Genomic DNA, 127,950 nt, shown 5'->3' with positions numbered 1-127,950 from the left:
GACTCTCTTCCCTGGTTCTTTTTTTTATTTTATAAGGGATCTTTCTTATAATTGAGTCTGATTCTCTGACATGGAAAATGTAGAGAGGAAAATTTTCTTCAAGTATCTTCTGACTAGAACCAAAATGGCTTCATATGGTGATCCTGGGTTGAAAAAGAAAGAAATTTCTGACTTAACAAGAGTAGAGTAATCTGTAGGACTCAGTTTTATTTGTAAACTTTAGGTAGAATAAATTCTGTTTTTCCAAACAAGAAAAACAGCTTAAAATAACTCAAGATGCTTGTGATATTTGTGATAATGGAGTTAGCCAGGTGGTAAATTTGCTAATATATATAAGAAAATAACTCAAGAATTGAAATCCACCATCTCATAAGTGGTGCAACAAGGCCAGTGGATTCTGGCGATCTCAAATCACATGCAAAGAGAAATTGGAACCTCTTGAAAACACACAATAATTAAATTAATCAAAACACAAGAATTCTTTGAAACTTTAAACACAAACTCTCTTCTTAAAGTAGGAAAATTAAAATACTAACTAAAATTTTTTATGAAGAACAAATTCTAATTATAGCAATTTTGGAAACTGTATTTACAGATGAAAATACAATAGAATCAGAAAATTACAGCATTTTAAAAGGAATTTAACATTAAAAAATTTAAACGTAGTCAAAAACTTCTCCTCTTCTGAAAGGCTTTTTCTTCTGACAATAGTTGTGAAACAAAAACTACACTCTGATCAACTGCCTTACCCCAAACAGCCCAGCAAAAGAAAATCATAGAGAAGGTCAAAGAATTCTGGAAACTTCCTGAACAAGAAATATACAAATTTCTAGAACAAAATGCTAAAATTCTACTTTTGAGACTTAAAAATGCAGGTCAGAAAAGAAAAGACCTTGTGGAAAACCTTCAAGCTCATTTTAGAATGGACAAGAATGGTGTGAGGTTGATTAGCCTGTACAGTGTCTTCAATTTTGAGTTATTTTCCAGAAATTTCAAAAACATTGTATGCAAACGAAGATCCAGGAGATCTCCCAACCAAAACCTTGAAGAATTTCAAATGGATCACTTAACAGTTTCCTACAAATGGAGGAAAGAATAATGAAGGTAAAAGTAATTAAACTCACAAATATCGAGACATTATATGAGCAAGGTCTATCATAAAAGTCATTCCAAAACAGAAAGAGAGCATAATTCTCAGAACAGATTGAAGAAAACTCAAACAAAACAGAGAAGTTCTTTACTCTAGTCAATAGAATAGAAAACCTTTATTTTTTCCTGTTTAGCCTCCAGGAATTGCCATCAGGTATTACTTCAGAGGATGATATGTATGAGTGTAAATGAAGTGTGAAGTCTTGTAGAGTCTCAGACCGACTATTTCTGAGATGTGTGGTTAATTGAAACTCAACCACCAAAGATACCACACTGGTATCCATGATCTAGTATTCAAATCCGTATAAAAGTAACTGTCTTTACTAGGACTTGAACACTGGAACTTTCGACTTCAAAATCAGCTGATTTGTAAAGACGCGTTTACCACTAGATCAACCCAGTGGGTTAGAATAGAAAAACCTAAATTCAGAGAATTTACAAGACAAAATCACAGAACCAGTAAATTGAAGTCATGGCAAACAGGCGAACAAAAAATCATTGGTGCTGGAATGAAGTTTGTGGAGATCAACTTGACAAATAAATTAAAACTTGAAAAAAATAGTATTTGATCGCAAAATAAGAACATTACCTCAGATGATAGAGAAAGGAAAACAGCCTAGGTTGTAAGATACAAAAAGTACAGGCAAAATCAGTTAACACAGAGTGACTAGAATAAACAACACCAGAAACCTTTTTTAAATCTTATAAATTGACTTTCAAAATACCAACCACCAAGTCTGTGCTTCAAGAAATAAAATGGAGAAATTGTACTAAACAGTGAAGAAAACTGTGGAATTATCGAAAGTTTCAGAATCTACTAAACTCTGAAGAACCAAAATACGAATTTGATAAGATAAAACCTACTTCCACTAACCTGGCTAATCCTTCAGACAAGCAGGAAATTCAATATATCGTAAGAAAATTAAAAAAGTAAGAAATCAAAGTGAAAACATGCTAATAGCTAGAATGTGGATGGGGAGATATTAGAAAAACTGATTGAGAAGTTGAGAAAAATTTGGTTTGAAGATAAGATTCCAGAAGATTGGAAAGATCTGTTGCTTCAGTTTACACAAGAAAGAGGTTAACATCTAAAGAAGGATTGCCTGTAACTTACAAGGTTCTCTATGTAGTTCTTTTGAACACACTGTAACAACAGGTTGAACTAAAAATTGGAAAGTAGAGGATTTCAGAAAGGGAAGTTAACGTGCTTAACAAATTGCAATCTGAAAGTAATATTATTACTTTTAGACTTGAAAGTCTGAAACTAAATAACATCAGTGAATTTTAAAAAAGCATGACTCTTGACGGGGAAATATTATTTAAGATCTAGAGGAATTTGGTGTTGACAGGAGAATAAGGGAAATCATAAAATGAATTTTAATAGAAACTAAATCCAAAATTATTCAGAATTAAAACAGGAATGAAGTAAGGTGGTGAACTTTCACCAATGTTTTTAAACTCGTGTTCTCAAGAAGATTATGAAGGAGTGGAGGAAAAGGTCAGAAATTCTTGGTTAAATTCTAGAATTTAACCAAGGTTACTTGTAACCTAGGTTACAAGTAAGATTGGATTACAAAAGTACAATTAAACTGTAGACTATTTAGCCTTTGTAGATGATTTGGTTTTACTGGCAGAAAATGAAAAAAATATGATAATTCAGAAGATCACATTAAAAAAAGTAGAGGCAAAAAAGAGGATAGTTTATATCTTTTGAGAAAACATGATTAACTTTAAAAACTCAGGAAACAGCAAACAAATAAGGAAAAATCCAGTTAAGAAATATAAGTATTTAAGCAAAATCATTTAGCCCATTAAGTTTAATTAAAGAAGGGAACACAGTAAGATCAAGAAAAATGGAAATGTAACTAATAATCTAAAAAAAAACAGAAGCTCTTTCAGTAAAATCCAAAATTTGGCATTACAACTCTCAGATTATAAAGTCTACGCAGCTGCATGCCTGACTTTGAATAAGGTTCTGGAAGAAATGGAAAAAAGAAAGAAGGATTCTTGAATTAAGAAAAATTGAAGATGAATGAAAAACTCAGGAAAGTCATCAAACTTATAAGGAAACAGAAAAATTATCAGATACGGTAAGGAAAAAGAGAATCTGTTTTTATAGGTACTACATTAGAATGATTCCATAAAGGTTGATAAAAAGAATCTTTGACTGCTAAAAAAAACTAAACCAAAATGGAAAACAGATGTCAAACAAAACCTGGAAGAAAGGAAATAAAATTGAAGAAATACCGAATAGGAAAACTTTTAAAAAAGTAACAAATTTTTAGGGATAAGAAAACCTAAAAGAAATCAGGATACATTTGGACAGAAGAAAGAAACAAAATGAGATAATGATCAAATTGTGAACGAAAATAAAACAGCAGAAGAAGAAGATGAAATCAAAAGTTACATTTCTCAGAGTAATAGTTGGTTAAGTTTGCTAAAAAATAAAAATAAAATAGTAAGTTAATATAATGTCACTGACTTTTTTGTTAAACATGAAAAGTACTTAATTTTTAAACGGACAGTAGTCATGACTCATATTATGTGTTACTTTTTTTGAGGCATTAAAATATGGAATTGCTAAATATTAGAACATTTCTTTCTAAAAATCAGCCTAAATCTTTTGTTTTACATGTAGAAAACTTATTTTTCTTTTCATTAAGCATGAGATTTGTTACTGAAACAAATTGAGAATTTTTTCTACTATTTGTGTAAATATAAAAATCAAATAAAAGGAAACATATTACAGATACTTAGATGTTGTAGCTACATTTTGCCTTTTTTATAAACAAGAAATTTGCTATAAAATTCTTTATACACATTTTATTTTGATTTACTTTTAATTTCAAAAGGTGAATAATCTGCTAAATTTTATCAAGGATCTTTCATAAGAATAAGTTTTTTGATTCCTCCTACGTGTGAGAAGTAAGATTTTGTTGCCTCATTTCTTCTTCATCTTTATATAATTGGACGACCCCAGATACTTAAGAAAAAATTTCATATAGTTGCCACAAAAATCAGTAAATGTGTTGATGAATATTCCTTATTATTCATTTTTCTACTTAAGTGTATTCTTTTATTTGTAGGATAAACTTGAGGCTTTTTGTGGTATTCTCAGATTCCCTACATTGTTTCCTTGGTTACCCAGATTTCTTTTTCCTGTTATCGTGGTAGTGCAGTAGTAGTCTGCAGCTTTATGCTTGTGTTCCCGTTTTTCCATGTTGTTATAACCAAACTTGATTTATTTGGAGTACGCTTTAATTGATGTTAAGAAACTGATTCCCATAAAATTTTTATTTAATGCATGGTTTTTTACTTGGTTAACCATGTTAAAATGGGCACTGTTAACTGTGGTCACATCCACATAGTAATTGTATGACTTGTTGTTATTAATCCATTCTCACTGTTGAATGTTCAACCCTCACAAATTTTAAAATTATAAAAATATCAAATAAATTTACAACATTTTTAAAAATTATATAGGGAATTTCAAAGCAGCATTCTTGTTTTTGTTTCAAAATTTTAATTTAAAAATTTTACCTTGTATTTTTTATGTAATTAAAAAAGTCCATAACATTATATGGAATTTTCAACAAAAACTCATTTGGAAGTTTCAATTGACCGATTCTGAGATTTATAAGCGAAATATATATATTTTTAATAATCATTGTTTATTTCCTAAGGAAATCATATTATTTTGGGATATGTTTTAGCTTTCATTGTTTCATTTATGATGTATTTCTTATCTAAAAACTGAAAAAAGAAATTGTTTTTATGAAAATTTTTTGTAGACATTGCAAAATTTTGATGATTGATCGTAACTTATGTGGCAGCAAGGTTACTGCAAAATATGGTAGAATTGGTAGCACTTATGGTAAAACTTAGGGCTGTATCAGCAGAACTGGTGCATTAAATATTAGTAGAGTATCAGTTATTTGTTCATTACATTCAATTATTTTCAGTAGATGGAAGCAAATGAAAAAAGTTAATAAGCAAGTATTCATATTTATGAAAATTATGATTTAAAATTTTTACAATATGCTCTTGAAGAGCATTATCTCACATGGACAAATGTCTAATTAATAATAGATAAATACCTAATCTAAGCAGTAGTTAGATCTGAATGTATTGCTTATCACTAACTGTTAATGTGCCGTTGTTACTGTTATTTTAAAATAAGTAAGCAACAGTGGAATCTATGTTATTCATCAGGAATCAGAACCAAGCTCGTGACTGATATAATAGATAGTAACAGAATTGGCTTAAAAAAAAAAATATGATACAGCCTACAGGCAATGAAGATCCATATTTATTTTTTTTTAAACTATTCTATCATAATACAGCATAGTGTAACAATATTATACACTATATAATAGCAGTTTTGGGAAATAATAGCAAAATATAAAAAAAAGAACATTCCTGTAACTAGACATAAAATGGATCAAACTAAACAAGTTGTGCATTTATAGATATTTCAGTTTATTTTTAAAAAGGTTTTAGTTTAGTTATTAGAGTTAATAAGCCATATTTAAAAAAAAAAATTTGTGCTTTTTATGTTAACATAAAGTCAAAAGCAGTATAGATGTGGCTTATTATGATGGCAGGTATAAGGGAATTAAGATAATTTTGTTGAAATGAAATTGCTTAAGACCGTTAAAAGTGATTATGGGATAAATTAAGTCCAGTCTCAAGATATCTGTTATTATTAATATTTTATTTTTTTGCTACACAAATACAGTGAGAATTATTTAGCTTGAAACTCACAGAAATAGCAAAGTACTGTGACTATTTCAGGGAGAGTAATATTCCAGTAATTAGAACTCGAACTCTAAGGGGTTCTGGGCGGGCAATTGCTTGTGATAAGTTATTTTATTTCTTGGGTTCTGATGGTTAACCTATGGGCAAATAAGATCTTCCTGTACTTAGGTTGTTTTTTTATCTAATCCATCTTTTTTTTATCTACCCCTTATAAAGGTTGAGAATCACTGCAATAGACCATTATAAAGTTATAAATGTATTTTGCTATAATTCCGCGAATGCAACTATTAACAATACTAGAATTTTATTCAATAATTACAGCCTTTCAAAATTTTAATTTAGCATAACATAATTTTGTGTCCTTATATTAGTCATTAATGACATTGTATTTTAAAAAGATGTAATTTGGCAAACAAATCTTTTTTATGTAATGCATACTTTTTAATTGTAAAATATACATTATCTGCTGTTATCTAAAGAAAAATTCAGGAGATTCAAAAGGCTTATTTGATATGTCTCAAATTAAAAAAGTTAAAACTATAAAAATATAAGTCTATCGACAGTAGTATTGTCAAGAATCTGCATAGGAATTGTATCTTCGACACAGTTGTTTTTTTTATTCTATCCTGTAGCTTTAAGCATTAAATGAAATGAAAAAGATTTCTTGTACACGATAACTTAAAAATTTTGAATGTTGTTGACAAGACCGTTTTTCACCAAAAAATAGATTTATATTGATTTATTCTTTGTACATTAACAGGTATTACTAAAGACAGCAGTTCTTGGCATGCTCAGTGTATGCTTAGCAAAGCTCATCTGAAATTACTTTGTTATTATGATGCTGAAATATGTGCTAAATGCTAAGAAGTATAATCCAGATCCAAAATTTAAGAGTATTATTGACACGCTATTAGCTGAAGCTCAAGTGCATTCAAGAGATGAAAAAAAATGGAATCAGAGTATTGACATCTGTAAACAAGTATGTAGTATTAATTAAGATTTTATTTTGGTTGCTACATATACCATATATAAAAATAGTTAAATTTTATCTTAGATGATTTCAAACTTTTTACTTGAAGCTAGAGCGTTTTACCACATTTTTGCACTCCCTAAGATTTGGCCTTGTTTCTTAAATTTATTAATAATCAAATGCTTTAGAACAAAGGGTAGAAGATGAAATAGATAGATGTAAAAGATCTGTTGTTAATTAATTTATAAATAAACTTGTTTTGTAGGTTTTACTCTTGTTTTGTTTTAAATACTGATGTTTATGGATATCTTTTTATTAACACTTTCTTGAAATAGGTAGTCTTTAAATTACCACTTTTGCTGCTAAGCCTGCAGATCTGCAGGAAAGCATGAATATGAATCCTTCCCACTTTTTCTACTCCATTTCTGTAGTCTTTGATATTTCTCATTGCATTAATTATGGAGAGATGCAGGGCAGGTTATTTTGAATGATTTTATATATTACAATATAGTACTTGGAGAGGTCTATGTTTTATTGCAGTGCAGTCTGATCATGGGGGGGGGGGGGAGGGTTTGGTTATAAGTATTTTTTCTTAGTTTTTTTCTCAGTCAGATGAAAGTTTTTCTTCAGTTTATTTTAAAATAATCTAGGAGTTAAATTTATGATTTTTTTTGGTTAAGTCTTGTAACTTGATAGCTTTTTATAATTAAAAAGCTGGTATAAGCTTTTTATACCATCTGATGTAAGTAAAAATAAAGGTCCTTTGGTACATACATAACATTTGTATCTGCATTTGTTTATTTTGAATGCTTTCTTGAAATAGGTAGTCTTAAAATTAACACTTTTGCTATTAAGCCTGTAGATCTACAGGAAATATAAATTCTTTCCGCTTTTTCTACTGCAAATTTTTCTCATTACATTGATTATGGAGGGATACAGGCCATGTTGTTTTGAATGATTTTATGTTACAATCATTTGGAGAGGTCTGTTTTTTATTACAATGCATATTTTTACTTAGTTGTACTATTATTAGGTTATTGTACATTCTCATCCATTTGACCAGAGAATAGTCGTCTACATTTTTTGTTAGGTAGGACCTGCTTATGTAAGGTTCTACCTTTTTCTATCCACTGCAATGAGGTTTTGCAGTGACCTGGCAAAACTCCAGGACCTTACATCAACGGAGGAGCATGATCAGTATCTAACATAAATTTAATTATTTATTTTTGTAGACAGAATTATGTTTACAGAATACTTAAGAAGCGGTAGTAAAAAAAATAGTGCGTATTTAAATAAAAATATGATTTGATTAAAATTAGAAATTTGTTTAAAATTGATTTGTTTAAATTTTATGTCGTTATATTACATAATAAAAAATACTCACTGAAACAGTAAAAACTTCTCCAACAATAGTTCAAGTTTTCTTTTGAAACAAGACGGTAATTTTAAAAGAGCACCAGGTTCCTGCACCCACACATTTTACCCACTTTAAAACAAGTGCTTTCGCCATCCATCCTTTTTCTTGGCACCTGTCAGTGACATAGCAACAAGTCATTTTACACTCTTTGGAAAGTTTTTTCTTTAATTGCAATAAATGATAGAAATTTTTGCCAACTACAAGTATCATCAACATGATTGTACATTGCTGTTTTACATAACCACTAGTACTGTTTTACAAAGTAAAACTGCAAACAGTGTTATCACTGACAGAGTTAATTGTTGAATCTGCTGCCGTGTGGAAGTAAACTGATGTTTGATTGGCATTTGCTATCTCTCCCATTAGAAAGCTATTTTCTTGTCATAGCTGAATTAAATAACTCTAAAAGGTCAATAATTTTTCCTGAAAGGTATTTGACAAACATTGACATGCAGATGTATGTTTTGTTATTTATAGTTCATACCTATACATAAAACAATTTAACTATCCTAGACTTGCTTTAAAATTCAGTATTTGAAGTTTCCTCACAATTTGTGCGGCTTTTAATCGGGTCATCTATTGAAACAGCAAATCCTTGCTCGCATATATCTTGAATGTAAGAAAACTACTGCTCTTCTACTTGAGGGAAGTTCCAAATTCAGTCAGATAATACTAAAGTAGTACTGTAAAAAGATACTGCTTCTCTTTTTCTTTCTCCGATTTCTTATACATGATTCTGGAATATCATAGTTACAGCCTGCTGCACAATTACAGACATCCTCAGCTAAGCGAATAACTAATTTTTCGCCTACTGTAAATAATTTAAAATTTTTTATAAAATTCATTTTTACTAGTTTGCTTAAAGTTTACTAATTGAAAAAATTTAGTATAACTGAATATATAATCTTCCTTCATTCAACTAAAACAAAATGAATACTGTTACAAGTTTATCTGAAATGACTTGTGTTTTATATAAAATTACAAGATGATTAATAATAACATATGTTATAATAACTGAAAATGCAGAGATAAACAAAATGCTTATGACAAAAGTTTGTTTATAAACAGGCAATTATGATATAGTCTACATAACAGATGTGACTCAGCATTAATGATGTGAAATCAAAAGTAATTAGAATATATGCTACAATTTGTTTTGGTTACTACCATATATTGTGTATTATATTACAATACGTAGTACAGTAGTAAATACAAATATTGGACCCTCATTTGGAAATCCAGCTTGTCACATGCACCCATAAATTTCATGTTCCTTTTTAAGAAAAAAGGTGTGTGTTTTACATGAGTCAATACAATATACAGTTTTATGCATTGTACATGAACTACACCAAACTTTGGTTTTCTTGGTTATAGACGTGAAAATATTCTCACAAAAAATTAAATTTGTGTTCTTACTTTAACTACATAACACAAAAAACTTTATTGGCAAAGGAGGATATATGCACTAAACATTACATAAGAGTTTAAGTTAAATTCATGTATTTTTTTGTCATAATTGATGACAGCATTAAATATAATGAGTTGTATGTATGCAGCTTTGACAATATCTTTTATTTCTATATGTAGTGTAGAAACTTTTTAAGTTACTGTTGATTTGTTCCAAATTATAAGAACAGAGCGTAAAAATAGTTGTTTATTTTTAAATCTCTTTCATAAGTAAATAGTACAATTTTAATTTAGTTAAAATTGCATACATGTAATTGTAGCATTAAAATTGCAATATATTGAAATTTGGATGATGTCTTAAATCATGTAACTACCATGCCTTACTAAAATCAACAGATAACTTTTAAATATGTAAACAACATCCACAGAAACACAGATTTTGCAAAGATGATTTTGCTATGAATGGTTTCTAACAGTGGGTGGGGTATAAACATGTCATTATGAAGACAATAGCTTTGTACGCATGAATGCATGATGATTAATTTACTGCAGGTTCTGATATGTTATTGCTGAGGAGTCTGTTGAGTTATACAGTTAACACACCAGCATTGTACTTTAATATGTAGTGTGATGTTAAAAATTCACTATGAAGGCATGTCCTGTGGTTTCATTTAGTTGTGTGATTTATAGTTACTGTGTCAAGTGTGTTGTGTTAGTGAATAAATATGCCAAGGAAGTAAATGATCCGGATAGCTTCTGTTATCGTATGTGGGGAATTTGACTTTAAAGAACAATGATGAAATTTGACTCCACTTGTTAAAAAAATGTTATGAACTATACTTTGGCTTTAAATTTGGGGTTCAGGATAGGAACTGGGTCCCTTACACCTGCTGTTTGATCTGTGTGAAATGTCTGATAGACTTTGCAAGGCGCAATTGTCACATGAGTTTTGCCATATTGATGAATGTGTGGTGTCAGAACACAAGATCATTTGTCAGATTTCTGTATTACAAAGATAAAAGAAATAAGTAATAATTCCAAACACAGTGCAGTACCAGAATTTGCCATCTGGTAAAAGGCTTATGGTTGGTACTGTCTCCAAGGCCATTATCATATCCTCCTCCAATACATGTAACTTTAGAAGATGAATTGGAATACAAGGTAGCCACTAAAGTTTGTTATGAGGAGTATGATAATCCTACTTTTGAAACAGAGTCGAAAAATCTTATCTGATAACTCAAACTGAATTAAATAACTTTTTTCAGGAGAAACAAGCAGAGCTTTTGTGATCTAGGCTGAAAAGCTGAAATCTTCTCCATACTGACACTGAAGTTTGTTTCTTTCATAATTGTCAGGAAGATTTATATTCTGAAGAAAATAATTTAGTGTATTTTAACAATATTAGGGTTGATATAGATGCACTTCATCATGAACATAGCTGGAGAATGGAAACTGTTCATTGATTGTTTGAAAACTAGTTTAAAGGATGTCCTTTAATACAGTGGCAACAAACTTTCTTCTGATCCAATATCTTATGCGACTAACTTGAAAAAAAAGTATGACAGTATGATAATCCTGTTAGAAATAAATCAGTAAACAATTACCATTAGACTAGATGTTGTAATTTAAAAGTTGCATTTAATGGGTTTCCATCTCTGCTACTAAATTTTTTTGCTTTTTTTGTGATTGGGACACCAGGGACAAAACAAATCATTTTATCAGAAAGAAATGGGCGAAAGGTGAAGCACTTATGCCTGGACAGAACAATGTTGTTTGTACATTCCCCACTAGTTAACTTAAGAAATAATTCTTATACCTCAACTACATGTAAAGTTTGGGCTTTTCAAAACCTTATTTAAGGCAATGGGGAAAAATGTTCTGGGTTTCATTATTTGAAAGAAAAAGTTAAAATCAAGTAATACATTTTTGAAAGGAAAAAGAAAAGGAAGAACTGATAAGGTAAATTGAAAAGTCAGCATGGATGTCATTTAGTTGTAAAAAAAATTTTATAAAATCATAAATCCCCCAACTACTGTGACATTATGGGTGTATTTATTACAGTAAATTAACAAAATTAAAACATGTATGGGTTATAATAAAAATTCATTTTTTGGATTCACACCTGGATTTCTTTCTGGACAATCTCGATGGCATCAGTGATGAGCTTTGATAATATCTTCACCATCAAATCTCAGTCATGGCAAACAGGTACCAGTGACAGTGGAGTGAAATAATGCTTGCAGAGTATTGTTTGACGTTAAAGAGCGATGTTCCATAATATGGCAATTTTCATGAATTTTATCGTTGATTTTCATCGTCAGTTCATCAGTCACAAGGCTAGGCCGACCAGTGTTGTCAAATTTAGACTAGGCACAGGGTCCGCGCTTCTGCGGTCTCAGTTAGTTAGTTTGAGGAAATCATGTTAGGTTGACCGTGATGTCTGTTTGAGGCCTACGTGAAGGCAAAATTTGATTTGTGTTTTACTAATGTAAATGTCTGCGGAGGCATTTACATCGGTGGCATCCCAACTGAGGCCTGGTTGATGACTGTGAGATGTAATCAGTTAGAGGGACCTCTGTTAAAGCCCCTCGGGGCTAGGAACAGAGAGGTGGTGTGGCGACCGGAAACATCACAAGTTGGATGTCTTCCCCTACAGGGCTATGATGAGGCTAGACTGAAAGATGTCATTGCCAAGGTACTGAAGATGAACTCTGGTAAAGCCCATAAGGGCAAAGTACAGAGGGGGTGGTGAGGTGACCGAAACCATCACATACAAGGTGTCTTCTCCTGTGTGGTGAGTTGCAGACTGATATCTCATCTTAAGCTATCATAGTAAATATATTGTTGAACAAAATTACATTTTCCAGAACTGAAAGATATTAATTTGTATTTTATGGCGTACAAAAATTTAATGAAGATTTTTATTAAACGTAAACAAATTACTCTATTTATTTATCAAGTTCTGAAATATTAACAGGGAGCAACACAATTACTTTTTGATTGTAACTTTAATTTTACTATTGGGTAGAAATTGTTGGCAAGTTTATAATTCTAATTTATTGTTATGATTTTAAACGTTACAGTTGTTAATAGAAGACAGAAATAATGCAATGGCTTTGGAATGTATGTGCAGAGCTCATATACATTTAGAAAAGTGGGATATAGCAAAAACTTGTTAGCAAAACTGGAAACTATGTATACCAGTAGTGATAATGAGGTTACTGCTATATTACTTCGAGTTCAATTAGCTGAGCTAGCCGATAAGGCTATGCCACCTCTTGATATACTTTTTGGTATTACTGTTAAACATCCTGACTCACCAGATGCTTGGTATCATCTAGGTATGCGTTGTTTAGAAGAAGATGAGATTCAACAATGCATTAATGCATTATTTAAGGTACTTTATTGTTTATTCATGTTTATATTAAAGATAAATATACTTTTTCCATTTTGTTTATTGAAATTTATTGTTTTATATAGTGTGCAAACCTTGATTTAGTTTAGTGTATTATTATAACGAGTGTTTTGAAGAGGATCCAATTTTTTGAATGTGGATTTATAATTTATCCAAGAGTAAATTGTATATTACACTATTTGTCTCCATTACTGTACTCAGGTTATTGTATGCGAAAGATGAAATAACTTTGTGATACACCATTGTCATTTCAATATCCATTCTTTGTTGTGTATCAGTTATGTTGTTTGCCATGAATTAGATTGCAGAAATTTATCCAATTTATCAGTTGAAATTTCATTAGTTTGTAATTTGCAAGAGATGAACATTATCATGTTTCTATATAAATGTTTGGAGAGCAGAAGTGTATGTAACCAAAAGATACTAGGTGATATCACTTTTAACAACTGAAATATCTGATTATTCAAAAGAGTGATAAACTCATCCGTAAGAAATATTTCTAGAAAATTTTTTAGAAAGTTATCTATATTAACATTTTAATTAGATTATTTGCAACAGTGAAACATAATGTGACAGCATTCATAATAGGTCAATGCAACAGCATAATGCTGTCTTCACTGCTGTCAAATTGGAACTCCTTTAGCCCCATTTTCGGGTTGGAGAACAACCAGAGATCACAAAATTCCATGTCTAATAAGTAAGGGGTCTGGTGATCTTAGGAGTTCCATACTTGACCAAGAAATCCTGGATTACATATGAAGAAAGGGCTGTAATTATCATGATGCAGAACCTCTAGGTAGTATGTTTGTTGGAAATTTGGCCTTATGGTGGGTATTCATATCCACAACTTCATAAAAAATATAATAAAAATAAAAAATATAACTGGTCAGCATTACTTTCACTTAGCTCTTCATTTGTTTTGTTTGCATTGGTGTTGAGGATGATGGTGACTTTCTTTCTTTCTTCTATTCAAATGAAAACAGTTTTGGCTTAAATTTCATAACCGCTGCGCATGCTCAAATCATTCATTAAAATCATGTAATTAGTTCTACAGAACTATCATTAATGCCGATGTCATTTGCAATTTCTTAGTCGGTCGAAAATTTTCCTTATCAAATTAAATATTTTGTAAATGAAATGTGGATTTTGGTCTGATGACAGCCAGCCACTGTGCTGGTATATTTATTTGATTACTTAGGATGTTTTTTTAACTAGTAGATATTTAATATGTTTATGGTTTGTTCTACTTTTATAGGCTGGAAAATTAGCACCTTACTGGTATAAAGTTTACTTAGAACTGGGTAATTATTATGTTACTCATGATTTAGTAAAAGCTAGATGTTGTTACAAAAAAGCTTTGTATCTTAATAAACGGTCTTCTGAAGTGGCAATGGCTCTTAGTGATATATACAGGATTCAGGGAGAGACAGTAAGTATTTTAAATTAATATTTATGTCTTGTGTGCTTGAAAATTATTATTTTAAATTGTTAAAAGAATGCTCATGAAAAGAAAATGTAAGAGTGATCTAACTTTTTGACATCAAATTAAGACACCTTTCTGCTTATGTTTATAACAACATATGAACTCATGTTTTCCTACTGTTACTTGTAAAAACTGAAACTGTTGCTCATTTCCTTTTTTCAATAATTTATAATGCGATTGAGATATCTTTTTATTGTAATATCTATTTTTTCAAATGTAATAATTACAAAAATATTTTAACACAGTTAGTTGCTTATTCCAATCACAAATTTTTTTAGTATTATTGATTATTATGTATATTGTTTTGTGATGTGTAATTTTGTTGTAGAAGTGATGAAAGTATATTTGTAACAACTGACTTCACACATTACTAAGAGATTGTGGTTATTAAAATGTACATCATACTTTGTTAAAGTGTTGTTTTTATCGATTGTTTGACGTATTACATTTGATTCAAAACACTAGTGTTTTGAATCTGAACATTACATGTCCATTGTATATTATATTACTATCCAGACAGTAACATAATATTGGCTAGCCAAACCACACACATACACACTCCTTCTTATTTAACATATTTATAATTTTAACTTTTAATTAATATTTTTATTATTTGACAACATATTTTTATATATGGAATTTTTAACTTTAATTTTAACTTTTGATTTTGATTTTAAATCTTAAATATAAAAGGAATAAAAATTTTAATTCCATTTTGATTTGAATTGATTTTAAAGTTTATATCCAAAATTTTAACAAATTTTGTGTTATTGTATTTATCAAGATTTTATTTTGTTAATATTGTGTATTTATGGTATGTAATTTTACGTGAACAATCATAAGTTTGGATCAACTTAAGATGCGAGAAAATTGTGAAAGTACTCTTGTGTAAGGTAATTGTCATCCTATCTAATTTAATCTTATTCTGTACTTGGTGGATCAAGTTATTTATTTATATATATATGTGTATTACTGAAATTAATCTTTTCAAAATTAATATTATTCCTCTGTGCTGTTAAATTATATTAAACAAACCACCTAGTATAGAATATTAAGATACTTTCATGGGATCCCGCATCCTTAGTCACGATTGAAATAATTCTGTTATTACATAATAAATATATTATTATTGCTGTTATTTATTAAACAACAATAATAAATGTTATTCTACACCAGGTGGTTTATTTAATAGTATTTATATATATATATATATATATATATATATATATATATATTAAATAAGAATCCTTTCAAATTCATTATAAATTATTATAATGTTCAGATTTTGAGCATTAATACACTAACTTTTTGCTCTGTCAAGGAGCTCTTTCTATATTGCATGCGAGTTGAAATAAGTCAATGAATGATTTAAAAAAGATAACTTATTTTTTATTCTGAATATTCTGATAATATATTATTTGTGAATTTTATCATAGATATAATTTTTTTTACCTATGTAAGTGAATTAATTTAATACAAAAAAGTTTTTGTATAAAATAATGATTTTAACTCTGTAAATTCTCTATTGTAAAATAATAATTATTATGATATTGGATAATGCTATTTTTTTAATGTAGAATAAGATTATTTATCCAAATCAATTATATTAATTACTTATATAATGATTTTACTTTTAATTACGTATTATGTTACTTATTTAGGTTTTAATGGTCATAAATATTATTTGCTGTATTCTTAAAATGATATTTCTGAAAAGAATGATTTCTGAAAGTTATGATGGTTCTATTATTTTATTGACTTATAAGTCAATATTTTATATTTTTTTTTTTTTTAATTAAAAGAGACGATCAGAAAGCAAGTTACACCCCTTCTATGAAACAAACACATATTTATAAGACAATTTTTTTTTTATTGAACAAAAAACTACACATTTTCATCTATTTTTCGACATAATCACAAAGTTTTTCTGAACACTTTTCATACCCTGTGACAAGTTTTTCAGTTTCACTCTCATAAAAATTTCGTCCAATTTCCTTCAACCATTTAACTACCGCTTCCTTCAGTTCATCATTAGCGAAGCGCTCCCCTCCCAGGTCTCGCTTGAGAGGACCAAACAGGTGGTAGTCACAGGGTGCTAGGTCAGGGCTGTAAGGCGGATGAGACTACACTTCCAACTTGAATTTTTGCAGTAACTCCTTTGTCACATGAGCTGAATGAGGAGTAGTGTTGTCGCAAAGAAAAACGATACCATTGCTCAGTCTTCCAGGTCTTCGATCTTTAATGGCTTTACGCAATTTTTTTAAAGTCTTCACGTTAAGATTCAGCATTGATTATTGTTCCTCGGGGCATAAATTCACTGTAAATAACTCCCTCGGAATTGAAAAAGATGTCAGCATAACCTTTTGAGCAAATCTTAGTATCTCCGTTCATGTGATGCTCGTTTAGTCTCAGGACTGTAATGAAGCACCCAGCTGTCATCCCCTGTGATGATTTGTTTCAAAAACTGTGGACCAGTCCTGGAATAACGTTGAAGAAAAAGAAAGAGCAGATGCAAAATGTTTATGTTTGTGGTTGTCAGTCAACAGATTTGGCACCCATCGTGCACCCACCGTACTTGGTTTCTTACGGTAACCAAGCTGATCGTGAATAATCACAATCAAACTACCAAACTGATGTTAAGTTCACTTGCAATTTCTCTAATTTTAATATGCCAGTCACTCAAGATCATTTCATTCACATGTTCCGTGTTACCCGTTGTGTTTGCTGTTGAAGGACGCCAGCACGCAGTCTGTCATTCACATTTGTTTTTCCGTTTCTGAACATTTGGCACCATTTTGTGATCATGGGATGTGACATTGCAGTCCCACCATATACCTCAAAAACTTGGCGATGAATTTCACAATTGTAATTTTTTGCCTACAAAAATCGGACTGCTGAATGCCCTTCTAATCTGGACAAAACCCCTAAAGGACATCCTATATTTGACAATGACACTACGCATGTACTGAGTACAGAATTGCTGCTGGGGGAGCTTAAAGACAACAGCACAACCAGTGCTGCCACTGTAAGACATTAATATATCCTTTTCAGTTCAAGAACACAGTAAGGGTGTAACTTATTTTTTGATCCACCTCTCATATTAATGGATTTATTGATGTTTTTTATTTTATTTTCTTTGCAGGCTTTAAATATTGAATTATTAACTGCTGTTACAAAAACAACACAAAGCAAATGGGCGTGGTTACAATTAAGTATTCAACATTTTGAACTTCAAGATGTTGGTGCTGCTGTGAAATCCCTTCTAGCTGCTATTCGTATTGATGTGGAAGACTCGTATGTTTATGTTCTTTTAGTTTTATAGATAAGAGATAACTATGTTTTTTTAAAACTATTATGTTATAACAGAATTTGCTGAATTATTAATTTGTCAGTACTTAGTTTTTCTGTTGAAATGCATACATTCTGTTAGGTCATGAAAATTTGATATTTCTTTATTAAAAAATACAGTTATGTGGTGAATGATGTTTATTAATATCAGAAAATGTTTCATAAGTAAATAAGTGACTATCATGTATGGCTGATAGACGTAATATATTTATTTTTCAATACAAATATTATGCAGCATCAACAATTGTTATATTCATTAGTCAGTAATAAATGCCAGCAGCATGCAGTGCAACTGTATTCACTGTTGTTTAATATTCGTTATCTGTAGAAAATAATTTATTAAACTTTGCTTTGGCTTTGGCATTTATCCTTATTTCTCAAGTTCATTTTTCAGGATTCTCTATTCCTTAAAATATTCCAGGTCATTTTAGACTCTGGCTTTTAAGGAATGCAGCTTTTATCTTAACCTGGACCTTATTAAGTTTGTGTTAGCAAAGGCATTGTGCTATAAAGATTGATTCACTGAATATTCCTGTGTTTGGAACTTTACTGCATCCCTGCTGCAGTGACTATCAGTTCCTGAAAAGTGGTTGTAAATCAACCCCTTTGGATTGTGCAGGCTTGACTGCAGGAAGATATTCCTTCTGTATATATGTAGATGAATATAAAATTCCTTTATTTTAGTTGGACGGAGTTGCATTGAGGTCTGTCGCAAACTTAAAACCTGGTGAAAATTTTTTCCATTAGCTATGTTTTGCCCTTTATAGTTCTATGTGAAAATTTATTTAAAACCATAAATTTGGAAATGACAAACTGGACCAAATTTGATAAATACAGTGTTTTTTAATAGCTTATTTCATAAGATTTTTAGTTACCCTTATAAGAAAACTAGCTGTTTACTTCATAAATAGACACAATTCAGATCCAGTACACTACTTAATCACATTCGACAAACAGTCGCCATATTTCCCTGGCAACATATGTCATTTTAGAACCTTGTGGTAACCCTGAATAGGGCTGTTTGAGATTTTATAGTGGCCCTGAAAAGGGCTGTTTGATGTTGGATGAGGTAGCCCTGAGTAGGGCTGTTGAGTACAACTGCTGGTCTCTGGCAATGTTGCCTTGGCTGCTGATCTTTGACAATGTCACCTTGGTTCATGGATTGTAGTCAAGGAGTTATGGCTCATCTATTGGAATCAGACGTGTGTCCCCACTACAGTATGGTTGGGGATTACCCCCAGATCATCTGATGCCAGCATAGCTGAGATGGTTCTCGTCTATCTCTGTCTTTACAGTAAAGACAGAGTGCTACTGATGTAAAGACATTTACTGATGTAAATGTCTGCCGAGGCATTTGCGTTGGTGGCATCCTGACTGAGACTTGGCTGGTGACTATGAGATATAATCAGTTAGAGGGTCTGAAGATGACCTCCGGTAAAGGCCTTCAGGGCTAGGAACGAAGGGGATGGTGTGGTGACCGGAATCACCACAAGGTGGGTGTCTTCCCCTACGTTGTTGGGGTAATCTTTTCTGGTGGTGGTCTGAGAGTGAAAGCTCTTGTATTGCCATGCTGCTGTTTATAAAGCTGCTGGCGCATGGTGGGTCATTGTGCAGTCGTCTGCTATTTTGGTAGAAGGAGCTTGTGTGCAGGCATGCAGGGGAACTACAAACTCCCCCTACATCTACTTGCTAGTATTGTAATATTGTGCTAGCCGATAGTAAACACAGCATGTGGCAACAATACGCACCTACATAACAAATACGAACATCCTGCAACAGTATAACGTGATGTTTGAACATTGTATTTGTCAAATATGATTTGCTTCTATTTTAAAAAATGTGCAGATGTAATTTTTTTTCCTTTGGCTGTACACATTTGTAATGAAAATGTTTATAGTAGAGCCAGTTTCATTGACATTTAATGTCAAATGAGCATTGTTCTTCTTAGGCTACTTTAGCGAATGCATTAAGATTCTTTAAAGTGACAGAATCATAAGTATTTGTAGTTTCATTTATATTTAATGTAACCGGACTCTACTAAATCAGGTAACCCTTGATTATTTATTTATGTAATGCCAGGTTATCGAGTAACGTCATAGACATGATGTCAACAGTACTCTGCAGAGATAATAAAAAATACCTCCTTATTTTTCCATTACTATTTTAATGTGTGAAATATTAACAATACAGTTGTTGATTAAGAAAAATATAAATTGTTTGATTTTGATTGTTATTCCAGTCAACTATGTGGTAATTTTCTACTGTCATATCTGATTCTGTTAGTATTAAAAATATTTCATTTTTTCTACTATTCACTAAAACTTAACATGTTTAATTTATTAATTATGCTGGTAATTATTTGACAAATGTCATAACTATGATTGACATTAAGTAATATAAAAACATAAAATAACCTCATACTTTATAAAAAATACCGAAACACAATAATGGAGTTGTTTGACTAAAACGTTTGGATAAATATTGTAAAAAATGTTTCCAAGCAGGCCAGGAAATATTAGAAAATAGAAACTTTTAACATTTTAAATCGCTACTATAAAATTTCATTCATGTTAAAATTGTTGGGATATAAAATACAACAAAAGTTGTGTTGGGTTGAAAGTAAATGGGTAACTGTAAGCACCATTCATTAAAATGGAAAGAACAAGTTTCGGATCAAGAAAGATAATAAAAATTAGTTTTTTATTTTTCTGTAACAATTTTTTATTACTTAGTAATGTTGGAAGGGTGCATTAACCCATTCATCACAAAAGATGAACACAGTGCATCGTGTTTTTTTTATTGCGTAATTATGAAAGATGGACTCTTCCTATCACTATATTTGAGCATGTACATTCTACTGCAAGATATAGTTTCGGGTTTTTTATCTTATAGAGAAGTTTAGAAGTTTAGATGTTTTATATCAACTGCAGTCATTTGCTATCATTTCTATTTCGATAGTTTTATTTTTATCATTACTTTTAGATCAGCTGTGTGTTTACATCTTATACAAGTTGTTTTTTATGCTTTCTACTTTTCATGGACAATACGACTTTATAGAAGTTGTGAGCCAGCGAGAAATTAGAAACCTCAACCCTAAAAAACCCTGAAACCTAATGCAGTGTTTGATTACAACAAATATATATATAGGAGGGGTAGATAAAGGTTGGTGTCACTCCCAGTAATGAGGAGGTTTGCAAAGGGGTATAAAAAATTATTGTTTTATCTTTTTGATGTCACCTTGTATAATGCAAGCATTATTATTATAGAAATATAACAGGAAAACTATAAAACTTAATGATTTTCATTGAAATTTAAGTGAGCAGATCCCAAATTCAATTCACCTCTAAGATAGGGACACACCAGTGGTCGACCGTCAACTTCAGGGATATCTACTCTTTGGCTGAATGGAAAATTTTGGGCCCATTTTATAGAAAAGGTTTCCTCAACTAATAAGTCTAAACCTACCAAGAGGTGTAAACTGTGTAAAAAATGCAAAATACCATTATATAGAAAACTGTTTTGAAATTTACCATACAAGAACAAATGTATTCAGTTTTCAGCATGATATAAAATCAAGTTGTAAAGGTAAGTTTTTACCTTTTATTTGTATGTTCAGGTAATTTGTTTCATGAAATGACAAATTAAGACAAAAGACTCAGTAATAAGAACCGGTGATTTGAGGTAAATATTCAGCAATTAATATCTTGTTTCTTGATGCTGCCTGTCAGTATCTCTTTCTGCAATACAGAGACTTATTAGATTAAATTTTATGAGATGGAAAATTTGACAAACCAATTTCTTGGCATATACCAAAATATATTTATCATTAGGCTCTTATTTATAAGTTCTATCATCATATTGATGATGAGGATGAGGTGCAACCCTCTTAAAATTAATTTTTTCATCTAAAATATTCTTCCATCCTAAAAAAAGTGCTAACTATAAAGACAGAATGCCAGCAACATAAGCCAAGTTCATAAAGTAGTTCTTGTAGATCAGATAGTTGATATATATATATATATATATATTCTTTTTATAATCAGGTGGCAGTGACAGCCTGTGGGTGGATCTTCTTGAAGGATCACTGACTGCCCAGCAAGTATAATGGCTGAAGAATCTGTTGGATGTAAAAATATCCTAAAATATAAATATGTCTTCATTTCATACAGTTGTATTTTCTACTTAATGCATTAAAAACGAATATTTATTAGTTAATGTATTATGTTTATATACATACAGTATTTATTTTGTTTTAGTAACTGTTGGGAGGTCTTAGGAGATGCATACCTGGCTAGAAAAGCTTATACTGCTGCACAGAAATCTTATCAGAAGGTTGTTCAGTTAAGACCAGGATCCTTGTATCCACAACTTCAAATAGCTCGAATTAAACTGGTTTGTAATTTGATTAAAAAATATATATTTCATATTTATTTCACATACAAGGGATTAAAAATGTTAATACTAATAAGTTATTTTCTATTATGCCTTTCATTCTTTGCATTTATCATACAGTATTGTTTGAAGTTTTATATTATATTTTACATTACATTATATATCTTTTTGTTTCTATTTGTAATTTCTTTTTTACTTAGCGTACAAAGTAAATGAAGCATTGCGATCACGAAAAGTTTCGGTTTTCAGATTTCAACAGAAATGTCCATTTTGACTAGTTTTGACATGACATCTGTACTTATGTATCTCGCATAACTCAGAAACGATTACCTGCAGGATTTTAAAATTTCAGATGTAGGACTGTTGTAACATCTAGTTGTGCACCTCCCTTTTGATTGCAATTGATTGAACCAAAAGTGTCCAAAAAAGCCCAAAATCCAAAAAAAAATGTAGATTTTAGACTTCTTCTTAACTGCAGTAATAAACCCTCATTGAGAGTTTTTCAACAATATATCATAAGCGGTACTTATTTTCATTGGTTCCAGAGTTATTGCCAAATAAAATTTTAATTAATGAAATATTTGGATCATACAAGGCACATTGGTTTGAATCAGACTTTATCCCTTTTTTTCCAACTTTTTTTTTAATTGAAATATATTGATTTATTAATAATTATGAACCTCTGATTGTAAAAAAAAATTTACAGTAAATAATAATTCAATAAAAAAAAATGTGTATATGTAATTTAATAAGCGTACAAGGAAGTCATGTCATGTCCGCATCATATTTTTTCTCTTTGCAGTAATTTTTATCAATTATTTACCTTTCATAGTATTTAATTATGCATACCAGAATAACAGCTAGAATAAAATAAAATGACTGACATTATCAGAAATTAATATTTAAAAAAATAAACATTTTTAATGTTTATTTTTTTAATATTACTCAATGTGATGGTATAGTATTTTTTCTTAATCTTCCTGCTCAGTCTGTGACAGAAATTACCATCATGCATATGAAATCTTTAAATGAGTTAAATACATTAAAAGTATTAAAACAAGTTCTTTCATTGTATATTTTACATTTGATTATACCTTGTAAACATTTCTATATAATTTAAAGGTTTTTACACAAATATAAAATTAACTTTCAATTTAATAAAGATTTGGTTTAGATGAAATTCTGATGTATGTTAGTAGAATTATGAAACATTGAATTCAATTAGAATTTCAGGATTGATTTTTCGTTTGTTTAGAATTACAATCGAGAGTGGAATGTTTGCTAATTTTTAATTTTTACTAATTATTTTCTATGTAGACATTGTCGCTGTATGGCTTTGACAGAACTTGGCACTTTAAAACCTTATGGTAGCCCCAAGAAGGGTTGTAGTTGTCCCCGAATGGCTTTTATGACCCATGGAAATCTAAAAGCTTATGGTAGTCCAGAAAAGGGCTATTGTTGTCACCGTATGGCTTCAACGGCACGTTGCCATTTGAAACCTTGTGGTAGCCTTGAAAAGGACTGTTTGAGGTTTCTGGACTGGTGGCTCTGAAAAGGGCCGATTTTGCATTAGCTCTGAGAAGAGCTCTTCGGTGCAGAAGCTGGTCTTCAGTGATGTTGACTCGGCTGTATTCAGGGAGTTGCAGCTTGTCCGTTTAAATCAGATTGAGTTATCCTTAGCGGCAGTTCAGTTGGGTCCCCACTATAACGTGGCAGTGATGGCCCCCAGATCCCTGTACTGTCGGGTTGGCATTGGTCATCTACTGCCGGCGCAGCTGAGGTGGTTCTCCTGGAGCGATCCCATGCTGGGCTGGCTTCTGCTGGTGAGTCCACGGCCAGAGCGATTGAAGCCCAGTGGTTGGGCTGGGAAGGTAGCGTCTGCACCAAGCAGCTCCCTCGGCTGGCCGGCCAGGCCTGCTGCTTCGGCAGGGATGTTGATGATGTAAGAAATTGGATTAATGAAACATTTTCTTAATTTAATCATGGTTTTACTTCTGGGGATATTTTTCCAGAAAAAAAATACAGAATGCATCTGTAAATGAACCTGCTAAAACATTCTACTGCTAGACTGCTAGAAGTACTATATATCTAAGTTTGAAGAAATAAATTTAAATATCCTGAAACATAATTGAATACAAAATTACAATTAATAGAATACAAATATATTTTTTTAGTGGTATCATAAATATGTGTTTTGAAAAAAAACCATCATTAATGAAACAGAAAAATTATAACAGTGCAACAACAAAAATGTCATTTATAACAAAACTGCAAATATCATTGAAAATGTGTTATTAAACTGTCTGTTAACTTTGAATCAAATTTGATTTATTATAAAAACATTGGTTTTAGTGTTATACATATGGTAATATTTTAAAATTTAGCTGAAAAAAGATTGGTAATTTAAGGGGTTAATGTTTAGATTACTGAAGAACCAGAGGATGTCATACCTGAGTTCAGAAAACTTTCTGAAGAATATCCTCAGGATGTTCCTGTCCTTAAAGGTCTTGCTGAAGCTTGTCTACAATCAGCAAAAATTTTTCACTCAAAGAGATTATTAGGTCGTACGAGAGATAGCCTTCAGGAAGCTGTAGATGCTGTTACCAGGTAATTTTGTTTATTTTTCTGAATTTAAAAGGAGGGGTTACTCTTCTCATAAACATGGCAGATTCTAAAGCAACATTTTTTCACAAAATACTGCCCTTTTTTAGATGGAAAAGAAGGTATAATATATACCTTGTATATATAATTCCTTCTATATATAATATATATAGAAGGTATAATATATAAGAAGGTATTTATATATTCATTTAGAAAAAATAAACTTACTTATTTTCCTTTGCTTAAGTTTTTTTTTTAAAGTAAATAAGAATTAAACTGACCTCACCATTGATAAGTTAATAAGAACAAGAATTTGGATTAATTAAAAAATAAATATCTGCTAGAAAAATTTCATGGTCTTTTTTGTATTAAACAACAAAAATATCACCGACATACCGAGTCCATAATAGAATATCATAAGTATGAATAATGCCATAAATAATTTTATTTTCAAAATCATGTAAATAAATTTCAGACATGATGGCTGACAAAAGAAAACCCATTGGTAAGCTAGTTTCCTGAATATAATATTTGTCGGCAAATTTAAAGTAGATTTGTTGGCACGTATTTGTAATTATAGTAATAATGTTATCAACAAACAAAGGGTCTTTGTGATTATATATTAATTTATTTTTTATTATGTGAACTGTTTTGTCTATGGGTATGCTAGAATACATATTACTAATATCGTAGCTAACCATCCTAGTATTTCTTCAATTGTTAAGTCTTTCAACTTATTTACAAATTCAAATTCATTATTTATATTATAATTATAATTTAAATTCATTTTTATCCTAAGTAATTTATATGTTATTTTGGAAATATATAATATGGAGCAGTTGTATAATTAATCAAAGGTCGCATAGGGATACCAGGTTTATATATTTTTGGAAATTTGTTCCAGTTAATTTTTGGTGCAATTTGTTCAGAAGGGTATAATCTGGAGTGATATTTTAAGTTATTGTTATAATTAAAAATTTATTAGGGGATCATTTATTTCTTTGAAATTATTTTCTAATATTTATTGTTTCATCAGATTATTTATATTTTTCGATATTCATGATAAGTGTATTAGTTTTATCTGATTTTAAAATAGTACAATTATTTTTATTTAGTTTGTTTTTCAAATAGTAAATTACTTTTTTATTATTAAAAATTGGTTTGCGAGCTAAATTTTCACATTTAATTTCATGAATTTTACTACTAATGATATTAATTACATAATTGTTCTTTGTCATTAGGATTTACTTTATTAATATTTATTTCAGAATCAACTGCTATATTTTTATTAATATTATTCTTATCACTATCATTCAAATTTAATTTAAATGCATTAGCCCCAATAAACTGTTCCTTATCATCAAGCTTGACATTTGTCAAATTTATCAAATCAAAACAAGGATCAGTAAATGAACCTGAATCCACCTGTACATCTTTGAAATGTAAATCTTCAAAACCACCATTTGCTACAAATTCCCCTTGTAATCTGTAATAACCAAAACCTTATTACTATTATAATTCATGCAAATACAATTGTAATTATTATTATTACTATTATTTCCTCTTTTATTATTATTATTATTATTATTATTATTATTATTATTACTATTATTTCCTCTTTTTATCTAATTACTAATTTTATTATAGTTAGATTCATTAAGTTTATTTTTTTGAATTTCAATATTAGTTTTAATCAAATTAAATACATAATCAAATATTAAATGCCCAAAACTTGCACCAATTGAAAGTGTGTGTTATATAACTAATTTATAATATGATTCCCTGCTTCATCCTAAATCTTTCTGCAAAGTATTTTGTTTTTATTATACATTTCTTAAATTGAGAATTCTTAATGTTAATCCTAGCATATTTAAAGAATTATGTTTAATTTAAGGCAAACTTTATTAAAATTTATTGAATGTATTATATTGTGAAGTTGAATATGTAATTTGTAAAACTTAAATGATAATTTTTGTCTGGTTAGCATTCATGATAATTTTTATAAAGTCAATCTTTTCAATACTACATCCCTGTGTACTAATATATATTGTATATATAATCCAACTTGATTCACCTAAATACAGAAATTATAAATTAAATAAGATGACACTTATGTTATTTTTTCATATCTTACAATAGCGTTTTTGTGGCAATTCACATCTTCTATATATATATTCTATATATTTCTATATATATATATATATATATATATATATATAGAATATAATATATATTATAACATAATTAATTATATAATAACATAAATTAAATAATATATAATAACATATTATAATATAATATATATATTCTATATATTGAATATATAATCCAACTTGATCCACCCTAAGTACAGAAATTTACCTTATTTTTTTTATATCTTGCAATGGTGCTTTCGTGGCAACCCACATCTTCAGTTATAATTTACTTTTTAAGTGTTTAGTTTATATCAAATTACGTATTCTACTCAATACGATTTGTATAAAAAACTGTTTTGTAATGTATAATTTTTTTTTTATAAATTAAAATATAAAAATTCTTTTAAAAATCACAAGTTAAAAGCTTTTTTAAAAAATATATAAATTAAAAATTTTAAAATCTCCTTAAATTTATAAAAATATATTATTAAAGAATTTTTTTATATTTAATTGTATTGAGTATAATATGTAGTTTGATATAAACACTTAAAAAGCAAATTATAACCGAAGATGTGGGTTGCTACGAAAGCACTATTGTAAGATATAAAAAAAAAAAGGTATAATTTCTGTACTTAGGTGGATCAAGTTGGATTATATATCCGTACGCATTATGTATTTTATACACTTTATTAAATGATTTTTATTATGTTTCAGTGCATTAAAAGAATGGAGTGATGTTTCTTGTTTATGGAAACTGTTAGGGGATATTTTTACACTAGCTGGTAATTTACCTCCAACTTGGGCATTTTTATTGATTCCTTGTTGGTTTAGTCCACAACAGAATCAGACTGGTGACAGGATAACGATCAAGTCACAATTTTCTTGTTACAAATTTGCTTCTACGTAAGATATGATTTGATTAATTTTTTAATAAGTGTAAACTATTTATTATCTTAAGTTAATTAATAAATAGAAAGTAATATCTCTGTCATATCATATTCTGTGCTGTAGGTGTTCATACATCTCTTCAGTGGTTACTTATTATAACATGCTTCAATGGATACACAACATATTTTTGGTAGGTAGAAAAACTTTTAACTTTATATGTATAAAATTTTATATTAAACATCCTTGCTCTGTTAAAATATTCAATAACAAGATTAATGATACCACCAAGACAGAAAGTGTAAATGGTTTTCTTATATATATTTTCTTAATGCTGAAACAGTGAGGTGGAAGAAAAATTGATGCCGTTATTCTAACAGTGTCACCATCTTAAGAAATCCATCACTCTCATAATTAATTTGATGGCTCGTAATTTATGTTTACTTTTTAATTTTTAAATGTATAGTATTTCGAGATGTGTTGCTTGAAGTTTAAAAAGAAATATAATAATAAAAGAAAGTTTTATTTGTATGTATTTAGTGAATATGTGTTCATTTAAAAATGGTTAATTATTAAAAGTAAGTATCTAATTTATTGGCTCAGCTAAAAAAATTGAAGATAAGAAAATGTGATCTATTATGAAAACATATAAATATGTATGATAAAAACACATAAAAACATTTTGACGGAGAATTAATATACATAAATAAAACGGATACATGCGTCATAAATATGAATGTTGGGTTTGCAACAAGTAGCCAAAACTATCATTAAAAATGCTCATGTGTAAATCACAATAAAGAAATATTTAAAAAATTTGTTTTATACCACCTTTGCTATCTAAGTATAACAATATAATGTATTTTTTCTTGTAAAAATAGTATAAATATGTGTTATTAGATTCAAGTTACTAGTCTATGGTTTTAGTTAAGTTTAATTATTTTTTTGGGTTGATTTTCATATTAATTTTTGCCTCAGATTTTATGTTGAAGTTTTACCACTTAAATCTTTTTAACTCTTAATTTTACCTTTCATCTATAGTATTTGAATAATTAATTATTTAAGTTGTTGGAATAGTTGGTAACCACAATCAATTTTTTTATAAATTGTTTTGATAATTGAAATAAAATAATAAAAAAAAGATATTCTTTTTTTTTATTATTTTATAGTAATACTGCAATCTATATATTTTTATATGCAATCTAAAATATTCCTAAAGTCAGGCATTTCTTTTTATTTATTATATATTCATTGTGAATGAATATTTCATCATTCAGTGTTTGAGAATTTACGCATTTGACAATTATAAAACTAGAAATTCTTAAAATTTATTAACAGATTATATAAATAAATCAAATAAAATATAACTCACCTGCTTCTGTTTGATGACATTTTTCTATAATTTTAAAATTCTTAGAAGCAATGTGGTATTTGATAAGCCATAATTTGTGTAGTATATTATACTCTAATATAATTATAAACTTAAAACAAGTAAGTTAAATAAAATTAAATTGAAAAAGAATTGTGGTGAATTGTCTTTGCTGGATAAAACAAATTCAAAAAGCTTAATTATGCGTGCCACTAAAATTGAATGTTGTACCTAAGAAAAGGTCACACCCATGCATGCATGCGTGTGTGCTCATTCTTACAAAAATTAATCCATTTTCCACATATTTTTATCATTCATTATACTGAAGCTAAAAACAGTTGTGCCACTGAGAGGAATGTATCCTCCTTCTGGTATCACTATACCACGCCCTGTTTTCCATAAAACCTGCATCTGGTAGCACTACTACCTCATTTATTCAGTGAAGTCTTAATAATTCATTTTTTATCAGTTGTAATTAGACAGTCTCCCTCAAACATTGTGTGAAGGTTTATCAAATTTCAGTTTTGTTTGTATTTATATGTGTAATATTTTTCTGATAATTTAATTTTATATCATCTTTATTAACTTCCAATATTTTTAAATTTGTGTTAATATCAGAAATAGAATGTTTATTGGACGGTCTGCCATTATATAAAACTAATTTATTATTTTTTTAATAGAATTAATTATTGCAATTTTTATAAAATTAATTGTAATGATTGTGATGGTACTTATACAGAAGAAACAAATTGGTTCTTAAAAACTAGATTTCTTGATCGTGATAGAAGTTACAGAAATAATAAATTTGCTTTATCTACAAGGGATATCTCTAAAGTAAAGACCGCAAGGAAATTTCTCTCCTTAAGGTTGGTGAACCTGTGTCGTTCATGGCCGTGCTAGTAATGTACACACTGCATTGTTGTCTGTAAGTTGTCGCATTGTAGTATCTTAGATTACATGTAACTTATTATGTTATAAAGTGAGTAGGAAAATCGATGTTGTTGCCGACTGGAATACTTGAAGTCATACATTTTTTAAATCATCAAACTGTTAAGCCGGCTGAAATTTATAGGCAGTTGGTTGCTGTGTACAATGACCGGTGGCAGTCATGATCATGACTGTAATGCCACGCAAGATACCATGGTGGGACTGGGTGGGGGTGCGAGGTTTGTTCGTGGCTCCTGTATGGATCAGAATGAGGTGACGTTCCCCTTGTTAGGTGACCTAAATTGGTCGATTTATTTGGGTGTAGGGCTGAATTTATGTTGCGTAAGACATAATTTTGATTGGTATGAGTGTAGCAATGATTTAACTTTAAACTCGTTTGTTTTCTGAGGCATTCACAGTCGCTAATGGTGCTGTCAAATCTGGACTAGGTTTGGGATTCGTACCTAGTTAGTTTTGGTTAGTTAGTTTGAGGGAATCATGTTAGGTTGGATGTGAAGATGTTCGTTTGAGGCCTAAGCGAAGGTGAAATTTGATATGTATTTTTACTGATGCAAATGTCTGCCGAGGCACAACATTGGTGGCATCCTGACCGACACCTGGTTGATATGTGAGATGTAATCAGTTAGAAGGCAGGTCTAAAGACGACCTCCAGTAAAGCCCCTCAGGGCTCGGAACAGAGGGAGTGGTGTGGTGACTGGTAATGTCACAAGGTGGTTGTCTTCCCCCTACGGGGTTGGGATTTGTACAGTGATAATTTAATGAATGAAAGAAACATCCGAAAATGATGTGAAAGGTTTAGAAGTAACAGAATTAATGTGTATGATGAAGAACATTTGAGGAGGCTCTCAATAATCAATGAGGGCTTGTTGAAATGCATTGATGATGAAATTAGAAAAGATTGTCGCTTAACGATTTCCAACCTGGCCCTTCTTTTTCCTGATATTTCAAGAGCTGTTATTGGTCACATTGTTCATGAATATTTAGGCTTCAGAAAGGTTTGTGTGCATGTTGGGTGCTGCTGCCTTAATGGAACGTCACAAAAAAATCGGAATGGGATTTGCTTTGTAATTTTTGACGATACATAGCGATGACTTCCTTAATTCAATCGTTACCAGCAATGAAATATGGATTTTGTATTACACACCAGAGAGAAAATAGTAGTCAAGTGAATAGCGCCATCCTCAATCACCAACCAGACCAACAAAGGTCAAGCCACAGCCATATGGACGTAAACTGATATAGACGTAAAGCCAGAGTCTTTTGGGTTAAGTTTGGCATACTGCTGATTGATTTCATGCCACATGGAACAACTATAAATGTAGAAGCCTACTGCAAAACTCTACATAAGTTACGACGTGCCATTCAAAATTGGCGATGTGGTTGGCTGACCGACGGCATCATCCTACTGCACAATAATGTATGTCTACATGTTGTTGATCTGACGTATGATTTACTGAGAATATTTGGATGGGAAATTTATGATCACCCACCATGTAGTTTGGACTTAGCTCATTCTGATTATCAATTTTTTGGGAAATTGAAATAATTTTTGAGTAGTAAGCAATTCACGGGTGACTATGAACTTAAAAATCACTAGCTAAATGGACTGGTGGCAGAAGAATGTGACGAGGGTATATTGAAGCTGGTGTATTGCTATGATAAATGTCTTAATTCACGTGGCAATTATATAGATAAGTAGTATAAGATATGTAGTTTAAGAGAAATAAAAATATTTATAAAGTTTTCAGATTAAATTTTTTTTACAATGAAACGATCTTTACTTTAGAGATAACCTCTTGTAATATGGCAGAGCATCCAATAAGCAATAAACATTCTATTTCTGTTATTAAACCAAATTTAGAAATATTAGAAATTAATAAAGATATCAAAATTAAATTAGTAAAATATTACATATATATAAATATAAACAAAATTTAAATTTGATAAACTATCAGACAGTGTTTGGGGAGACAGTCTTATAGAAAACCTACAATAGATAGCAGCGCTGGTATAATAAATTAATATGCAATTTTAATTATTTCAGTATTTTTATTATGCAGTTTAACTAAATTATTTCATGATATTAGATTCAGGAGGTCCCATGAAAGAATTTTCTTGGTAAAATTAAGATAGCTATGTCTTATTTCAATATTCTATATTAGATGGTTTATATTAAAAAAAATATATATATATATATATATATATAATATAATATATAAATTTTCAGTGTTTTATCATTTTTACAATTGTTTGGTTGTTATTTTTGATTAATTTACATATTTGATATGTTTTGTTCCCAGTTATATATATATATATTTTTTAATACAAAAAAAATACTGCCTTAATATTAAGCTATTAGAAATACCTTCCACATACAGAATATTTCTCAGTCGTCTCAGGTCGTTCATAGCAAAATGGTGCTCAAATCTCTGAAGCATATATATCACTAATGAACAGAGAGAAGAGAAGAGGGCTTAAAGAGATGCTCCGTACAACTCCCTCTGTAATCAATCTTTGCTGATTTCAAGGAATTCTCATTCAGCATGATAAAATTTCTTATCATATAAATTGGTAATTAGTGCAACTATTTTCACACTCAGCTCTATACTCTTTTAGTTTTGATCATAGCTTCAAGCAGTGAATGGTGTTGAAGGCTTTCTTAAAGTTATAAACATCATGTAGGTTGTTCCCTTCAGAAGGTATAATATTCAGTGTTGAGAATAACACAAAGATGTTTTCTACCTCAAAGCCATTTTTTTCTTCTAAAAGTACATTTTCAGTCTCTGCCCATGTCATTATTCTGTCAGCCAAAGTAGAGCAGAGGTTAATAGCTTAGTTAATGCATTACCTATGTTAGTTGCTGAGCTTTTTGGGGTCTACATTTTTAAATGATGACCATAAATCACTGTCTACCCAACTGGTACATTTCCAAGATTAAATAAGTGTGGAATTTAATGATCCCAGCATTCTGGTAGATTTTTTAAACTTCATATAAAGGCAATTTGCTGCTGATGCCTTCCTGTCTTACTCTTAAGATGGCAGCATATTGTAATTCAGTTAACTTTGTTGTAAATAGATGAATAGAAGTATTATTCACATCTCACAAATTAATCTATTATGTCAATTATAAAAAAAAAAACATGGTTATTAACTGTATTGAGATAAGTTTAAATAAAGTAGATATGTATTGAATGAACATTTTTATCTAAATTTGTATTTAAAATCATTTAACAGGTATTTACACAAGCTTTAAAGTTGCTGGAAAAAATTGGCAATTGCAGCCTTTTATGGCATGATTTAGCAGCCAGTTATTGTTTACAGTCCAGAGTAAGTCTTGATAGTACAGATAAAAAACAATTGATGCAAACAGCATTTCTTGCGGCTAAAAAAAGTATTAGTCTTGAACCAAAAGGTTGGGAAAATTGGAATTTGCTTGGAGTTATTGCAAAATTGAATGGTAATAATATTACATTTATTGGTATTTATTATTGTTTTTAATAGTTTTTTTGTTAGTGTGTAATCTGTCTGGTAATATATTAGCTGTTCTTTTTACATTTTTATCTCTTTTTTCTTATTTTTTTATATGGTACTGATTTTATTCAGGATACTAATAATGTTAGCATAATACGAGGGACATTAAATAATTAATGAAACAAGTTGATGTAGAGAAAAAACAATTTATTCAGTGACAATGAAACACTACTTTTCTACATAGTCTCCAGGAACATTTAGACATTTGTCCTCCCACCATTCTGTGACCTTTGTGATTCCTGCAGTGTAGAAGTCTTAACCTTGCTGTTTGAACCGTTCATGTACCACTTTTTTGACCAGTTCGTTGTCGTCGAACTTCCTGTTGTGTAAAACGTCTGAGCAGGTCGAACAAATGAAAATCAGACAGGGCAAGGTCTGGGCTGTAAGGAGGATGTGGCAACACCTCCCAACTAAATCTGGGTCTTTATGGGTTTAAGTCAACTGTCTTCAAACCCATCTTGAACATGTTTTGTGATAATTCAGCACATCATGAATGATTGAATGCGTGGTTCCAACACTAATATTACATAAACTAGCAATTTGGGAAATTTTGACTCCCCTATCTTCATGAATAAGATCATTTATACGATTTTAAGCATGGTAGTCAAAACTTCAACTGGTATTCCAGACGATCAAACAATGAGTGATCAGAACAAGATCAATCACACTTGTTCTGCCCAAATTAAACTGTTCCACCCACTTATACATGTTACTGCGTTTTAAATACTTTTCACCGTCTGTTTCAACATTCATGAGTAAATTTTCACTGGTCCACACCTCTGATATGGCATGCATATTTCAAGTGGAGCTGACATTCTGAAATCAACAAAAGGGGTTATGCTTAGATTAATGTGTTTAACCTTTAAATGTGTTTTAAAGGTTACCAACTTGACCCTCAAAAAGTCTCATTATCATTGAATGAACAGTTTTATCTCTACATCAGTTTGTTTCATTAATTATTGAATGTATCTTATATATATATGACTTCTCTATAATGAGAGGTATTAACAACTAGTTTATTGATTACTTATGAACAGACTGATATAGGAATATACAGGTATCTTATATATATATATGACTTCTCTATAATGAGAGGTATTAGCAACTAGTTTATTGATTACTCATGAACAGACTGATATAAGAATATACAGGACAGCTTCACAGCATACCTTTATTGGTTGCTCTCTAAGGCTGCAGCAGTTTTTCAAATTGAGGATTATTTAATAGTATTAATACATATTTTAGAGAAAGTATTTTAGCATCTATTGTAGACATGAATCAAAATGTGCATTACCAATACTTTAGTTACTCTAAAAGTACTGACATCTCTTCAGATTGGTTGTTCTTTGTCACATCAATCTAGTGTGACAGTAATACTTTATAGAACTATGTATTTAGAGCAGATGAATTTTGAGAAGAGCGCTCCTGCTTACAAAAGGTTAAAAGAAAAAGAAAAACTATAATTTTTCTAAATTATGTTTAGTTTGAAATAAAACGTGATTATGTGTGTTGAAACATAATCTGTACCTGTACATAATTTGGACAGGTACACTCAAATTATAAATTACTTTAAAGTACCAAGTTCCCTCTGTGAATCATGAGACCTTGCTGATGGTGAGGGGGCTTGAATGCTCAATGATACAAAGTAGCTGGTTCGAAGGTGCAACCATATCAGAGAGGTATCTGTTGAGAGCCAGACTAAGGAATGATTCCTGAAAGAGGGCAGCAGCTCTTTCAGTATTTGTTATGGGTGTAGGTCAGGACATCAAACATCACTCAAAATGGACATATCAATATCACTCAATTTTCTGAGTACTGCACAGCTGAAAGCAATGGAAAAACTACAGCTGCTATTTTTGGAATTTAGAGAAGCTTGAGTAAGGGGAGGTAAAGAAATTTTTTGATCGCAAGAGGTTTGAGTAAAAAAAGATAAGGTTGAAAATGTAGAAGAAGAATGGGAAAATCTTAAAAAGTAAATTCTTAAATCAGCCGAAGTGAACTTAGGCAAAACAAAGAGAACTGGTAGAAAACCTTGGATATCAGAGGATATATTGCAGCTGATGGGTGAACGTAGAAAATATAAGAATGCTAATGATGAAGAAAGTAAAAGGAGCTATCGACAATTAAGAAATACTATAAAAAGGAAGAGCAAACTAGTGAAAGAAGAGTGAATTTGTGAGAAGTGGGAAGAGAAATGATAATTGGCGAAATAGATGAAGGATACAGGAAAATTAAGGAGAATTTTGTGGTACGTAAATTAAAATCCAGTTATATCTTAAACAAAGATGGTAACACCGATTTATAATACGAAAGGAAAGATTGATAGTTGGGTGGAATATATTGAAGAGTTATACGGAGGAAATGAATTAGTAAATGGTGTTATAGAGGAAGAAGAGGATGAAAGGGAAGAAACAATACTTAGATATGAATTTAAGAGAGCATTAAAAAATTTGAACGGCAGAAAGACTCCTGTAGTAGACGAATATCTGCAGAATTACTGCGCAGTGCAGGAGAGGAAGCGATAGATAGATTATACAAACTGGTGTGTATTATAGTCATGATACCAAGGCAGGAGCGGATAAATGTGTAGAATACAGAATAATTAGCTTAACTAATCATGCATCAAAAATCTTAACTAGAATTCTGTACAGAAAAATTGAGAGAAGAGTGGAAAAAGTGTTAGGAGAAGACCAGTTTGATTTCAGGGAAATTATAGGGACAAGAGAAGCAATTTTAGGGCTCAGATTAATAGTAGATGGAAGATTAAAGAAAAACAAACCAACATACTTGGCATTTATAGACCTAGAAAAGGCCTTCAATGATGTAGACTGGAATAAAATGTTCAGAATTTTTAAAAAATTAGGGTTCATGTACAGAGATAGAAGAACACTTGCTAACATTTACAGGAACCAAACAGCAACAGTAATAATTTAAGAATATAAGAAAGAAGCTGTAATAAAATAGGGAGTCTGACAAGGATGTTCTCAATCCTAGTTATCTTTTTAATCTTTACATAGAACTAGCAATTAATGAAGTTAAAGAACAATTTAAATCCAGAGTAACAGTACAAGGTGAAAAGATAAAGATGCTACGATTTGTTGATATAGTAATTCCAGCTGAGTGTAAAAAAGATTTAGAAGGAGGAATGAACGGCATGGATGAAGTCCTACACAAGAACTACCACATGAAAATAAACAAGAACAATATAAAAATAAGAAAAGATTATGGATGTAGAAGAATTTTGTTATTTCAGAAGTAGAATTACTAAGATGGATGAAGCAGGAGTGATATAAAATGCTGAATGGCACAGACGAAACTAGTCTTCATTCAGATATATAATTTGTTTACATCAAAAATTAATTTAAACGTCAGTAAAGAATTCTTGAAAGTATATGTATGGAGTGTAGCTTTATATGGTAGTGAAACTTGGATGATTAAAGTACCTGAGAAGACAAGATTAGAAACTTTTGAAATGCGGTGCTGTAGGAGAATGTTAAAAATCAGATGAGTGGATAAAGTGAAAAATGAAGAGGTGTTGAAGCAAATCGATGAAGAAACTACCACATATTAAGGCATTCTGTAATAGTCGTTTTAATATTGGAGAGACAGGTAGAAGGGGAAAATTGTGCAAGCAGGCAACATTTGGAATATGTAAAACAAATTATTAGGGATGTAGGATGTAGGGGGTATACCGAAATGAAACGACTAGCACTAGATAGGGAATCTTGGAGAGCTGCATCAAATAACTGTCAAATAACTGAAGACAAAAAAATTACCAAGAAGTATACACCCCTTCATTTTGACGAAATGTATGACCCAAAGTCGGATACCACTATTTAGAACACTTAAGTAAGAAAGAAATAGGAAGGATTTTAATACATTTTAATCTCTGGAAGCAAATATAAGATAATCAGATCTTAAGTGGTCAAATTTAGATTAGCTGTAAAAAAGTAACAACACAATTTATGAAATATGATCCTCAATATTTCCTTATAATGGAAACTTTGGGAGTAACATCACAAACCTATTTTTAGAAATTAAGTTTATAGAGATCTAAGAAAAATAATTCTAATGGGTAATGTGGATGAAAATAATGGAGGAGTATTACAGAAGGCTAGTCCTAAGTTTTGCCATTTACTAATTTGATAAAATTTGTCTAGTGATTTGTTATCACTAGACTCTGATTTAAATCTTGTGAACTTTATTAGATAAGATTTGACTAGGAATTTGAAAGGGCATTTATTATGTTTATTAACATATTATGATAATGTGTTTTATTGATAAAAGTGTTGTAATTGTGATTGTTTTATTTGATGTTACAGAAATTAATGAAAAACCATTGGCTCAGCATTGTTTTATTCAGTCAATTTTGAATGAAGAAAAAAATGCTGTTGCTTGGACTAATCTTGGTATTTTATATTTATATCAATCACTAACTATTACTGATTGCAGACATTGATATTTCAACATAATAGCAAATATAGGTGATCCCATTGGTAAGCCTTCTGTTTGTTAACACTTATTCTCATATTTAATACTCATAGTAATTTTGAAGACTCTCATACTCAAAAGTAATTTTGAAGACAAATATTTCTTATAATAGTAATTAATGTGTTCAGCTAGAAAAAAAGAAAAAAAATTGTACTAGTTTATATCTAAATACAATTATACAAATAAAATGATAAAGAAATTATCAACATATATGATAAAATAGATATAAAAAAGCATATAAACCAAAAAATCACATTACTAAATATTTAAAAAATAACAGTAATAAAAAAATAGAGATAAATTAAGAGGAATGTACAAAATTAAGTGCGACAAATATAATAATATTTACATTGGTAAAACCAATAAAAAAGAAAAAGTACATTTTTTTTTATAAATTTAACATTGGTAAAGGGTGTTGGCAGTTGTTATTCAGCAATGAATTTTTCACAACATTGTGGATAAAGTAAGTTTCCCATCCAGTTTATTGCAGGCATTTTTCAGTATTTAATTTTATAATAATAAATAATTATGTGACCAGTTTCTAGGAAATTCTGGACTAAGCTAATCTCTCTGGTCTTATATCAGTAATAAGCCAATCTATTATTATATTCTCAGTCTTTCTTTTAGTTTGCTCTGTATATACCAAATTAAAATTATTTTCCTTACAAATTAATTTGTATATGCTCTGCTCTTTTGACATGGTTGTATTTATCTTAGTGCTTTTGAAGGACAGAGGCTAATTTCATAGACCTAGCCGAACATTAAAGTTGAGATTTTTAAAGATCTTTTTACCTTGCTGTCATATAAACGGGGCTAATATGCAATTTTTGTCCACATTTTCTGCAATCCTGCTGCTCAATTATTTTTAAGTAAAGTTGTTTTAGGACAGGGACAGTCATGACCGTTTTTAAATTTTAACTATGATTTTTTAAACTTTTGACTTATGTACTAATTTTAAATCCTGATGATGGCTTCCATGTAAGCCGAAAGATCTAGAGTACATATCAACATGCTGTTAAGGTGGATTATATTAATTGTTAATTTATTCATTTAATTTATCAGCAGTACCATGTTTGAGAAACTAAAGTTGTTTTGCTGTATTTGCTCAATGTTTTGTCAATTCTTTTCTTTATAATGTTAATTATTTTTTTGATAAAACCATTGAATTCAGCTTTATGTTTATTAAAATTCATTTTATTTTGAGCTTCTGGGCTAATTGGCACCTGGTTTGCTGTATGAACCGTTTTCATTAAAAGCTATCATCTTATGTTGTGCAAGATAAAAATATAATAATAAAAAAAAATAAAGGATTAAAGATTTATTTATTCATAAAATAAAAATGTGGAAAATTAAATTCATTTCTTTAATAACAGAAAAATTATGTACAGCGATAGATAATATCTTTAATTCAAATACCAAAGCATTTTGTTTTGAATTATTTAATTATTCGTAATTTATATTAGGATTATAAATAAATAAATTTTGTAGTTTACTTCTCATTAAAAAATTAAATAATGTTATAATTACTTCAATTTTGGAAAAATTAGCAGAATTTGTAACAATAAATCCTAATTTGTGTTATTGATCTTGTTGATATACTTATGAGTCAATCCTAAATGTATAATAATACCAAAGTTTATAATTTCTCCCGAATAACTTTGAATTTTTCAACTTATCCTTGTTTATGTACCTGAGATATTCAGGTTGTTTTATAACTGTCAAGACAAGAATTTGCTGACCTGGTTTTTTATCCAGCATAGTTCTGATGATAACAGAAATCTGAAGAACAAATCTTACAGCCTTTAACAAAGTCCTTGACTCTGTTTTGTGCAAGGGTTGGCTATCCAACCTTTTGCTGGGCTACTTGGCTTAGGAGGAGTAAGGTGTGGCTTTTTTGTAAATCAAGTTTTAGAGTTGAAGTGTGAGTATTTTGATGTGTTTTCTTGAATGATTTCAACTAGCTACAATGCAAATATTAGACAACTTTGCACATTATCACTCTATTTGCCGGATCCAAAACCTTTTCTGGATATGCTCCCAGGGTTCATTTAAAAATTGTAGAATCATAATCAATAGTAAAGAAAACAGAAAATTTTGATTGGAAAAAGGAATGATATAAGATGACATTTTGAGCTCACTTTTTTTAGTTTCATGAATTTAATGGCAAAAGAGGAATTAAGTGTTATACAATTGGAAATTGCAATTTAAAACTAGTGTAATACAATTTCTTTTTATGCAGATGACATCATATTGTTTAAGAAGAAACTAAACAATGTTCAGGAAGCAGTATTAGAGTAGGGTTACAACGTAGAAGAATAAAAGTTATCGTTGGGAGTATTAAAGTAATCAGGATTGGATGTGAGAATGAGGAATTGATTATAAAGTAGAAAGATGTAACACTAGAATAGATTTTAAGTTACTAGTATTTAGGAATAATAATTCATGAAAATGGTATAATAAAAGAAGAGACTGAAAGAAGAGGAGATGATCGAATTAAAAAAGTTAGAATTTAATCTACTAAAGTTTGTATATTATATTTGTAAAATGAGTAACATTTATACAGTTATATAATATATATATTTAATAATGAAAAGTATATTTATTAGAAAAAAATCAGTCTGTTTCTTCTTAAGTACTGTGTGACTTTGAGAAATAAATAGGAAAGCAAAATAAGTAAAGCATCTAAAAGAGGATGGACAAAATGAGAAAGGATCAAGTTAGAAATTATAACAAAGAGAAAGTTCATCAGCCACGATTTGTAACTGAAACACGAGAATGGATGAATCTGCTCCACACAGCACAACTTCAAGATTGGAGAGCTTCAATCACAATCATGAGAGCAAGGATACCATTCATAGCAAACAAATTATTTCTTAGGAACCAAATGCTGTGTTACTTTCAAAACAGTAGCAACATGTTAATTGCTGGGTGGGATGTGGGACTTCTTGGATGTAGCGTAGAATCAAAATAAATAACAGCAATATAAAGGTCTATTATCAGCATAATATCTAATCCGCATGAGATATCATGAATAACAACAAAAGATTATATATGATAGAATGATCGTGATCCTTTGTTGATCGGACAAGATTTATCATAAACAACTGTATTTATCACAGCTAATGCGCATTTATAAAAAAATAATTTAATATAGCAAGTGGTGGACTGCAAATATTCGTAATAATGTTGACGTCCAGTTTAAGTTCTGTCAGTGTTTCAGTCCTTGTGAAAACTTGTAAAAGATTTGTTAATTTTAGACAATTGGCATAATCAATAAAATGGGACTTATTTTTTCAGTTTCTATCAATGGTTTATTTATATTGGCATAATATTTATCTACTCGAATAAAACTTTTTAATCATATAAATTTTTTGTGCTGTTAATAATAATAGTAATGTATTGTTTTTGTTACAGAAAAATGATCCTCCACATGATGTAGGGAAAAACGATCTTGATACACCAGCATCCCCACCTCCTGAAAATCTAGCTGATGATAGCCTTTCTGATGAATTGTCATCTAGTTACGTCTCAAAAGAGGTAATTTACAATTACAGTATTATCTGTATCTCCTTTCCTAAATGCATGTAGAAAAGCTTAGTATGATATGTTACTATAAAATTGAACAGTTACTAATTAAATTAAAAGATTTGTTTTTATTTTTTTTTGTGAATTATAGACTGTTTAAAACATTTCTTTCTGAACATTTAAATAGTTGAGTTGAAGCAAAACATAGTTCCATGTGTTTCTGGTTTAAGTTTTTTATAAGCACCAGTACTCTAGATATCTGTAACGAAATTTATTCATTTTAAATGATCTATTAGAACTACAAGGGAGGGAAGAAAACAGCATGTTTTTGGTTTTATTTTTCAATGTAATCTCCACAAAGCTAATACATCTTTCCTACCGCTGCTTTAATTTAGTTTTACCATTTTTATTATGCTATTTGTCAAGCTCCTCAAAATACCAACTTAACAGCATCTGTATCTTTTTCATTTCTTTTAAATTGTTGTCCATGAAAGCATTTTTTGAGATTATGAAATAAGTCTCTGGGTGCTAAATCTGGTGAATACAACAGATGAGCAAGCAATTTGAACTTTAGTTCATTGATATTAGCTATTGTGATGACTGATGAAATGTGCTAGTGCATTGTCATGGTGAAACAACATTTTTTTTTTTGCTAATGTGGTCTTTTTTTTTTAACGTACATGCTCTTTTGATATTTTAACAGATAAAAATTTAGTAATATCAGCTAATTCATCTTAGAAAATTGTTAAGTAAAATCCAATAAGAAGTACGACTTATACCAAAATAGATAACAAAAGCAACTTGTGCTGGAAATATTCATGAAAATTAAACAAAATAATATTTTACAATCTATATTTAAATTCTGTTTTAATAATTTTAACGTTCGGTTCTATTTTCAAGATTTATTTGATTCTCCGCTTGATGTATGTTGAATAATTTTGGTTTTCAGTTTGAGAAATACAGGTTATAGGTTGACGTTCTATTTTTCCAGAGTGTTTTGTTTCCTTGGTCACTTGTATATATTTGTTATAAAAATGATTGATTACTAATAGAAATCAGAGCAGCCATTCTGTTATTATGATGGTACAAAAACAAATCACCATTCTAACAATAGTCCAGTAATATTAGCTCTTTTAAGTATATATTTTACATTAAGGTTTTCCATTAGTTTTAGTTCCTGTTGTAGTGTATTGAATTTAGTGAAAAGTTGAAAGATAACTGTTATGAAGATCTTAGTAGTGCAAGAAATGTCTTTGCACGAGAAATTAGTGAAAGTAACATTTTTTGTACTGCATTTGTAAACTAAATTCCTTACCTTGCATGAATAAATACATTTACAGTGTTATTGTGTAAATTGAATTTTATTTAATTCAAGAGAATATTGTGAAATGAAAAAGTCACCAAGTTCAATATTAAAAAACTTTTCATAGTTTTATGGTAATGATTATTATAATTATTTAAATGGAATTAAATAAATAAAATTAATGTAATTTTATTAAATTAATTATTTGTTAATTATTTATTTAACTAAATAAATTGACTGTTAATAAATATAAAACTGACCATAAGTCTCAAAATATTTTTTGTGTTCAAAGTTGTGTTATTCTGTTTCTTACTTATACGATATTATATGAATAAATAGTAAGCAAATTGCATTCTAGCAGCTGAATATACGATGTTTGTTCAAAAACTGGCTGAACTTTTTAAATTGCATACTCCGACCACCGTGCATACCTAGCTGCATATCTTGCTAACATATTGTCTTTTACTGGGTTCTGATCTATGCGTTAGTTATTGAGAACTATCAGTTGAGTGAGGTCATGCATAAGCTGCTCATCAGATTAGTGGAAAGCAAAAATGAAGGAGTTGGAGGAACAATGCGCCTCCGTGAAATTTTGCATAAAACTGGGGAAACTTTCACGGAAACATTCTAAATGCTTAACCAATCATACAAGGATGACTGCATGAGTCGAACACAGTGCTGTGTTTGGCTTAAGCATTTTAAGGAGGGCAGAAGTTCAGTTATGTTAGGGTTTGTGTATGTGTGTGCATGTGCATGTGTGTGTGTATGTGCACGCTCATGATGGAGGGTTAGTTTCATGTGGAAGTGAGTGTTGCTGGTCTTCAGCAGTATGTGTCTGGAGAATCATTGTGTTGGTGTTTTATACTCCCTGTGTCATATATTGAAATGTGCATTCTTTTTAGTCTATATTCCTACGCATTCAATGTATACTTTATTAGACTTTGTGTGTGTATACTTATAAACTTCAAATTGTGATTAAAATACAAATCTTATATATTTACAATTGGTATTCATAACCATTATTTATGCAGTCCACTATCCAAAAAAAAACTTTTAAGCAATAATTCAGAACAAGCATCAACATAAATTCTTAACAAGCGTTTTATGTTCTACACATTAATTTGTAAAACTCAATACTCTTCAAAAGAGTAACAATTTTTTTAGTCATCAATTTTGTTGCAGCTCTCCAAGATTCAAAAGATTTCAAAAAGTATTTCCTTTTTAACATTCTTCCATTCTTCTTCTGTATTTTCTACCTTATCTTTTTTACTAAGACCTGTTGCAATGTCCTCTTCACAGATCTTCTTTACTTCCTCTTCCTCAAGCTTCTCTAAATTCCAGCAATTCATCTGGCACCTTTTCTTGAGGTTTTTAAACCCATTCCATTTTATTACCACTAAATTATGGTAGCTATCAATGTCTGCTCCTGGAGATATGCATTGCAGTCGACGAGTTGATTTCTAAAACTTTGCTTAACCATCATATAATTTATGTGATATCTTGCAATATCGCCCAGCTTTTTCCACTATTCTTCTATTATGACTTTTAGACTGAGTGTTAGCAATTACTAAACTATACTTTGTGCAAAACTCAATAAATCAGTCCCCTCTCATTTTTTTTTTTGCCCACCCAAACTCGCCCACAATATTTCCTTTCTTGCATTTTCCGATGCTTGCATTCCAATCTCCAGTTATTATTAAATTTTCATCTCCTTCTATATGTTTAATTGTTTAATCAATTTCTCTACGCACTCTAACTCATTGTCATCTTGGGCACTTGTAGGGATATAGACATTAACAATTGTTGTCGGCGTAGATTTTGATTTTATCCTGATTATAATGATTCTATTGCTAAATTTTTTGAGATACTCTACCGTCTGCCGTATATTCTTTTTCATTATGAAATATACTCTTCTTGCCTGCCCTTTGTTTGACGCTGAGTTAATTGTTCTAAAATCACCTGAGTAAAAGTCGTTTTTCCCTTCCCACCAAACCTCGCTAATTCCTACTACATCTACATTTAACCTACTTTAAATTTTCTAACCTTCCATACTTTTTTAGGCGTCTTAACATTCCATGCTCTGACTCGTAGAATGTTATTTTTTAATTTTCTGATGACCCCTACTTTAGTAGTACCCACCCAAAGATCTGAATGGGGGACTAATTTACCTCCCGAATATTTTACCAAGGAAGGCGCTTCCATCTCTTTTAAATGAAAAAGCAGAGAGCTGCATTTCCTTGAAAAAAAAAACAGCTGTAGTTTTCCATTGAGCTGAGTACTGCACAGCTTCAGCTATGCAGTAATCAGAAGATTGAGTGACGATATGGCTGTTTAAGTGCTGCTGATGTACACCATTAACAACTACTGAAAGAGATGCTGCCCTCTTTCAGGAATCTTTCCTTAGTCTGGCTCTCAAACACCTCTCTGATATGGTTACACCTTCGGTCCAGCTAATCTGTATTACTGAGCACTCATGCTCCCTCACTGTCGGCAAGGTCTTATGATTCATAGTGGGAGAACAATTTTATTAATTGTCATTAATTAATTTCATTAGAAATTAGGTTAACCATTTTCTGGTTAACAAGAAAATGGTGTTTTATAAAATATAAATGGTTTTTAAGGAAATAATTGATGGTTGTTTTTTAATTACCTCAAAATATTCAGTATATAGCCAAATGTAATTGTGATTACATTTTCAGAGGATTTAATGTTAAATATTTTCCAAAATTCCCAGATTTTTTCTTTTCATTTGACTATTGTAATTGTAAACAATTTATTATATATAATAAAAAAAAAAATTAAAGCATATAACAATGGTGTTAATAGAAAATTTGAATTCGTATAGATCAAGGGATTACTGTAATTCTGTAGTAAAAAAAATTAAATAACATTGTTATTACTCTTATTCTATATATTAAAACAGGATTATAATAAGTAGTAAGATTTTTTTTTGTCATTTAATTCACTTTCATACGTTTAATTCTATATTTTGAGATTTTTGGAAAATTAATCATATTGTTTTGTATTTTTATTTTTTTAAATTTTAATTTTTGTTGTATGTTATTTTGTGAAGGGTAAACCAATAGAGGTGATATCATCTACAAAGAATGATACTGGATTCAGTTTAGCTGATTTTTTAAAGTCCTTAATGCCATCGCAAGACAACACTCAAGCGAATAGAGTTACATCCAATGAAATTGAACCGCCTGGTATAGACACTCCTGTAATTGATACTTCAGTACCTCCACCAAATATCGATGAAAATTTCCAAGAAAAACTTTTGAATTCAAACCTTCCTCCTAAATTTCCTTCGTGGAGTGATTCACAGGTATTTATTGTTTGAACTCATTTAACAAAATGATTATTTTATTTAGTCACGAGTCATTTTAATCAGTTTTTATTACTTTTACTTAACACTGTCAGTGTGGATTCTTTTCTTGAATTTTGATACCATCTCCTATTATTACATGACTACCACTGAATACAGCTTTTATATGTGTTTATTATTACACGAGTGTTCACAAGTAGCTATATTTTATGTCCCGATTGATTAACCCATTCACTGTCATGAACATATAAAAATACTACTTGTAATTCAAACTTTTAGCACTATCTAATTTAATGGTTTTAATCAGTCCTTCTCTTATTAATATATCAAATTGATTTTAGTAAAATGAATTTTTTTTTCTTTTTTAAGCAAATGCTATGAATAATATTGCTTCTATTCTGTTCTAAATACAGTAAACAAAGAGAGCGACAAGGCTTGATTCATTGTACCGTTTTAGCAGTATGTATTGCCATTAATAATGACTCCTACTTTTCTAACATGTGAAAAATGTAAATACTGCAAACCTGTATGAAAAATTTAATTTAAAATTAAAAAAAATAATTATTTTTAAAATTTGAAAATATCTTCATTCATCAACCAAAACTGTGATATAGGTCTAAAACAAATTTGACTGTGGTCAGATAGTAACTTGACTTTAAATAACATTTTTTTTTGACAGAATACAATATATTACATCGAAAGAAAATACTTACGATTTAATAATTTGATTAAAAGTGTTCTTTGTAGTCAATAAGTTAGGTATACTGTTAAAAATGATATATTTTGTCATTTATGGCTGATGTGGGATTTTTTTTTTTTTTGACAGTGAATGAGTTATAAGTTTTCCCTTCCAAATGATAAACATGTGTTCAGATTACACTATCTTAAAAAAATTAATTACTAAATATTATGTCCTTTTTTTTTGTGTATTTTTATATAATTTAACCCGCTCAACATTCCAGGGATATGATGGAATATCTACATTGTTGAGTGAAAACAAGAAAAATGTGAAATGCTCCATACATTATGAGAAATATTTTATAACTATGTAATATCCCATTACAAAAGTATAACCTCTTAATAGTCTTGTGGAAGAAGGTAAACTATTGTGATCAGAGACAGTTGCTGTGAGTTGATTATTTCCTTTATTCTTCTCTTGCCGGTTCCATTTGTGATATTATATTAGCGGTTTCTAGATTTCTGGAAGAGGAGCCTCTTTTTTATGGGGTCGTGATACTCCATGTTTATGAACTGTTTCCTAATTAGGGATTGTGTAAAAACCAAACAAGGCTGAGATAGCTGCTGGGTAAACCCAGGCACCCTATCCCTCATAAATTTAATTTAATGAACTAATGTAGTCATTCAGTACAGTTCAACTAAATATTGAAAACTAATCACAGAATAAAAGTTTTGGTAATTTTAAAATTTAACGCTTTGTCTCTAAATCTTCTTAAAAGTAATTTTTGTAATAAGAACTGTTCTTAATAACAGTTTCACTTCCCCGGTCTTTAACAAGCTTATGGGCTGGTAAACCGGTAAGTTTCTGTGGTATTCAATTAGTATATAATTTCTTACTTATATACAGCTGATTTGTTGACACCTTACAAAAAGAAATTTCTATTAAGTTTTTTGTACATAACCGTCCGTTTTTTCTAGTATGTCAAAGCAGTCGCTGTTTTATACAAACATACAATGGCCACATTTTTTATAATCGTGTATAAAATGGTTAATTTTATAATTTTTTCAAAGACCTCACCAACCGGTATAAATAATCTAAAAATATTCTGTTTATTGGAATCCCCACTTGACTGCTATTATTATTTTTCTCCCGCTATAAGCTGAGAAGGTATAATTGCAGAAGAATCTTTGGAAAAAGTATACAGCCTCTGGATATGAAAAAAAGATGACTTCTTTTATCATGCAAATGGATGGTAGTAAATGATTGTGGAAGTGTTGTGTAAAACGCGTGGAGAAAGATACTTATGAAGCATCTTCTACATCGAAAGTTATATAAGAAGAAGCGAGTGAAGACAATAGACGTGTTTGCTAAGAAATTCTACCGGTAAGATCAAATAGGAAGAATGAGAAGCCCTAAGAAATGAAACTCCAACTTAACGTTGGAGATTTTCATTAACATTATGACTATTTGAGATTTATTAATGACCTAATAAAAGACGGCAGGCAATCGACTACAGATGATGTTTTTAAAAATTGTTTAGCTGCAGTACATTTTCTTGTTTACTTATTCATTGTTTATTGAAAATATAGATTAGTTCATTAGTGTAATTTTTTAGCATATATGTTTATTAATGTTTGAAAAAAATAGATACAGTAATATTGTTCAAGATATACTGTGAAATCAGTACCCAGCATCTTTTTTTATGCGTAAAATTTCCTGTTGTTTGGAGAGGACAGGACATTTTTGTGCCTGGTGTTACAAGTATGAAAGTCGGAGTTATGTTTCAGTTCTGATGATAGCTTATCTTCAGTAAATAGTACAGTCCTGGAAAATATAAATGATAGAAGAGTGAGGGTTCTAAAATATCTTAAAGAACTCTCATGAATCGCCAAGTATAGTTGACAAATCACATGAATGATCTTTTTATGAATAATAAAATCTTTTTTGCTATTAACAGAATTACCCCAAGAAATAACAACATAATTTAAAAGGGAATATACATATGTTTTAATACATCATCAATAGAATTCTCTTGTTCATTATACATGACAGTGTAAGTACAACTGAAAAAGTCCAGTTTAATTTAGATGACAGAGATTGGACCTAGACCTTCCAAGTAAGGGCATCATCAGTTGTGAGACCCAAAAAATAAGCAGAGCTTGAAAATTTCAATGGGGTATCAGTAACTGTTCCATGATTCAATTGAAACCTTGTTGCTTGTGTTTCATTGGAATTAAGTAGCGAGCCATTAGCCAAAAACCATTCATTCATTTTGATAAGATCAATAGTAACTAAATTGGAGAAAATGGAATAATTTAGATTTGTAAAAGCCATTGTAGTATTTTCAGCAAAGGTAATTGGCCTCAACAGACATATTGAGTTCGGCGAGTCATTTACATAAATCAGAAATAATATTTGCCCAAGGATAGATCCCGTAGGAATGCTATCAGGTACCAACTCATAATGTGCTATTACTGTTAACCAGACATGAATATTCTGCATCAATCTTTTTATTCACAATAAAATTGTGATTATTTATAAAATACAAAAATCTAATCGTGCGAATGTAAATAGTCCTTGCATTGTTTAGTAACAAAATATTGAAAAGCAACTAAACAATGAATTATTATGACTTATCGAAAATAATGAATAGCGCTTAAATACATTAAAAAAATAATGTAATTAAAAGCAAATGATAAAATTACATTGATGTTACACCTAAGCTGTGGGCAAACAAATAAGAACATTCTTTATTCCAGTACTGCTAATAAAATGCCATAGAAATACTAAAGAAGATACCAAGCATCGAATCCAAACAGATTGGAATGTGTGAAATACCCTGTGTGAATGTAGCCTTGCAGTCATTTAAAGGCCAAATATAAAAACTTGGGCTATCCGTGCGTGTGCAAGGGATTGGGTGTGTTAAATTTAAATAATTTTTGTTAATTTAAAAGGAAACAATTTTTTTAAATTATATTTAATATCTTTTTTTTTGTCAAAGAAGTTATTTTTTTTAAATTTAATTTTTCTGACTAATAATTTTTAATGAAATAAAACTTGATAGCTGCTTATACCATACTAATTAGCATAACTAAAAGAGTTTTTATCACAATACAGAACTTCAGCCACTATTATATTGATTGTTCTGGCTACTACAATTTCAGTTGAAGATTTGAGTTTGAAAAGTTGATTTTTATTTCCTCTATTTTAGTATTAAGGTTACCCTTCTTTATTATTGTTGAAATAACACTGCTCGGAATGTAAAAATTAGACAATCTTTATATTCCGCATCATCACATCGTTTGTTATCTTGCATCACCGTGTAACCTATGTTTCATATACATCAAATACACATCATAGAAGTCATTAATGTATCTATCCTGTGAAAATATTTGTCTGTGGTAATCCACAGAAATTCACTGCTAACATTTTCATTTGGTGTGTTATTGTTGATGTGTATGTTGTAAATTGTATTCTTGTTATATTTATTTTAAAATTCAGGAAAATTTTTCTTGCTCAGTCAATTTCTACTTATATGTACATTGCTTGTAGACTCATTATAAAAGTGACAGTTCGTGATCTGCAGATATAAAGCTTTACCTGAACAGATGATTGGTGTATCGTTGTTCAGTTATGTCTGTACATTATCTATTTTCATATAAAGTAAGTAGAATTACCTTGAATTAAACTAGTTACTAATTAATTGATCTATATGTGAGATATAAAATGGGGCCTATGATAAAATTCTATGGGATGCCTGCTCCCACAAATCTGTCTTAATTTTCTAATAATAAATAGAATTTAATCCTCTGAATTTATTTATTTCATTTATTATCCAATTTTTAAAAAATACAGAATTTTTTTATGTGTATATATATATATGTGTGTGTGTGTATTTTGAACATTGTATAACACTATATCAAACAATTAGTAATACGAGGGTCATTCAAATATAGTTTAGAGCTTCATTAATATTAGATAAAATTACAAATAAATACCTTATTTTTCTAAATAGTTTCCTTCAATAGGAACACATTTTCTCCACTGGATAGGTAACTTCCTGATTCCTTCATCAAAAAAACATGATGGCTGCCTCAGCAACCAATTGCACACATGCATGCTCGACTGCGGCATAGTCTTTAAATCTTTCCTCTCCTAAAGCTTCTTTCAGCATACCAAACATGTAGAAATCACTTGGTGACAAGTTTGGACTTTTCTGTGGGTGTTGAAGAAGTGTCCAATGAATTTAGTGAGTTTATCGTGAGTCTTGAGTTGCCATGGAGTAGGAGGATGTTGTGAATCTGTTGCCGGCACTGTTTGTTGCTATGAGCAGCCCTGACATCATCTAACAATTGGCAGTAATATGCCGAATTTACGGTTCTTCGTTCATGCAGTTAGTAAATCAGCAGCATACCTTTTTAGTTACCAAAAGACAGTTACCAGAAATTTTCCAGCTGAGAAGTGTTTTATGGCCTTGATAGTGCTCCTCTCACTTTTCCAACACTCCATACTGTTCTTTTGTTTTATGGGGTGCAGTTGTGAACTCACATTTCGTCGCAGGTCACAGTACGGCCATTAAATGCCTCCCTTCACCTCAAAGCAATTCATAAGCTGTTGACAGATATCTTTTCGGACATTTCTCTATGTCTCATGGAACCCACACATACCCATACGTGAAACCTACCTTGCCAACACTTTTTTGTATCCAAGAGTGTCTCTCTTTTTTCTGTTTAGCCTCTGGAACCACTGTAATGTATTACTTCGTAGGATGATATATATGAATGTGAATGAAGGGTAGTCTTGTACAGTCTCAGGTCGACAGTTCCTGAGATGTGTGGTTAATTGAAACCCAACCTCCAAATAACACTGGTATCTACAATCTAGTATTCAAATCTGTATAAAAGTAACTGCCTTTACTAGGATTTGAACCTTAGAACTCTCAACTTCGACATCAACTAATTTGCAATGAGTTAACCACTAAACCAGCCCAGTGGGCATCCAAGAGTGTCTGACAACATTATATGCACACTCCCAACACTTTCACCCGCCTCTGATGTAATTTCAGTGACAGTCATCTTCCACAAGGTCATGAACTTCCTGAATCATTGACAATGGTCTGCAGATTATATTCGTGACTTTTGTTCTCCACTGCATCACAGCCACCTCAAAATTTTTTGGCTCGGTTAAACATTTGACAGGGTAGCATCTCCAAACTGTGCCTAGAGTTGAGTCAAAATTTCAGAGAATTTGACACCTTTGTTGGCAAAAAATGCTAAGTTTTGCTCAAAAGATGCTAATTCGTTACACAACTGATGATGATACCTCCTGCTCAGATATTCTGCTACTGACAGGAATGTTACCTACGAATGTGGCTGGCCAGTTGTTCCCCTCCACACATATCCACCTTACTACCCACAGTGCCCTACCACATTTACTGCTGTTCCTCAATCCACACAGAACAATTCTGGTTTACATATCAATGACCCTCATAAATATCTAAATGCACAGTTCAATAAAAGGTAAGAACACTCACTTATATGTCTGCAGTGCCATCAGCATCAGAGACATTTTTAAGAATACACATAATTATAAATAAAATATAGTTATTTTTGTAAAAAAAAAGTTAAAATTTTAAAATTATTATTAGTATGATGTATATACTATTATCATATTTAAAACTTATGTTCACACCATGGTTAAATAAACTATCTCACATTTTAACTATGGTTTTTTTTTTAAAAAAAAAAACTATTTTTAACTATATATTTTATTTATAATTTTGAATTTTACAAAAATTGGTCTGCTAATGATGGAGTTAAGCTCTGTAAGTGCTACAGACAAATAGGCAAGTATTCTTACCTTTTATTGAACTGTAACTGGTGGATTTAGATGTTTATTTGTTTATATTTTATATGTATATATATTTATTTATAAATTTTATATATATATATATATATATATATATATAATATTAATAATAACTATTTTTAATAATATTAAAAATGTTATAATTTATTATTATTTAATTGTTTATATAAAAATTGAATTTTATATAAATTTTCTGAAAATTCAAATATTTTATTAGTGTAGGGGATTTTTATATATATATATATAGTTTTTATATACGGGTGTGTGAACTTGCAGTCCCCAATAGAGCATGCAGCAGGTATCAAAAGTACCTGTGTGTATGTCTTGATTAGTAAATTAAAGAGTAATTCATTGTATAAATTAATAGTTCACTTGCTTATTAAATTTGTACTTACATTTTGAAAATGAAATAATCTACATAATTTAAAAAAGTAAATAAGGTAATGCTATTATTTATTTTCTTATTCGACCATTAACGTAGCTTAATTTAGCAGCTGTACTTTTTTTATTTACAGTTATTGGGTGTTTTTGATTTCCTACTGAAAAGCCTCTAATTATAACTATTTCCCTACTTCAAAGCAATTTCAAGTTGAGATTAAATTTTCATTGCTGTTGGTATTTTTTCTGTTTTTATATATATATATTTTTTTATTTAAAATAAATAAATTTTTGCCTGCTTTCAAATAAAAGATTGTCTTATCATTAAAGATAACATTGTATTACCATTTTTATTTACAGTAAATAACCAATATGCTATTGTCTAATCATTGTAGCTAATCCTAATTTATAAGAATTTACTTTTTATTACTTTTTTGTGCTTAATCATTTTAGAGAGTTCAGCTTATAACGTATCACCACTGGTGATCTGGTTTAATAGAATAATAAAATAGCAAATGTGATATATTAAAATATTAGCCTGTGAGATTATGGAAAAGCAAATTGGTAACATGAGGTTTGTTTAGATGGCTAAGATATTTTATTTTTCCTTTCTTAGGTTTCTTTTTTCATATTAACTTACCATTACTTTTGTTTAGGCAAGTTGGGGAGAAGGTGTTAATTCACCACCAGGTTGTAAAGAGGGTTTTGGAAACTCATTGGACTATGAAATTCCAGTACCAGAAGATAGTAGTGAAGACGATGTGCTGAGGCCTCCACCAGCAGTTGAAATTGACCACAGAAATCTTATAAGTCTGACTGGTTCTCCGTTGAATAATGACAATAACCAATGGCAACCACAACCTGTTGATGTTGATTATAGGTAATAATTAATTTTAAAATTTAATACAATTTTATCTTTAGTAATAATTTCTCTGAACGAAGTATATTTGCACGAGGTTAAATACAACTTGTTTAGTAGCAGTAGTCTTATTTTTAGATTTTTGGGTTATTTTTTTTATTTGGATACTCTGCTGTGAGTTCCAAAATTTACATTCATTGTAAGAGAATTTTGTAGTTTATCAAAAAATTAATGAATTTTTGAAGAAAATATTGCTGTTACACAGCAGTTATGGTGAGATTAGCAATGGGAATCATAGTGAAAAGTTTACGATGAATTTAGAATAATGTGATTTTAATACTATTTATTATTTATAATATAGTAAGTTAATATTTTTAAGTTAATAAATATTTTTAATAATTATTTTAAGTAATTACCAATATACATCTTTTCCTTACATTTATTCGTTAGACTAAATTGTTTTACTATAATTGGCATACAAAATTGTATGCCAATTTTACAAACCAAAATGTTTTGTAAGCACTAAAGCTCACACTTTATTATAATGATCATTTTTCCTTGACTTCTTCTTTTACCCTGTGACCTCTTTCTAGCCCTGAGCTGTTATTGTTACTTTTTTTTAATGTTTTCATCTTCTTTTGTGACCAATTCTTACTTTGTTAACCCAACAGGGTTTTTGGTGAGGGAACTGTTCATCTTGTTAGTTTCTGTTCACTTTGTTGTATATTTTTCAGTGCTTTTATGGTGTATGTTACATGATCCAACTTTTTTCATTGCGTGTATCATTCTTTGTTTGAATGACATGGGTTTTCTTACTATGTATATTTATGAAACAAGTTTAAAATTGTTATGGTATGTAATTTTTTTTTCATGTTTTATCAAGTTTTTTAAAACCAAATGAAAAAAAATAAGAACACTAGCTTCCATTAGACCTGTAAAGATACAGAAGGAAATGAAATAGAATGAAGAATGTCCAATTTTAGTTTATAACTGTGCTGCAATATTTTATTCTACAACAAAAAAATGATAATATTATACATAGATTATAATCATGAAGAAAAGAAAATTCTCGAAAATAATCAAATCTTGAAAGTGGAGTTTTACTAGGAAATCAAATAGATGTAATTCAGTATCTGGGAGTAGTAGATAAGGTCACAACCCAAGTTTTTACCTTACTTTCTAAAAAAACAAACAATTTTAATGTACTTTTTTAACAAAAACAAAATAGAACAGAGAAAGTTTTGCTAGATTGTATAGAAGGTGTAGGATGCAAAATCACATTTTAAGACTTGGAAATTTTTCTGAGGACACATTCCAAGAAATCATTTAACATACAAACATAAAATTAAAAATCACTAACTGGAATATTGTAAGAGCTATTCATCTGATTAGTGAAAGTCCTTGGGTTATTATGTATATAACCTAATCAATTCTTTAAAATTTTGTTAACTTATTGTTGGTGATTCAGAGGCTGTAAATAGAATGACATCAGAAATTGTTTATCTCGTCTTGTATTTGAATTATTACCATTTACTTCTTTTGCTTTCCTATAATTAATTAAACAGCTTAGTGTAGTAAAGTAAATTATATTTTATTTCTAAAACAAAACATATAATATTTGTTTTAAAGCTTTTCTAGCTCACTTACAGTAAAAGAAAGAAATAACAATAAAATCAAAGCATAAACCAGCTTGTAACATTATAAAAAGATATAAACATTTTTTTTTTGCATTAATGATAAATTTGTTAATTTTATTCTACAAAAATACTTACGTTACTACGTTTAATACATTATTATTTTACCCTTAATTCAATTAAAAAAATTAAAAAAATTGAAAAGTATGAGTCATCAAAGGAATACCTCTGTGATGACTTGGTCACTTTCTCTATAACTAATTAAAAATATATTCCTGCTTGAACAACTTATTAATTTTCAAATAAATCTGAAATTTCTATGATTTTCATATTATTATATTGCTCATGAGGAAATAAAAATAATTCCAAGATATGTTAGGCTGGTGAGAGTAAAGAAAAGAATTAATAATAATAATAATCTTTATTCCACAAAATAAACAGATTACAAATGAAAATAAAATTATTTAGTTATAAATTCTTAATACATAAGCTTAGTAGACATACAACCAAACAATATAAAATAATAAAAGTAAACAATTTTTACATAATCTTGTGGAACTAGGTACTCCTTATAGTAATAATTGTATTGTTTGTTAACATCCATTATTTTTCAATGAGCAAAATAATAAACTAACCATTTATTGAATAATGGTCAAGTATGGATTTCCAAGTGAATATAAAAAATAATTACACAATACAGATCTTGCAGTACTAAAATTGCAGCTAGTGATAAGATTAAATAAATGTACATGCATACAGATTAAATAAATCAGAACCATAAATACAATACAAGAATACAGTGATAAAATTGAAAATGAAATTAATCCTAGATAAAAAATTGAAACAAAAATAATAACAAAAATAAAAATTAATAAAAATATGAAAATTTTAGAGTCATTGATTCCACCCACAATCACAGGCCAATCAATTAAAAAAACTCTCTAGATCTTCATTTGACAACAACCAATCATAAAATGATAGTGAAAACCTTTTAGAGTCTTCTATGGATTTAAATTCCCTGGGTAAGTGATTAAATGTTTTTGGAACTATGAATAAAAATGTTTAAATAATTCAATTCTTGGCCTAGGAGGAACTAGTCTAACTGCTTGCCGCAAAGGCCTCATAGCCAGAGTACCAAGGATCCTATCCTGTTTACAGCCTTAATAATATGTCATTAGTATTCTATAGAAATATATATGACGCAGTGGCAAGTTCTTAAGGCCTCTGAATAATGGGAAGGATTCATGTCGTTTACTTATTCTATAAATATAGTTTCAGAAATGCTTTGTTTTTGCGTTATTGTTAGCAAATATTTCTTTCTGATTTCTTCTCCAATGGTAAAATATTACCGTTATTACTTTTATAAGTATGAGGATGATTTGGAAAGTAACCTACATATAAAAAACCTGTATAAATAAAAATATTTTATTATATACAACTTAAAATTACAACTTTAACCATTTTTCAACATGCTCACCATTTAGACTCAAGAATTTGTCATAGCGCTTCACTAATTTACAAATATCTTCCCTTCATAAAATTCAGTCGCCTGAGTACCTAGCCAACCTTTCACGGCATTTTGAAATTCGTCATCATTATCAAAGTGCTGCGATGCAAGCCATTTCTTCATGTGAGTGAAGAGAAGAAAATCACTTTATATCAAGTTTGGGCTGTTAGGGGAATGAACAAAAATGTCCCATTTGAATTGATCAGAAGTTCTTGAGCGCTTTTAGGACGAGTGTTGTCATGGAAAAACAACACATCGGATGACAGCATACTGCAACATTTGTTCTGAATGGCTTGCTTAAGTTTTTTCCAAGTTTCACAGTAGACTGCTGCAGTAATTGTCATACCATGTTCTATAAAATGGACTGGATGAACTTTCTTGGCATTTCAAAAAACCGTAGCTGTAACCTTCCTCGTTGGCAAAGTTTGGCTGGTTTTTTTGGTATACATGGAGAACTGGTAATGGCTGCAGGCCATCGATTGTTTTGTTTTGGTGTTCATGTAGGCCACTGAAGTTTCGCCCCCGGTCACAGTTCTCTTTAAAAAACTTTCTCCTTCCATGTCATAGTTTGAAAGGAAGTCTAATTCAGAGCCCATTTGTTTGGTTCGATGAATCTCTGTGAGCATTTTTTGGAACCAAGCACAGAACTTCCAGTAGCCTAATTTATTGGTGACAATCTTGTACAAATCCATACAAGAAATGTGCGGGAATTGTTCAGAAAGTTCAGAGATGTTAAATCTTCGATTTTGATGCATTTTTTCATCAGTTTCACTGAAAAGATCATTCACATTATAGAAAGCCTAACACACTTCTCTTCTTCCTGGATGTTTGTCTTTCAAACAAACATCCATGTATCCAAAAAGAGGGTACAGTTTTTAAAAAATCATACCCATTGCCACACTACATCGCGTCATTCATAACGTTTGGGCCATTCACAGTACATAACTGATGATGGATGTCTGATGCAAAACATTTTGTGCTAAAGAAATCTTATGATAGCATGTACCTTGTATTTTGTAGGATTTTTTATTGCAGTGCTCATGTTTTTAGGTTATAACAAGCAAACGCGCTGAAGTACACGGCTCACACTAACACAGCTGGAAGCGCACTTATTCAGAGAGTACGCTGATGTTTCAGTAGTGGCACCACTAACATTACTAGTAGCGCTAAGCTACAATGGAGGTTACTTTCTGAAACACCCAGATAATTTTTACAAGTTAATTGGCAAATTTATAAAATGAAATTTTGTTTAAATATCTCATTTTTATAATCGGTTATTAATATGAAAGTTTTATATTTTTTATTATTATGTAACTTGATTAACTTAATTCACTGCTTTTAAGTAAGCTTTTAATTATTTTTCTTTTACTTATTGTGGATTGTTAATTTTGTTTTATAATTTTTTTACAAAATAAAAGATTTATAGTGTAGTTTGGTTTAAAGTTTCGACTTTTTGTATATATTTCAATCTAAATTATTTAAAAAAAAGGTCTGAATCATATACATTTTCCATTTTTGTAATTGATGCTATTATTGATGTATCGTGTACATCAGTAATATATGTAATAGATTATTATTGTATTGTATACAACAATAATGTATGCAAATAAAAGTGTGTAGCATTCAGACTTTATTTAACATTTCATAGCTCTGTTTCTATTTAATAATTTAATCCATATTAATTTACAATTAAATAATGGATCAAAATAAGGTAAGAACATTTTGTTGCATTTTATTGCTTAATTGGATTCATATTTTGGATTATTAAGATTTGAATACTTTGGTATATTTTACCGCTTAGGTGGATTCACTATTCAATTAATATTGATTTATAAATAAATATACACGTGGATATGTTCATTTTTCACATGCATAATGTAAATATTATTATTAAATTTTGAAGTAACTTTCAGTTTAGATTTTAAGCCCCAAGTATGGAAATATAATTAGTACAAGAAGTAATCCACAATATATCTATTTTCACAGAAAAAAAAATACAATAATAATAATAATAAAATTTAATCCAGAAAAAAAAATACATAATTGTAATTTTGCTAAATTATCAGAACATTCCTCTTTATGTTGGTTAAAAAAAAATTAAGTTATTTTTTAATAAGAACAAAAAAATGTTGTCCAATAATCCAATGTATTTATTTATTCAGTTTTTGTAAATGTACTGTCTAAATTTTTACCCATATTTTAAATAATGCCAAAACTTTTTTCTGTTCTGTAGGTTTGTAATATTTCTTGATAGTGCATTGCACATCTTAGGTCCTAAAAGACTGTAAAATCGCTAATGTAGAAGGTTTTCCTTCTACTATACCTTCCGTATTGTTGAAGGTTGATGGTATTTGCCATTAAATCTAGGAAGTTTATGCTGAAGACACCATTATAAATGATTTGTTGTACTATGTTGATGAATTCTTCTAACAGGATCAGCATTTTATTTGATGAAATCAATGAAAATTTTTCATTTGCTTCTTCCAACATTATCCATGGAATTGTCACTATTCATCTCAATTGTAAAAAAATTTATGCAAGGTGCGGTTTCTTGCAGACTTGGTGTTAAACATTTAAAAATCCCCATTAAGATGCTGCATTGTAATTTTTTAATCATTATGCAAAAGATGGAGATGAATTCTTTACACATATCATGACATTTTGACCCCTGTAAGAGAAGATTCCTGCCATGACAATCCCAGTTGCCACACACCACTCTCTCTATTTCTAGCACTGATGGGCTTTACCGGAGGTCATCGTTTAGAGCTTCTAAATCTGATTACATAACACTGTCATCAGTTTGGCCTCTCTCAGAATGTCACCGATGCAAATGCAAATGCCTCAGCAAACATTTCCATCTGTGTGTTTACTCAACTCTGCTCTCATCTTTGTATTAGGCTTCTTCCAATTTCTCTCACTTGCTTTAATTTGTAGTACTTTCAACTAACTGATTAACTGTTTATGGAAATGCGATCTCCGCGCCTATATCTAACATGAACACAAAACAACCATTTCCCATAACTAAATTTCAAACTAGATGTACTATCAAAAAAATTTATTCATTTCAATCTACTAGAAACATCTAATTTCTAATTCCATATCCCTTAAACAAGTGTTGATTGCAACAACAATTTTGTCCTACAGATAGATACCCAAATCCAACTCTTAATTTGTCAGACAAGAAATTCATGAAATTCTAACAAAACGTATTTACCATCTCTCTCTGTGCTGGTCTACTTTTGAGAGTGAGTCAAATGTCTTCACAGAGTTCCTAACACAATCTACCTTCATCCTAAAAATGATAAGTTCAGTTGACCAGGGTTTGATGCCAAAATGCTTATCTTGGCGAAGAAAGCACCCAAGCAGGTTCCTAGCCACCCAGGTTGCTCTAGCTATTAGAGCATCAAATTTCAGCCATCCTCTGCAGGGTCAGAAACCTAAGTAAGTATATTCGATTCCCATCAGGTTTTCCAAATAACTTGCAAATCAGCATTAATTCCTGCAAGTTCCCTTACTACTCTAGTACATACAGACTTGTAATTTGGACAGATATACAGGATGACTACTCTACAGGAAAATACCATGAACGTGACAGCCATTAGACGATTCATCCCATCTGACCTACCTTGAGGATGGAATGGGTTTCTGTTCAAACAGAAACCTTGGTTCTCAATTTCTCATTTGTGCTTGGAGGTCAGGTGGGGCCTATCTTTTTTGGCATCATAGTGTAGTTAGCACTCAGTGGCAAGGATATCAGTAGTCTTAACATCCGGAATAACAAGTACTGCCTTGCAAGAGGCAGTTGTATAGCCACCAATTACTGACAATTATAAGAGACACTGGGCTCCCCAGACATCATTTGGTGAGCCCAGACAGGTGCAGCATACAGCATTATAGCCTCATAAACACTGTTTAAAGATCATGCTTAGTTCTAAAATTTTATCTCCAATTGTGCTACTCTACAAATACCAAAGAAAGCAGCATCACACTTTCTTGGCAACATATTGAAAGAGCTTCTTGAATTGAAAATTCTCATCTAGGATAACATGTAGATACTTCTGAAGCAGGACATACCTAACTGGATGACATGACATTGATACATCACCCTTTGAGCAATATCATAATAGTTTTCTCTGGGCTGAACACCATCTTATGCTGTTATCTTCACAACTGGAATATGTTACAAGCCTGAGAAGCCCTGAACTCAATCTCACTCCATGAATTTCTTTAACTAACAAAAGCTCATCATCTGTATAAGTGATGATGCAAACCCATTGATTAATCTGAACCACATCAAAGAATCGAATTCAACAAACTAGAGTAAGGGTCCTATCATTGTATCTTGCGAACAACCTTTGGTTTTTGTCTTTTCTACCTCTGAGCTGCTGCCTTGAAAAACTTCTCAATTGCTGAAATAACTAAATACTACATTTAGCTCATTTTGGGTGCAATCACCCTTTTGGGAATGAAAGCTGAATTTTTATACCAGAGAGTAAACTTCAGTATATGATTACCTTGTTCACCATGCAAACCAAACAAATTTAAGTAGGAGTCTGTACTTGAATAGTTACGACTACTGTCTTCTGGAACCAAAAACGTCCTTCCTTGCTGAGTTTATGGTCCATTTAGCATAAGTAAATACTGATGCACATTGTAAAACAGTAACAAAATTGTGGTAGACTGTTTGAAATTGTAGAGAAGCCTGTTGTCTAGCAGCATTTGTTTCCTCTGTTACATTTCATGGTCTCATACCAATAAGAAAATACATCAGTTGCTTTTAAAACTGAAGTAGGAAATTTTCAACCAGCCAACCTGTACCCCCTCACCTGACCCCTAGTGGCTATCATTTGTTTATCAAACTGAAAGACCTTTTTTGGAGGAAAATGTTTGGGAGAGAATGATAAGACTTAAAACAGTGACTACTATCTTGGTGAACTGGGAACAGAGGAATATGATACAGGATTGCCCCGGTCAGAAAATTTGATAGATTTTCTTTTTATCATAAAATTGGTACCATTTTCTGGTTGGCCTTCATAGTTTTTATATGTGTAATTTATGTAAAAGTACCTTTACTTAAATGCTGTTTAATCTGATTATATTGTAGCAAACACAAACTGATAACCAAAGTCAATTCCTAGTTATTATTATTATTGATAATAATAACAAAAAACCGTTTCAGTGTGCAAATTATAAAATGGAATTTGTTTTTGTTTAACAGTATTTTGACTTGTAAAATTAAAAAAAAAAAAAAACCATCATTTTAGAAGCATTAAAACAATAAGTTTACTCCGTCTTTATGAAATCTATATAGAGTTGAAACCTTTCCATAATCAAGGGCTATATTATTGATAAGAGAGGAACTTGAATATCTTGATCCAAATTCTGTTTTAGTGTAGGCTTTAATTTTGTGAACAGACTTTTGGCAAATTCTGTTTTTTCATTTTATTCCAAATAACATAGATTTGGTTATATGTAACAATTATTTTGGGACCATATAAAAAAAGCTTGTTTTAAATGGGCATCTGTTTTAGGAAGATTTATAATTTATTAATTAAATTAATAAAATTAGTTTAGTAAGACTTGTTGAAGATCTGTTTACTATATAAAAGTTTTACTGGAAATGAAGGTTAATGAAAATTATTTAAAAAAATTATTATTATATACTATTTATCTTTATAATTGCTGAGATGGCAGGTTGTATGATGTATGATAATTGACCTCAAATGTTTTTCAAGTCAAAGAAGTCACTGCATGTATGCATGATATTATTGGCCAGTTTTATTAGGTGTTCATTTCTAAACTGATTTCATGATTATTGAAATTAATCTGTGATTTATAAATTTTTTTATCTGTTTTAGGAAAATTCCATTGCCAGATAATAGAAACATAGTTGAAAGTGTTGATATGGAGATGAGTGATGAAGAGGATCCTCAGTTACCAGGGTCTTTTACATCAGTAAAATTAAAACCACCACCTCTCACATTGTTGACATCATTGCAGAAAAATCAGCTGAACAGAAAAATTCATAAATCAGATTTACGTAGTCTACTGGAACCTCTTACTGGTGGGCAGAGCCAGTCCATATCGTTTAATATATCTGTAGCAAATAAAATATTAACAGAGTCTCCTTTGAAAGAAAAAGAAGAGCCTAAGAAGAAATTACCTTTACATAAGTTGAATCCTTCTCCTCCAAAAAATATTATTGAACTCAGTGAAATAATGCCACCTCCATTGCCTCCTAAATGTCAACTAAACCAGAAATTCATCCAGGGAACATCGGGGTTGAAATCACTAGTCAGAAATCTGTGAATCGTCTCCCCAATGAAGATGATAAAAGAGGAGTTCCTGAATTAAAAACGGAACAGCATCTTACAAAAAAGGATGAAAATGTTGTACCTCAAAATAATAGTTCAGGACCAAAGTTTCCAAACACAAACTCTAGGTTTTGTGGTCCTAATAATGCAGGACCAAGATTTCCGAACCCAGTGCCCGGGCCAGGTTTTTCTAATGTTGAACAAGGTTGCCAAATAACATTGCTTGCCAAATTTTGGACTTAAATAATCCAGTGAGTAACATAAAAAATGATGAACAGGATGATGGCGGTGTGATAGAGGATTTAACATGGATGCCACTTCTTAATACACCTCCTCCTCTTAATGCACCACCACCATTAATTTCACAACCCCCTGTGTTTAGGCCAAGAGGTTCTGGTCCTAAATCATGGAGAGGTCCTAGAAGAGGGATGCCACCTCGGTTCAGACCTTCTGGCGGCGGTCCTCCTTCAGAAAATTTTCAACAGACACATAATGTGGGACCTAGACCTTTTTTTAGAGGAAACAATAATTGGAGACCACGCTTTAATAACTGGTAAGTCATTATTGTTAAAAAAAATTAAACAAAAATATATAGTTGTGTAAAATATCTTAACATTTTATTTTTAAATATTGTCATTCAAGTAGTAATGAAAATAGTTTTTAAAAAATAAACTAATTACTCGTATTCTGGATCAGTGAGTCATTCTATGTCATTTTTCTTTTATTTGAGAATAACAGCTTTTCTTTAATACTGTTAATACATAAATATGTATTTGAGAAATTATATAATTTTGTCATAAGTATGTTTGTGTACATTTAGTCAAATGAAAATTTTGTCCAATGAAACAATTGTAAAAAGAGTGTATTATCTAATTTTTTTTTTGTATTTGATTCTATGTTTGTATGTTTATTTGTTTTTTTGACAGCAGTTATATATTTTATAAACTTATAAAAAAGGATTTTACAATTTTTTTAAATGCAGATCTTATAAGTTGAAGCACTAGGAAAGTGAATAAAATAAAAAAGCTTAAAATTAATTTGCAATCTTGCAAAATTTGCTATTTATTATGAGTGTTATAATGTAAATTTTATAAGAAAATAATTCTTAAATTAAATTATGAGTATTAGTATTTAATTTATTATCTGTTAAATTTATTTATGTTCTTTTAAAACCATTTGTTTTTTTTTGTATTGATTTAGCCATTAGACAAATGGTGATTATTTTATTATTTACAACTTACTTTCATTCAGCATTTAAAAAAAATGTTAATTATGGTTATTTGTTTTAAATATGATACAACATTACTTTAATACCAAAGTGTAATTTTTTTTTGTACATCAAAGATCAGATGTATTTTTTAAATGGAGATATTTGATATCATTTTTATAACGAAAGAAAGTAGTTATACCTTTTTAAATAAACACATAGAATATATTATTTTTCCTTTACTAAATTAACAGACTCAATGATTAAAAAATAACTGAATTTGAATGGATTTTTCCTGTAGATTTACTATAATCAAGCAGCAAAAATGTTTTCAGTAAGGACATTTTGAATTAAAAATAAAATGAAAAAAAAGTTAAAAATTGATTTAAGTATATATCTTACTAGCCTCTTCACACGCCATATTCAGAAAATTGTCCTGTCAGTGATTTCAACTATCCATTTATTTTGTTTCAGTTCATAATTTCTAAAATTCTACAGCCATTTTTTAAAATACAGAAAAATGTGATTTCTTGATTCAAGGGGCCATAGGAAAAGCAATTAAAGATTTGTGCAAAATTATCATGCAAAAACATAATACTTTTGAAGCTCTCTGTATCTTTAATTGTGAATATTTTCTAGTAGTTTTTTTACCGCTTATGAATCAGTTGTGATCCCGTAATCAAGAAATTGGAAATGTAAAATTTGTTTTGAGTTTCAAGAAAATAATGAACCTAAAGTTTCCTTATTGAACAAATTAACTCCTCCTCATAACAGACATTATTTTGTCAAGTAGTCTTGACATTATTTTCATTTATAATATTTGGCTCATAGCTGTATTAAATTTACCCGTGAATTAATGCAGCATAATAATTTTTTCCAACAAAAACAAATTACAGCTTTTGATTTGCTGTATTTTTAATTTTGCATGCAATGCAAATAGATCATGAGAGGATACAACTGCATTGCTACATTCCAAAGGTTCACTATTGTTATAGTCAAATGTTATGTGTGTTTCTGATCCAAAAATTATTTAGAATGCTACTTTAAAATGGAAATTGTTTAAAAGAAAAAATGCTTCATGCATGATTGATGATTTTGTTTATAGTTTCAGTAAATTAATTAATGCAGTGAGTGTGTACATGCTAAAGAATGTTAATATTGTGAAATTTTACTTCACTCGTATCTTTTTAAGTTTGTAGTAAATTAAAAATCCATCATGAAAATAATTGCTTCTGACTAATGAAAATAATTTTTATTATAGAATTGTTTTGCTATTTTATTTAACCATATTGTTAATTTATTTTAAGTAGCATTGACTGCTGTGGTCATTAACTTTTAAATACTAACAGTTGCTCTCCTACCTAATGAGAATATTGACCTATTTTTTTTTTAATTTTGCCAATCTTTAGGAACAATTTTATAAAATTTTGTTTTACATTTTTAATTAATATCTTGTTAGTATAATTATGTGATGTTATTTCATTATGTATTCCATATGCAATGGAATCATTACATAGTAGGACATAAGTTGTTATTGCTTAATACATTCAACGCTAAAGGATGTTATGCAGAATCCGTTTATGGTGTATTGAATGACTGCAGGATATCATGGAATATAATAAATAACCTGAACAATATTTTTTGTTGTTTTTAACTCGACATCATCTTGGAACAAATTAAATAAAGCTATTCAGAAGTGTTTCTGTAGTTTCTGGCTGAACAAGTGTAAGTTTTATAGCATACTTTTAATTTTTTTTTGGTGTAGAAATCTTGTAGCTTTTTACTTTAAATGTTTCTGGCATTTTAAAGACAAAAATATCTTAAGCCTGAATTATCTATAACCTTTTTTTTTTCATTCAGTTAAATATTTATAAAGTTTGGTGTTAAGCTAGTACATCTGGTAATGTTTGTTGCCTGTACCTTAAATATCAGTATAACAAATTAGAGGATTCAGTCGCCTGTTTTATTCTAATCAGTATCAGGGATGAAAGGATTTTATCTTGTGTAATAGTTACTTAGACATTAGTTGAAATTGTAGAAAATTTAAAAGAAAAATACTGCAAATTTAACTGAATAAAAATTGTAACTTTATAGTTTTTTTTTTTTAAATAGAACTACTTTTATCATTAGATTAAAATACTCTTTTTTTAGATTTCAGCTAGTAATATTGTTTGATTGGGAGAAACAGAATGATTAAGAAAAGTGAAAAATTTAACAAATATAGTAAAGTTGTGTAATTGCTATTAATAACATTAGTTATAATGGTATGAAATGTTAAACTATGTGTTTAGATAAGTTGGATTTTGCAGTAGCTATTAATAATATTGTTCCATATTTTTAATATCTGAAAAACTGTGAAAGGTACGCTAGACATTACATCTAATCAAATTGTGCCCAATGTTTTAATTGCTTGTTTGGAATTGCATTAACATTTATAATTGCTACATCTTATTGATTCATGAATAAGATCATAAAAACGTCTGGATTTATCAGTTCTTTGTTAGTATTTTGGTAACTATGATGTGGGAATTATACTAACGTTTTAAGTGTAGTTTACTTTATCCCCATATACTATTTTCACTTTAATGTAAGTTTAATGTAACGTCATGTAAAAGTAAGAGATTGTCTCAGAATGTTTCCTTGAGTTTACTCTCCAAAGTTTATAAAATCACAATTCTGCCTTCCTCTTAACTATTTTACAGAGTTAAGTGAAGGTAGAACAATAGACAATCTTTTGTCTCTTGGAGTTGAAGGAGGAAATCGATTTGAGCAGAACAACATTCGGTAGTTATAGATTAAAACCTCTGTAGAACACATTAATTTGTATATAATGTTAGTTTTGTTGTGCAGCTTATGGCACTCATTCCTACAAGATCTTAATTAAATTGGAAGATTGGTATCAGATAATTATCAAATTTTATTAATGAAGAGTGACATAATCTTTTTTAATGTGCTAATCTTTGTTGTTTTTTTTTAAAGTTTTTATAATTGCATGTTTTGGTATAATATTTTTTAGTTATTTGAATTACAACTTTATTCTAATAGAAACTCTGAAGAAGGAAATCTCAACAGTTTTTTATTTATTTTTTAATCTGCTGCTGTCAAAAGATTTATGTACACACTCATTTTTAAATATTATGTATGTTCTAAGTATTACTGTATCATGCATCTAAGACTTTTGAAACAATGTTGTTTATTTAAATGTTGAATTATTTTATGTTAAATTTTTTAAACGATATAAAATTTTAGGTTTATTTTCAGCATTTTTTATATGAAAAAATCCATTTTCATTAGATGTTTTTGTATTGAAAAGAACAATTTTGGTGTACCCTGTTACTTTGATACCTATTATTTCAAAAATCTTTTTAATTAGCCAAAGAATTATTTTCGATTTAAAAAGTAATAATTTTTAAAATATACTATCATGGCAAAACTTTTTTTGATCCAAGGTGACAGGAATTTAAGGTGCATCTAAATTTTTCATCTACAAAACAAATGCAGTCTCTCGTGCATCGGTCACCGTAAACTTTCTAAAGAGTAGTTCATCAACTAGTTAATCTTCTTAAATATTTTTTTAAGTTCAAGCAAAATTTAATATTTCTCGCTCCTCGTGAATAATTTGCTTTCTTGAGTATCACAAACCATATTCTATTTATACATGAAAAATTTGCTATTTCTCAATGAAAAACAGTAGTGGGAGAATGTAACTAATGACATTTATCATGAAGGAAACCACTATACGGTACCACTTAGCAATCATTTCTACATCTTCATGTTGGAGCACTATTTAAATAAATTTCAGAGTTTTTTGAACAGACCTCCTATTGTACATCTTGGTGAATAGATTTGGAATTCAGAATTTAAAATTAAAAGGTTAAAACAATAACAGTGGATAACTTATGTATCTCAGCTGTAATTAAAATTTTATGACCTTTTACTTTATTATATTAGAAAAAACTATTTAAAAATAAATATTCTGTAAAAAAAAAGTTAAAGAACATAACTAATTTTAGCAATTGTTTTTTGATATTTGCTTGGACCTTACTTAACAGTTCAACCAATCTCTGATTAAAGTTAATATTACTTATGCCAGATTTATAGAAGTCTGTCTATTTCCTGCTGCCACAACCCTTTAAATAAGAAATTGCATTTAACTAGCATAGTATAATGTAATCTTAGTCTGTATATTGGATTTCTCTTTAACCCTTCTGAACATCCTTCCTAATTATGAGAAAAATTCTCATTAATTTTAGAAAAAAATTAAAGTAACATATGTAACTTTATTTCAAAAATATGGCATTGCCATCAAAACAAACATATGAAAATCATTTTGATGGTATTTGTTGTAAAGGAGTAATAATAGTATAAACTTATATATTCTGCTTAATCAATTTCTTTATTGGTGCTTTTTATTTTGGACAGAACATAGCTTGGTTTACACTTGGCAGAATGTGTATTTAGTTCCCTTATATTATGTGATGCAATACATCTATATTATGTAATATGTCACAGCAATATATTATATTATGTGACATTATCGAGTTTTATGTGAATTAAGTATGAGATTTTTTGTATTTTATGTGTTTATTATTAAATTATTTATTTATTGTAAATTTACTCAAAGTAATGTATGTCAAGAATAGTTTTCTTTTTTTATTAAGTTATGTTATAAATAAATGTAAAAGTACTGGCATATGGGTAATTTTAATAAACATTGAGCTAAGTTATTGTTATTAATTATTTAAAAGATTTTTTTTTGTTGTCATTGTCTCAAAATTTGTCATTTATTAACTGCAAACTCATAATTTTACAAGCCTAAGATTATTTTGAATATTAGTTTATAGATTCCGCAAATTTCAACACTATTAACTAAGTTTTTTAGGAATGTCTCTATTTTATTTTATTTTTCAATGTAATTCACTTATTTTTAATAAAGTTTCTCTTTTAAGTGAACTGTTCTTTATTAGTTTTTAATTGTTTCATTAAAGAATTCGCTTAAGTGATTTATTTTGTTTAATTTCTACATATGTTGTAACACTTAAATGTTGAAATGATTAACTGGAGTAATGCTGTGTTCTGTACATATGATTTACTTGTGAGTTTAAATTTTGTTTGAATTAAAGTAGCTGTTTAGTTGATCTCATATTTAGTAACTCTCAGAAATCTTGTGTGTTATCTTTGGTCAAAATAGAAAGCATTTCAGTGATTGTAATTTCTATTTACTCTTGTGCATTGTAGACTGAGAAAGGTAAGGGGTTTTTTCAGAATGTGAATTCACCTTAAAGAATTGAACTATGGATAAACATATTTATCAATTATAACAACAATCCTTAATAACAAAATTAAACATTAGTTACAATTTTATGAATTAAATAAAACAACACAAAAGTTTGGCATTACTGTGCCATGGAAAAATTCATGGATTTTTTTTCCACATCATAACAGTATAGATAAACAATGTTGATGTAAATAGCTAGTCATTACTCTGATATACTTTAATTACAGTATCATCTAATGAGCATGAAGTTGTGTTATTGAGGGTCGTATATTAGAAAGCACTATTACCATTTCTATAATAAAGTAACCGATTAAAGATTTCTTAATGAAAGTTTTCACTTTATCTCAGTACATCTTATGCCATTTTTTCATCTAGTCATCTTGAAAATTTTGGAACCTTCTATAATGGTAACAAATTTTTTTATACTCACCGAATTTCTTCAACACTGTCCATTCTGAAGCTAGTGAGTGGTTCCTGCAGCTATTCATTTATTTTGAAGCACTCCTAATCAATTGTTCAGTTTGATGAAAATGTGAAAATCACTTATGAAGGGTCATGTCCAAGTCTTAGATGAGCAATCAAAAATATCCCATTTTAAATAATCAAGTTGTCTTTTTGTTTCTGAGGGGTGGTGGTTCATCTTAGAGGATCTTGCTAATGTATGACAAGTAGTCCTTTTTTGCATTTCTTAATATCTCTCTGCTATTGCTTTAGTACCTCACATACACATCTAAGCATCCTAAAAAAATGTAGACTGAGTCAAGAGCTTCTGCTGAAACTTCTTAAGTTAGAATGGTAAATAAGGTGATACCATTTCTTTGACTAACGTGTACTGCTTTCTTTCTAACGTAAGAAAAGTGATGTTGTTCACCTGTCATGATGTCCTTAAAATATTCATCTCCTTCCTTTCTGAATTAGTCAAAAAATAACAGTGCAGCGTCTGTATTTTTTACTACATTGATCAATAGCATTGCATTTTAGTACCTCGCATAGATTTTAATTTATTTGAAATAAACAGGACAGTTTCATGGGTTACGGTGGGAAAACATGTGGAAATTTTTTATGTCATCAAGAGTTTGATGTAAGTCCTTTATTACATATATTGATTACATAAGCTTCTAAAATAATGAAACTTGTACAGAATATGAGAAATACAGTGTTGAGATTGGTTGTCCTTGAATTAACCAGGATCACGATTACAGTTCACGAACGGGTATTACTTTCCACATATTCTTTGTGCACATTGACTGTTCACCATGTATATTAACACGTGTAATATCTTGAATGTCAATATCTTGAAGCTTAACTCCTTAACTAAGCTAGTCAATGTTTTTTTCTCACCGGTTTGATAAATCTTTAGTAGATAAATTGTGTTTTAACAAAACTTAATAAGTTTAAACTTTATAGGAAAAAGTATCGGCATTACAGATTGATCTTTCCACGTTCATAATTAATCTTTTAACTAGTTGTTTTTTCAAGTTACAAAAATAATTTGAGTTTTTTATAGAAGAAAGAAAGTAGCAATATTTGTTTTACATTTTTAAAAAAGATCTCTGGTTTTTTTTAATCATATATTTTTAAAAAAATTTGTACATTCTATGTAAAAAAATTGTTCATTTTCAACCAAAATGTTCAACCTTAAAATGCCAAATTAAAGAAAAAACTTATATTTATTTCATATAGAGTAAGAGAATAATAAAATCTATATTTTCAAGTACAAATGATAGTTATAAAATAATTTTCAAATAAAATAATATGAACATTTTTATCATTATTAATTTTACTTATAATTAATATTTAGTTCCCATTTTTATCGGTTATTATTCGAAATAATGTTTGGAGACTACTTACAATATCTAAAATTAAGGTTCTCTTTTTATACTTTAAATATTTTTTTAGGAATTTACTAAAAGATATATTTTGATTGCTACTTAAAAACAAACAAAATTGACCTTGAAAAATTTAACAATAAAATATTTATTTTCTTTATTTTGTTTTACTTTTTCTCCTCAAAACAACTTAAATCAGCATATAATCATTATAAAGTCCATAAAGTAATATTTAACTATTTATTTAAGCAATAAAGCGAATTCTTAGTTATAGAATTTAAAAACTATAAAAAGAATGTCAGATTTTATTGAGGGAAAACATTAAAAATTAGTATAAAATTAAATTTTTAAAATCTTTTTAATTATGATGGAATGGCGTTTTTCAACAGTTATTTATAGATAAGGCATATTAGATCTGGAGGGTCGAAATAGGAGAAAACTTTTCCCACGCATGAGACCATGTGGAAAAGGCTTGTAAAAGTAAGTATTTGGATTAACGTATGAAACTTTATAAAAATAACTTGGTGCTATTTTTTTTTTATTAACAAATTTTAAAAAAATTATTTTTTTCAGTTTTCTTTTGTTTTTTTTAATATGTAAATTATTTATTAGAACAACAAAATGCCACTAACACCATAAAAAAGCTGAGGAAATTCTACACAGTTTTAATAGTGAGCACTTTTTTCTATGATCACTAGATTTGGCAGTATTTAATAAACAGATGGCCACTCACTAAGTAGGTGCACGACTGCTGCAGCAGTATATACTTACGAGTTGCATGTGCCATAAACAGATGCCCATAACTTGTGATTTATTAAAGATATTTGAGAAATTTAAAATGGTATATAAGTACCAAGACAATTTGGTATACAAGTACTAAAGAATCATATACTTGAAGAATCATATTGAATGTTTGAATTCTCGGTTTTATTGTTTAAGTGTTAAATTTTGCAATTTGTTAATATTAATATAAGCCGTGTAATCATAAACAGATTTCAAAAACTAAGAATTCATGTTTGTAATGTCTTTTCAAGGCCATTATCTATGAATTCTGTAAGGAATATATCTAAAGGTTATTTATTATTTTTTTCAAATTATTTTAGTTGTATCTTATACAAAAAATGCTTTTTCGCATCCTCTCCAATTAGAAAAAGCAATCCCTATTTATTGTAATCTTTTAGATTTAAAATTGATTTAGGAGTTATGAGTTAGGTAAAACACATACTTTCAGATGGTGGAATCGGTTTTAATAAAACTTTAATTTTTCTGTGAGTTTTATTAGCAAAAAGTTAAAATAATCTCCAAAAAGATGAAAATATTGCTGTAAAGAAATTGTAAAAAGATAATGAAAATAGATTTTTATTTTAATCTTTGTAAAGTTGTAGATAAACATATGTTCTATTAATGTGTAACTTACAATAGTGACTTATTAGTTTTTTTAAAATTTGTTTTGAAGTACAGGGCTTTAATCAATAAATTGAAAAATTTAACTCTTAAAGAAGAAAATCAGGAATTCAAATGTTTTAAATACTTTCAAAATATGATTAATTAATTTTGTTTAGTCTTAGAGAGTTATACATGCCATTTTGAATTTCTCAAATAAATCACAAGTTACAGGCACTTGTTTATAGCATGTGCGACTTATGGCATGTATACTGCTGCAGCAGTTGCACCTACTTAGTAAGCGGCTTTTTGAGTGATAAATACTGCTTAAAAAAGGGCTCACTAGTAATATTGTGTAGAAATTTCTCAGCTTTCCAATGGTGCCAGCGGCGTTTCGCTATTTTAATAAATACCATATATTAAAGAAAAACTGAAAAACACTATTTTTTTACAATAATTTGTTAATAAAAAAAAAATAGCAACAAGATATTTTTATAAAAGAGTCTTATGTATCCACACATGAGACCCTTTAGGGACTCTTTCCACTTGGTCTAATACATGGGAAAATATTTTCTCTAATTTTGTCCCTCCAGATCTAATGTGCCTCACCTTGTCTATTAGTAAAATTAATTTCAAAATTATTTTTTTTTGTTAATGTTTATTTAATATAATATATATTGCTGAAATTTATTGGTTTATATTTAATATTGATTTATTTATAGTCATAATTTTTTTTTCTGTATAGATTATTGATATAGTATTATTCTTAAAAATAATATTGTACAATTAAAGTTTATTTGTTTTCTTAATATTTGGAGCACAACCACATTACTATACAAAATTAGATTGTATATATATATATATATATTAATTTTTTAAAACTACTGCTTGTTAACTTAATTTGTTAATTAAATATGTTAATACTCTCTTTAGCATAACGGGAAGAACATGTTTTCAGAATATTAATCCAGCCTTGTTCCCTTTATCTAGTTTTTTTTTTTAATAATAGAACCATCAAATAATTAAAAGTCTTTATCAATGTACATTTTGTATTATTAATCAACAAGATATAATACTACTAAACAGAGTTTTTAAAATCTGGATGCAGGAAAAGTTATCGAAGATGGAGTACTTATGCAAAACACATTCTTCCTGGAAAAAAAAGGTAAAACTACATTTACTGTTTCCTACTTTAGGTGACATTCATTATATATTAACAAATAAAATAAATATTTGTATATCAAAAAAATACAATAATTACTTGATAAAAAGTCAAAATCTTGTAGAAGTTTTTTTAATAATGAGATAATGAGAATTGTTAAGACTATGTAGATCCTTACTTTCTAAAATATTATTAGAAAAGCTTCAGTTCAAGTTAATTGGGATTGTGCTGTACAATTTTCGTGCAAGTTTTATTTCTTTTTTTTATAGTTTAGTTATCTATATTTTTTAATCTGTTACATTATCACTCTAAAAAGGTTTTTGTAAATACATTTTATTTTGTTATGGTGAAAATTTAATATATTTTAGATTTATCATTCTATAGAAAGGATTTTTGTGTTTAAATATAGTCTCATTAGATATTTGTTAATTTTCCAAATGCATTCATTAACTTTATCATCTAAATGTGTTATTATTGTATTTAAAAATAAAAAAAAGATAATGTCAAATTTATTGTTATAACTGCTTATTTCTTTTTAAAAAAATATATATATATTTATATGCATGAATATATTTATTACTTGAAAATGATGCTGGCTTTGAAACTATAAGGTTAATTTTTATTTCATGTGAAGTTAATATAAATAATTTATTAATTAGCTTCTAATATAAACTGTGAGTAGATTAGAAATTAATAAAATAAAAATATTCGGTTGTGTAGATAGAAAACCAGTATTTTGTTAAAAAAGTATTCCTGAATTGTAAAATGGTAGTATATGAAAATAAACAACTTTTTTTGTTTTGAATTCCTAAAATTCCAGATCATCCAGAATCATTTTTGTTCTTATTAGAGTAAAAAAAAAATTAATAATCAATTTTTTGGTGACAGATGGAAGGTCTCAGATATTTAGGACATTCATTCACTTAAAAATATCCATTATTTAAATTTTATTTTATTATTTAAACTTTATTTTATAATTAATTGTATTTCAGTTAAAAATGATAAGTAATTTATAAACATTTATACTTAATTTGGTTGCTTTTTAGGTTAGATTTAATTGTTTATGTTGCAATTACTTACTGCATAACATAACTTTAAAATTTTTACATGGACATGACACTTGTACAACATTGCTTATTCTGCTATTAAACTCATCCCCCCCCCCCCCCCCGTGTAATCTGCATTGTGACAAATATAAGCTTGTCACAATGTAGATTATTTTTAGTATTAAAAATAGAGGTAGACCAAAAATTGCATCCCAGTATTACAACTTACAACCCTTTGAAAAATATAGACCCATAATTTCTTACTAAATCTTTGGTATTGCGTTATGCATTGTTTTTGAGTTACAAGATGATATGATGTTTATAGTATATGCATTTTCTTACTCATCCGCTGTTGGTAATATATGAATTTATTTTTTTAATAGAAGTTGTAAAGATTATTTTTGTTTTTTCTTCAAATTTTTTTGATAATTATTAAAATTTATTCATATTTCATTACAATAATAGTAATATCAGTAATGTTTAATTACTATTAATAAATTATGTATAAAAATCTTTATTCTTAGGTTTAATACCTTTTTCCCCAAATTCCTAAACTTTTTTCATAATTATTTATATAATTAAATAATCATTTAATCTAATATTATTTTGCTAGCACAAACATTTCAAAGAAATTAATTTCACTCAAGTTACATCATTAAATTAAAATAATAATGAAGTAATTAAAATATATATATATATATATATTATATATATATATATTTAATTAATTACTTATTTTCCTAATGTGTATGTTGAAATCTGTTAAGCTAGTGAACAATAAGCAATCCTCCCCCTGGCCCAATGAGATAAAGACATGTAAGTGAGGTGTAGTCTTATACAGACTCAGGTCATCCATTCTTGAAACGTGTGGTTAATTCAACCCCGACTCCAAAGTACACTGGTTTCTGCTATCTGATATTCTAATCTGTATAAAGCAACTAACTTTTACTGGAATTTGAACCTCAGAACTTTCACCTAAGAAAATCAGCTGTTAAACAACTAATTTGTTATAAGTTTGATTTACTTTATATATATATTTGTACTTGAAACAATTAATTAGAATTAGCATTTACAAAAACATTTAAATCAGCTGATTTTGAAAACTGAAATTTCATTGCCATTTATATGAGACATTAATGAAAACATCTGATACAGCTATTTCAGGAACAGTGAAACCTGATTAATGCTAGAATAAGAGTGGTATTAGAATGACTAGGGATGCCTTTGACTGTATAAGGTAATTTTGATAATAGAGGTTAAAGATATTGTATTGAATAATTACTTGCTCAGTTCAGAACAAAAGATTAGTTGCTTTCTTTGCTGTTCATTACATTATTTTTTTATCTGTATAGAACTACATTAATTAATATGACTAATTATTTTACTGGAGGGTAAGAAACAAACCATGTACTGAAGGAGTTTAGAAATTTTATCTACTGTTTTTATTTTTACTCGTTCCACATTCAAGGTGTCATATTTTCACGGCCTTCTTGGTTTTTATAAACAAAAATTTATCAATATTGCCAGTTTCCACAGAATAACTTAAATCTAAAAAAGTTCACTTTGCATTATATGTGTTTCAGTATCACTTAATCTATTATCTTTTATGTACACTTTATACATTGTTAATTAGAATATTTCTAGCATTACAAATATTAAAGAAAAGTATTATGAATTTGCATTACTTAATTGGCTTCCAATCTTTTTTCTTCTATAACCATGTTTTTGACAATTATTTCTTACATTATAATCATTCTATTCTTTTCAAAAGTATAACTTGTATTCGTATGAAATTATTTATAAAAAAAAATCCTTTTTTTTCATTGGTAAAAAATCTTTTTTAATTAACTGAATTTATGTGATTCAGTGTAGTCTCTAGTACAATTTATTTGTCACCATTCATGTTGCTTCCCTTTTCCTTTAATAAAAATGTTATTGTGTTCATAAATTTATTGAAATGAGCTTAAATAATGTCTTTATAAAATAGATATTGAAGGACTGCATGATTACAGTTTTCTAACTGCTTGCAAAAGTCATCCTTGTTTTTATAGTTAACTATTTTTTTATTAGTAATATCCACATTTAAAATATTTATCTTTAGTATTACTTTTTTATATTACGCTTTCACATGTTATTTACTTTATTTTCTTCTTATGCATCTTCCTTGGTCATTAGCGATTCTAATTTCTCCCATAATATTTTTGTCACTGGTAAAAAAAAGAAAATTTCTTCTAGCATAATTTAACTTTATTTAAGAATGATTTTGTTAAATATTGCGCATCAAATCAGTACATACAGTATTAATTGGTATATCCTTGCTAAAGAGTGAATTTTTCAAGATGCTACTCTTGTAGATTCTACTTGTTTAATGAAAGAGAAAAATTAACTGACAGAAGTATGATAATATAAATTTCACCAGGCTGCAGGTGACCATTTTGCACAAATCAACTCCTCAGAGCATTCAATTTAAGAATTTAAAAGTGTAGATGCACTATACTATTAGAAAATTATTTTATTTTTGTTACAGATTATTCAACTATAATTTACGTTATATATAATATAAACTGCTTACTAATATATTATTTATTTTCCTCAAACGCTGTCAGCTATTCTGCAATCTTCAGGAGGGATGATTTATATTTAAGATATATAAAAGTTTAAAACTCACATATTTAAGTATACATAACAGTTGATCATCATTTTGTAAAAGTTGAAGTCTTAAGTTGAAATAAATACGTCCGTATTGTAATAGTATCACAATTGTTATACTACAAGATAACAATTGTGATACTATTACAATACAGACGTACTTACTTCAACTTAAGACTTTTAGAAAATTACAATCAATTATTATGTACATTTAAAATGTGAGTTTTAAAATTTTATGTATTTCAATTATAAATTATAATCCCTTCTGAAGATACCAGGGTAGCCGAAAGAGCTTGAGGGAAACAAGTAATATATTGGTAAGCAGTTTATATTATATATAATTGTACTTTACCAACGTTGCCATGTTAGAAAAACTTAATTTATGTTTCATATAATGTGAATAATTCTTTTAAATGATTGTGAAACATTTGGTAAATAATATACATCACCAATAGTTATACGCCTTTAGCAGAATGAAAAAAAAAAAAACTTCCCGAGGAATACCTTCCTCTAATCGTGGTGTTATGGCATGCTTTTATTTTGTTGGGATCTTTTCTATAAACTTGATGTTTATACACTGGTTCTAGTGGCATAGATTTTAATTCTGTTTCATCTAAATGTAAAATTATATTACTGGATGGAACTAACCTGATTTATCTATATCAAATAGCAGTGAATCAATCCTTCTCATGTGGTAAACTTCTTGTCTATAAATTGAAATTATCTGAACCAGTCATAAGTAAAAAAAATGTCAAGGTTGGATGTACTTTTATTAAGGTAGTTAGAATAGTCTAAAGCTAATCTGACTAAATTTATAGCCACTGATTTTGTTGGTGTGTTTAACAATGATCTAAATCAGTGGTTCCCAAACCTTTCCGAGTTGCAGCGCCCTTTTTCAATTAAAATTTTTCCATGGTGCCCTACCGTAAGTAAAATCATGACTACTTGTAAGTAAGAGATAAAAATAAATAAAACTTTTATATCTTCATTATTTTTTTTTACTTTATTAACATTAAATTAATGATTATAAATGTCTTGGTTCAATTAGTTATGAATATACAATATTTCATGGCGCCCCTATGAAGAGCCATGTCTCTCCTAGGCACCAGGTCCACAGTTTGGAAATCACTGATCTAAATTATTAATATCAACAATATTGATTAATTTGGATCATGATTGTATCTGCTTTTGCGGTGGTAGTGAGGTTACTCTTACATATTTATTGTTGGATATTCTGAAGTAAACACGCTTGTATCCTCTTCTTCAAAGCAGGTTAGGGGACAGTGTAATAAAACCTAAATTAGTTTGGCTCATCATGCTTTGCTTCCAGCTCTTGATGAAAAAAGGTTATGTAAATATTTCTACCTTCCTCCATCAAAATCCCCTTCACAAGAAATCTGCAGACAACCTTTTCCAATATGGTGGTTGTCATATTTTTGGTGAAATTTAGCATATTAATATGCATGACTTTATTTCCTTGGTACCACTATTTTATGTATCTGTAGTATTTGTGTAAACTGTACCTGTATTTACTTGTATATACCAAACCCCTACAGAAACAGTAGTATCATATTGGGTCAGTCTAACTCTGAAGTGTTACTGTAAGAAAATGTGTTACAATTTTAAAAATGTATTTATAGGAGACCATTCTTTCAGTATTGTAATTTGAATCGATCCTAATCCTTTTTTAAATTGATAAAAAGTTTATTTTTTATTCTCATTTCATAATTGTTTATTTAGTAGTAAAAGAATCTGTAGACAAATAATGTGGCCACCACATATGATGCAAATTTTATTTGTTGATGAAGCTAAACGTCATGTTTTTTTAATTTAATAACATTACCTTTGTATAATCTTTGTTATGAATGGATCATAATATAATCCTGTGGAACAGCCATATAATCTTTTCCAATTTTATCAACAAGAATTAATTTAGCGTGCAACAGCAAAAGAGCTAATTCTTAGCGGTTGTTAATAAGAATTTTCCTGCTGTTTCCTTTTATTATATCAATGAGCCAATAAACTATTAGGTAACATATATCTAATTGAAGCTCCACTTATATTTAATTTTTTTTTAACAGCATTTGTAATGGGTCAGCTATAAAATTCTGTATGTGTAAATTTTGCATTGGGTCAATATTTTTGAGCAGACAACTACAATCCATGCAGACAAGCAACAATGATCAAAAGAATATTTTACAATAGGGGATTAATTTGAAGGTTGTCTCCACTTGAACAAAACTGAATAATATAAGGTGATTATAAAGAATATTTAATCGGGTCGCATTGACCTGACGTAAGTTATTAAGTGTTGGTTTACAATCCTTCTAAGTAAAAAATTTAAGTTTTTATAGTTATCAACCTGATTTACTTTTGTTTTAATATAGATAACATTATTTTAACTGTTTGTTTTCTCCAGTCAGTTTTCCAGCGACTGCCGGATGTGAGTGTATAGGCAAATTCAATTGCTGCTACTGGCTTGCCAGGCCTGACATAGCTGCAGATGTAAATGTATTAGATGCAGATGGTAAATGTTTAGAACCGACTCAGGTCAACCGCTCCTGAGATGTGTGGTTAATTGAAATCCGACCACCAAAGAATCCACAGTTTAGAATTCAAATCCATATAAAAACAACTGCCTTTACAAGGACTTGAACCTCAAACTCTCGACTTCAAAAATCAGTGGATTTTGTGATGACGAATTTAACCACTAGACTAACCCGACATTATTATTTTAAATATATAGATTAATTTTAAAAACTTTTAATTTAATTGATATTATGTATAAGCTTCCTTTGCTTGAAATAATTTCTAAAATAAATAATTATCTTGTTACTTGTATTTAGATTAACAAACATTACTTGCGTTTGTAGTTTGGAATCCTTAAATATAAACAAACAAAAACTTGAGACTACATGGAAGAAGGGGGTGTTTTTGTATAATTACTTTTTTTTATGTAAATGGAACCCTTTGCAAACGTATAATGAAATACATTAATATATATTTAATGTATTTTTAAACATTTGAAAATGTTTAAAGAGTTTTTGTGTTTTGGAATTGTTTTTGAAGAAATGACTGATCTCTCAGAAACCATTTGTTACCCCAGACACCTCCTTTATGTTATTTATAGATAATGACTTGCAATATCTTACAAAAAGTTTGTAATGCACCACTACAAACATTGGTGTTATTTGTTTAACAAAAATGTGTTAATTCATTTTTCAGGTGTTAACTTCAATTTTATTTCAGTAATACTATGAGAAACTACTGCTGTATAAAGCCTTGATAATGTTCCAAGTTACGTATATTATACTGTTTAAGGATAACATTTTTTGTAACTCCTTCGTAATTATATTCCTCAGTAATGAAAAGTTAAAATTTTTGTCTGAAATTGTGTGCCTGACAGTTACAAACTAAAACAAAAAAACATACAAGTTGTTAACAGAACTTATTGCTAGAGAATGTAGTATGTTTTAAGAAGAAAATTTGTAATTTTTTTTTTTTTTAGTAAATCATAGTGTTTATTTATTGTTGTTACAATCCATACATGTATTAATGATAAATATTATGTATAAAATGTTTTACTGTTAATTGTTTAGTAAAGTTAAATAATTAAACTCTTTCAGCTGCAAATGCACATAAGCCTGTGGCATTGAGTACATTGGGTTCAAGATTTTTTTGGACTGATGTTGGAAGCGAGGCAATTTATAATGCTAAGATAAACAATGAAGATTATGATCGTGTAACTGTGTCAAAATTAAAATCCTACTCTAAAAAGTATTTTTCTAAAATTTATGGTATTGTTTCAATTTCCCAAGAATCGTATCTTGATCCTAAAGAATGTAGCAAAGTTAAAGAACGAAAGGATCAGGTAAGACAGTTTATAAATATTTATTATTCAGCTACCAAACATTTTTATATATGTAATTTAAGTAGATTAGTTCCCATTATTTAAATTTGCCAAGTTTGTGATCCATTTTCTCAAAAACCATTCAGCTAAAATTTCAAGGCATTATTTGCGTACTTGTATTGAAACTGCGCAAGTATACTTATGTGATATTGTTTTTTACCAAAGAAAAAATATAAATTCTTAAGAAATGTTAAACTTTTTCAAATTTTGAAGCAGAAAAATGTTTTTATGATGTTATTTTCCAGTAGTTTTTCATAATTTAGCTTCAGTAGTTACAGAAGTTTTTGAAAATTGATTTCATGGCTGATAAAATTGGACTAAGTTGAGAATGTTTGTGGGAGTATTTTGTCTTCAAACTGCAGCTACGTTGTTACACCAAGAATCTTTTGCAGTGAATATAATTCATGGTTCAGAGAGTTATCGGTCTACTTCTTGAGAAATTATATAGCTTGTACATCATTTTTCATTTTTTCAGATCATCTACAGTTTTTCTGAAACATTTTGCTTTCTGAAAGACACTTTTGTTTTATGTTTTGTGCCAGCATTTGTTAATGTGATTGATCCTGATATAGAAGTGTAAATATTTCCTTTTTAACAGAATAATTTCCTACTAAAAGTGTGCGGATTCAATTTGAAGTAAAAGTGAAGTTTTGATATCAAAGTTCCTTTACAAAATTTGGAACTTGAAAAATGGGGATTTTGACCATGTTAAATCATGAACAAATTAAACAAAAAATTAACGACTACATACACATTTAATAAAAAACCCAATTTTATCTCATGAAAAAATTTACTGTTATACACTCTAAACCAAACGTTTTTTTGGGAGGTTTAGTCATTCACTCTCCTCAACTTAATATTTGACCCTAGGCAAGATAACACTATTTACTTTGATCAGGTTGAGAGAAGCTTTTAAACTTTACTTGAACAAATATATAAAAAGGCATCACTCCCCAGGTTTATGAGCTTGCCTTAATTGTAGACTACAAAAATAAAATTTTCTTTTTTTTTAGAAAAGGAAAACTTTAATTTTTATTTGAGAAATATCTTTTCTTACTTCTTTTTGAGGTAAATACCATTCTTATTACAAGTCTTGTTCCTAAAAGTTCAGCTTTGTTTTTTCTCCAAATTAAGTCCGCATTATTTTCATCTTCCATGTTTCCTCTGTTCATCACTATTTTTACTATTTCACTATTTATTAGCCACTAATGTCAGTGGCTTGCTGTGTGACTCCATAGAATGTTGAAGTTTAGTAATATAGAAACCGGTTTATTAAGCATGACAGGTTGTTGGCATTTTATGTTACACCTTGTTTCCTAGATACTATTCCTTGAGACATTCTTTGTGTTGTAGACTGCATCAGGTTCAGAAATTTAAAAAAAAGTTTATTTAAAATATCTTAGGTCAGGCATTACGCAATTGACCTTGAAAGACTTGCCAAATGCCTACTGTTCCTATTTAATGTACTCTTCTTATGTTCGGTTTTTTTTTACAGTACTACTGTTCCAATTCATAATGCCCGGTTGTTTCCTTAGTAAGATGCCAAACCTGGCCTAACAAATCCTATACTCAAGAGAAGAGAGAACGAGAATGCTACATGTTCCTTTGGCTTAGAAGGATTTCATATTCCAGGACTAAATATCTTTCATTTTCATTGCCTTGTTGGTATGATCTATGTGTCTTCTGAAAAAATGCTGATTAAGCCATTCTTGAACATATCATTTTCAGTTAACTCAATGATTTGATGTATACAGACTGACAAGTGATTCAGTTGATCCTCTAGTATGTTTTTATGCGAGCAACTAGTAGAGTTTCATTTCAAATGTTGTTTTCTCCTTTGGTGAATTACTATCCCTATGAAGAGAAATGTACAATTCATTATTTGTGCAGTTTTGGCTTTAGTTTTTTTAACGGCATTTTATATTTCTGTTTTTTTTTTAATAACTTAAAATTGATATTCATCTTTTATTTCATGCTTATCTTTCTTATCGATGAGTTCTTGTGTAATTTTTTGTAGACTGTTAACTATTAATTTTATATCATCTGATCTACTACAAATCAAATTCAGTTCATTTTAATGAGTCTAGTATTGTATTATTAATGCTTACTGTAATCCATTTTTCCTTTTTTAGTATAAATAGTGTTTTAAACAGAACTTTTTAGTATTTCATTGTTCTTATTTTAGAATCAAACCATTCACTTGATATGTTCTTAGTCTTAAAATAAATAAGTCAGTATTGCTATTAAATGTACCTGTAAGACCTTGTTTAATGTCATTATATTATATCATGCCTACATTGATGATCATGTTCTTAATTAAAGTTCTGTGTGTATCATTATTATGTGATTTGTGTCTGTAAGTTTTACCAAAAATATTTTTTCTTAAGGTGATGTGGCTTTATTAAGTGAGCTTCATATATTTAATTTCCAAATATTTCAGTCATATTCTAAGATTCATATATCACATTTTCTAATGAGAAAATCTGGTTTACGTTTAGATAATACTAGGGCTGTTCAATTTTAATGGAATCATGGATTTTGAATTCTCGCCTCAAAGTTGAAATAGTGAACCATGCATACTGTCAAGGTGTTTTACAATGGTTATGTGAAAAAATTTGCAAAAATAGATCAGAGTTGTGGTGAGATGACTGATTGTTCCTTCAGTATGACAATGTTCCCGCACACTCAGCTTTGTCAATTTGTCAGTGTTATGCTAAAAATCAGTCTTCCCTCAGCCTCCCTACTTGCCAGACCTGGCTCCTTGTGATTTTTGCTTATTTCTGAAATTAAAATCTGTTATGAAATGATGCTGTTTTGTGACTGTTAATGACATTAATACAAATTATTCACACACCTTAAAGGCCATTTCAAATGAAGCTTAACAATTCGCGAAGTGGAAACAACGCTGGGAAAAGTGTGTGAATAGGTGACGGTAGTACTTTGAAGGGGACAAGGACTAATTATTTGTAAAATTAATAATAAAGATTAAAAAAATAAAGTTCTGTTATTTTCTGAACAGACCTCATATGCAGTTGAAACCATGATATTAAAGAACTTAGTGTATTTATTCTTTATTACTCTTTGCATTAAATTTATTTTTATTATATATTGTGTTAATTGATCTTATTTCTTCCTTAGGTTGAAGAAGACATATTAGAGGTTGTAGATAAAAAAAATAAGCTTTTGGAGGGTATGAGTGAAAGTGTTGAAAAAGGAGAATTATTATGTTTCAATAACGGAATAGAATCATCCGGTGAATGTATATGTAAACCAGGCTTTAGTGGAGATCATTGTGAATTATCTCTTTGTCATAATTATTGTTTACATGGAGAAGATTGTGTTATTATAAATAATAAACCTGTATGTAAATGCAATTCAACATGGAAGGGAGAAAGATGTGATATCGATGTGTGTCTTGGTTATTGTTATAACGGTGGTGATTGTTCAGTTGATAATAAAAAGATACAGAGGTGTAATTGTAGTGATGAATTCACTGGAGAGCGCTGTGATAAACATGTGAAAATGCAGCATCTTTGTATTGCACATTGTAGTTTAATGGTAGCTGGTTTTGATGAACAACAAATAATTGATATGTCATCTAGTCATGAAATTCCCGAAGTTTTAGCAAAACCTCCTTCACCTTGCAGGTATAGTACTTTTTCTTCTTTTGTTAAAAGTTGATTTTCTTTCTAAGCAGTAAGCAATATGAAGTATGAGAACCAATTTAAATAAATGCATATGAAATTTAAACTATTTTATTTTAATCACTACACAGCTACAAAAAAGAAAATGTTTTTTATGTGCGAATGTACTCGAAAAACAAGTTCAAAAAATTCAAAACAAAAAAAGATAGGCTACCATCTTTTGCTACTGTAAAGAATTTTGTTTATATGAAGATGAAAATAACAGCAGATGTTTATTGTGAAACATTAACATAGCTTGGGAGAGTGATACGTAATAAATAGTAATGGATGCTAATGAAGGGAATTAATTTTTTTATATGACATCTCTACCGCTAAGGGTGTACTAAACAAATTTAATTTGCATGCTTCTTACCATCCCCCTTTCAAGCCCCAGATTTGGCACTGTCTGATTTTCATCTGGTCACAAAATTGAAGAATTGGCTGGCTACTTGATACTTCAAAAGTGATGACAGATAGGTACTTCAGCGACGCCATTCTTTGTAGAGGAAAAAGACAAACTGATGTCAAATACATGAATTTGTGCAGGTCTTTGTCAAAAAGTAACATGAGAATATATGTAATTTTTGTTTATAGTAACATTTTTCTATTTATTTGTTTATTTTTATTGCTCAACTTGAGGTTAAGTTATAATATTTCTCAGATTTAAATCGTTCTTTACGTGTCTTAATGTTAAGGGTGTGACTTAATACTTGTTAGGGGTGATACACACTCTGTGAGATTGAGCTTTGAGTACTTGAAGGTATGAACATAGCTACCTGGCTTTTAGAGAGCTCTACCTTATATTATACAGCATTCTGATAATATAATATTATTTTGAAATATGATATTTCAGTAAACATAAAAATACTTTATACAGGTTAGAAAAGAAAAATTATATCGATCGAATTGTTGATAAGCTTATTTCATTGAAAACAAAAAGGGAAATACTTCAGCATTTGCCTGGATAGATAGATGAAAACTGAAAAAATTTTGGTCAGAGCAAAAAAAGTAATAAATAAAAAGAAAAGTGGAAAAGATTTGAGTACATATTTTTATTAAGAAATTTTTTTTCCAAAAGTGACTTTTTTTTTAATAAAACAACCTTTTTAAAGTAATCTTTAATAAATCATTTAGATTATTAAATAATAATATTATTAAAGGAAAGAAGCACAATAAGGTCTTATGTTAGCTGTGTAACATAGAGTTCTCTTGTCTGGTTTGATAAAGTTAACTTATTTTTATTTTTTTATAATAAAAAAATAAAACATGAAATTTTTGAAAGATTTTATTATGCTTTATACGAGAGGTTATCTCTAAAGTAAAGACAGTTTCATTATTAAAAAAACTTATTCTGAAAACTTTAAATATTTTTATTTCTCTTAAACTACATACTTTATTTTACTTCTCTATATAATCGCCACTTTGAAACACCAGGAAAAAGAAGAGCCAGGTCAGAAATCGTTGAGCAATGATCTTTTCTGATTTCATCATTGACAAATTTCAACAGGTCCTCTGTTATTATCGAGGGCCTCCTCAGACATTCTTCATCGTGCACATTAATTCTGATATTTCTAATCCTTTCACACCATTTTTGAACGTTTCTTTCATCCATTACATTATAACCTTACACAGCACCAACTGCCTATGAATTTCAGCCGGCTTAATGTTTTGATGGTTTAAAAAACATATGACTCGATGTATTTCACAGTTGGCTGTAACATCGATTATACTACAAAGCGACAACTTACAGACAACAATGCAGTGTGCTCATTAGTAGCATGGCTATGAAATACACAGGTTCACCGACCTTAAGGAGAGCAATTTCCCAGTGGTCTTTACTTTACAGATATCCCTCGTTCTATACTTGTGCACATATTTATGTAATTTATCCACCGCATAAATAAAATTTGTTCTTGTAGCTAATTTATCAATATTAAACAAAAACTTTGCTTAACTTATGTGAAAATGTTTACAGTCTGTAAAATAACCCATTATTTATTCATTATTTTGCAGGTGTTCAGATTTTATGAATTTGAAGAGTCCTTCAGATAAATTTGTAAGTAGTGATAGAAATAATAATACTACTAAAATGGAACTGTTGCCGTCAGTGAGTAGCGAATATGTAAAATGTAATACAAAGTTATATGAAATTTCTATAGGTATTCTTGCTTTGGTATGCCTGATTTTAATGGGATTGTCAGCTGTACTTGGATTTAAGGTTTTGTCATTAAGAAAACGTCCTCGTATTAAGAAAAGAATTATTGTGAACAAGAATGTTACACCATTAACGTCACTACCACAAAATACTGACCAGTGTGAAATCACTATTGAGAATTGTTGTAATATGAACATTTGTGAAACGGTAAGGTTTTTTGTTTTATGTATATGTATAATTGTAATAATTTTTTTTAAGTTCTAAGAATAACACGGGTGCTTTAATTATCCCTTTGTTGTGTTTATTCTATAATTACAAAATAACTGTTCATTTACATTTGCTTTAATCAAATACAATAGATGGTATACATGCTATATTTTAATGATTTTCCTTCACTTTAAAAAGTATTTTTTTTATCCTGCAGCAGGATCATGGTAAGATTGTAAACTATCTATCTACCTTGAACAAAGGTAAAATCTCATGGTTGCTTAACCTTTTGCTTTTCTCCTTTTTGTTTTTTATTCTTTCTTTTTTGCGCGAGTATTATTGAAATTGGATCGGTTGCTTTCATTTGTAATGGTAGAACCATCTCTCAGTTTATCCAACCATCTCTTGGCCAGAAAAGTATCCATTTCTTTGTTGGGACTTAGCAGAGCAGTGACCTTCTTTGCCCGAGAAACTGTCAAAGGACTAAGGATTGCAAATAAAACCAAACTAATAGCTGAGGTGCTTACATGGTAAAGTTGGGCCTGTTGCTCATAAATTTACTGTACATGGACTTACTGTCCGTGTACTGATATCTGGTTTTATGAAGCAAAATGTTTATTATACAAAGTTATATATTTTATTTTTATTATAATCTTAAAATTAAGAACTTAAAATACTTATTCTCTAATATCTAGCATCATTGTGCTCCATTTTAGTTTTGGTAATGATGTTATAGATACTATTCTTTTTTTTTTGCTAAGAGTTGCATTTACTGTAACATAACATATGTTAAACATAACATATGTCTTGTTTGATTAAGATTTTATGTAATTGATAATTAATACTCTTTCTATTAAAAACTATAAAAAAAATAGTAATAAAAAACAAAAAAAAATTTAATACCTGTAATGAAATTATTAATTAAAAGTGTATAATGAAAAGGGCCTTTTTTGTTTGTATCATTAAGATCATTAAGGATCTGGTTGCATTCATTCTGATTTTTTTGGTTTTTTTTTTTTACTTTTTAACAGTTAGCTGTAATTATGTGTCACGAAAATAATCAAATTTTTTAATAATTTTATGCTACATCTATGATAATATTTTAGTCGCTTCATGTTCAGTTATTGGATTTAATTTCATACGTTTGTATGATTTGGTGGTGTTTGGATAATTATTTATGTCAAATTTTTGTTTGTTGTTTTTGTTAAATTGATAAAGAGGTGTTTATCTTGTGCAGTAATGGTTGTTTGTTATCGATCATGGTAATGGATTTTTCTTTTTTAAATAAAGAAACTTTTTATTGCACCGTGACTTTGACTTTGCATTTTTATATATTTGATATTTTGTGTATTATTATTGTTCTGTAGTAATGATAGAATTTTTTTCTGGCTTAGCTTAGCTTTTTTGTCTTCCTAGGATTAGGAGTAGTGCAAGCGACCAAAAAAAAAAAGAAGAAAACAAATACTTTGGTGGCGATATTGGGGAGGGAGCCCATCAAAGTTTACATTTTTTTTTTAATTTTTAAAACTTTTTTGTGTTTATTTAAACTTTAATACTATTAAAAGTTAATAAACTTTTAATACAGTTTTAACTTTTCATAATTCATCCCGATCCCCATAAAAGAAATCTTAGGTAACGTTTTATTTTTATTATTGGTTTACAATTTAGTGAAATTTTGTTTTTGTTACTTCCATTTAACACAGTAAACAGAAAATCAAGAAAAATTCTTTGAAGGTGATTTTGGTGGTGGGGAGCAGAAAAAGTTTTGGGTTTTTTAAAGTTTTTTTGGTTTATTTAAATTTATAATGATAATTTTACAGTAAAGATCATTAATTACCTGCACCCCAAAAAAGAAATTTCGGTAACTTTTTCATATTTAATTGTTTTTCTACTATATAAGATTAAGTAAGTAACCAATGCCAGGAAAATATTACAATTTTCTCGTCAGATTTTTTTGTATTTCAGTGACAATACTTTCGGTCACTTATGTAGTTTTAGTGTTACTGTCCTATTTTTTCTGTGTTTTATCTATAATTAAAAGCAATATATAATCATAATAATATATTTTTATAACTAAACAATACTATTTGATTTAAAATGAACTTATCAGTATGAAGTATTTTTTATCATATAATATTCAGTATGATTTTCTAATTTTTTAAATTGATACAATCTGAATGAGTTTAAAAATATACACGTAAATATGTTTAAAATATTGTTAATCATACTTAATAAACAAGAGACCCATCAATTTTTTTTTTTGTTTTATTAATTTAAAATTCATTGATGGATCCATTATTATTAACAGCAATTTGGTTGATACCCCATGTATAATTTTTAAAGAAGAAAAACACCTGGAATTAAAGCATGTTTGTTGTATAAAGGAAACCAGTATTTTCTCTTAACTTTCATTTTTATTGTTTATATATTTTTCTTGTTAGTAAATGAACCTACTAATTTTACAAAGATTTTGTCATCAAATTAAAAAAAGATAATTTTTGCTAGGTAACTGCCATGTTTGCCACATTCTAATTAATTAAATACATTTAAGGAAAGTTCAAACTGGCACATAGCATTTGTAGTGTTGTAGATGATGGTGTGACTGGTGGAGAAATTTTTAAAAGCTGTTCAACTCCAATTCAGATTTTTAATTTTTTTATGAGTCATTATGGATTTTATTGAAATAAGGATTTTTCCACCTTTAATCCCACCTGGATTTACTTCGGTTAATGATATACTGTATTTCATAATTATGCTTTTCTTTTAATTTTGTTGCTTTATATGCAGTATGTATATATTCAAAAGCAAAAACAAAGTTCAGTGCTCTTACTCTTACCTTTTTTTTCATTTTTTAATTCTCCCTTATGTATCGCTACTGCTTTCAAGGATTGCTCATCATCAGTCGATTAAAATTAAAATTTCAAGATTACACATTAAAATACCATGTTATTACAGATAATTAAAATTTTTTAAACATCTTTGTGGTCACCACTAAATACAGCACTATACTCACCAGGGGTGTACATAAGGGGGGTTACTGGGTTTGAACTCCCCCTTTTGAAGATTTAAGTACTTTTTAATATTAGGCCTGTAAAATAAACATACTATAGATTTACACATATGTATTTGAGTATCTTTTTAAAAATCCATTGAATTCTCTCCTTGTATTTCTCACTCAGAGTAACAAAATCTGTTGACATAAGATCCAGTCTGCCGCTCTTGCATCTTCAATAATTTAATCCCTGTACTTGGAGCTATAACAGGTACAGTACATCACTCTATGTACAACATAGTAGCCTTCATTCAGCATTCTTACAAGGTGGCAGTACTCTCACTGGCGCAGTGGGTGTCAGCATATACCCCTCCTCATCTACTGGAAGAGAGGAAAGACCATCAAAGCTGTGCCACTTATTAAGAAGGTACAATAATAATGCTGACCTTGTAATAAAACAAGGCCGACACCATATAAAATTACTGTTGTAAAACATATTGTCGGGACAGCTCTGCATTGGCAGCAATGCATATATGAAATATTGTACATTGTCGAGTGGTATTCGCTCATTAGTCTGAGTTCAGATTGTGTTGTGGAACATTCGTTTAACGTTTTGTGCATTATGCAGTTCATATTTTTAAATATAAACTTCACATTATCGTTCCATGTTCTTTAATATGTCTAAGCGACCGATATTAAGTTCAGTTTTACAATTTTTTAGCAAAATGTCATGTATCAGTAGCGATTGTTGTAATGTTAGTGAAAATTTCACATTGCCAAATATTTCTTTGCTGCTACAACGTGATGATGCTGTCGCAAATGTTCTTCTCGAAACTAGTAACCCTTCTGTGAAAACTCAGCTTGTGTTGAATGTACATCACCATCGCTCAATAATGTTGATATACCTGTTGAATCATTTAGAAGTGATAAGTGTATTGTTCTGGTTTTTGGAAGCTTCAACATTTCAAGTTCCAGTGAACCACACGCTTATGATATTGGTGTTTACATAGGAAGAGACTTGTCTAATGAAAAAAACTGGATGTCTTGAAAAATATCTAGGAACCAAATCCAGGTTTATTTTTCTAACAAAAGGAAAGAGAAATCTGCCATTTCGGTTTAAATGGCTTTACTGTTGGAAGTGGCTTGCATATTCCAAATTTAAGGAATGGAGTTTTGTAAATTTTGTATACTTTTTGCTCCAAGAAGCGGTGTTGAATCTGGCAAGTAACCCTTAGGTCAACTTTGTAGTGAGAAATTTGACAACTGGAAGGATGCCATCAAGTGATTTTCAGAACATGAGAAGTGTCTTTATCGCAAAGAAAGTTTGGAGGTAGCCGGTACTTAACCGAAATTTCATGCGGGAAGAAAAAGTCTATAGATGTGCTAATATATACTTCAACAACTCAAAAGAAACTGGAGAACAGGAAAAAACTTATTCCTATTACTGAGAGTATTTTTTGTTTTGCGGGAAATAATGTATCGCTGTGCGAGGCCAGAGGGATTTAGGATGAATAGAAGTCGAGGTCGACCAAGAACTAGAAGAAAATGATAGCAATTTCAGGGGTCTTCTTCACTTTTCAAGTAAGACTGATACTGTATTAAAAAATGTGTTATGTGTTGGAAATGCACAGTACACCAGACCTAGAATACAGAATGAAATAATTGAAGAGTGCAACGACCTGATTGTTCAAAATTTCGTGAAAGAACTTAATACCTCCAGTTGCTTCTCTGTTCTCACCGATAAGACGTCAGACATATCAGGCTTAGAAGAATTATCTCTGTGTATTAGTTACATTGATAATGAAAATTTCACTGTGAAGGAAAACTTTTTACAATTCATATCATTGTATGATGTGACCAGAAAAGGAATCATAAAGGCAATATTGGACAAGTTGCGTTATTAAATGTAGACATAAATAAGATTTGTGGTCAGGGGTATGATGGAGCTATGTCCATGTCAGGAAAAGTAAACTAAGTCCAGGCACATGTAAAGGAAATAATGTCGTCTATATGTCCACTGCTTAGCACACAGCCTCAACTTAGCTGTATCCAGTGCTTATGAAGTAACTGCAATTAAAAACTGTATGGGTACAATATTGAGTCTGTACAAATATCTTAATACCCCTAAAAGGCAAACATGTTTTAAAATCGGTGATGTGAAATGGAAACTACAGCTTTATGCAGTGAAAAACTCAAGTTTTCGCAACACGTTGGTTGGAAAGGTATAATTCCGTGACCGCAGTGATGGAATTGTATAACCCTATTATTGCAACCCTTCAAAGCATATCAAAATGGAAATATTGAAAGACTTTCAGTACCTTTTACCTACAAACCCAGACTTTCTGTCTCAGGTTTCTGCTTTCACTTCGCTCACAGAATTCTACACCAGTGGCATAAGAAGTGGTTGCCAGGAAGATCCGAGTAATGGATTAAAATTACGGTAAGGAAGAATTGCATGTCTTGAAAAGGGAGACCAACTGAAAACGGCCATAGATGGGTTAACTATGTGCAGTCCCAACATAATACCAAATATATTCACTTTGCTAGAAATATTAGCTGCACTTCCATTGTTCACATATATAAATGAACGATGTTTCTCAATGCGTAATTCTACTGGAAATACATATTTGTATGGATTAGCACTCAACTTATATAGAAACTACACTCCAATTGCAGAAGATGTGTTAAATGAACTAATTTAAAAGAAATGTTGTTTTGACATTATATTGTGAGTGCTGAAATTTCCAAATGTAACATTTGTAATGTACATACTGTAAGCCACATACATTATAAATGCTATATTTAACTACCAGTACTCTTTTTGAACAATGATTTTTCAAAACAATAATACACTATAGTAGAGTACTGATTTGAACTTTTAAGACAACCGCATTCAATAATTTATTCAAATTCCTTCATACAATGTGAATTCATCAGTGCCAGTTTCATTCGTCAACCTCAGTGAGTCCAAATTGTGTTTAATTAAATGTATTTCATTATATTTGATTGCTTCCGTGGATTTTATATGTTATGTAAAGTGTCTTATGTATCGTATACAAATAACCATTGACTAAAATGTATAATTATTGTGTAGTCTAAGTGTAGTAATGACATGTGGCATTGGCACAAGCATTTTTATTATTCAGAATGAAATAGATGTTAAAAGTTGTTAAAAAAAATTGTAGCCTAAGACTGTGAAAAAAATAATTTATAGATTTTATTAGAGTATTTATGATTATGATATGTTTGAACATATCAAAATGAATATATCATAGCATGATATAATAATAATGATCATAGTAATAATAATAATAATAAAATAACACACAAAGTTTAAAATACTGATGTCAATTGTAAACAGTTTTAATAATGACACTCCCGTAACAAAATTCTCTGTACACCACTGGTACTCACTTGCTAAATACAGCACTATACTCTGCCAGCGGCTAGCCACAAATATGTTTAAAAAGACAATTAATTATTCGACCACATGTTTTATACATGTAATAACTTTGTATTTTAATGTGTAATTTTGAAATTTAATTTTAATCAACTGATGATTAGGAATTCATCAAAAATGATACGTAAGGGAGAATAATAAAAATGAAAAATAAAGTAAGAACTCTTATTTGGTTCTGTACTGTGGTAAATTGCTGAATTTTGTTTTTGTTTTGAGTTAATTAGTACAGAGGAAAATATGGACAATTTAAAAATCAATTTTACTAAATTAATATATATATATATATGTGTGTGTGTGAATAATTAATTTAAATGTAATTTTTTAAGTTTATTTTCCTTGTGATTGGACAGAATTAAATATAATCAAAAAACATATTTTACTTAAAAATATGACCTTTATTAATTGCCTATATTAATATATTTATATATATATATATCAAAGACAAAAGTATAAAGATCATTTACCACCAAGAGTACAGAATTCGATAGTGCTTCCTACCTTATGCTTATTATTTTTTTTCTAATAGTGCTTTTGTGGTTTTCCCTGATCATCAGTTAAAATTTTTCTTCCAAATAAGATAGGAAGCATTATCGTATTCTGTACTGTTCTTGGTGGTAACAGTTTTTTTTCATGTCTCTTTGAGATATTAGTACAGAGGGGAATATGGACAAATACAGTAACAAAAGAATTGTTTTTGCTGAGTTTATATATACACACACACATACATTCACTATTTGTTTTATTCATTATTTCTAATAATGGATTTTTACTTTTATTTTTTTGCTCTTTTCGGTTTTTTTTTTTGTTTATGTTTGTATGTTGGTTAGTTCCTTAACAAACCTTTGTTATTGTGATTTATTGTATTCTGTGCTTTGAAAACTTTTTTCTGTAATTTTTCTATAAAAATTTCCCATAGTTCCCATAGTTGTTTGCTTTTTGAAATCTTAATTAGTCCTTTGTTAGTTATGCATGCGAGTTTGTAAAGCTAAGCAAGACAAACCTAGGACATATGCTATCTCTTTATTTTAAATCATTGAATTAGTATGCAGCTTTTTTAATGTTTGTACTGTGAATATATATTGATGTTTATATTTGGTTGTAAAAAAATTCATTTGGAAAATTCTTGAATCTTTGCATCATGTGCACAGATAAATTACTCTATTTTAATTGTTGTGAACACTCTGTGCTCTGTTGTGTATCTTTACTTCAATTTTTTTTTTTTAGTGTTCTGTATATTGAAGGGTGTTCAATAATTAAACAGATAAATGACTAGAAAATTATTATTTATTTAAGTATTATGAAACTGATCCTGTTTTTTTTTTATACATATCCCCAGCTACATAAGCTACTTAAACTATTTTTCTGTGAACTTTCTTATTCCAATAATAAATAATTGTTCGCCTCAGTGCTTTAACCATTCTTGTAACACATTCTTGATTAAAATCATTCTTTGACTTTGTTCATTTATTTTATTAATGAACATATTCATTATTGTATCTTGTTCATTGTTGCTGTATTCGGTAAACTCACAAAACTCTTTGTGAGGACAAAAAAAGATGTAAGATTCGGATTGTAAGGTAAATGTGGCAACATCTCGTTAGCCAACTTTTGAATAGCTTCCCATGTCTTTTTAGTGGTTGGAGATGGGCTTTATTGTGCTGAAGAATTACATCTTTTGAGAGAACCAGGATGCTACTTCCGTATTGTAAATTTGACTTTTTGTAGCATGTTGACAAATAATGTCACATGTTCTTCCAAATAATTACAATAATTTGGGCCTTGTATTCTCGCTTAAAATGATGAAGCCAGATTTCATCACAAATTATTATTAGATTTAAAAAAAAACATTGCTTTCCAGTGAAAACTGTTGTTTAAATTCACTACAAATGTAAATTCAAGTGTTCAAGGCATTTTCAGTCAACTGTCTTGAAACTCAGTTCAAACACATTTTGTTCTAATTTAGCTAATTGTGATTAATGGAGTGGACAGGTCTGATACTTACATTAAATTTAACAGATTTTCCAAATTTTTATCTGAATAAGATCAAATTTTACTTGTGAATAAGATCATTAATACAATTTTGCAAAGCACCATACAAAAATCTCCATGTTTTCTATGAGGAAAAATTGTGACACTTTTCTGCCCAATTTGAAGCCCAAATTATAACAGCTGACAGGTGTAAGAGTATAGCTCATGAATTTTTACAAATGAAATCTTCCAACATTTAGAATGTTTTTATTTTAGTCATTATTTTCACTTACAAAAAGGAACATGTTAAGAATTGTGAGGTTTATTATTTTTTTTTATTGAAAATTACTAACATATTTATTTATTTAAGTGTAAAATAAATGTTTATATAAATGAATGCCACATAGCATAATGAAGCACCTTTCTATTTGACTATTTTGACTTTTCGGCACATTATGTCTTAATGGGATACTTTTTTCTGTTTGCTTAAGTTTCTTTCTTAATTCTGTATCTTTACTTGTGATATAAAATTGTATTTATTTTGTAAATTGTGCAGTAGGTTTATTGTGTAAATTCTGGATTAAGTTATTGTTTATAATGTACTTTATTGATTAGAAACTTTAGAAAGTTGAAGAACTTTCAACAGAGAGCTTTTGGAATCGTTGGCGAATTGAAATAGTAAAATAAAATTAGTGTATTGGTATATGATCTATATAATGATTTTTTTTTTTGGCAAGGGTGGGGATAAAATGAATAATTAATTTTCATTTGGACAAGTGTATGTGAAAAGGGAAAGTTCACTTGAAGTATATAGGGTTAGAATTATTTGAAGGTATAAAGAGAAGTGAAAATATTGGACAATAAAGTTTGTGATTTAACCTAGAAATGTTGTAGAATTTGTTATGTGAAGAAGATAATGATAATAATTATTTTTTGTTCAAGTGTATTCGTATTTTTGCATTTCCATCAGAAATAATTTTAAAGTCTATTACTAATTGTAAAATGAAATAGTGTCATTTTCATTTCCAGAATTTCCTTGTATCTGAAATTTAATTTTCCCACATTACATCACTCATTGGATATTACAATTTAACTATATTGGATGTGCTTTGCAGAAATTTAAAAAAATATACCTTAGAGTCTACCCGGTCAATATTATTTGGTGATTATAAAGATAAACCGATAAGACTTATTAACACTTGCTTGGATTTAAGGGTGGTCACCATGATTGAATCTACTTTTTCTCATGGTTAACCACCTTACATGTTAGCAAATAAGCTCACATAATAGTAAAACCATTAACCAGAAGACAAACTATCAGTATATATTGTCAAAAAGGTCTGTGGACTTAGAAATCAAAATTCTCCTCCGCTATTTTTAATTTTGTTTAAAGTATAAATTTATTATTTATAATTAAAAATGTTCTTGGTGACGTGAGTAATACAGCAGTTTTTTATTTAATATTAATTGAAGATTACTGATTGGTGTAATTTTTGAGATTGCTTAAAAGATCCTTACTTTGCTTAGAATTTTTAAGTGTTTATTATGTGTTTTTCTTATTCTTGTCTATTATGTGTTTTTCTTATTGTGTTACATGTAATTATGTGTATTTTCTGTCAAAAAACATGTGTTTTTGGATATGCACATGTTCATACATATGTGTATGCATGAGTGAGTGCACACACATATAATACACACACTTGTCTTGCATGAATAGTAGATATGGATAACTGTAAAAATGTATTTATTAAACATTTATTTTAAATATATTTATTTATTATTTGCTTTTGTTACTTAAAAACAATTAAATCTCAAGTCATCAGTTAAAATAATATCTAATATAACTCTAACTGTTTCTGTTAAATTATAACATAATTTTTTAAATTTTCTTTAGTTTCTTATGTTTATATTTTTGATTTTAACTTAAATTACTTATATCATTTGCTCCTATTTCCTCCAAAAGTTTTAAGATCCTGATAGCTCCCATTTCCTTTTAAATTATCTTCAATTTTTACTATTTTCTGATTTCCTTCCTTTATTCTGCATCTTCTACTAATCCTTCTAGCACTGCTTTAATCAGTACTCCTCCTCTGATGTAAGGTCCCAAGCTATAGCTTTCCCATTTTGAAATGTTCTTATTAAGAACATTATTGCTAGTTTCATTAACTCTCCTTATTATTCTTCATTCTTCACTTTTCTACTCATTTAATCTTCTTTTAACACCATGCCCACATTTTAAATGCCTGTACCTTTTTTTTTTTTCTAGTGCATATCTTTCACATCTGTACTGAAGAACACTCAAAATAAAAAAAATCCAAAAAAACCTCTTCTTTCATTCTTACTATGTAATAACTATTTCTATTAAACACATACTTAGTCATTGTTATCTTGTTTTCAACTTTGCAATCTTCTGTTAACCATGCTGCCTCGTAACTATTGCTTAATTTATTAAATCTTTACTTCTACTGTGCAGTTATTGGTAGCTTATTGTGTCTCCTATTGTCATTACTTTAGCTTTCCTAACATTCATTTTTGTTCAATAATTTGCCGTAGCATCTTCTAATTTTATAATCATCTGTTCGAATGTTCTGTGCTTCATGTAGAAGTTAAAACACAGATAGTTTTATTTCCTAACAAAAAAAAAAAAATAACCATCTATCATCTTGCCAACCTTATACAATTTTTTCCTCTCTTATGAATGTATTTGTTTATAAGTTTTTGTGTTTATTTTTATGGCCATTTTCTGATTCGGTTAGTTCTTTTATCTTTTGTCTTTTAATCTGTACTTTGAGTTCTTAATATTTCCATTTGACAGTCACATGCTGTTTTTATATCTTAAATATATCCTTTACCAATCTCCAAATACTTTTCAACAATAATTCTTAGTAGCCGGATTGCATCCCTTGCTTTCTTTCCTTCCTGAATTCAGATTGTTGTGTAACAATTTACATAATTTTTCCTTCAGTCTTTTGATCAGAATTTACAGAAAAATCTTTGCTGAATGAAAAATAAAATTAATTGCCACATAAATTTTGAAACTTTAATACTGTTTTTTGAAAATTGGAATCTGTTAATTAAGAAAGTCTTGCGGCCACACCCCACTGTTGTAGATTACATTGTATAATTTCACCATCTCTTGTAATCCCTCCATTAAGACACTTAATTTATTTTATTGACAATGCTATCTATTCCTACAGCTTTCTATTGTCCATCTATATATTTGTTTATTTAACTTAAGATTTTACAATTGCAGTCCCTACTATATACTCTTCCACCTCAACCTGATCTATGGGAATGTCATTTGACTTTCTGTTAGGTTACTGTATACCTGTTACCTTTTAAGTACCTGTTACCTTTCTGTTACCTTTTAAGTATATATTTCTCTTTGTATAAAACTTTGCCATTTCTGCTGACAACTTTAGTGGCTAAGTTTTAATTTAGCTGTTTTTATTGCTTCATCATTAATTTTTGTATTTTTAAAATTTCATTTAGATCTACAGTATTTTATTTTTTTATAGTTAAATGAAATTTATTATTTTTTATTTTAATTTATATCTACTTACTGAACTAAGCCCCATTTTGTAATTACAAAATCCTTGATCATGTTAAATTTTAATTCTTATACAGAACTGGCTGGTAAGCAACCTTGTATTGCAGTGGCTAATCATCTGATTATAAAAACTTATAATATGACAAGATTAAGTTAAATTTTTTAATATATATTTTATCTGGTTCTCTACGTAATCACTGGCAACACAGCAGCATTTTTGTTAATGATATTATTTATTATATAATATTCTAGTTTTTATTTTCGTTTTATCTTCTTGATCTACCTACATAGTTTTCTCATCAAATTCTCTCATAAATTTAATTTTTCTTCTGTTTGTTTTTTAGAAAGCTTAATTTCAGATTTTATTGAATATTAGATCTGAAATTAAGTTTCCTAAAATAAAATCTGAAATTAAGCTTTCTAAAGACAAATAGAAGAAGAAAGAAATTTGTAAGAGAATTTTTTAACGTAACAAACATATATATATATATATATATATATATATATATATACTTACATAACAGTATGATGATACTAATTTAATTTAGCGCAATCCGTCTGAAAAAAATACTTGCCAAGTAAAAAAACCTGAAATAAGGAAATTAGAAAATTGTGATAGTGATATATTTATCTTAAAAATAAACAATTTTTAAAAAGTACAATATCATTATATTAAAATTTCATCAAGTAAAAGAGGAAAAAATAGTTCACCTCTCAATATATTTCTTTAATACATAATAAGTTGCTTTCTGTTGAACTACTGTCTTGGTTTCCCAAATTTATCAGTATATTATCTACAGTAATATTTTCATACTACTGTCGTCTGCTCGCTTCTTTTTTTTGAAAATTCATTGAGTTTAAAACACGATGTAGTGATGTACCTCTAGAAAGATTCAGCAGTTCAGAATCAGTATTCACAGAATTTAATATTTTATTCAATTTAGGAAGCTCGTTATTGAAATAAAATGTATTAACTTTTTTCCTGATAGGATTTTAATAAAATTGTCTAACTTTTCAATCATTTTTGGACACTTTCGAATCTTTTTACGGGTAACATGTTTACCATCAATTTGAGTTTCTTTATTATATTAAAAAGTGTTCTTTCGCTAACGCCTGTTGTACTACTTGCTTTCCAAGCAATGTCTCTGACTGCAATTTCAGGATTTTCTTGTTTTAAGGTTTTGTATACAATGCTGATTTTTTTTTCAGAGCTACTTTACTGGTTTATGTTTCACGACAGAATCATTCATTACTAAACCTGATTGGTACAAAAACACAGGGTTAATTAGTTAATTAAAACTGATGAAAATAAACTGAATAAAATTGTTACAAAATGAGTTATAAAACTGTATTGTGTACCGTATTGAGCAACAAGATAACTTATACTGAAATACCATCTTTCCCTGAACTGAATAATGGTACAAAGCATTACAAATGATGCTGTCATTATTAAGCATCACTAAGAAAGGCGCAATAAAATTTTTAATTGATTTAATTGCTTATCATTGGCATGCCACAGTGCCAGGCAAGTGATAGTTTACAGTACATACCCTTAAAGCAACAATTGCATTTGCACATGAGAGTGACAGAATCCCTCAGGGTTTAACTACTGAGATATTGCTTGTACATTTTGAATTCGTATATAATATATATATCTGCTGCATGGTTTTGGGAGACAAGGATTAAGTTCTTGTAAACACAAAATTTCAAATGCTTCTATTCTTTTCCTTTTGCTATCTTACTACCCATGATTCACTGCCATGCAGTGTTTCATTCCACACAAAAATATTTTCAAAATCGTCTCTAATTCTTAGGTTTATATTTAATTCTTTTTAAAAACTCTCATTGCTGGTCTCATTCTGCTTTCGAAGTGTGCATTACTCTGTCCATCTTCATAGTTTTATACCCTAAATAGCAAAATTCTAGAATTTTTGGTGTATTATGTTTTCTTGTATTATTATTTAATTCCTCATTTATTTCAGTATATTTGTTTTATTCTCATTTTTCCCAAACTGAATTTCTTTCCTTATGAAATTGAATTTTTGGTTTCTGCCAGAAACAATGCTGTCAATAAATCAAAACATTTTTATTTTTCTCCTGGTATATTTACACTATTCTCATATTAGATTTTCAACTCTTTTGGTGAATTTCAATTCTTACTAGTCGTTCAGTTTTTCAGTTTCACTGGAATTATATTTTGTAAATCCAAAAGCTTTATTGCTTTCTGAATATTAAAAAGTGGTGACTATGATTGTCTTGTTATTTAAAAATTTTATGATTCTTGTTTTAAATTTTAATGATTTTAAGGAACAGCAAGTAAGATGAACAAACCAGTTGTCCTTAAGTCCAGTTTAGCAGTCATATTTCCAATTGTAGTATATGTGTAATCTATTAGCTATATTATTATGTAAATTAAGTTTTTTGAAAATGATCATTATAATTTTTTATTTTGTATTGAAAAATTAGTTTTTATTTTATAAAAGTAATAATTAAGAATTCCACTGTTGTTTGTTTCAGCCTTGTTTTGAGCCTGATTTTCGGAAACCTCGTAGTGTTGAAAAATATAAAAAAGAAGAAAACAGAAATCTTTTGTCAGGAATTGATCTTCCTGGTGATGATTTATACTGATGAAAATTGAAATTCTGCAGCATTTGAGCTTGCAATTGTTATTGTTGGAATTTAATTTGTTATTAATTTTTGAGAGAGTGAATTTTGCTGGATTGTATGTTGCTTGTCTTATCTTTAATTATTTTATTTTAATAGATCTGATTCTTACAGAAATCAGGCTGTTATACCAAAGCAAGTGTCTCAAATACAGCATTTTATTTTCTGTGTACATTCCAGATTGTATGCTGTATTCTTTTAAAATTATATATGTATATGTATAATTTATACTGCCTTTACAAAGAAAAGAAGTAATTTGATATTTGCCAACTGCCATACTAATGAGAGTCATGATACCTAATGCGCTTTTAATGTGTTTATTTTATGTGAATGTGTGTGCATATTCTTAGTGCGTGCAACTGGTGTATGGGTGTGTATTTATAAATGTGTTTGAATGTTTGTAGTATGTTTTTAGTTTTATTCCAATAGGCTTATTTTTTAAAATCAAGTAATTAATCGGATCAATTTGAATGCACTAACCTTGAAGAAAATCTGTTAGGTATTTATTTTTCTAGAATTCTTGCGTTATTTTAGTGCAACATTTATAAGAAAGTAGATTAATATTTATTATGTAGGTTAATATAATTTTTTTTTTTTTTTTAGATAAAATTATATTTTTAAATATTTTAGCCCTAAATTCAACAAAGATAAGACAATGCAAATATAGATAGAGGTGTATGTAAGCCTGTTCCTATTTTCTGTGAAAGTTTACCATAAAATACTATTAAGAATGGAATGAAGTGTTAATGTGTTTATATAAAAGTGGTTTGGTGCTAAAAATAAGTTGGTCGAAACAAAAGATACATTGTAATGAGGCCTTAGTATTTGTTTAATGTAGTAGTACTTAAAGACTGTACTAGGTTTAATTTTTATCCATGGCAGCAATAATAGGCAATTTGTCTTATAAAATCGAAGTAACTACTTATTGAGTATTATTCTGTGTACTTAGACGATTAAAACTTAAAATCATTTAAAACAAAAAATGATTGACTTTTGTGATTGTTATAATTTAAGATAGTGTTTATTTATTTTAAAGAAATATATGCCGATTTAGTATGTAGACAATAAAAAAAAAAATTATGAAAAAACAATTTTATTTATCTGCTAATTTAATTTAATTGATAATTAAACATTTGTGTAACTTTGTAAAAATCAAGGTAAAGTATTATAAAGGAATCTTTTCAACAGCAATTTTGATAGTTCTCAAAAAAGTTGTTTAAAGTTACTGATTTTTTATTTAACAATAAGAAATAAAAAATAACAGTATAACTACTATTTGTGATGCAAAACAACAATAAATGTCTTTATTCATATTTTATTTCTATTTGGTGATCTTAATAATGTTAGGATATTTAACTCTTGGGCATTTGCGCTTAGAATCTGAGTGCTTAAACTAAGTTTATATTTTAGTACTATAAGTTTAACTTTAGTTAATCTCTTTTAAAGGAAGTAAAGTTATGTTAGTTTCCTGAATTTAAATATGATTATGGTTATCTACCAAATTTATAAGGTTATGGTATTTCTATTTTTGCCTCCTAAGCTGCAGACTTTAAATACTATTAAATCAGACAACAAAAATGTTAATTTGAAAGTGTCAGATAGCAATATATTGTTTGATCCTTGGTCGATGACAGAATTCATTTATTTATTTTTTTTAAATAATGATTTTTATTAGTTTAATAATAAAATAAATTTCAAAAAGCCAAATTTGATGTTTTTCTGAAAGTATAAAGATTTCCATCCATGTTTACTTATTTCTGTACACACTGAATAATTTTTTTGTTATTAACTTGTCCGTAACATCTATTATTTGTTATACAACCACACTTATTGAGTCTGCAAGCTTAGAAACCTCCAACAAGATGTTAATGTTAGCTAAGAAGGGTTACATGCTAAATTGTAACTTGAAAATTATTATGAAATGTACTTGATTAATAAACAATTAAGTTATATTTTGTTTTTTCTTTGGTATGAGCTTTGAATCACCTTTATTAATACAGTAAAATTATTATTTATGGGAATTTGGTCTGTCTAATTTTTTTTATGTTTTTTTTTATGCCGCATCACTGAATAGTTTTACTACCAAGCAAATATTTTCTTTTTAGAAGGAATGTTTTGGTTAAATTAAACAAAAGGTATACTTCATTAAATAGAGAGTGCAGAGGAGTAATGCTATAATGGTCAAAATTAAAATGTTGAGAAAATTATTATTACGAGACATGAAATTAGTATTTTTAGCTATTATTTTATTATTATTATTATTATTATTATTATTATTATTATTATTATTATTATTATTATTATTATTATTATTATTGGATAATTATAATAAAAATATTAATTAATAGTTGAATTAAATATTAATATCCAGTTGAAGTTTATTATTTGTTATACACAAGAGTTAAATGAAAATAAATTATTAACCAATAACATGAAAAATGATGAATAAAAGTGAGTGTCCATAATATGTAACAAATGAGGTATTAAAGTTACATTAAGAGCATGTACTTGATATTGAAAATAATCACCTCTCTGTTCTTAAATAATTGTTATACTAATGAAAATTCTTAAGTAAAAAAAGGAATGATGGCACGCAATAGGTTTACATAATATTTAGCTATCCAGATATATAGACTGTTCATCATCAGGGGCTATTTTCTTAAATTCTGAAATAAGCTTATGTCTTTCAGTAGAAATGGTATTTCAAAACACTTAAGCAGTATCAAGCTCTAGTTAACCTCAATTTTTTTTTACATATCTTGTAATTTTCCTAATGAATTTCCTTTCCTTGGTACTTGCGCCTGTGTATTTTCCATAGTTATCTGTCATAAAAATAAATTATGCCGTTAAAAAATAAACAAAAAGCTAACTGTAATATAAAAGAATATAGAAGAAAAAATAAACTAACTCGCTTTCATGCCAGACAAATATAACAATAAATAACATTAAAACAAAACAGAAGTAGGAGGAAGCTGACTTTACTAACTGAAAAGCAGTTGGACCTTCATCTTTCTTACTGACATTCACAGGTATGGTGGTTGCCCATCTTTCTTTCCTTTAAAGGTATTATTAAAAAGGACGACTTAAGATTCTCATCTCTTTTCCCATTTCAAATTATAGAGAAAGATTCGACATTAAAACTTGCATATCACAAATATCTTTTAGTCGAGATCAAAAAGTGTACATTTACATTTTTCCCTTGTGGCCTTGAAACTAGTTATACTGAAAAAGGTTTACGAATACGTTTATATCTTAAAAATAATGGATTTGCTTTTAGATTGAAAGAATGATTAGGAACTTCCAAAAATCAACAATTCTTTATTTGTTAGTAAGTGAATAATAAAATATTAGTTATCATTAATTATTTAGGATCAGTTCTTGTTTGAAATAACTTATGAGTTGAAGATAATGTATAGATTTGGGTGAAACTTTGTGATCGTCCAAGGATATCAGGTATGGGATGTCTGCGTATCGCTTGAAGAGAAATTATTTCTAAGTAAAGTAAAAATTTATAAAAGTGGCTGACAGGAAGAAGGGTAGAAGAATCCCGTGTTTGTTATTAAAAAAATAAACTTAGCTGTCAAAGTTTCACTTGTGCAGTTTGTTCTATCTACTGATTTGAATTTCAGGATCTTCCTAACAATATTAATTGATTTATTGAACAAAATTTTTTCTTAAAGAAATGTCTGTTATTTATTTTTCCAAAAACTACTTTACATCGATGTGAATTTTATAAACATTCATTTCAAAAATTTTAGTTTCAGTTCCAGTCGATCACAATCAGCTATTTTGTTACTTTTCTTCTTTTTTCATTTTATTTATGTAAATTGTTAAATTGAACTAAATAAATAAAATATTCATTATGTTTTAAATTACATATTTCAGTACGAAATATTTCTAAGTACTTGTTCAAATTTTATAGTTTAATTTTTTATTTACAAATAAATGTGTCTGTGTACTGACCTGAATACTTCCAAGAAGTTGCAAATTATGTTCATGTATTAATATAGTTTGTTAGTTGAGATAATGCTTTGTAACACGAGTAAGACCTGACGTTAAAGTCGGATCTTGTCTGATATTCTGTACGTACAATGAAATGTTTGTATTATATTGTATGCATTATATTTGTAAAAATTTGTATTACATTTAGTAAATATCACTGCAGTTATTAATTTTTCCTTCATTGAGTGTTGTGTAGTTTATGTAGACAAAAGACTATTTGTAATCTTAAAAAAATCACTTGTTTATTTTTACATTTAATCTGTTACTACTTGGCTTATGAATGTCTGTAGTTAATAAACCTACTGCTGTATAAACTTTGATATAATTTTAGTTATATAGATTTATGATTTAATTATTGTAGTAGTTATATTTAATTGAAAGATCTAATTTTTTTGTCTAATTTAAACAAGAAAGTAATGTTAAGAAGTACGGGATTAATTATATTAATTTGAATCGCTTTTTTTATGCAGTTAAAAATATTGTAAAAATTACTGTTTTTAAAGGTATTATTTATATTTTTTCATTTCTTGTAGTTAGTATTGTGCTGATGATATCTACTGTTATCGGTCTTAATTATTGTTATTCGATTCTATTTGAATGGAATCACTTTACTGATCTTCTCAATGAATAGTTTATAGTTAGATCTGTTACTTCGACTGTTCACAAATTCTGGGATCGGAAAAATCATATGTTTGTCAAATCCTATTTGTTTTGTGTGGCTGTTTAATATCTGGAGGAATATACATTTTTTTATAGCATAAATCCTGTTTTGGGTGAAACTATCTGATCGTCCAAGGATGTCGTGTATGGGATGTCTGTGCGTGACTTGAAGGGAATCTTAAGCTATCATCTATGAAAAGATTGTCTTTTCTGCATCCATCGACTCTTTTTCTTATTCTTAATTTTGTGTTCTGTTCATGTATGTTGGACCCTACTCTATCGTAGAGGTTGCTAGGACTTATGAAGCCGGTGCATTCTTAGTGTGATCTGGAGGAGAGGGGAACTGCTTGAGGACTAATTTAAGGGCTTGTTTAATTATTGTTTAGTATCTTGTGGCTCCACAAAAAACCAAATAGATAACATACTTATTTGGTAAAGCCAAATTTCAACTATAATTCAATTAAAAATACTGAATATATGATTTAGAAGTCATAGAATATATAGATTTATCTAATTAGATTCTAAGTTATATCAAGTTATGTTATAGATATACTACTATATGTTTCTGAGTTTTGTGGCTTTAATTTTATATTTATATTTCTTCTGAATAGAATACCACTTTTTTCTCATTTAGTCTTCCTATTTAAGTCTAATGGATTTTTTTAGCTTCTTCCATAAAAAATGTACAAGTACACTGATTACTTGTTTAGAATAGAGCACATGTTTTTTGGTAACTATAACAGATTGTTATTGGAAAAATTGTGCTTGGTAAATCTTGTTAGAATTATCAATTCTTTTTAGTTTCAAAAATATTTCACTTCATAAATTGCATAGTCCTTTTATGTCAATGATAAGCTATTTTATGAAGAAAAATTTGACATTAAAAATTTGAAGTATAAAGGATACATTTTAAAATACTTATTTCTCATGGTTAACTAGCAGAACTGTACTAGAAATATTTTTCTCATTCTTAAGTAATACTGGACACTCATTTGACAAGTAATATTAAGTAATGGAAAGCCATTAGAAAAAAATAATTGTTTTTAATTTTTCAGTCGGCATGTAAAATCCTTTTCCTTCTGAAACGTAACAATTATATTTAATTATATTAGATAGAAGTATTATAATTCCAGCAGTCGTGAAATTATAAAATTAATTGCAAGTTATTAGTTTACTTTTAAAGTAAATAAAAAAAAAAACTCCTGTATTAACCAGTAGCCAACATTAACCAAAAAGATATTAATAATTCAGTTTTTGTCAACATAATTTAAATGTTTTGTTTTAAACTATCCCTTGAGTTTATATTACACTAACAAATATTGAAATACTATAAAAAAAATAGGAAGAAAAAGAAATTACATTAAGAAAAAAACTTTTGTATTTTGCTTAAAACTATCATCTATTTGCTTAGAATGAATTGTTTATATTATTTGTAGATGTCATATCTATTTCCCTTTTTATAACACACTAACTACATTTTGTAATATATAGTATGTTATACTATATATTATATGTTTATAGTATTTTTGTAAATATATGATAAAACTCGACCAACATACAAGGGTTATCTTAGAAGGAAGTAACAGCTGTTAGTAAATTATTTTGTAGAATTTGGTAAATTTAATTTAAATCTTTGGATTCATGGTCAGCCAGTTTGTTTTATTGTAGATTACCACTTTCTATGTGTTTTGTTATTTTTAAGAAGATAAAACAGAATTACTAACTAATGTTGAAATTTTACTCTGGTATAGTTTATGAATTTATAAAATGTATTTGAACGAAAACACAGAGGCACGATTTTGAGGTTTTGTGTTATGATTATTTAAAGAATTATAAGTTTTATTACAGTAGAATTAATAAATATGATAAAACACCTTTTAGGATGATCCTCAATCATAACCAATGACTTGATGTGCAGAGATTGTAAAATAAGGTAAAAACTTTCATTAGCACTGTGGTCATATTGTGGTTTTTTATCGACTACAAATAAATTAATATAAAATTTACAAGTGTTGTAAGTTAAGAAAGCATAAACATACAAGTCAATGCGCAGGGTGGTGATGGTTGGTATGTACTGCTAGGTGGAACAAAGGGTCGACCACACACACATACATACACAAGTATGTATTGTGTACATGCATATGCTCAATAGTGCACTGAATGCTCACAGATACATAACTATTTCCCTTTTGATATTTTTATTTATATTTATTGTTGTTCAATCAACTATATTTTTTTTTTTTTTTTTTTTAAATTGCTAGACTATTTAGTTTTTTAGTTATACAATTACAATTTTTATTTCTTTTTGAAATTTCATTTATTCTTTACAATTTTTTGTTTGTTTATTTAGTTAACAGGTAATTAGGGTAGATAAGGATTTTTTAATCAAGCGGCTCAATCCCATCTATATCATCAGATCTCACATTGTTCGATGAGTATGACTCATTGGTGCTGTCAGTTTGCATGTCGGCAACTCCCTATCTATTTCATAATTTTTTTCTATTGTTAGTCCATGTTTGCAACATTGCTTCCAACATTCCACTGGCAGTTCAGAAACTTTTTCTCAGGAATTTCTTTTATATCATTTATATTTCTCCAATGAAAGACATTTTTGTTCGCTACCTGACTTTATGTTCGCTCAAACCAACTCAATTGGGTTAATTTCAGGACGGTAGGGTGGCAATCTTATTTATTATGTTGTGACCGTGATCCTGCAATATTTTATCGAAGTAGTACTCCGTACTGGGTTTGTTAATTTGCACTAATTCGTACAGTTATGTTTTTAACATATCTGCTGAGTACAGAACATTTCTCTCTCGAAACCACTATAACAGTTTATGTTTTTAGCCGATTGAATTTGACACCTTGTACAACTTTATGTTCGGTACCAAGCATTATCTATTATAAAAACCGATCGATGTAGAAGATTTGGAATTAGCTTTATTCTGTCATTTTTTTGTAATTATCGGCATTCATATAGTACTGGTATTCTCCTTTTTCTTTGGCACAATGTTAAAATTAAAAGAGCATTTTGAATTTCTCCTGTGTTAGAGCCTTTTTGTTTGAGCCATTGGTGCAACCATAACTTTTCCCATAAGTGAATATAAGATTCATCCGAATCGGTCTTCCTTCCCATTTGTAAATGTTTATTTTCTTTAGACAGTCTATTCATTTAATATGTATATGTTTAATAGGTTTTTTTTTTTTTTTTTTTATTAAAATTTTCCTTTTATTTTCAGTTTACTTTCATCTTTTTAGATGATAGTAAAGTATAGGTTTTCCTATACTACTAAGAATTTTTCTTAGATTTTCATTATTGCAATTTATCTGCAGATATGAGTGTTTGGTTTTAAAACTAATAATTGTTTTTCAATGTCGGTAGGGCTTTATGTTGTATTTGAAAATTGCATATGATTTTACATAATGCACATCTTTGGAAGATGTCGATGTTATATTTCGTTTAATAAATATCAGTAACAATGTACAGTGAATCAACGTAACTACACGAATACAATAAGCCAACTGAATTCCTGCTTCTAATCAGTCCTTGAACGCAGCACACCATCACCCTACTAGCATTGCCCATACCACTTCACATATGCCAATCGAGTTTCTGAAGATGAACACCCAAATCTGCAGATGAATTGTAATCAGAAAACTCTAAGGAAAATTCTGAGGAGTAAGGGAAGAAAACTGAAAGTTTAAGGAACATTTTAGTAGAAAAACAAAATATATGTATTAAACAAATAACTTATCTACAGAAAATGAGCATTTAGAGACGGGAGAAACACCAATAATGTTTTTGTACTATCTTAACTTAGAATAGTTATATATTAGCTTTTTGACTCTCATGGAATGTTATCAAACATTTATCATAGTGTATATTACAGTTCTGAAGACTGCAACTATCCATTCACATAATTATAGAAATTTTTGGGTGGTAACAGTTAAGTAGGTGATGATTATTTAAAATAAGCTTTTTCATGGTGGTTAAATGATCTACTAGAGTAGAAGTGCAACAAGACTATTATCAAAGTTCATGAATAAGTTTGACACACGCCTCGATATTGGTAGCTATTATCAAGAGGAGATGACTAATGAATGTGTTTTGGTTTTGGTAAAAAAAAAAAACAATAAAGGTTGATCGATAATATTTACATGTTTCTAACTTTTATAATTAACCTGTTTTTCTTTCAAGAAATCCCTTGTATGTAAAAAAATATTGAAAAATTTGCAAGGGAAACTTATTTTGTTTGTATTTAATTATGTATAACCAAAAAAATTAAAAGCCTTTAAAAACAGACAAATAAACATGTATACATATTTCTTTATATATATTTTAAACTATTGTTGTAGGTTTTCTGTGTTTAATGTAAATTTCTTCTTTTTTTGTTTTTAATTAAATTTTGTTGACAGGTCTAGTATTTAATGTAAGATTTATAAAATATTTACTGATAAGGAGGACTTTTATTTTTACAAGAACATATCCACATTTTCTGATGTGGATATAAGTAGTGTATTTTTAAAATTAATTTTCATGTAAACGTGTGTTTATTGAATTACTTATTAACTTATTTTAGGATAATTGTTTAATTAATATTAGATTGTATTTTAAATTAATATTAAAAAAAAATACAGGCTGTGATTTAATGAAAAATAATTATAATTGCTTATAAAAATATGAATAAATTTTTGTTTCATATATATAAAAATAAAAAAAGAGTATTGATTAAAAAGAAAAACAGTTGGCATGAATGATCATATACTTTTCAATTAATATTGTACTTACAAATTTTTTTTAAAAATTAACTTAATTTTTAATTTTAATATGTACAGTTCCCAACAATTTCTCATTTATTATGTTGATGTGAAATTTTTAATTTTAAGAAAAAGATGGTTACATATATTTTACTTATCAATTTTATTGGTGACGTATTAAAATATTTTTTTTCAATTCATTTATTTATAAACATGTAAAATTACTGTTTTACCACTGTGTATCAACGGTTATATCAGTACTTAAAAAAAATATAATTAAATTTTTTTTTAAATCAAATTTATTTTTTGCTATGTAATATTAGAGAAATGAATATAATTTGAAAAACATGAAAAATCGACTAAAGTATGCCAGTTTTACATATGTATAAGCCCATCAGTGACTTCTGAATTCATATTTTATTATTATACTATTTATACTGAACTAAATAGTGTGTATATAATTTAACTTTATCCACGTAAGTACAGAATTAAAGTAAAATGACACTCACCTTATTTTTTCATAATGTTTACAGTAGTACCTTCGTGGGAACCCACATTCTAAGTTGTAATTCTTCATAAAATTTTTATTATCAAATTACATATTAAACTTAAAATAATAATAAAAAAATATATAACATATAAAATTTAATATAACAATTTTCAAATTTATAATTTACATATATGACGTCTTATGATAAAATTAAAATTAAATAGGATAACAAAATATACTACTTGTTGGGCCAGCTAGTACTGTAATATTGTATGAATAATTAAAATTTATGTATTATCTTTATCTGAAAATATTTTTTTTCATTTTGGAGAAATATATATATATATATATATATATATATATATAAAGTACTTTTTTTTATTATAAAATATCTTTACGTAGATTTAATACAGATTAGTTTATAATTAATATTTCAGAAACTGAAGTCACTCCCATCTATTTAAATAAACTTTTTTTAGTGTGAAAATATGTTGGTTATCTGTTCTATAGAGAAATGTTTTTTTATTACAAATAAATAAATTATTGATTCAAATAAAGAGTTTATATTGAAATTTTACTACACCTTACAATACAGTAAATTCCACTTGTGATTTAAATTAGTCTTGTCCAGTAGCCATTATTAATAAATATAACATAACGAGTAATAAATATTGGTAATTCAGGATTTCAAATCCCATAGTAGTTTTCCTTTTTTAAACCAGGAGGGAGGTATCTTACATTTTAGTAGTTCAATTTTTATAATTACACATACAGATTAAATATGTGTATAAAATTTGTATTCTATTTATTTTCCTTTTCAATAATTTTTTTTTTAGTTAATCTATCAAAGATAAATATAAAATAAAGCATAGAAGAATTTAATTTATATTGGTTTCCAAGTTGTCTAATTCATTGGCATTTGTCTTTATTAATATTGGTTCCTTTATTGGAGTCCTTTCAGATACTGTTTCTATTAATATTCTTAGTAGTAGTTAGATGATCTGCTGTTAATTCAATTCAAGTTACAGACTTCATTAGAACACATAAGGTTGTTAAGTAAAGAATATTCTGTGACATACTAACACTATGGTTCAGTATTTATTATTATTTTTTTAAATTATTAGGATTAGAAAGGTTTTCTTATAATTGGGAGAGATAGTTATAGCAGTTACTCTTATATTTAAAAATATAATAAGTTCATAATTTGATTCATTTGTTGTCGCTTCATCTTAAAATAATGTATAAATTTTTTTTTAAGTACCTATGTAAAATATTTTATCTTCTAATTATTTTCTCTAGCAGCAGTGCCCATGAAGATTGACACTGCAAAGATTCTTTGTGAAGCATCTTTTCTTTTTTCCATTTAGTCTCTGGAACCAGAGGATGAATGAGGATGATATATGTGAATGTAAATGAAGGTTGACCGTTCCTTAGATGTATGGTTAATTGAAACCCAATCACCATATAGCACCGGTATCTATTATCTAGTATTCAAATCATTATAAAAGTAGCTGCCTTTACTGGCTTGGTAAAAGTTTAGCCTTTGTGTAGCATCTGCCATGTGAAATCGGAAATGTGATTCCAGTACAAATCCCTGAACATTGATTTCTCTGTATACTCAAATAAAAAGTAGCATTCCCTTTCAGTCTTAATAGTAGGTTGTCAGCTCTGAGTTATAATTTTGATCAGCAACAGTTTGAGTAAACGCACTTTATTAACTGATAATATTATTGAGAAAAAATATTTCTAATCCTTTTTTAAAATTTGTTTGGTAGCAGTTATGTTTTATCGATAAAATAATGATGTAAAGCAGTATCTTCAACTTCTAAAAGCTTTTGTTGACGCTCGTTTAGATAATTTATCATTAACAGTGATAAATATTCTGATATAGAGGAGCGTAGAAACTCTGGAGACTACTTTATACCATTACCTTATATGCAGTTGTTAACTGCTATAAAAGAATAGACAAATTGAAAATAGAATTGGATTTATTTTTATGAATGATAACAATATGCCCTTTAATATCAAATTATTAATATGTTTAACGTGGAAATAGATGTATTTTTCACAATTATATTTTGTTAATTTTATAGGCTCTCATAATTTCTTACAGACTTTTACTAACAATGAAAGAATGATACAATTTATGATGCTACACTGTTAACAACGAAGACAAATATTTTTGACTGTTTTTTTTTATTAATAAAATAAAGGACACGTGGTCTTTATTAATATTGGTTCCTTTAATGGAGTCCTTTCAGATACTGTTTATATTAATATTCTTAGTAGTAGTTAGATGATAATCTGCTGTTAATGCAATTCAAGTCACAGACTTCATTAGAACACATATGGTTGTTAAGTAAAGAATATTCTTATATATTTAATTTTAAAGTTTTAGTTACAATAAAGAAGTTAAGAAGCAAAGGAGCTTAAAATTATTTATTTTGTGTAATAGTGACTTGTAACTCAGATTTAGATGAGGTATTTTCTATTGATTGTGTATATTTGCTTTTGTGTGTGTGTTTCATGTAATAATTTATCTTTCATTGACTGGAACTCAGTTTTGTTAATGTATTAAACAGCTTTTGTTTATGTAATTTATGGCAGGTAATTTCTTACCAGTTTAATTTATTTTTGTGAGCTATAATTAGTTTTAAAATTAATTCATCCGAGAAACTTAAAATATAAGGCTCTGGCTTCAATTGTATAAAACTTTAAACAAAGACAATATAAAATTTTCAGTCTGATGTTTTAAAACCTTTCAGAATTTGAATTACAGTTTTAACATTAAAATAAGAAATTATTGGATATCAGGTATTCTGTATCGGTAACTAATGCTAAAAGTTTTAAAACACAGTAGATATGTTCAGTTGTTTCTCCTGAAAAAAGAGAAAAAAAATCTTTACTCTTTATCTTTCTACTTAAATACACTGGTTCTCTTCATTATTCTTTTTCAGTTGAAAGGGGGACAAATGGTTAAAACTGTGAATCTTGATCTGTCAAAATATTTTATGTTTGCTAACATTTAAAAAAAGATGAAACTGTGGAAATCTCAAAAGATGTCTATTAATCTCATCATATATTACAAGATCAAATTAAATACAAAAGTATTTACATCAATACTTCTGCTATAACCTCTGAATGGTGGATATCCATTAGGTTTTCGCTAATTGGTCATACTTTAGAGGTAACTGCATTTTACAAGAAGTTCATGAATTTCAAGATTTCATTGGAGACTCAACAAAGTAATTATAACTTCTTGATATATCAGCTTTTTAGTATTCAGGATATACTATTAATTTTTGAAGTAAGAAATTATGAAATCTTAGGTAATCCCTGAAAATGCCTAATCTTTAAGGAATGAATATCTTCTGTATATTTTAGTGCTTAGGTCCGATTCATTTCTGAGTTCAACTCGGATCTCATTCAACTTATTTCTGAGTTGAATGTAATATATACGTTATACAAATTTATGTTGATGTATAATTATTAGGAATAAGCGATTTACTTGCCCATTAACCTTTAATTAGTATGCCTTACCAGTACTGCCTATATTTTACCTGATATAATATCTGTGAGTGTCATGGTTTACTCTGTATATATTTGCTGAAGTATGATAACCTAAATTCCAAATTTTCATTTAACTAATATAATTTATTTAATGATTACTAGAATGTAACCTCCACGCAATTTTAGGGATTATTTTTCTGCTAAAGGATTTTTTGCTATATACTTAATATACTTTTCAGGTTAATCAGTTTCATTTTTTGAAATAAATCTTTTTAATTAATTTTTATTTTATTTAAAATTATTAAAGTAAGTTCTTATTAATTGTTAATTCATTTGAACTGTATTTTCAAAATATGCAGCACTGTAGAATGTATATTACAAAATTCTCAGTAATTCAGTTGTCTCTCCAATAAAAAAAACATGATTGTGCATTGGTTTGCTATTTATGCTCAGATTTTTATTGTGAATGATAATAGTAACCATCTAGCGGGGTATTATGTACTATAAACAGTACGTTATTTACGTTAACATTTATTATACTTATTTTATTTGCATTTTGTTAAAATAAATATGGGTAGACATTTTTTTTAAATTTCATAAAAATAAGTATAGAAGCACTATGCTTCTGAAAACGTATTTAATACGATACATACATCATACATATTTAATTAATACATTTACATACTTATAAATGTATTAACCCTTTTTCTTCATTATATTTTTGTCACAATGGCAGCAGAAATGTAATTAAGTAAAGTTTCTAATATTTTTTTCTTTAATGAATATCTGTAAAATACTTAATATTCTCACAAACATGAGGATACGTATACATCGAGGATCCTGGCTAGATAGTCAGGCGAGCAAAGTGAGCCCTGAACGTTTAGCCTGTCAGTTATATACATTTTTTTGAGTAATTTTAAATATGAATGCAGAAAAAAAGACAAAGAAAATACTATAAGATATTGTTATAATAAATTTTATTTATCATATATTGTTAAGGGATGTTTCTACCTCTATGCCTCAAAAATGGGCAATTTAAAAAATATATATATAAAAACTAATAAAAATAGTTGAATGAAAGTAGTAGAGTAAAAAAAAATTCACAAAATTTTTTTATCAATACAAAGGTAAGGAGAGCTGGCCAAAGTGGGCTTATTGCTGAACTTGATGGTGGTGGATGATAGTGGAATTTTTAATTATTGAAGGAATTATCTGAAATTAAGAAATCAAAGTTTTATAAAAAGTAAACAACACAAAAGTAGACTTCAATGGAATTAAAAAATTAATTTTGCAGAGTTATGGCTATAAACAAAAATATTGTTTTTTTCTCAAAATGTTTGATTATGTTTTAGAGTAAAACGCATATAAAGTTCACAGTCAAATTGATCTTGAATGCAAAGCCTTGTTCTGCTTTTATATAAAGATTCACCTCACTTTCACATTTCTTACTCTTTAGTGATGTTTTCAATATATAAACAAACGTGAAGTGTGTAATATTATACTTCCATGCATGTTATCGACAGTGACCTCAAATCTTTATTAATTTTTTTTGTTCCAAGTACTGACAGTTCTTTCTTTCATGTGTTGATTTCTGTAAAAAAAAATTTATTTTATTTTTTGTACTAAATGTGAATTGCCTTCACTTTTTCCTTTCATACTAACAGAAAATGTTGTAACCGTGAAAATAAACAAAAAACTCTAATGAGCGTCCTTTGCCTTTGTAACCTTTTGAAATATACTGAAATAAAAACTTTGAAATGTGTGTCTGAAACCATTATTCTAATACTTCTACTATATTCTCGATATATTCTGTTCAAAGTAAAAACATATTATGGAAAGGGTAGGACAGCTGCAGACCTGTTTAGGTTATGGCTGTCCTATCTTTTCCAAAACCTTGTACTGTTTATTAAGAGGCTTAGATTTGAGATGCCAGGTCACTCATCATGCTCTGATATTTTACCTGCATCTCTACTACATTGATTCATAATGTTGGAAATATTACAAGTTTCAACTTGAAAATTTACAGTTATTTTTGTAAATATATATATTTTATAAAAAAAATTTTTTATCTGACAAGGTAGAAACTTCCCTTAGATATAAAGTTAAAAGTTTTGTTTACTTTAATTAATTAATTATTGATATAGTTTTGAATGTTGGCTAATTTTTGTATTAAACATTGCTGTGTTTTTTTTTTACTACTTATGGTAATAATAATAACGTTAATGTTTAATTTTAAAATGTTGTATAATAATAAAAACTAAATTATTGCTGTGTATGTAAGATTTTTGTAAATAATTTTAAATATATATATATATTTTTCAAGTATTAAATTTCAGTAATTGCTGATTGACATGATCATTAATTTTATATTAATGACTGGTTAAATAATAATAGTCAGTAAATACATTTACAAATATGGTTTAATAACAGAGTAATATCAGGAAAAATAAGGTTGTATTTTTTTATTATCAAAATTACTTTTTTTATTATTTATTACTATTTCATTAATTCTACATTTGTAATTAGAAGTTTTTATTTAAGTTATACTTTCTAAGTATGTATTTATTTCAAATAAATTTAATTGTATTTATTAAGAGTATTTTGATATTATTAAGCGATGTCTTCAGTAAAACTGGTATAATGTAGGACTCTGATAGGAAATGCTCTGGCTAATAAAATTCTTAGTCTAGTGCAACTCTTAGTATCATTGTACAGGGCTTTGTGCCAAAGTTAATATTTGATTGTGTTTATTTGGAAAAATATTTTATATTAACATTTCTGTTCATGCAAGTACTTAATTCTTTAAATTTTTATTTTAATTATTAATAACTTATTTTTTCATTTTTAAAGTAATCATAATGCATCTTAGTATTATTTTTAATAATTTGTCTTCCATTTATTTAATATCTGAACTGTTTTATGTAGTAACTAATGTATTAAAGTTTAATTTAATAATATAAGAAAATTTTAATTTTAAGGACAATAGTTTAAAAATTATTGTCCTAAAAATTAAAATTTTCTTCAACATAAGTTTGCTTAATATATGATGCAATTTTTTTTTTACTTTAAGAAATTAATAAAAGAAAGTAACCATTCCAGATATTTTAACAATTTTGAGAAAAAACTTGTTAATTTAAGGTTAACATTTTCATTTCTATTTTTACTTCTGAATTAAATGTTTTGTATTTGGACATATTTGTTTATTTATAGTATTAGTTATATATTGTTTTAAATTGCATTTCTTTGCAATTGTATTATGCCTATTTCCTGATAAAATAATTGTTTATCATGTTTTTATTGTTCTGTTGTTATATTTTGCAGTTACCACTTGTAGCTATGATTTGTCTTGTTTTTATATGATATGAACAAAATATAAAAAAATTCATAAATGAAGATGATGATTTTCTCTAGTATATCATTTTTTATATTATACTATATGTATATATATATATATATATATATGTGTGTGTGTGTGTGTGTGTGTGTGTGTGTGTTTGTGCGCGTGCACAATTTACATTTGCTCGGTAAGTTACTGTTAACAATATAATTTTTTTATTATTGAATTTCGTTAAATATTTCAGCTTTTTGCCTTTTCTCTTCTGTACCTTCAATACGAGGATAGGTGTCTGGGTGGTGGTTTCCTTTAGGAATCTCTACCTTTTTCAGATGTGTTTTTAATTTTGGAAGGTATAAGAATTTTTGTTTCAGTAACATGAAACAAATTGTTGGTCAGCTCTCAAATTGTTGTATAATTTATGTACTATTCCCACATTGGAAAAAATCTGATGTGGGCACCAGATGACTTCCTTGTACGCTTATTAAATTACATACACATTTTTTTTTAAATGAAAAGTACATAAAATTTTATTTCATTAATAACTTCTGATATTTTTTTTAATTGTTTTTATTGAATTGTTATTTGTCATATTGTTACAATCGGAGGTTAATAATTAGTAATAAATCAATATAATTTTTTTTTTATTATAATGTTACAGTAACTTTACAATCTGTTCAGAGATAAAATTGAGCAATAAGTAAATAAGCTAAATTTAGAATGAACATTAAGAAGCTACAAACCCAGTAGTTTGTTACTTAAAAGTTAACGATGAAAAGTAATGAAATTGAGGAGAATTTCATAACGCTGGATTGTAAAACCACTTAATTGAATCGATATGTCAAATCAGGATATTGTTTCTCAAGAGGCCTATAAGATTTAACACCTGTTGGTTCTTTACCCGGTTTTGGTATAATAATTATTTATATCACTGAAGAAACCTCCTGGATTGTAAAACGTTTAATTGGTAAGGACATTTGAAAAGAAGAAATTAAAAATTCTGGGAATTTTCCTAATTTCATTTGGATCCGATTCATTATTATTGGGCTGGAACACGCCTGAAAAGTGCTCAGCAAAGAAGTTCCCCTTATCTTGAAAACTTGCCCACGCTCTGTTATTTCTATGGAGAGGAGGAATAAACTGCCAGGGTCTCTTGAATGTCTTTGTAACTTTCCATAAAGTATATTCAGAATTTTATCAGACAACTCATTAGCATTCCAGATTGCTATCTGAGATAGTTGTTCATTTTTTCTCAAGATGATTCATGAATAGTCCAATCATATTTTCAAGCATTTGCTCAAATCTTTGAAACATATGGTACACGACATTTATGAGCCGATGAAAATGTTGGTTATCAATAGTTTTTTGATCATAGGGACTATTCATTTTAACTTTTTCAGCATAGGTAGACCAGAAATATTCACCCTATTATTATTGTTATCGCTAATATTACTATTATTATAATTATGAAAACCATTGTTACTAGAGTTCGTCACACAAACATCTCTTTTAATTCTCAAATTGTTATTACTGATGTTAGTATAATTATTACTATCAGTAGAATAGCTATTAGTTGCAATTCTGGAAGATAGGGCGGGTTTGGGAGAATAGACCTTAGTTTCTGTTGATAGATTTTACACCCTTTGTAACTTGCTGGGTGTTGATCGCCGCAGTTGATGCAGAAGGTTTGAACCTGTGGAGCCTTAGAACAGACTGTTGTGGCATGTTTTGCACCACATTTTACACAACAGTGTGGACGACTGCATAGATTTTTGGTATGCCCAAACCATTAGCAACGTTTGCATTGGATCACTTCTTTTTAACATACAGAGCTTCAAATTTTACAATTGTATAGCTGAGAGATCTCACGTCAAAAATTTCTTTATTATTAGATTTGGGCTCCAAATCTATGAAATAAAGTGGCAGCAATTCCTTCGTTTGACAATGTAGAACGTTAGTAATGTTTCTAACCTCATGGCCTAACTTCATTAATTCATCAATGATTACTGATTTATCTTCCATGTGATGCATGCCTCACATGACCACTCTATATGCTCTTTCATGTTTAAGTTTATATGTATAGTGACTGACATTGATTTCTAGCATTTTTGACATAATAATTTTATGTATTTCAATATCAACTGGCAGAACTTTTACCGCATGGCTCGATTTCATTGTTGTCAATTTATATTTAATAACATTACAATTGGGAAATAATTGTGACAGAAAATTTTTCAATTCAGTTATTGCATTAACGCCTGTTGCAAAAATAGGCTCAAGTTTTAATACTTTTGCATGACAACCTTCGTTGTCAGCATTGTTTTCAAGAAAACTAAATTTATTTGATGTAGAAATGGCAAAAGTAGATGGACCAGCTGATTGTATGTGAATATTAGGTTCAGTATTATTTGTACATTGGCATTTTTTTGTCAATATAATTAAAAAAAAAGGAGATGATGTCTGATTTGAACAGATGTGTCTTCCCCTTCTAAGATCAAAATATTTCTTTAATTAAAATTTCATTTAGCTATAACTGGAACCAATGAAAATATACCATTTATAATATATCGTTGAAAAGCTCTCAATGGGGCTTATTACTACAGTTAAGAAAAAGTCCAAAATCCAAATTTTGGGCACTTTTGGTTCAGTCGATTGCAATCAAAAGGGGAGTTGCACTAGATAGTGTAACAATTATAAATCCAAAATTTCAACATCCTACAGCTAATTGTTTTTGAGCTATGCGAGATACATATGTACCTACATACAGACATCATGCCGAAACTAGTCAAAATGGATATTTCCATTGAAATATGAAAACTGAAATTTATTGTGATCACAATATTTCCTTTATTTTGTATAAGGTAGTAAAAAGTGAGTCTTGAACGATGTTCTCTGGGCAGTTGCGTGAAGCTGGGGTTTAATAAACCCTAGCAGTACGACCACTTCAGCAGTATGTGCACGCTCTGCTGAAGTGGTTGTAAAATCACCGGTACTCATGGAGACCACATGGTAGTTCCAAATAAAAATCTTTTAGTGATTATTGGTCCACTTGAAAAAAACAACTAACCAGGGAGTTTGAAGAGACTTCGATTGGCGTCAGCTGAAGATCCATCTAATCAAATGGATACAAGAGATGTACCAGGTAAGTTAACAAATGTATGGTTTCTTGTAGTTAAATGCAACGAGGGAGGTAAATCCTTTGCAAAGGTTCCTCCCTTTCTAATAAATATATGCTTGATAACAGCCTGTGGGTCTCTGAAATCTGTTACAAAGCTTAGGATTGGTGCACAACTGACTGAATTATGTAGTGAAGACGAGTGCTGAAAACTCCTAGCACTATGTTAGAATACACTCCTAGAATACTAGGATATTTGATTGATATTTCAAAAACAAGCAAGCATGGTGTATGCAAGTAACAAAAAAAAGAAAAGAACAGTTATAATACTTTCCTGCATTTGCTATTTACTCTAACGTAGGGAAAAAATAATTATACATGAAAAAAGTTTCCTAAGATTTGTTTTCTGGTTTGGAGGTAATTATGATGAAGTTTTTTTGTAAAATTTATCATCTTGTATTTTAATAAACCAAAAAAGACTTTTAAAGATTTCAAAAATTGGTATTTTTTATATTTTTTCTTCCAAAAACATTTTTTTGGATTCTTCTACGTTTACTGTATTAAATGGAAGAAACTAAAAAAAACCTACAAAAAAATGTACAACCTATAAAAAGTTATATAAGATTTCTTTTTTTTAGGGATGGGGTGAATTATCTGTTAAAAAATATTCAGTAAATAAAAAGATATCTGTTTGAATTTGGGGAAATTGTTTTTTAAATTGTAAGGTAGCATATATTGAGCTTAATATAAAGTGGAGTTATATTTGCAAAATTTGGTGTTAATTGACCCCCAAACCCCCTATCCAACCCTTGGATTTATTGACTCCAAAATGTTTACCCACAAATTGCCCCATATATACGAATTTCTGTACAAAAGTTCATCAAAATCAGTTTATTCAGTCAAGCATATCTACTAATGCTAGGGGGTAATGTTCTACATATAAGCATTACCTGCTATTTTTTCTGTTTTGTTTTTTGGGATCCCTTGGTCAGAAAATGCAAAAAACTCAATATTTGTGCCAAAAAATCTGTGGCCAATTTGTAACAGATTTTATCTAAATATTGTTGAAACATGTGGTCTAGAGTCTGCTACTCTTTTGAGGAATAGAATGTTATACAATTTCTGTTTTTATTGCTTTAATATTTTAACTACTTTAAAAAGAATACGATTTGTATGAACAAACTACAGATAAAATATGCAGAGTAAGTAAACCATCAAAAGTTGTAAAAAAAATTAACAAATTATTCTTTTGTGCATTAATAATGCAACAATCGCTGTGTACCAAATTACTACCAAGAAATGATTTACAATTACAAAACAGAAACAACAAATATAAAAAGTATTTACATTTAACTCTGCATCGTGCGTTCACTGTAACATAACAGGGCACATCGCAAATTTTTGGACTTCATATCATTTCTTCAAAATTTCCAAAAGATTTAGATCAGCATGATTAAAGAACAAGGCAGATTTATTCTCAATAACATTAGTAATTACAGGAACTCATTTTTATTTAAAACATAATAGAAGATTTTTTATCTTGGGTATCTCAAAGAAATAAAATAGAAATATTTAGAGAAATAACTTGAAAAATAAACTTGGATTTGTACATAAAACTAGACAAACAAATCATATAATTTTTACATTAGGCAACTCAAGGTACTAACTTTTCCACTAACATGTAAGTTATAAGTACAAAAAGTAAAAAATTAATTCTGTAAAATCAGGTCGCCAGAGATCATTCGTGAATCAAAGGATTCAAAAAGTGTTTCCCTAGTATATTCAATTTAATGATAAGTATTGCTACTAGTACTATCCGAATACCTTTATTTTATTTTAGATAAAAAGTTTCATGATTGTATGGTTTATTCAACTCCTGTTAATCAGGATCTGCAAAAGGGATTCTGCAAGGATTCATCAAAAGGAGATTGGTAATATGTATTAGATGTGATTAATTGCCTTTTTGTGAATCCAAAAATACACAAATAATACAAAAAAAATACAAAAAATACAAAAATACACCTTACAAATACACAAATGTACAATCAAGAATATATCTCTTTAAATATTACAGTTTATTTTTAAAATATCTGTGGATATATTTTAATTTTCTAGTTACCCAAATGGAAATGTACATAAATTTTATTATAGTTAGCATATTTTCTCCAAGGAATGGGTTTATAAACCAGTTTATTTAATTGTACAATTGTACCTTCGCAGGTAAAATGGAGAGCAACATTATAAAAACATATGTTTCAGCCCAAACTAGGTATACTATTTTGGTGTAAATCTACAAATTTTCCTTCTGTAAATCTGTTTTATGATTTCTAATGATTATTTCACACCCAGAGTCAGTATTTTCCAGAAACAACTTTACCAATGGCCTCCAAATAATGCAGTGCTGCAGTTGACCTTATCAACCTTACCATTGTACTCTTATCCAGATGAAAAGAAATTTAAGATTAGGGAAGGCTGAGGTTGAAGAAAAGATATGATTAACACGCAAAGGCATTTCCTTAGGTTGGGATATTTATTGTTTTCTCCAGGACTGTATCTTCCCTTACAGGAATCCTAAAAGTAAGAAAGGTTTAACTTACTATCAGTATTTCTTCTTGCACCGACGTAATCAAAATCAGAATTCAGTTAAGGCCATAACTTACTTACCCTTTTTCACATATCATCTCATCATCACGTCATATTTTTCACAATCATCAAATTTCTTCCGTCGATCAAAGTCAGTTTAGTTTATACTTTTTCAGCCTAATTTCATCTTCATCTAATTTCCAACATTCTGCTTTACATCACCTTTTAAAAACATCACTAGTTTTTTCTGCTTGTATAGTTGTTATGCTTCTCTTTTGTAATTTATTACCCATCAAAGTTTAGAAAAAATTAACATATAATGTGCAGTATTTCCACATGAGGTGTCTAATGTAGAGCTGAAACTGCTCATAAAACATTGGAGGGGATAGAGTGCCATGACAGGTCACCATAGGTAGCAAGAAGCCAGTCAGAATCCATCTACAACCCTGCTCAACTGAGCTTTCTAAACTTTGATAAGTAATATTATTTACCATTATATTAATCAAAGAGGTAGTTTTATTTATTTCCTTAAGTACTAACACCCCAAATACATTTACAAATGAGAGATGAATCTGAAATGTATGAAATAATCCAGTTCTGATGAAGATAATTCAAAAAATTCTTTTCTATTCCAAAAATGTGATGTTTGATTAAAAACTGTTTACTTGAAAAAATCTGCTTTTGATAGATTTAGGTTATTTATCTCATTTTTAGGAATAGCAAGTATATTTTATTGTTTCTTTTTTAAATTGTTATAAAGATTTGACAATTAAATAAAAATTATACGGTGTTAAAATAATAGAAACTGAATAATGGATATATAGAACTTATCGCATTCCATGAATTAAATTTGTATTTATACTTCATCTACTTGTTGCATGTTGATACCACCGAAGAAAATATTCTTTTAAGGAACCTTAATGAATTATTGTACAATTTCTGTAAACTACTTTCTTTACTTTTATCTTTAATTTTTTGGATGCTTTTGTGGGTAGCAAGTAAAGAACAATGTTTATTCCTACATATTTGATAAAAACTACAACCAAGTTGAGAACTATGTGTTCCCTCATTAGAACTATGAGTGTTCTAATGTGAGAACACCAGTAACTCCCAAAAGTATCATAGCCCTCCTCATGTACAAGTCCTTGTCATGTACAACAAGCTAATTCCAGGCTTACTAACAGAATATTATTCTCTCCTTGATTATCGGTTTAAAATAAAAATCTACTATTCTTAACCGGGTAGTATTCAAAATTTTTAACAATAGTGTAACTTTTAACAATGATCCAGTACTTGTTTTCAATCTTTGACAACAATATCTTTATTGTACTATTTACCAAACATATACTTTCAAAAATCTTTTCCTGACATTTAAATTAATTTTTGATGTAAACAAATTATATTTCTTACTGAAGGCTCGTTTAGCTTGTGCTATTCGGCATTTTATATCGCTCCTGCTTCGTCCATCTTCCCAAATAACAAAATTCTTCTACCTCCATAATCTTTTCTCCTCCTATTTTCACATTCAGTGGTCCATCTTTGTTATTTCTACTACATTTCATTACTTTTGTTTTGTTCTTGTTTATTTTCATGCGATAGTTCTTACGTAGGACTTCATCTATGCCGTTCATTGTTTCTTCTAAATCCTTTTTACTCTCGGCTGGAATTACTATATCATCATCAAATCGTAGCATCCTTATCTTTTCACTTTGTACTGTTACTCCCAATCTAAATTGTTCTTTAACATCATTAACTGCTAGTTCCATGTAAAGATTAAAAAGTAACGGAGACAGGGAACATCCTTGTCGGACTCCCTTTCTTATTACGGCTTCTTTCTTATGTTCTTCAGTTGTTACTGTTGCTGTTTGGTTCCTGTAAATGTTAGCAATTGTTCTTCTATCTCTGTATTTGAACCCTAATTTTTTTAAAATGCTGAACATTTTATTCCAGTCTACTTTATCAAATGCCTTTTCTAGGTCTATAAACGCCAAGTATGTCGGTTTGTTTTTCTTTAATCTTCCTTCTACTATTAATCTGAGGCCTAAAATTGCTTCCCTTGTCCCTATACTTTTCCTGAAACCAAATTGGTCTTCTCCTAGCACTTCCTCCACTCTCTCCTCAATTCTTCTGTATAGAATTCTAGTTAAGATTTTTGATGCACGACTAGTTAAACTAATTGTTCTGTATTCTTCACATTTTACCACCCCTGCTTTCTTTGGTATCACTACTATAACACTTTTTTTGAAGTCTGGCGGAAATTCCCCTTTTTCATAAATATTACACACCAGTTTGTATTATCTATCAATCGCTTCCTCACCTGCACGGCGTAGGTATTCTACATGTATTCCGTCTATTCCAGGAGCCTTTCTGCCATTTAAATCTTTTAATGCTCTCTTAAATTCAGATCTCAGAATTGTTTCTCCCATTTCATCCTCCTCAACTTCCTCTTCTTCCTCTATAACACCATTTTCTAATTCATTTCCTCCGTATAACTCTTCAATATATTCAACCCATCTATCGACTTTACCTTTCGTATTATATATTGGTGTACCATCTTTGTTTAACACATTATTAGATTTTAATTTATGTACCCAAAAATTTTCCTTAACTTTCCTGTATGCTCCGTCTATTTTACCAATGTTCATTTCTCTTTCCACTTCT

At 28.8% G+C, this 127,950-nt stretch overlaps 3 protein-coding genes across 4 annotated transcripts; all 3 read left to right on the top strand.

Moving 5' to 3' along the window:
• The first annotated feature begins 6,747 nt into the window (after positions 1-6,747).
• On the top strand, positions 6,748-38,304 carry LOC142326260 (superkiller complex protein 3-like). 2 transcript variants are annotated; one of them, XM_075368581.1, is made up of 10 exons: positions 6,748-6,886; positions 12,785-13,098; positions 14,372-14,545; positions 17,742-17,893; positions 22,204-22,339; positions 24,762-24,946; positions 27,790-27,978; positions 28,087-28,153; positions 33,512-33,734; positions 38,131-38,304. In XM_075368581.1, exons 2-10 carry the CDS (start codon positions 12,823-12,825, stop codon positions 38,265-38,267), a joined length of 1,539 nt encoding a protein of 512 aa, XP_075224696.1. In that variant the 5' UTR covers positions 6,748-6,886; positions 12,785-12,822; the 3' UTR covers positions 38,268-38,304. The 2 variants fall into 2 exon arrangements, with proteins under 2 accessions (XP_075224696.1, XP_075224697.1); XM_075368582.1 differs by lacking the exons at positions 28,087-28,153; positions 38,131-38,304 and having other exon boundaries at positions 33,512-33,669.
• Positions 38,298-63,689, top strand: LOC142326265 (uncharacterized). Its single transcript, XM_075368599.1, has 5 exons — positions 38,298-38,304; positions 41,714-41,836; positions 46,201-46,455; positions 54,037-54,260; positions 63,239-63,689. The coding sequence occupies exons 3-5, from the start codon at positions 46,276-46,278 to the stop codon at positions 63,687-63,689; spliced, it is 855 nt and encodes a 284-aa protein (XP_075224714.1). The 5' UTR covers positions 38,298-38,304; positions 41,714-41,836; positions 46,201-46,275.
• Positions 63,690-64,135: 446 nt separating this feature from the next.
• LOC142326261 (protein cueball-like) lies at positions 64,136-103,956 on the top strand. Its single transcript, XM_075368583.1, has 6 exons — positions 64,136-64,247; positions 81,875-82,119; positions 85,297-85,805; positions 87,855-88,203; positions 102,691-102,784; positions 103,441-103,956. The coding sequence occupies exons 1-6, from the start codon at positions 64,187-64,189 to the stop codon at positions 103,506-103,508; spliced, it is 1,326 nt and encodes a 441-aa protein (XP_075224698.1). The 5' UTR covers positions 64,136-64,186; the 3' UTR covers positions 103,509-103,956.
• The last annotated feature ends 23,994 nt before the right edge of the window (positions 103,957-127,950 follow it).

This window comes from Lycorma delicatula, chromosome 6 (assembly GCF_047948215.1).
Source record: "Lycorma delicatula isolate Av1 chromosome 6, ASM4794821v1, whole genome shotgun sequence".
Taxonomy (NCBI): Eukaryota; Metazoa; Arthropoda; class Insecta; order Hemiptera; family Fulgoridae; genus Lycorma; species Lycorma delicatula.
The sequence above is the reverse complement of the archived record's forward strand: the minus strand, read 5'-3'. Positions and strand labels throughout refer to the sequence as shown.

Bases quoted from the DNA above. Each gene is read 5' to 3' on its own strand.
- LOC142326265 (XM_075368599.1), top strand. From the start codon at position 46,276: ATGCCATCGCAAGACAACACTCAAGCGAATAGAGTTACATCCAATGAA. The intron at 46,456-54,036 runs GTATTTATTGTT...ACTTTTGTTTAG, and splicing joins CTTCGTGGAGTGATTCACAG to GCAAGTTGGGGAGAAGGTGT. The intron at 54,261-63,238 runs GTAATAATTAAT...TATCTGTTTTAG, and splicing joins CCTGTTGATGTTGATTATAG to GAAAATTCCATTGCCAGATA.
- LOC142326261 (XM_075368583.1), top strand. From the start codon at position 64,187: ATGTGGGACCTAGACCTTTTTTTAGAGGAAACAATAATTGGAGACCAC. The intron at 64,248-81,874 runs GTAAGTCATTAT...AAACTCTTTCAG, and splicing joins AGACCACGCTTTAATAACTG to CTGCAAATGCACATAAGCCT. The intron at 102,785-103,440 runs GTGATGATTTAT...TTTTTTTTTTAG, and splicing joins GTCAGGAATTGATCTTCCTG to ATAAAATTATATTTTTAAAT.
- LOC142326260 (XM_075368581.1), top strand. From the start codon at position 12,823: ATGTATGTGCAGAGCTCATATACATTTAGAAAAGTGGGATATAGCAAA. The intron at 17,894-22,203 runs GTATGTTTATGT...ATTTTGTTTTAG, and splicing joins CGTATTGATGTGGAAGACTC to TAACTGTTGGGAGGTCTTAG. The intron at 22,340-24,761 runs GTTTGTAATTTG...GTTAATGTTTAG, and splicing joins AAATAGCTCGAATTAAACTG to ATTACTGAAGAACCAGAGGA.